The following is a 140,523-nucleotide window of genomic DNA, read 5'->3' as shown; positions in this document are numbered from 1 at the left end:
GGTTCCCCCAGCCTCGCCTCTTTGAAGAGTAGTTAAAGATGGTTAAACGGGCGGCTCTGGAACCGACAGCCCTGTTTCAGATGCATGCATCACCGCTCACTAGCTCCGTGACTTTGCACAGATTTCGCACTTGCGCTCAAAGCCTCAGCTCCTTCCTGTAAGTGGTCTCTCATGAATAAATAAATAAAGTCTTTTAAAAAAAAAAATCTCTTATAGTTTCTTTTTTTTCTATCAGTCAAGTTTGAATGGAGGAAAGTGAAGGAAAAAGGCAGACCCTCCCCCACCTTCTTCCAGGAAGCCTTCCTGGATTCCCCCTGCCCCTACCCCAGGTCTGGCTTCAGGATCCCCATCTCTGCCAATCAACTCGAAGACAAAAAGGCGGAGACTCTGGAACTTAGAGCAAAATTGAGAAAGAAGAGGAAATCAGAGTGAGGCGAGGGGGGATCAAGAAAATGCCTGGCAATTCTTGGGAATCTCGGAGAGCATGCAGAGTGGAGCCACGTTTGAGTATTAAGGGAAAGAGTGACTCCAGACCCCCTAACAGGCCTTCGGGAGAGCGTGTGGGTCATTCGGAATTAAACTAGATAAAGTACCTAAAGCTCCCAGCACTGGGCCCAACCCATAGGGTGCTCTGAGAAATGTCGGAGTTGCTATTTTTAAAAACATGTTATCATGTCTGGTTCATAGGTAGCGAGGGTACGAAGGTATCTCAGGGGTGAGGTGGGCACATGTGGGACCCCTCCTTGTAACCACCCAGTCTCCCTGGAGACTCTCCCCAAGCAAAGGACGCTCTTACTCCCTCCGGGACGCGGCCACTTCTGTTGTTACCGCTAACTAGACTATTAACTGACTGCAGTTCCAGTAATAACGCCGCTCTTCGTTCCTCTGTGTTGCCAGCGCACAGGGTGTCTGTCCCCACTCCTCTGGGGCTGAGTGCCAATCCTAAATGACCGTTTTCTACTCAGGCATAAGAAAGCTGGCTGATTTTCATGCAGGGTTTAGGGAAATGGAATTGTTATTTCTTGGTTCCTTCATGTATTCCTGTCTCCTTCCTCCAATGATCCTGTGAGCTCTTTGAATCAGGAATCGGATGGGAGGTTCTCTCTGGATCTTTTTGTTTTAGGCGCAATAGCAGCTCCATAGAGGTCTGTAGCTACAATGGGTGTTAACTCGGTCCCCGGCCCAGCCCAGAGCCTACACTTGGGCGGAAGGAGGCAGGGATCGGTCCAGAAGCCCCTGCTCTGGCTTTGCCTGTGTTTTCACACTGGTCTCTTGAGACCGTCTTTGCTGCCCACATGTGGTGGTGAAGATAAGGGGACTCATCATCTCTCTTCTCTCTGTGTCACCCCCTTTCCTCCTTCCTAACTCAAAAGCTGATTTTAAGCAAGGGCCCACCCTCCTCCTCCATGTGCCCAAGGGAGAATCATAACTGGCCTACGAAGTCCTGTCGTGAGCCCATTTCCCTTCCCAATGAATGATTTAGGCAAGGACATGGCCATGTGATGTAATTCCAGCTTCAGAGGTGAAGGAGAAGCATGGGGGCTCCTGGGAAACCATCCCTGCCTTTTAAAAAGACAGAAGAAGAGCTGGCCTCTTTTTCTGTTAGAAATCTGAGCCTGGTTGTGATGGTTGGAACTGTGGCAGCTCTCTTGTGACCATAAGGGGAGCTGGCTTGAAGGCAAGGTGCACAGACTGAGGTTAATGGGGCAGAAATATATAAAACAAAACAAAACAAAAAGCAAATACACATGCTGGCAAGCAAGCAAGCAAGCAAGCAAACGGTGTTGATGTGGTCACCAAACAGCTAAGTTACCCGGCTGTGGAGCTGCGTCCACCGACATAAGCAAATCCCAAAGGCTGTTAACCTCATTTTAAACATGCTGTCAATGAAACAGTTGACACAAACTACAACTAAACCAGGAGTTTCTGATCCCAAATGCACGTGAGTGAGTTTTGAAGCTAACTAGAGGACTTTACATTCATCTCTGTTAAGTTTAATTTGGGGGGTTCTGATTTAACCATACATCTTTTATAGACCTTTTCGATTACCAATTTAACTACAGAATCCCTCCTAATTCCTTTCAACTCTGTTCCTTCCGATGAGCACAATTTCTTGATCCAAAGAATCAATGAAAAATTTGGTACTAGGCTGACGAGAGAGTTCTATAAAATGATACCGCAAACCTCATGGCACCACCGTACAGATCTTTTGAGCCTGCCTAGCTGCCCCACCCGGCCTGTACTTATCTGTCCCGTTCACTTTTGGACAAATGTCTTGCTGAAACCAGGAGAGAGTGATTAATGATACAATGATCCCGTTTGCCTTATAATAAAAATAATAGAACTAAGGTTAGCTGGCCTGGGCTGGGTCTGTGTGTTCCCAGGGCTATGACCTCCTCTGTACAAGTCTGTTGGTGTGGGGAGTCCTTCTGCACACCTCCTGGTACTAGGTGCACAGTTCTGGTTTGGGGATGAGGACTGAGCTCTGGTTGGTGGGGCCGAGGCTAGGGGATGGGAAGGTGGCAGGAAATGTTGGATGATGGTGTGAACTGCTTTTCTTGTCCAAGGCCAGAAAGGTTCTATCGGCCCTAGCTTCCCTTCCTAGGCCCCTACGCCCACACGCTTGATTCTGCTGCCCTAGCCTTGCACTGGGCCTTTCTCCCCCAGAGCTCCCTGAGCCTCCGTTGGGTTTGGCTCTATCTTCTATCGATCCCCATCATAGATCTTAAGTGGGAGGGAGGCTTTTGAGAAGGGAAGTATTCAAGAGGGAAGGTAAAGGCCCCTGAAGCCTCTTCAGCCCAGGGGGGCCTAGATGGGAAGGGGAGTTGTGGGCGAGGAGGGGTTTATCCTATCTAGAAGATGGAGGCTTTCCCAAGCTGCCCTGGGGATGACCCATTCCTGCCCCCACCCATCACTGTTCACATGAGCCAGTCTGATTTGGTATCCTCTGGCCCTTGTTGGCCCGAGGGAAGAAGAAGGCAGACTCAGAGATTGGAGATGGCTGCCTTGTGGTCCAGTGCTTTGGGGACTGTGGCTGTCAGGCCTCACGGCTCCCCCCTCCTCACTGCTCTTCCAAGGACTGGTAGCCTGTGGGCAGATGTGAGTAGTGAGGGCAGATGGCAGCCTCGTGGGGCCCCACCCAGATGTCCCCGGGGCCCTCTCCATCCATGGCACTTGAACTTGCTCTGGAGGTGTAGCCTGCGCCAGGCCCAAGAGTCTGGAAGGTGGGGATCTCTCTCTATGGCTTCTGGGTTGACGCTCCCCCAGTCCAAACAGAACCAGATTGGCACAGGACTGGCTTAGAGGTTTTGGAGGTTCCTACTGGAAGACCTCATGATCTAGAAGCCCCCAGGCCCCTTGAGCCTCTTTGTGTCTGATGGTGGGCAAGAGGGCCTGACCAGACAGAGGTGACCAGGCTCTGAGTGGCCAGCAGAAGCTATGATCTGATCTGAGTTGCTTGGCCTTTTTAGGGAATCTGCTATGGTGCCTGGTGAGGAGCAGGAAGCAGCAGCTTGGTATTTGAATTTGGAGGTGATGTGAGGGGTTCTAGAAAACTCGAGGAGCTGCCTCATGGGGCAGGAGATGAGGGGTGGTGGTCTTAGGCCTAAAGGCCTGGATGCTGCTCAGCTTGGGAGGACAAGGGGGAGTCAGGGTCGAACTCTTTCTGGAAGCTTCAGTGAGAGGATGGAGCATGTGTGGTGATGAGGAGACACACCCACTCACTCTCAGCCAGACTCATGCATGTCCATGGGAGGGGAGGTCATAATCGTTCATTCACTAGTTAATGCCTGTTCCCTCATGTGTGGGGCTCATGTGGAGGGAAGTGGAATCTCAGGGCTCTGAGGGTCTGGGCAGAGGGGACTGGGATGCGGGAAAAGGCTCTGTCCTGGGCTGGCCCAGAGCAGCAGCTGCGGGCCGGGGTGAGTATGAGAGGGGCCAGTGTCTTCCATGTGGATGGCCATTAGGGGCCTGTGCAGAGCCCAGGGATGCCGGTGACCAGGCTGGAGGAAGTGGCCCCGGGGGCAACTCTTCCCTGTTGCAGCCAGCAACAGGAAGTGGTCTTCCCCTGTGTAAGCCCCATGTCCGGCAGCTGCTGCCCTGCAGGGAGCTCACCCCGACGAGGCTGGGGCACGTTTCCTGAGCTTTCCAGCAGGGGGAGCCCTGCCCCACCAACCCTGTTAACTAGGGTCTGACCACTGAGGGCAGGGCGCCAAGACAGGGGAGGCCAGAGTGCCTCTGCTAAATGAGTGGGGGGTCCTGGCCCGCTCTGGGGAAGGCGTCCCTGCCCTCTCGGCCCCTGGCCTCCTACGGTATGGAACATAAGACTCGCCTTCCAGGTGTGAGCCTGGGTCTCCTACTGTCCCAGGCCCAGAGAGAAGGAGGGACACCTGAGGTGGCGAGGGGTCCCGGGAGCAAGGGCTGCCCTCGGGAGGGGAGGGGAAACCCAATCAGAAGGCCTGGGAGGGGGCTCAGGCTTGGGGCTCCCAGTCTGCTCACCGCCACAAAGGGGTTAGTGGGGTGAAGTGGCAGCTTGCTTCCCAGGGCAGCGCTCTACCCTCCACTGGCCCCCCTGCCCCGCGCCTGGCCACATCCAGCCCTCGGGGGCGCCGTGCAGGGCGCAGGGACTTCTCTCGCCCACCCTGCCACCCAAAATAGTCCAACGGGCCCGCTTCGGGGTGTCCCTTGCTGAATGTGCTGACTGAGAGAGGGGCAGAGGCCAGACATTTTTTTGGGGGCTCTGTGCAGTTCCCTGGTGGCCCCTTGACATGTGTGTCTGCTTAAATCGAAATGAACGTGAGAAAACCTCGTGTTGAGGGACAGTGGGCGGCTCGTGGCTTTGCACCGGAGGGCACAGGGGTGCAGCTCATCGGTTATCACGGGCGACGGCGCAGCTCTGGCCCCTCAGCACCTAGGGGACCCCGGTGTGTGTTGGGGGGGGGGCTTGCTGAGCCAGGAAGCAGAGAAGGAGCGGTTTGCTTTTCTCCGTGTGTGGGGGCAGGTGATCTGGAGGGTGGGATGCTGCCTGGGGGAAGCAGGGTTCAGCGGGGGGCCGGTGCTGGGCAGTGGGCCGAGGTGGGAGGGCCCCGGGCTGCGGGGCAGGCCGGCAGCACCCAGCCTGACCGGGGTTCCCTGGCTCTCGGCCCCCTCATGCCCGTTCCCAGCCATCAGCTGGTGCAGGAGGGCGGCCCCTTCCCCTCGGCCGTGGCTGCCGGGGCCTGGGCCTGCAGAGGCTCCGGGAGAGGCAGCGAGCGGCCGGCGGTGGGAAGCAGCGCGGACCCAAGATCAGCTCCTGGGCTCCTGGGCCCGGTGGGGGGGGGGGGGGGAGCTCGGAAAGCCTGGATCCTACCTCCTTGGTTCTTTAAAATTATAATGTATGCACAGTCCGCGGCCAAAGGGGGATTTGAAGCAGCTAACCCCTTATTTTACAAATGAGAAAACAAGCTTCAGGAGGTTTAGGGACTTACTCCAGTCACGTCCGCCTTGAAGTTCCCTGATGTTTGGAGCCAAGAAAAGTTTCATAAACGCGGCTTTGGCCTCTCAGCCCCACCTCCCACCCCATCCAGACGCCAGCATCCCCTGGAGGGATGTGGGGCCGTGCGGAGGCTGCGAGTGAGGACCTGGGCCAGAGGCTGGGGAGAGGGGGCTCCCCGGGCATGAGAGCCCAGGCTGGCGGTGGGGCCGAGCGGCTGGCAGGGCTGGGGGCATGGGCTTCCTTCCGAGTGGCCGCCACAGCCCGCTGAGGCCCAGGCCCCAGAGCAGGTTCTGGTGGAGTGGCTCCTTCTGGGCCCCAAAACTGAGATGTTTGGACCCCTACCTTTGGAAGCAGCAGCAGCCCTCACTCCCGGCTCCCTGGGTACTTCTGCTCTCCTTTCCACACACTCTCATCTCTGGAGGACTTTGTAACAGCAGTAATACCCAGAGAAACCATCTACTGAGCACCTACTACAAGACAGGCATAGACTAGATCCTTGACCTGCATTCCGTCCTTTAACCCACTCGACGACCCTATAAAGCCAACAGTAGCCCACTGAGACATGGAGTAGCCACGTGTCAGAGAGGTTCAGTGACCTCCCCAAGGTCACACAACCTGTAAGGGGCTGGCTGTATTAGGTTTCCAGCTACTTTTTTGAATCCCAGGCACTGGGCACTTTCCAACAAACACAGCAGCCTTTCCAGTGTGGGGCTCTGGCGGAGTATGTGCTTCCTGGGGCGCTGGGATGTGGGACTCTGGCCTGTCAGGGAGAGTTATAGTCTAAGGGGGGGGGTGCTCCTGGCAGAGCTTGGGCTTTGATGGGGCAACCCAGCTTTGATCTCTTTTTGAAGTCCCAGCCTCTGGAACCCGGCAGCTTCAGTGGGGTGAGCTCCAGGAAGGGGGAGATGAAAGGCCAGGAGGAGCCGGGTGGGAGCAGAGCGAGAAGGGGGGGTGGTGGGGGGCGGTGAGGAGCCAGGAGAGAGGAACAGATGTGTGAATGAGAATCAGGAAGCCAGCAGCTGGGAGGAAGAGTGAAAGGCTGATGGGGAAGAGAAAGTGGGGGAACAGAAAGCAGAAATGCTGTTGGCTGACAGGGCCTGGCCAGGCCCCGGGCCAGAGAAAGGGAACAAGGCTGAGTTTGCCGGGGGGCGTGGGGAAGGGAGGCATGGGAGGGGGTGGCCTTGGAGGGGGGCGCGGGGCTTGGGACTCCAGCTTTCAGCCTCTTCTGCCCAAGTTTCTGGGCTCTGGGATGAGCCTGCGCAGTGAAGCCCACCTGTCCCTCACCCGCCATCACCCCCTCCTCCCAGCAGAGGCACCCCTGTCTGGCTAGTTCAGCCACCGACTGGTTGTCGGGCTGATGATCTGGAGGCTCCAATAAGTTTCTGGCCAAGGTCTCATTGAAGGCATCAAATGGCCCAAGGGAGGGGGTGAAAGGGAGGTGAGGTGCTTACCCCTGGACTTCTGGGGCTCATGGCTCAGGCTTGCCACCAGGGGGAGGGTCTGCCCGAGTGGCTGTGCACCTGTTCCTGTCTGACATCCTGGTTCTTCTTTCAGGGCTGCCACAAGCAGGCAAGTGAGAACACGTGGTGGGAAGGGGCCAGGGGCTGGGAGCTGGGGAGCAGGCCAATTCCCCCACTCAGCAGCCTCCTCCCCAAACCCACAGCTCAGAGCCCTACCCTGCCCAAGGCCATCTCTGCACTCCCACCCACACTGCCTGGGGGACCCAGAACCTGGCCCAGCACCTTTCAGACCCAAATGTAGGTCCTCCTTGGTGAGGTGATGGCACCCCTCAGCTCTGCTGGCAGTGGGAATGTTGTAGGCAGAGGGTGCCAAGTGACAGCTGACCAGGGCAGCGGCAACAACCTTCCCCATGCTGGGTTCCTGCCCAGGAGCCCCCAGGATTATACCCACCCCAATTCTCTGTACTTCAGAGGGGTTGGGAGGGCTTCCAAATTAGGATTTATGGGATTAATGCCTTCTTTTTCCTGCCCCCTCCCCACCCAAGCCAGTCTCTCTCTCACTGCAAGTGTCATGCCCTCCTCCTGCTGAGCCTCCTTGGGCCCAGACCTCACAAGAAGGCTCTGCAGTGGCTTTTCTGTCCTGCCTGCAACACCCCTTCCTCGGCAAGGGGGACAATGCCAGGTTCTCTAAGGACATCCATGTGGACGCCTCGGGGATGACTCTGCATCCCCCTGGGTCTTCCCTCCTCCATACCTGATGCTGGATTTGGGGTTAGGCAAAATTCTGTCTGTAGAGACGGCGTGGGGATGTACAGGGGGTTGCTGAGATGCAGCAATTGTGGGATGGCTGGGGGGAGCAGAGTCCTGGCCCCTCTGGGCCCAGGGAACCAGTGGAGGAAATGTTCTGCAGGGGCCACCGTGAGTCCCTCCTGGGTCCTCCCCTCCAGGCCGGCCCTCACCGGCCTCGTGGGACATTTCTCATGCTCAGCACTGCTGTGTCTCTCCTGGCCAGTCCTGACCCCTTCTCTGTCCTCCCCCACCCTGCTCACCCCCACCCTGCTCAAGCACTGGGCCTTGAGCTCAGGTTTTCTTACCTGCCACCTGAGGAGTGACCCTTGGACCTGAGTCTCCAGCGCAATGATTCTAGTTTCTCGGTTTGAGGGGCCCTCAGCCTCCTTGAACCCCTCAGGGGGCCTCATATGTTTGCTGAACCCCCTGTGACCTTACTGTCTCCCCGATTCTCTGCTCTGTGACCTCCATGCAGGTCCAGGACCCAGGCTGCAGAGAGCCCTGCTCGCCACCCCCTGCAGCGCCCAGTGGTTCCCCTTCCAGCCCAGGGCTCAAGGACCCTCCACTCTGCCAGGAGCCCCTGGGCAGGACCTTGCCTTGTTCCTTTCTGAACCCTGAGCCCTTAGCACAGTGCCTGGCACAGAACAGATGCTCAATAAAGGTTGGTTAAATCAAGCTGCTCAATGGACCCAAGGGAGGTCAAGAGGAGATGTGAGCATGTAACTTTGATCATGGGGCCTTGTGATTAGAAAATAAAGTGCAGCACCCACTAGTGCCTGGTGAGGGCTAGGAGGCCACCTGTGATGCTGGCAGTGAGGCAGCTGCTGGGAGCAGTGTGCCCATCAGAGCTACAGAAGGATAGATGGGGACTGTTGGAGTGAGAAGGAACCCTAAATAATATTAGCTGTAACCTCCTTGTTTCACAGGTGGGGAAACTGAGTCTCCCAGAGGGGAAATGATATGCTGGAGGTAATACAATAAATTGGTGGTGGAAGTGAGACTACATTCTAGACCTCTGGGATCCTGGTGCAGGTACCTTTTCCTGCACCTGTCTGGCCCACCCCACCCCACTTTTTACTGCTGTACCCCTCCAGCCCTTCATGCATCTGTACTGCTAGGAAGAGTGAGGAGGGGGCTGACAGAGTAGGAGGGCGGTGGGCAGAGTGTACCTGTAGTCCAGAGGCAGGGCTGGGCAGCTAGGGGTCATGTGCTAGGGTGGGCTCAACTGGATGGTGGCATATTCTACAACATCTCCAGGCCCTGGCATGGTGGTCTGTGTCTCCGACATGAGTTCCAGGGCTGAGGTGTCCAGCTCTGCATAATGGACTTCAGTGTCCTTTAGGTCAGAGCCCTAGAAATGAGGCAGAGGGAGAGGGGGCAGGAAGGGGCGTGGTGGGTAAGGACAGGGACAAAGCACCTCAGGGCCAGGTGTCAGGATGAGATGGGGAGGTGTCGGAGTGAGGGGGGTACATGAGGGAGATAAGGGAGCCATGGAAAATTGTGAGATATGGAGGGAGGGAGAGAGAGAACCAGAAAAGGAATCTATCAGTGGCAACAGAGAAGACTGGGGTTTGGTAACGAGTTTACAAAATTGGTCACAAAGCATTTGTATGTGCTGCGAAACTGTGTCTCTGTAGATCCCTGAGGGGGGCTCCGGGGTGGGCAGAGGCAGGGTGGGTTCTGCCCCTGGCCCCCCTGTGCTTGGCTCCAAGAGATTATTTTGGCCAGCCTTCTCATTTTGCAGAGGGGAGAAACTGAGGCCTGCAGAGGGCAAGTGACATGTCCAGGGTGAGCCGGGAAGATGCTGGCAAAGTGGCGGTGGCATAAAACGGAACTTAAAGTCAGAAGAGCTGGCTTGGAACTTCAGCTGGGCTTCTTGCTGTGGCTGGTCAGATTCGTTGACCTAACTGAGCCTAGTTTTTCATTTGTAAAATGGAAGGAAGAAATCTCATGGATTATCACTATCATGGGGCTCTCAGGCTCCAGCTTCTGCCTGAGCTCTTCAGTGGCACTGCATTACTTCTGACTCTCATTTGGATTTGGGAATTATCGGAACAAGAGTCGTCTGAGGGCTGCTGCTGCTCTAGTGATGGCTCATGCTGTGGCTGGGCCAACCTGCTCTCCCTCACCCGGCCTCAGTTTCTTGTTCAGCAAGTCAAAAGGTAGCTCAATGACCTCTGGGGCCAGCTCTTAGCTCTTAAACTTTATGCACCATCTCCTCCTCAGCTCACTGCCAGTGTTCAAGCAGACAGACAGGTGGTCTTGTCAACAGAGCAGGGGCGGAGGCTCTCCCCAGCCAGGGGGGCAGGAGCTTGGGGCAAGGAGGAAGGCTCCACACCATGGAAGGCAGACCCCTGTGACCTAGGTCAGGGCCTGCTCTCTTCTTCTTGGCTAGGCTCCCTGCGTGGCAGGGAGGCTGAGTGTCCTGATTTCAGTTCTCTTTCAGCAACGTGCACCCCATGCCCATCAGTGACCACAGTCAGGGACACATGGCAGGGCTAAGATTAGAGCAATTAGCTCCTGATTTCCCAGAAGTGAAACTCACACCCTAACGCCTTCCCTTCTGCAACCCCCAGTGCTTCCAGAGCCTGCCTGGAGGCAAGGGTGGAAGTTGAGGGCACAGGAGACCAGAGACAGAAGGGAGGGAAGGGAGGGCAGAAGAGACAGGAGGCCTGACTCCCAAGCTGTGATTTGGAGGGCCTAGGAGGGTGGTGTAGAGGAATAGGAAGGTGGGCTCAAGGCAAGCAGGGCAGTGTGTGCGTAGCAGCTTCTGGGAGGAAGGGGCCTCCTGGAGGCAACACAGACTTGCCTCATTCCCAAGAGTCCCTAAGGCAGGAGGAGGTTGGTGTCCATAAGTAGAGACTCCTACAGATGGGAGGGGTGGCTGCCATCCTGGGATGGTGTGAAGACCATCCTGCAGAGGCAGGGGGTGGACACATTGATTGTATTCTCTTTCTCTATGCTGGTGGGGCAGCAGGATGAATGGACCCTGCCTCCTGTCCTTCCTGTCATGGTGAGGATGCCCAGGGACAGGTGCATCCGGTGGAAGGGAGGCCATGGGTGTTCCCACTGAAGCCATCTGCTGAGAGACCATCGGTGTCCACAAAACTTCCCAAATGAATGCCATCTGCACAGAGAAACCTTGATTCTGACCCCTCACCATGGCCTGAGAGATTGGGGGTGATGGCAAACGGTAGTTCAGGGCCGTCTCACCCAGGTGGATGGCAGCGAGTTCTTCAGTTCCTTTGGTGGGTTCTGGTGGGGAGGGGTGCCCTGGAAGCCCTGGATGTCTTTGTCTTCAGCCTTAATAGAACTGTCTCAAAGATGGAAGCAGTGACCTGACCCCTGCTCAGGGTGGGGGAAGCCTCGGCGACAGGTGAGGGAGGCGGCACCTGGTGGGCCAGGCACCCGCTTTGCTCTGGCTCTGGCCCTGCTCCCATCCTAGATGGCGCCCACCTCCCAGCACAGGTTCAGAGAACTGGTAGCAGTCACACCCTGAGATGGCCGCTGGGACACTCGACCACCAGCCCTACCGCAAGGCCACTAATGCCCAGGAGTTCCCACACGCCTTTTTGTCTGAAGCTGTATGGACCATGAAATCCACCCCTCTGGTCTGGCGTGGGGAGCACTGCCGGGTGACAGCCCAGCTGTCGTCTGCTGGATCCACCGTGGCATTGGCCGTGACCACACTTCCCCTGATGTTCCCGCCACTGAGGAGCGCATTTGCTACTGGTGTAGCCCATCCTGGCTTGAGTCACGCTCCCCACCGGCCTTGCTGAAGATTTCCACTTGCTGTGCTCCCCACTCGCTCTTCCATTGGGCCAGACCTGTGTTGAGGTCTGAAGCCTGTCCCTCCTCCTCCTGTGTCCCCTCCCCTTTATCCTTCACAGGCCTCCCCCCACCCCCACCCCAGGAGCCAGCAAAGCTTCTGCACATCAAATCTCGTCTTGTCATCTCTTCTAGGAGGCCTCACACCGACACAAGTGGTACCAGGACAGTCTGAGAATGTAGGTGGCAAAAGATAAACTGGGGATTTAGGCCTGCCAGCAAGGAGGACCCACTCCGAGTGGTGGGACGCAGAGTCCTGGTGGATGTGGCAGGCCCGTGGTAATGCTTTCCCCAGAGGAGGCGTGCAAGGACATCCGGGCATCTGAGGCGTGCAGGAAACCGTGTCAGAGAAGCCGCCGAGTTGACTGGTTATTGCTTAGTTATTTGGCACTTGTAGAGGGATAATGAATGAGAAACTCGGGGCCACTGACAGTTAGAGGCTCAATGTGAAGCCAGAGGAACTTTGTAGAGAGTTAAGCCAGCATCACGGAGCTCCAGCGATGCTCAGCTAAGCCAGGTTTGTTGTGTGAAGGTCAGGGCTCTGGGTGGGAAAATCTGGAACTCTGGAACTGAGCTTGAGGGTAAATGGATGTGTCCCTCAGAGCACGCAGCTGGCCCACACATCCCCAGTAAGAGTGAACACCATTCCGTACTGGGACACACTGCAAGGCAGCAGCCACCTTCCTCAGGAGCTGCCCCACCTCTGTTCCTGGCTGCCGACTGTGACTGAAGATGAAGCATGACCCAGCTGGGGACAGTTGGCCTGATGAAGGAGGAGAGGTTACACCCAAGGAGAATGCATTGGCAGGAATCATCTAGAACATCCCAGCAGATGCCAGGCTAGCGCTCCTGGGTTGGATTTTGAGGGTTCTTGATCAAAGGGGCCAGAACAAAGACTGGATGAGCAAGACTGCATTCACTTGGGGGGACTTTCTCAGGACATGGGATTCAACACTCTGACAAGGACCCCAGAGAATGGGACAGATTCATTGCTGGGGGGCATGGCATTTCCTGTTGCAAGCGCAGAATTGGGAGTGACATGCTGACACCACATTGGACCCTTGGTCTGTGGGACAAAAGCCAAGTGGAAACCTCGGGGACTGCCCACACCAGCCAAGAGAGCCAGTCAAAAGTGATGTCCTACGAGGGTTAGGGAGAGACTAATATGGTCATCAGCTGATCGTCACTCCCAGTGACCCAGGGAAAATTTGTATCTTCATCCTCACAAATGTGGGTTCTGCAGGGCAGAGGGCCCCATTGAACTGTGAGCTCAGGCTGCTGCCTGGACACATGGGCTCCTTGTGTTCAGGTAGACAAGAAGGGGCCCTTCTTGGTGGAGCTACTTAGTTCTGATCAGCAGGAGGAGGTGGGGCTGCTGTCACAGTGGGGAGGGGACGAGGGACTTACATAGGGCACAGGTGACTACTGGGGCTTCTTCTGCTCTAGGGGTGGATGGGCACACGCAGCAGCGCTGGCTGAGAAGGGTCTGAAGATCTGGGGCTCAGACCCGCTCTGGAATGCAGATGTGGGTTGTAGCACTGGGTAAGCGTCCAGGCCCTGCTGAGGTGGTAGCGGAGCGAGGGAAGCTAGATCGGGTGTTGAAAGGAGAGATGGGTACAAGTTGTGGCCTTGAGATTCGTCGGGGCAACAGGGGATACATCTCTCAGGAAGGGGGGAGGCCTGTGGAGCACGGAGCAGACCCCCGTGGTGCCTGGGTGGACCGTCACATCTGTGGACAGGGCCGTTGGAGTCTGCTGGGGATAGCGTGGCTGATTGAGACTCTTCCCACCCAACCCTCCTTCCTTCCTCTCCTTTCCCAGGTGTCAGACCTGCCTGCCCCCTCTTGGTCCCTCCCAGCTGCCCCCCACAGTGGCTCTGCACACATCTAATCCCATCTTGGTGGCTTCTTCTTAAGAGGCCTGAACCTACACAATGGTCGCAGGACTCCATCCCTCCAAAGGTTGTGGTGTCCAGTCTTCTGCTCCTAGTCTGGGCTTTGTCCTCACCAGACAGAGGAGAAATGGAAACCCCTCTCCTTAAAGGTATGGCCGTGTCTCCTCCTCCCAGCTCTTCTAGACACCTGCTTTGGAGCCCTTGGACATCCCTCCTGAGTTCCAGCCTGGAGCCAATAAGCTCCCCCAATTGGAACCTGCCACCTGAGTGGAGTCCTAGCCCAGAAACTTTGATAGAAACAGAGGGGTGTGCGTCAGACTTGGTTAGTGCCCTTGGGTTTGTGTGCCGCGTGGCAACTGGGCCGCCCAGGCTGGGGCCACCGGGCTTGAGTGAGGCTCTAGTTCTGGGCCCCCAGCCCCCCTGCAGCCCTTCCACTCCCCTCCCGAGTCCTGCCTCCGTGAACGGTACGTGCTCTCTGCCTGGCTCCTTCTAACCGCTTGTTGGGAAGGAGAATTGATGACAACATCAATAATGTGAGTTGTATACAAGCTGCACTGCCAACAGACCCGAGTGCCGGGGATAAATCCTCTCCCGGCCGAGTAATTGCTCTACAAGCCAAAAGGAATTACGCTTCTTTTGGCGATAACACCAGTGCCTCCCAGGACGCCAGAGTTGACCTCCTTACACCACCCTACAGGCCATTCTCATGTGCCCCCATCCCCTTCAGTGCCCTAATCATGTGGCCTCTGGGTTCAGGACACAGGGTGTCCCCATCCTCCGGCCCTGCCTGCCCATGGCTGTGGGCAGCTGTTGGCTCACTCTGTTCTTTGTCCCAAGTGGTCTTCTTGTGTTTCTTGAATGCATCAGCTCCTCAGAGTTTCTCTCAATCCACTATGAGCAGAGGCCAGGGAGGGAGGGCTGTTAGGGAGGCGACAGAGTCAGAGCCACGTGCTGAGGTCTGAGGCTTGTATGAGAGAGAAGTTTGCGGAAGGGAGTGTGTATTGGGAGTGAAGGGCCGAGGTGGGCCGTCCTGGGGTCAGGGGCTTGTATGAGAGAGGACGTGTGTATGTGCGCATGTGTGCGAGCATGTGCATTGTGGGGGGCCAGGGTGGTGGGCTGTCCCTGAGCCCGGCCCCTCCCAGGCCCCCAGGGAGGGCTGTGCATGCCAGGCTGAGAGGGCAGCGGGACTGGGAAGTTGTTAGTGGGGATTGGGCTGCAGCTGTCCCCTTATATCACAGCGATTTTTATGCCCAGCCTGGGCCCCTTCTTCAGGGGATCCCGCCGGAGTCTTCCATGACTTTCTAAATCACTAACTTCCATTACTTACCTCTCCCTCTGTGCCCCAGCATCCCCCCTGCCCCACCATGTCTGTGTATTACCCTCCCTCCCCCCTTCTCTATCCACCCAGGGCTCTGGCAAGCTTATGTACTCTTGGCTCGAGGCTGAGCTGAGGAACGAAGCTAATCTGGAGGACCCTGAACGGGGCATGGCTTTCTCCTTTTTGGAACTCTGAACCTCTGCTCTCCCTCCTACCTCAACCACGTTCAGGCCTGGGAATAATGTTCTTTCTCACTGTCTTCAGGAAGGGGTGGGTGAGCTGAACCTCTGAGCTTATTGTGTGGCCCAAAGTGACACCTAAGACCCAACTTAGGACACCAAACCCAAGCTTGGGGCTGTCTTGTGTGCCTTCTGGGCCCCATGGAGCCGAGCGACAGCCAGGCAGTGGAAGCAGGCCATTCTGCTGCGGACAGGAAGCCTGAAGCCTCAGCTAGTGCCCACCCTGAGGCTCTGCAAGCCTCCTCGGGCTTGTCTGTCTTTAGGTAGCCCCCCCACCCTCCCACCAGATGGGCTCACTGCCGTGACTGCTGTGTGGTGAGGGCCTGGTCTTGGGAGCCAGAGGACCAGCGGTTGGAGTAACACTTCTAGTACTCGCTGCACGATCTTGGACAAACCTCTCAATGCCACTGAGCCTCAGTTTCCTCCTCTAGAGAATAGGGAGCGATAACAGGACCTACAACATAGGTGGTTGTGAGGGTTGAACAGAATAGTGTTTGAAGCCTCGCCACAAAATGCCTGGCATGCCGCAAATGCTCACACTGCCATTATGGTCTCTTCTGGTGGAACTGGCAGGGCCGCGCAGGGCGGTCTGGGACACAGGGGTGGGTGTGCACCCCCACATGGGAAGGGCTGTCGGCTGCTGTCTAAGGAAAGGACTTTGTGTCCACGGTGAGTTCTAGCTCACATCCAAGTCTCTAGGTGTGTGGAGGAACAATAAAGGGTCGGTGGTCTTCTTATCCTGCACAGAATTGGAAGGTGGGGGCTAGGTTGGTCCCCTGGACTTGGCTCGCTGGGAACGCTCCCCCACCCCCAGGGGCAGGATTTGGCATCTCAAGATCGGCTCACTTTGGCATGTCCAGCTGAGAGGGAGGATGGCTGTGTTCTGTGAAGACAAAGGCCTGGCTCTCTCACCAGTGCCAGGAGAGAATGTGTTATCTTGGGGCCCAGGTGGTCTGGCCCGGGTCTCTGCGCTGGCACCGTGCGGTGCCCTCCAGCCCCCATGTCTGCTAAAAGGCAGAAGCTGTGGACAGAGGTGGCAGCTGTTCAAGGGGACGCTGGCCCTCCGAGCACCTGGGACTGGGGCCAGGAGGAGGGGCTGCTGCTGGCTTTGGGGTGGTCGTTGGCAGGACCCAGAGCTGGAGGGCAGGCTTGGTGGGGAGAGAGCAGGGCGTCGGGTAGGGAAACCACACCCTCTGCCCTTGTCGGACAGCGTCCAAGCCCTGCTTTGCCCAGGGGACCTGCCGTGGTGCGACCGTGAAGGGCCACCCCTCCCCTCCCCGGTGGGCCCCGATCTGTGCCCTGCCTGCCCTGTCTCCTGGGCTTCCCGTGTCCTCCTTCCATCCGGGCAGCTGGGCTCATGGCCAGGCTGGGCGGAGCTGGGCTGGGGGCGCCTTGTCTGGGGGTTGGGTTTGGGCAGTCCTTACCGAGGGGTGGTAGGAGGGGGAGGTGCCCAGATCGTAGTAGGGGGGCTGCAGGGGCAGCTGCTCCACTTCCTGCTCCTGCTGCAGCAGCTGCTTCCCGGGCTCCAGGTGGAGAACCTGAAAGAGGAGACGAGCAGCTACACGGACTACTCCCCACGGCCTCCTCCAGGAAGCCCTCCTGGATCCCTAGTCTGGTTCCCATCCTGGCATTGGCCACGCTGGTGGCTGGCTGGGTGCAAGTGACCAGGACAGGGTCAGGCATCTGTGGGGCGTTTGATGATTTTCTTTTAATGAATGGATGCATGGAGAGGCTGAGAGGTGGAGGAAGAGATTCCTGTGTGGGCCCTGGATAGGTGGGGGGTGTGTGTGTGTCCTAGTTTGTCATTTCTCAGCATGGGGGCAAGGGAAGCCTGGGCCACGGGCTCCAGCCCAGGCCTGGCCCTGTTCAGGGGCCTGTGTATGTGGGGGGGACTCTGCCTTTGGGAAGGGCTCCTCCCTGGGGCCATCATCCGTCTTTCCTGCCCACCCCCTCATTCCAAGGACTCAGGCCCACCTGGATGTCCTCAGGCGCATGGTGGCTCTGCCTGTCGGGAGGAGGCTCTGGTTCCTGGGAGGCGGGCAAGGCAGTCCTGTGAGAACAGAATGAGGCTCACATGGGGGGTTCTGCTCCAGTCGGGCCACCTGCCAGCTGCTGGCCCCCGACTGAGCCCCACTCACAGGGTTGGCCTCCTGTGCTCTGAGTAGCCTCCTGAGGGGTCAGAGCTTGGGGTTTGGTCGCTCAGCACAGGTGGGTGGAGGCCGAGAGTGCCCCTCCTGTCCTGCTGGGTGTCTCTGCACCCTGCCCAGCCTGTCCCTCCCTCCAGCCTGGGGACGGGAACCCCTTGTGGCTCAGGTGTCCTGGCTCAGAGGACCCTGGGAAATCCGGAGGATGCACATGGCTAGGACCAGGGTGAGGGGACCGAGTCCCACAAGGGCACAGCTTAGGGGGGCATCAGAAATCTCAGTCATCACAATAAATAATATTTTAATACAATATATTTAAAACCAAAATTAGTGCAACAACCCAGGATGCACAAAATATCAAGATGTTTAAAAAAAAGGTCAGATTAGTATTACTGAGTTTTCCTTTGGTGTCAGCCTCCAAACTAGCCTGCATGGCACTATTATTACTGAGCCTGTCTTTGCCTAAAATGTGGCTATTTCGTTCCTCAAGGACTTCGGGCCTCACCCTTTGTCAGCCGCCGGGGCGACCCTTGGACCTGTGTGCATGGTTTCCTGGCCTCTGAACCGTGGACTCCAATAGCACATCTGCTTCTGGGGGGGAGGGGGGCCGGGGCTGGGAGGGGGGGCATCTGGGTGGGCAGAGGAGCGGGCTTGCTGGCACTCACCCGCCACCCTCCACCTCCAGCTGGCGCTCCTGCTGCCGGCGATGCAGGAAGAGGACAGCAAGAGCCACACCAAGGATGAGGACCAGGGCCGCGGTGCCCACTAGGAACTTGGCCACTTCTCCTGGGCCCCCCTGGGGGAGGGGCTTTTCTGGAGCCCAGAGATGAAGGGAGAGAGAGAGAAAGAGAGAGAGAGAGGATGAGAGGGAGGAAGAGAGAGAGGACTCTTGGAGTCAGAGAGGTGGGCCTGAAGCAGGAGAATCAGACCCTGAGGCAGCCCCTGTACCGGCTCCCCTCCCCCATCATGCTGGTTCTGGGGGGGTGGGTGAGGGGATGTCCCAGTTAGGCTGGGGTAGACCTCCTACTCCACCTCCCCAGGGCCCTCAATCCCAGACTCTGCTCTGATCTGGGGATCTGGGGCATGGAGGTGGGGGTGGGGGTGGGGGAACCAGGGCAGGCGGAGGGGTGCTCAGAGATGGGGGTCCCCACCCCCTCATTCTATCTCTGTCCCTGCAGGGAGGATTCCTGTTGAGGAGTTTAATTTTCTTCCCCTCCCTACCCAATTAAACAAGCAAATGAACTAATTGGTGCTTTGCCCTCCCAGCTCTGGAGAGGGAGGGAGGTAGGATGGGAGGGATGATGGAGACGCAGATTGCACGGGGACCCTGGGTGGGTGGCAAACCAAGTCTGTCCAGTGTGGAAGCTGAAAGGCCTGGAGGGCTGCCGTCTAAGCACCCCCTCTGTCTGGAGGCCCGTGGCCATTGCCCCCTAGGAGCATTAGCCCCTGGAGGGAGAAGTGGCGCTGGGGTACAGGCAGCTTGCTCTGGGGTGGGGGTCGGGGGGCAAATCATTGACTCTCTCTGGGCTCCAGAAAGGGTCCTGGGGGCTTGTGACAGTTCATTGACCAATTTCTCAGCCCAAGCCTGAGCCACTGGCTGTCCCTGAAGAGAAGGATGCCATGAGGCTGCTGGAAAGGAGCCTGAGGCAGGGAACTGGGGGGTACATATTGCTTTCTGGGCGGCCCCACTGTCCCAGGTTGAGGAGACCATGGCCACACCGGGCCTCTCCTTTCCATCCCTCTGCTAGGCTCCATGTCTCACCTCTGACCCTTCCAATGCGCGGGGAGGAAGGGACTGGTGAGAAAATCCTATATACTCCCTCCCCTCTCTCCTCCCCACACCGTATTATGTATAATTAAACACAAGAGCACCTGAATGGAGGTGCTAAATTGCAGTTTGCCATAAACATCATGGAGCCAATTTTCCCGAAGCGGGATTGACAAGCACCTGCCTCTCTCTCTGCTCCATCCCAGTGCCCTGACGTAGGCGGTGTCTGGGGGAGGCCTCAGTACCAGCAGTGGCTCCCAGCGAGGCTGCAGCCCCTCCCTGGCCGGGTGCCTGTCCATCCCCAGCATCTGTCCATCCCCAGTTGGTGGGCTGAGGCCCTGCTGGGAGGGCAGTGTCTGTGTGTGTCTGTGTGTGTCCTGGGGACTCCGGAGCCCCAGACCCCTCCTCGGGCCCTTGACTCTCCACCAGCACTGTCCCTTCTCAACTGTCGCAGACTCCCAGGGCCGGGATAACCGCAGCCAGTTACACAAACCTTGCCCGCTTTTCTGCAAACGGTAGCATCTTAGCAGCCACCACAACCCCCTTCCTGGACTTTCTTCTTTATCCTCAAGGCTTCCTGTTTTCGGCCCCTGCGGTCTTCCTACCCTGCTTCTCTCCTGGTTTTGCAAGCGAATATCGCTCCTCTGCTGTGTTCCAGGCGCTGGTCTGGTGCTGGGGGACAAGGAGGCACAAGGCCCAGGCCCTGCCTCTCAGCTCTGCTGGGTCTCATTCCTCTTCCTTCTGCCTCCTGGACAGCTCTCCGTATGGCCGCTCCTCCCCGGCTGCAGAGCCACTACCCTGGTCCAAGCCACCAGCATCCCCTGAGCGGCTGCGACAACCTCACCAGCCTCCTTGCCTCCGGTCTTGTCCTCTCTGAGCTCTTCTCCACGCTTGAGCCCCAGTGATCTTTCTAAAAATCTCATCAGGCCACAGCCCTGCTTAAAAGTCTTCTGAGAGACCCTCTGCTTTCCCTCAGTGGGTGCAGAAGCCTCAACCCCCTCCCCTGGACTTGGGAATTTTGTTTGTGGGGGGCCGCCAGGCAAACCTAGGTGCCCGTTTCCTCTCCGTGCAGCTGAGGCAGGCTAGTCTTCCAGAGGGCTGACTGGGTGAGCGATGAGAGTGTGAAAAAAGTAGCACAAGCCCACAAACCCTGTCTTGCTCACAGAGTTCGGGTTTCTTTCCTCCTGGAGCCAGCTGATCCCAGGGCTGGGGGGCAGCCCCGTGGTGGACCTGGGCAGGAAGGGGAGACGGTTTGGGGCAGCCCTGCCTTGACTCCCTGCTTCCCAGTGACATCCCCCCGAGGACCCCGGGGCCACTGGAGCAGGAGAGCAAGCTGCAAGAGTCCCCAGGATACACACACGCATGCCCTTGTAAGGGGCCTTATGTCATGCTTACGGTGCAGACGACAACATGCGGCAAGTGACCCTGTGGACGCACCAGTGTGGGCATGAGGACAAAGGGCCAAAATATGAGTGCCAGGTCCCAAGAGACCCGGGGCCCTGCCTGATTCCTCTGGAGGGTCCCCACGATGGTGGAGAGAAACACTAGTGGAGGGAGGATGAGACATGGGGCCAGGGAAAGACAAGGAAGAGCAATTGGCCCGATTGACGTCTGTGTCAGGCACCTGTGCTGACCCGGGGTTTGTTTGATCCTCATGTCAAGCCCGCAAAATTAGATGATGTTACTCCCAGTGAGAAAAAGGAGGCCCAGAGAGGTTAAGTACTTTGCCCAAGGTCACCCGGCCAGGCAGTGCAGAGCAGGCCGCAGGGACTGCATCTGTGTGACATTCTCCAATAGTCTAAGTAGTTCTGGCCCCTCATATGGCAGGAAGCTGCGTCGCCTGCCCAGACACATCCCTGCCGACCTCTTCGCCCTGGGTTGCTCTGTGTCTGAGCCTCCCCTTGACAGCTGTGAGGTGGGGGGCCCAGAGCTGGCCCCAGCTGGAGCCCTGGCACTGAACCCTCAGACATTCTCTAATTACACCAGGACAAATGCGCACCCCCACCCCAGCCCCAGCTGCATGGGCTTTCGGGCAGGACTGGTCACCTATAGGCAGCCGGGCCTGGCTGGGGCTTGAGTGGAGGGCCCGGGAGAGCCGAGGATCCCTCTGTGAGGGAGGGGGTCAGGCCTCTGGAGAGCATCTCCTGTGAGCCTACCCGGGCACAGGGCTGAGGCTGGTTCTGTTGGGCTTATCCTACTGAGAAAGCTCAGAGAGGCCAAGTCGGTGGTCCCGAGTCCCACTGCCAGAACGCCACCGCTGGAATTGGACAAAGTCGACTTCTGCAGTCTCTCTTTTCCTTCTAGGAGCAGGGCCCGGTCTGTCTGTGACACAGGAGCCACCCTCCAGACAGAGCTTGCACCTGCCTTGGCTCAGGCCCCAGAGACCAACTGCCTCCTGCCTGTTTCTGGGACCACGCCAGTGACACCTCTAAGCCTCCATGTTCTCACCTGTCACATGGTGACAACACACCTGGTTTTCCTGCCCTTGGACTGAGAATGCAAAATCCCCAGTTGAGAGATAAACACAGACCTAGGTTGTAGTCTAGGGGGGCTGCAGGCCAGGGACGGTCAGGGGCTTCCTGACTCTTCCTCAAATCAGGTCTGCCCAGGGCCCCTGGTGGCTTAGTTGGTTAAGCATCTGCCTTCAGCTCAGGTCATGATCTTGGGGTCCTGGGATCAAGTCCTGCATAGGACTCCCTGCTCAGCTGGGAGTCTTCCTCTCCCTCTCCCTCTGCCCCTCCCACTCCAGCTCATGCTCGCTCTCTCTCAAATAAATAAAATCTTAAAAACAAAACAGATCTGCCTGTTGCAATAAGGCCCCATGATGGGAAGTGTGAGGAGCTTGGGTTTCACCCAATGTTTGATAATCTCAGTCTGCTTCTCCCTACCACCCTGACCCTCAACCAGGCCCCAGTGGTCCTGAACCCCCAGCCCTCGCTCAGTAGCTTCATGGCATGCTCACTTGCTCTACCCATCACCCCTCCTTTAGTTCAATAAATATGTCCCGAGCACCAACTATTTGTCAGGCACTGTGATGGGTTTTGGGGGTCTTGGCCCTGGCTCGTCGGGGAAATAAGCCCCCTATTTTGTAATTCTTCAAAAGAAGAATGTAAGAGATCCAGGAGAGGTATGCAGAAGAGAGTAGCTCTAGGAGTTCATGGCTTCAAACAGGAGGGGCTTTTGGAGCAGGGTTTTGAAAGGTTAGTAGGAGTTTATCGGGAGAAGAAGAGGAGAACATTGGAGGAGAGGTGAGGAGTATTGCAATGACCACAGGTGAAATGTGGGCTATATGAGAAAAATTGCAAGTTTGGGATGTGGCCAGGAAATGTGATGCAAGGGGAGATGGACAGGGCAGGAGTCTGGGGCAGGGGAGGAGGCCCACCTCACTCAGAGGTTTAGCTTTTATCCATAGGTAATGTGACACCCTCTGTCCTGCTACCCCTGCCTGGGGACAGAGACACTGGTTTCTCAGGGGCTGGACTGACCAGAGCTCCCCTGTAGCTGCCTCTTTCAGAGCCCCTTGGGGCAGCACGTGGCCCTTCTGCTCACCAAGCTGTCCTGGGTTGGTCTGCCCTCTGCTTGCCTACAGTGGTGCAGACAGAACAGGTGGTTCTGGGGGACCTGAGGAGCTCAGAGGGGCGGGGTGTCTGAATGTGGCCCCAATGCCCAGAGGTAGGACAGGCTGGGTGGGGGAGAGGCTGATTACATTGCCAAGGGGGCCCACCCAGTGGGCCAGAGTCCACCTGGCCATTTGGCCAGCCCAGGTGTGCAGGAGTGTGGCTCCTTCCTGCTGGCCAGAGGTAGGGGTGAGAGCCTGAGTGGGGGCCTTCTGTACCGCTCTCCTCTCTTGGGGGGTCTGAAGGCAGCCCAGCAGTCTCGTGGGTACCCTGCATCTCTAAGTCCCAGATGGAGGCAGGGCTCCCAAGACCTGTTTTAATCTTGTCATTTTACAGAAGCTCAACTGTGAGAATGCAGGTCCTGATCTGCAGGTGATAGGGACATTCTTTTTTTTTTTTTTTTAAGGTTGTATTTATTTATTCATGAGAGACACACTGAGAGAGGCAGAGACACAGGCAGAGGGAGAAGCAGGCTCCCTGCAGGGAGCCCAATGTGGGACTCAATCCCAGAACCCGGGATCACAGCCTGAGCCGAAGGCAGACACTCAACTGCTGAGCCACCCAGGCACTCCTGATAGGGACCTTCTGACCATAGAGGCCTGGCACCCTTGGGGCCGTGGCTGGGGACAGGGAAGGGCAGCAAGGCTTCTGGCAACCAGCAGTGGCGGCCCTGTAGCCCTGTGGCCTCAGCATCAAGACTAAGGTCCGAGGCCCCCCGGGAACTCCTGCGGGGCCCCACCTCCCTTCCCACGCGTGCCTGACTGTGCATTCCTGCTCGCTGCAGCCCCTGCATCTCTGTCTCTCTTTCCTCAGTTCCATCTGCCCAGGTCTCCAGGCTGGGTGGCTGCTGTATGATCACACTTGGAGGCTGTAGAAATCTCCTTTCCCTTTGCCCAGGAGTTGAGATAACCCTCTCTTCCCCCTGAGCCAAGGTGGTGAGGGAACCCACCCAGAGGCCTGAACTGATGTGGCCACCCTGCAGCGACCTGGCTAGGGTGGCTCGGCCTCAGGGTGGGGCTTCAGGTCAGATCTTCTCCATCTTGGAAATGAGGTCATCACAGATTGGGGTTAATTCTTCATTTTCCTTAGTCTTCTGCTTTACTGTCTTCTCCAGTGACTGGATGTGCACCTGCTCCTTCCTCAGGCTGGCCTGGAAGGCCGGGGCCTCTGCTTGGGCCTTGCCACGCAGCTGGACGATCTCCTCGCTGGCCAGCTTGAGCTTCTCTTCTGCCTGGGCTTCAGGGCCTGGTACCGCTGGCCCTCCTTCTCAATCCTCACTATGTAATCTTCGACACACTTCTTCAGAGATTCTTCATTCGTGTGATACCCCTCGATCACTTCCTTCTGTTTCTCAAACCACTTGAAGAGGTCAGAGAAAGACTTTGCCATGGAGCTCAGGTCTGTAGCCAACTGGTCTTTTTCCTTTAGAATCTTCTGGATCTCAGCTTTTGCTAGTTCCTTCTGTTTCTGAGCCTCCTCCATCCCCTGATACTCGATCCCCTCAAACTCGTCCATTATCTTCCCCATTTCCAGATTCTTCGCATGGAGTGTGTCACACCTGCTCCTCAGCAAGGAGTTCTTCTCCAGCAAGGCCTCTGCCTTCTTCTTCTTCCCTTGGGCTGGAGAGCTAGGGGGCCTGAGTCTCTAGTCCACAGCCTGGGGTGGCCCTGGGCGGGCGCTGGGGGTCAAAGCTCTGGACTAGGTTGTGCTTCGAGCCCGTTTCTTCTCTTAGAAATCAGCGTTAGTGTCAACAACCTTTTCCCTTTGGCCACATAATTTGCTTAGGCTCCAGACTCAAGTAGGGGTCCCTTTGCAGTCACCTGTTCAGACCTCCTGGATGGAGATTGAAGGCTTCAGATGTGCAGCCGGTAATCCTGTCTCCCTAGCCCCTGACTTCTGTTCCATTTGGCTTGGGCAGATGTAGATTCTGGAAGGGGCCTAGCACAGTGACTGGCACATAGCATGTGTAATAAATGGCCACTCTTTTTGTCACTACTATTCATTAAGTGTAAATCGATGGTGGTGATGCTGCTGCTAATAATGGTGATGATGCTGGTCCCCGAAAGTCTGGCATCTCTCGCTAAAGTGTGGGCCAGGGTCCACCTGGGCCCACATTGTCATGATATCACTTATATTGTACATGAGCTTTTACCTAAAGTATCTCACTTGATGCTTGCACCCCTTTGCCTGTGTCAGATGGGTAGGTGGAGGCTCAGAGAAGCTTAGTAAAATGCTCAGGGCCACACAGCTCACTGGTGATGGAAATGAGACAGGAACCCAGCCATCCCGATCCTCAGTGCGGTGCTCTGACCAGCCCCCTTAAGGGCCCTGCCTGGAGGGTTTTCATGCCCCCTGCTGCCTCTGGTTCCAGGGTCATCTGCAGAGGAGGACAGGCCAGCTCAGTCTTGAGTTTACCACTTAGGTCGCTGTGTAATCCCCGGCAACTCACTCAAACCCTCTGAGCCTCAGTGTCCTCATCTGTAAGATGGGACTAACAGCAGGGTTGTTGTCAGGTGTAAATGAGGTAAGGCGTGTTCGGGTATTAGCATGGTGCCTGTGCTTAGTCAGTGCTTAGTAAGCGTAGTTTCTAGCAGGGCAGGGATATGACTGCTCCTTGGGCAAATCCCAGGCAGCGGGGGCTGGGGCCCCTGCCCTAATCCTTCCTGTTGGTCTTTCAGCCTTCCCTTCAGCTTTTCCTAGTCCTTTGCTGGTTGTGATCCATAAAGCCCAACTTGTCTAGGCCTGCGTGAGCTCTGGGACAAGGGGTCAGGGTCTCCCAGCATGTGTGTGTGTGCGTGCACGCAGTGTGAGAGGCTATGACACTATTTTGCACAAGGTGTTCTGGCCATCTGGAATGCTCTCCCTGGTGTCTCCAGGCCTCCCAACCCCTCCCATTGGCTCTTCTCACCTTGAGTTGTTGTTAGGAGAAAAAAGGATCATGGAAGAGGCTGACTTTCCCAGAAGCTCTCCCCCTGCCACTGGGTTTGTTTCAGAGCCCCCTCCAAGGTCAGGCCCAGCTGGGGAGAGTTAGGGGATTTCACGCACATTCCTGGGGGGGGGAGGGACTATCTCTCTGATGGGGATCCCTGATGGGGATCCAGGCAGGGGCCTGACCCGACCTCTCTCTGAGGGAGGGGATGAGCGAGGGGTAGGGGTATCCAGCCCCAGTAGGGCTGGGGGCCTGGGGAAGCCATTTATCTGCCTCCCCCCACAGGGCATGGTCTGGGGTGTAAGTGGTTCACCAGCCCTCTCCCACTGCAACATGCACGCTGCCCCAGGTCTCAGAAACAGCTTGTCCTCTGAGCCCCTGCTGCCTGCTCAGGGGGGCCCATCACTCCCTCCCAGTCTCCATGGTGCCCAAGGAGACCCTCACCCACCCCAGCAAAGGCCAGGGCTTCCTCTGGATTGTTTAAGGATGGCCTATGAGGGGTTATGCCTCCAGTTTTTATAGGCTCTTGCCCTCCTTGGTGCCCCTCTCCACAGGCTATGGCTCAGTGTCAGGGGTCGGGGAGGGGGGCGTACAGGGGTGGAGGCAGTCCTCAAAGCAACCCCCCCATCACCCAGTATGTGGCCCTGCTCTCCTAAACTTCTTGCCACACATCAATCACTGTCCATAGGGCCAAGTCATTCTTCCACTTTATTTCACTGGGACAAGCCGAGCATTTTTCAAAAGGAACATGGCTAAGAAAATAAGAACAGGCAATATAAAAACACAGGAGTGGCCGAGTTCATGGAGAACCTATTTCTTATCCTAATGTCATTTGTCATCCAGTCACAGACTCCTGAGAAATCTCTTGAAGGTCAGCACTGCAGGCAGAAAGCTTGGGCTTCCCTGGAAGGAAGTGAGGTCCCTGTCCTTGGAGGTATTAAGGCAGGGCATTGGAGGCTCCTTGGTGGGAGATGATTCTGAAAGGTCATTGCACCATGGTGATTCTTTATAATCACATAGAAGTTCGGGCTTTACAAAGGGCTTTCAACTGTGTTCTCATGTCTTTGGTACAATCGTGGGAAACAGGCAGACTGCTTTACAGATAAGAAGACTGAGGCACAAGAGAAAAGTGGCTTTTCCCAAGTGTCCTTGAGGTCATGACCACCCTTGCTGGGATTCACATTTCGAACCCCATGGGGGCAGAGCTGCTTCAGCTTCAGGGCACCCATGGTCCTGCCCCCACTAAGCTGGAAGTAGGTTTGGCTCACACTCGCAAGGCACCTAGGAGATGGACAGAGGTGATTCTGGAGTCAATGGGCCTTCAGCCCTGGACAGCATCACCCCCCACAAGGACACATTAGCATGACAGGCTGGTGGGGAGGGTGTCTCAAGGGAATGAGAAAGGGTAGAAATCCTAAAACAAAGGCAGGGTGCTGAGGGGCTGTCTCCCTGGGAGTGGTGAGTGTTGATGGCCTAGCTGGCTGTCCATCCTGGGCAAGGGGCCCTCCATCATCCCAGGACCCCACATCAGGGCTTCTCCCCGTAGAAAATCTCCCAAACCAAATACATATCGAGAGTAATCACAGCACAGTCTGGAGTTATTGAAATGAGAGGGGATTTAGATGTGAAAACGCTTATGTTAAAATGTAATGAAACTTAATGGCTTTTCTCTGGGCCTTGCCAAGGTGGCAGGTGCAAATCCCCTCCACTCAGGAGGGGCTCTGATTCTCAGATGGGGTGTGTGGGGGCGGGTTGGCAACAAGCTTTAAAACCCGAGGGGGTGCAGAAGACTCAAGAATTCTGGAAGACTTCAAGACCTAGACACATCTAGGGAGGGGAGGAGGAGTGGGGCAGTTTAGTTCTGGCAAGTTCTAGGAGCAGCACCATGGGATGCCTCAGAGAGAGGATTTGGTTCATCTGTTTTTCCCTCAGGGGAAAACAATCTTAAGAGAAATGGGGACACCTGGACTCCAGGTCTTTCCCGGAAGGGGTGCCGGAGGACGTCTGATGGGGACAGGGGCTGAGTATTTAGGTGGGTGCGTGGGGCTGGGTGGGGTGGTATGGAGATGGTGTGTCCTGTGCACAGGCTCCTCGGTTGTGCCCTACTCGCCCCTCCCTGTGGCCCTCGAAGTAGGCGTTATTGTCTCCATATTACAGCCCTGGCCTCAAGCACCAAGCCAGTGAGAGACAGATTTGGTGGCTGCACCCAGGCCTGCATAGCTCCAAAAGGGGGACCGCCCACCAGTGTTCTGGGTGGGGAGAGGGGGTGGTCTGGGCTAAGCTTCAAGACTCCGGAGCTCTACCTCACACGGGGCTGTGTGTGTTCAGTGTGTTTTGCAAGTTATAAACCATTGCGAAACTGTGAGCCGTGGTGGCATTTTGGTTCTTTTTAATAAGAAGTTCGCTACATTGCAAAGAGCACTTGGCTTGGAGTCAAAAGGCCTGAATCCAAGTTATGAGTCTACTCCTCACCACCTGTGTGACTTTGGGCAAGACATTTAGCTTCCTGAGCCTCTGGTTAATCATCAGCTAAATGGGGCCAGGAAGACCTGCCTCCTGCTTACCTCCCCAGCTGGCCGTGAGAATCCTGGGGCACACAGCTTCCCTTCCTGCAGCCCAAGGGGCCTGGCCCAGTCTAGTTGATTCCTGCTGCAAACCTTTACATGGACGTCCTCTCTGGGTGCTGGGTTTTCAACAGGCTTTTCCAGATCACTTCCGTTTTACGAAGTCATCTTTGATACCATCTTTTCCAAGAAACCTTTCCCCCCCGGGAGCCCCACCTGTCTCGGATGACTCCATCTGATACCAAATGAGGTTCCCACACGCTCAGTTGTCCCCTGCCTGGGGCACTTGCTATTGCATGGGCATACTGAAACTTGTTTCAGGCCCAGGGTCTCTCCACCCCCCTACGAGTGAGGCTGGTGTGGCCCCTCTCCTGGCTCTCTTCCAGCCCTGTGGTCAGGACATAGCTCTGCTCTTTAGAGTCTCTATGGTTTCAGGCAGTGGGCAGAGGGTACAGTGGTTAGAGACACAGCTTCTGAAGCCAGGCTCCTCCCTACCCCCAAGAGCTAACTCCATGACTTGAGCAGCTCTCTTCATCTCTTCACTTCTCTGTGTCTTGGGATGGTGATAATAATACTGCCCACCTTCTGAGACTGAGGTGAAGATTTATTTTTTAAAAAGATTTTATTTAAGAGAGAGAGGCAGAGACATAGGCAGAGGGAGAAGCAGGCTCCATGCAGCAGCCTGATGCGGGACTCGATCCCAGGACCCCGGGATCATGCCCTGAGCTGAAGGCAGGGGCTCAACCACTGAGCCACCCAGGTGTCCCAATGATTTGTAATTCTAAAGCAGGCAGGTGAATGTCTTGCTCGGGAGCTGCATGTGTTGTGCCGTAGGGCCAAAAGCTTTTGGCACTGGGTGTGACACCCAAGGGCCCAGGCTTGGGGAGGGAGAACCTGATCGCTGGAAGGTGATGGCAGAAAACACAAAAGAGGATGGGCAGATGTTGGATGGTGAGTTTTCCAAGTCAGGCTGTGTGCTGTCTCTCTCTAGAGCCTGTAGGAAGGCTGGTACCAGCCAGTGGGGGGCCCTAGATCCCTTAGAGGGCTGGGATGCCTCCTGAAAGAACTCTGTGTAGGGATCAACATTTTCATTGATCAAAACCCCCAATTTTTCCTTCTCTGGAGGAAAGCTCTGGAGACAGCAGCCAGTCTTTCCTGGGGTCTGGCCATCCCCCTACCCTGGGACTCCCTAAGTGGCCTGCCAGAAAAGACATTCTCATTGTGATCTTACCTATTGGGGACCCCTTCTCTGCTCAGCCCATGTAGAGGCTTGGATCTTTGTTAGTAGGGACCAGATTCTTCACTTCTGTGTGGAGGAGGGCAGAGTGGGGGGTTCTCACCAGTAAGCGGGGTGAGAACAGCCCGACAGGCCGCTGCCCGCCCTCCCACACAGCCAGCCAGGCTCCTCTGAGAGCTGCTCTGGCCACTATCACCCCGGACATCTAGTCTCTGGATCGATTGCAGTAGATGGAGGTGATGGATGGGGTGTGGTGACTCATCAGTATTGGGGCTGCTGAGGAGCTCCGGGGGACCTCCTACTCCAGCCCCACTCAGTGTCCAGAAGCAGCCCAGGAGAGGCCGAGGCTCCCAGCTTCCAAGCTCTTTGCCCACATGCTGATAGGGATGGACTGGGAGGCGAGGAGCCTTGCTTGAGAAGTGGCTATGATGGAAGTAGAGCCCGATTCCCAGTCTGGCCTCTTCCCAGTCCCTCCCTGCCTCCTGCCTGCCATCCAGCTCTGACCACCAGCCCTTCCCTCCAACCCTTCACAGTCCTCAGTGAAAACGGCAGCTGGGTGTGGCTCACTGTCCCCTGCTCTTCTTGTGAAACCCTAGGATACGTGCATTGCTTAAGTCTCAGTCTGGGCAGCAGTGGAAGGTTTCCCAGCCAGCCTCACCCAGCGTAGCCACTGTGGTGCTCCACACCTCATCGAACCACAGGGTGTTACTCTGTTTTGTGTCAGGATGTGACTCTCCCGACGGCTGGCCCTTCCTGAGGCTCTGGGACCCGTCCAGAGCGCACGCCGTCCTCCCTCCTTCTCTGGCTCTCCCCAACCCATCCTGCCTCCCCAGTGCCTCCTGGGCCCCCAGAACAAGGACCTGTCTGAGGAGGGCCACGGCATAGCTGGATGGACACTAACCCCTCCTCCTGGAAGTGCATGACAATGGGCTTTCGAAATTTTCTTTAAAGCCTAGGTCCTTTCAAAACCCCAAATCTCAGTCAGTCATATGAAGATATGCTTGACATCCTTAGTCATCAGGGAAAGGCAAATGGAAGTCACAATGGGATGCCACTTTGCCCCCACCAGCACAGCTACACCTGAAGGAACAGATGACAGCGTGCATAGGCAAGGAAGCGGGGTAAGAGAACCCTCGTACCCTCCTGGTGGGGGCATGAGTTGAGTTGGCACAATCACTTCGGAAGACCGTTTGGCTGGATCTGCTAAACCCCATCCCACTCCCAGGTTTATGCCAAACAGAAATGAGTGTTGTGTGCCGCAAAGTTACATATGAGAATGTTGTAGCAACCTTAGTCATAACTAGCCCCAACTGGAAACACCAAACACATCCGGGGAGAGAAGCAATGCATCGCAGCAGATTCACACAACGCAGTATTACACAGCAAGCAAAAACACGCCTCATGGGTACATCTCACAGGCATCGTATGGGGTGAAAGAAGCCAGACACACAGGGAGCTTGAGTGAGCATCTGTGTCTTGATGTGGGGCAGGTGGTGGTGACATGGGTGCATGTGCCGCTGCACCCTTAAGGTCGGTACACTCTATTGTTTGTACAGTGTTCCTCAATTAAAAATATATGTGAAGGTAAAAGCAACAAAATACTAAAACCTTACACGAATTCTGGTAGGTAAAACAGATGGAAGCTGAGACCCATCCTTTTGCTTTCCACCTCCGGAGCCTCCTGGGGCATTTTGGCAGATGCCACTCGGGAGAACACATTGGAAGCCTTTTCCCTGAGGTAAACATGGCCTCAGGGATCTCCATCAGGACCATGCCTCGGAGGGACACATCCCAGCTCCTCTACTCCTGTGTCCCTCCCACCGGATGGGGGGTTTTGTGGGACAATGCAAATCATGGTGGTTGCTGTGTAGCCAGGAAGGCACAGAGCTGAGCCCCTAGCTGGGACTTGGCAAGTGTCCTAAGGCCTGATGTCATTTCCATGACAGGTTCCATTTCCCTGCCACAGTTTGCTGCGTAGGGCAGATAGGCAGTGGGGAAAATAATAGTAAGAGATAATTCTAGCCTAGCTTAACTTGACAGAGCCCTCGCTCTGTTCCAGGCATTGTGTTAAGTACTTTACAAAGGGATGATTCGCCTTTAATCCCTACAGCAGCCCTCTGTGGTAGGTGCCACTATTATCTGCTTTACAAATAACTTTCTCTATATACAACTGTTTTTATTCATCTCAGCAGTCTATTCTTACAGCTTGAATTATAAAGCTCAGGGAAGGCAAGCAACTTGCCTTAGGTACACACAGCTGATAAATGGTACAACTAGGGATGGAATCAAGGTCAGTTGGACCCTAAAGTCTGCCTCTTTCCTTTCACCAGGGTTTCAACAAATGTCTGCTGTGAACTGAACTGTTAGAATCATCTAAAAGGACCACAACGGGCTGAAATACTGACCCCGATCATTACGATAAATGGATAGCAGAGAAAAATGAAAATTACCACATTTAGGGGAAAAAAATTGACAGCTCAAGTACTGGGTGAGGGAGATCTGCTTAGTAGTAGCACAGATGATAAAGATTTACACATCCACCCACCCACCCATCCACCCACCCATCCATCTATCCACCTATCCTTCCATCTACTCATCCATCCATTCATCTACTCATTGTCTCATCCATCTACTGACCCACCCATTCATCCACCCATCCACCCATCCACCCATCCATCCACCCATCCATCCATTCATCCATCCATCCATCCATCCGTCCATCCTTTCTTCCTTCCTTCCACCCAGAAATGTAACCACCAGGACAGCCCATGCCATCAGGTGTTCCATGTCACTGCTGAGGTCAGATTGGGGTGGCTGTATCCACCGTGTAAGAGAGAATAGGGCGGGTTCAGGGAGGACATGCAGGTAATCCTCCCACCCTTCCATCTTCCATCCCCTGCTGGTCAGATCAGTTCCAGGGAACAGTATTTTATCCCTGGTCCTCAGAATGAGAAGGAGCTGGTTATGTGTTGTTGTTTTTCCAAACAGGGACTTTAAAAAAAAAAACATTTTTAAGAGCAGTTGCAGGTTCACAGCAAAATTGAATGGAAGGCAAAGATATTTTCCATATACCCTATGGCTCCATTATGTACAACATCCTCTACTATCAAAATCCCGCACCAGAGTGGTTCATTTATTACAATCCATTCTGTTACATTCAACAAACTTCTGTTGATACATTATGACCACCCAAAGTCCATAGGTAGAGGGGGTGGGGGAAGGGTGAAATAGGTGATGGGGATTAAGGAGCACACTTGTCGTGATGAGCTCCAGGTGATATATGGAGGTGCTGAATCACTATATTGTACACTTGAAACTAATAACACTGTATGTTAGCTAACTGGAATTAAAATAAAAACTTTAAAAAAAAGAAAAAAGCCAAAGTCCATAGATAACTGGGATTTTTGATATGGCTTTGAGAGCTTGCTCTGTGCTGGGCATTGTGATAATGCTTTTCCATGACTACTGGTCAGCTGAACCAAGACTTGAACCCAGGTTTGCTGGACACTCAAGTTCAGGCTCCTAACAGATGTGTTGCTAAGAAAGCAGAGGAATAAATATATGAAGAAGAGGTTTAGCTTGGACCAACCATCTCCAAATATTTGAAGGACTCTCCTAGGAAGGTCAAGGAATTACCTAGACCAGCGAGTGAAACTTAGTGGGGGGGGGAAGTTTTATCTGAATAGAGGAGTTGCCCTATAATGATAGGGCTTACCTCGAGAGGTAGTGAGCTACTCGTCATCAGAGCTACCTGGGATGCTTGAAGGAAAACCCTGCCTTGAGGGAGGTTGGTCCATTCCACCTGCAAGGTCTTTTGACTCTCACTTTGATAAATTTGGTTTAAGCTTTATTGGGCACCCACTGCATGTCTGCCCTGGGCTAGGCGCTGGGGATGAATTAGACATGATCCCAGCCTTCAAGGGGCTCACAGCAGAGTGGGGAAGGCAGCTTGTGTGGTTCTAGTACCTGCTGACTCCTGTTGGCCATGGAGGCTCTCTCATGGCTCAGGGTCCTTGGAGCATTTCACAAGGGAAAGGAACTGGCCACTGAGTGAGGGGAGTGGGTGTGATGAATTCAGGCTGAGGGGACCCCAGTGTGTGATGTCTGAGTCAGACATCCCCTCCTCAAAGGCCTGCTCCCTGTGGAATAGAAGACCCTCCTCAGAGAGGCCTCTATGGGTCCTTGTGGCCGGTCCTCAGACAAAGGGCACAGGCCTGCCCTTCTCCCCTCTGCCTCTCTCAGTGGGTCCCATTTATCTAAGAGGACTGTTAGTGGCCTTCATTAAAAAAAAAAAAAAAAAAAAAAAAAAAAAAGCACATCTACTTCTTCCAAGGTGGTAATACAATGGAGCAAGACTCTCCACTGGAGGAGGGCCTGTTGGACCTCTCGCCTGGGCTTTTTTTTTTTTTTTTTCCCCTGCAGGGAGCCTGATACGGGACTCAATCCCAGGACCCCGGGATCACGACCTGAGCCAAAGGCAGATGCTCAACCACTGAACCACCCAGGCGTCCCTGGCCTGGGCTTTTAACTCAGAATCCTGCTTTGCCTTCTGGCGTGTACCTGGAGACCAGGTGCCCAGGAATGGCCTCAAGCCAGAAAGCCTGCCTCGTGAGGGCTACAGGTATTGCTCCATCCTGGCTCCTCCCTGGCCTCCACCACCGCCACCAGCAGCCGGGGTCCCAGGTATCTGAGGTGATGGTGGCGGCGATGACAGAAGTGATGGATGGGGAGCACAATAAACAGCACGTAACCAGTGATGTATGATTTTGCCAAATGACATAGAATGCTATCACTCATAAAACCGTTCCATTTTGTGGTTAAAGAAGATGTGGCCTATGTATACACTGGAATATTACTCAGCCCTCAGAAAGGATGAATGCCCACCATTTACACTGATGTGGATGGAACTGGAGGGTATGATGAAATAAGTCAGAGAAAGATGATTATCACGTGGCTTCACTCATACGTGGAATATAAGAAATAGTGAAAGGGGCCATAAGGGAAGGAAGGGAAACTGAGTGGGGAAAAATTAGAGAGGAAGACAAACCATGAGAGACTCCTGACTCTGGGGAACAAAGGGTTGCAGAAGGGGAGGGGGTGGGAGGACGGGGTAACTGGGTGATGGGCATTAAGGAGGGCACACGATGGGATGAATGAATACTGGGTGTTATACTGTATGTTGGAAAATGGAATTTAAATAAAATTAAGAAAACAATGACAATAAATAGCATGTTTGGCACCCCAGCTCTTACTTGCTTAAGCTGCCAAGTCACCCACCTGGCCACCCCTCATTCTAGTTTCCTATCTCAGGGCCAGCTTCTTCCTTCTGCTAGGCACCTGGCATGACCTCTGCTCCACACCACTAGAATCTCCGGGGTAGCTTGTTGTGCATGCATCTGTCCCCTGTCTGGGTCAGCACCCCAGAGGCTCTGACTCTATTAATCCAGGGTGGGGCCTGGGTATTTGATTTTTTAAAGTCCTAATCGATTCAGCTGTGTGTGTGTCCCGGGTTCAGTTCTCTGACTCAGTGGAGCCTGTGATGTATATGGGTGATGCCCTGGAACTGGTTCTCCAGCCAAGCCAGGCTGTTCTGTGCCCTTCCTGGAGGAGCTCAAGATGAGCTTAGATGCACCGGCCTGGAGGGGCCGGCTCAGATGAGGCCCCAGGCAGTGGAGTGTGTGTGCCAGGGGGTGTGTGGTTGGCAGAGGGGAGGGGGAGGAGGGGGCAGTGCCTCAGCCACCCATCCAGTTGTTGGTGGCATGGAGGCAGAGTGGGGAATGGCCTGGCTCTGCCATCAAGGCTGTAAACCAGCAGAGAAAACAGTCTGGGGGCCACAGAAGCCAGTACCAAGGTGGAACCCAAGGATTGCTCCCCAGAAGTGTCTGGCCATGGGGGCAGGGCCGAGGTGCTTCCAGGAGCAGGGTTCCCCCTCCGGCTTTCACAGAAGCCTTTCCTTGTGCACCTTCCCCCCGCCCCCCCCCCCCCACACCTACCTCCCATTCTTCAAAAGCATGGCGGATACCACCTGTGATCATTGAGATTTATAGTAAGAAGCATGTGTTCGGTCTTTGTCCTGGTTCCTGGCACAGAGCTCCTAAAACCCTTGGAATTTCCTAAGTGATAAGAGCTCTAAAGGTGGCTTGATACTCATAAGGAATCCTTTCAGCCACACCTGGGTTTAAGTTAATGAAGTTTGGAAAACACCTAGGAATGGAGGCTGGCTGCCAGGGGAGCCGACTGTGTGATTAGAAGGTTAGAACTTTCCGCCCCACCTCTGACCTCCAGGGAGAAGTGACAGGCTGGAGATTGAGTTCAGTTACCAGTGTCGATAATTTAGTCCATCACACCTGTGTTCTGAGGCCTCCCTAAAAGCCCAAAGGGAAGGGGTTCGGAGAGCTTTCAGCTTGGTGAACACACGCAGGTGCTGGAAGAGTGGCCTGCCTTGGAGAGGGCCCGGAAGCTCCCAGCTCCTTCCCAGGTGCCTTGACCTATGCGGCTCTTCCATGAGTTATATTCTTTTTATAATAAATAGGTGATCTATTGAGTTAACTGTTTTCCTAAGTTCTGTGAGCCATTCAGCAAATTAATTGAACCCAAGGAACCTCTGATTTATGGCCAGTGGGTCAAAAACACAGGTGACAACCTGGATGTGATCCTGGCATTGAGGTGGGGGACAGTCTTGTGGGACTGAGCCCTTAGCTTGTAGGATCTGATGCTCCCTCCAGGTCAATAGTATCCGATTGATTTATTACTTGGTGGCATGGAAGAAAATGCACATTGGAACTGGCATCTGAATCGTACCATCTTTTCCACTCAATCCCAAAAGTGGCTCCCACAAACCCAATTTATCCCCCACGGGGGTTCACACTGCTCCGTGGGTGAATCAAAACCCAGAGGACACCTGAGTGGCTCAGTGGTTGAGCATCTGCCCTTGGCTCAGGCCTTGATCCCCGGGTCCTGGGATCTGCCTGTGTCTCTGCCTCTCTCTGTGTGTCTCTCATGAATAAATAAATAAAATCTTAAAAAAAAAAAAAAAGAAAAAAGAAAAAAAGAAACTGGCGTTGGGTCTTGCATTCCCCAGAGTTAGGCTGGTACCACCACCTTCCCTGGCTTCCTCCCCTTCCTACGGCTCAAGACCTGCCTCTGGCCCTGAGCATGTTGAGCACATGCTTTCTGATGGTCTGGTTGCTAAGCCTCAGTTTCCTCACTGGGCTTCAGTTCTCATTGTGCTGAATAAGCATGTTGGACTAGAGTGATCTCTTATAGATCAAGTGATATAAGATGCTAAATTCTCACGTTAGCCTGGGGTACTCTTAAAGCTTCTGGTCTGGAGAACTCTTACACATCCTTCAGGCCCAGAGGAAACATCACAAGGCTTTCAGACCTTCCCAGGCAAAATGAGCCATTCCTGTTCTGTGCTGCTGCCACAGTGCTTTACGCACAGTTCTGCTTCAGCCTGTGGCCACCAGGCACTGGCTATTTTGGAATTCAGGACTCCTGGAGGCTCTGAATTTTTTGAAAGCAGAGACTCTGGGTGGGACCATCACAGGATCTCATGGAGCATGGCCCACAGTGGCCAAATGAATGAATGAATGAATGCATGAGTAAAAAAACGAATCCCTCAGTTTGTCAAGTTCATTCTCATCACCATCTACGATCAGAATGGTCAAGGTAAGGAGAGAGGCCTCCGTGGTATCCAGAAGGGAGCTCTGGCTGCCCAGCTATCTTAATCCCGGGCTCACAGCTGAGGTAGGGCAGTGGCAGGCACACCCCAGGGGGACCTTAGCCACTCAGATGGGTCCTGTCCCCAGGCCATCCAGCGTTGTGCTGTGCTGAGGGTGGGGATGCGGGGATAGGGTGGAGGGTGGAGGTTTGGGCGGAAGGAGCCTAAAGGGGAAAGTTCTTGCTGAACCTAACTCAACTAGCAACTAGAAAGCTAGGAGTGCCCTAGGTGTGTCTCCTGGGACCCTGGGGGAAAGGGGCCAGATCTGGCTGGTCTGGCCCGGAGAGCCTGTGCCTGGGACTAATTGGCTGGCCCTCCTTCTGCTGCTGGAGAAAGTCTTGGCTAATTTGCCGGAACGCTCTAGTTAAATGCCAATTAGGACGTTCTGTCCACTGCTTTCTTCCAATATATTAATAATATAATTAAGCATTTATTGCCTGCGCAAATTAAAAATTAACTTAAACGGACAGCCTGGAAAACTGAGGAAGTGACCACTTACGCCACCAATTTGCATCTCATTTGAGAATCAGCATCTAAACAGTCTAGGGTGCTGGTCTGGCCTCCCAGTGAGGGGCCCAGCCAGCTGCCAACAGCTGCTGGCTTCTTCTCCACGCCCAATCCCCTGATTCCGCCTGGCCTCCCCTCCCCACCCCATCCTAGGTGTGGAGGATGGGCTTTGCCCCAGATGAGTAGGAGGGCTTTCTGCTAAGCGGCCACCTTGGCTTCCAGCATCCCTACCCCCTTTCCTCAGGGGCGTATGGTATGGATTTCAGTGAAAGGAGATGCTACTGGGGGTGATGGGGGGGAGGTGAAGCCCCTGCCACTCCCACCCAGGATCGATTTGTCCTGCATTCCAGCCCAGGAGATGGGAAGCAGATGGTGCTGGAGTGGGGAGGGGAGGTGACCAAGGGACGAGGAAGGAGCCCTTCCCTGCAACCAGCCCTCTGGAGAGATGAGGGGCCGGGTCTCTGGGAGAGAACTGGCAGGGGACAGGTCCTGGCAGTTTCCTGGAAACAGGAGATGAAAGGATAAAACTCCCCATCTCTTCTCTGTCCCCAGTGTGTCTGACACGACAGGTGTGACACTGCTGGTTTTCTTCTCCAAACAACTGCAGGAGGGGACTTGGCAGGAAGGAGCAGGACAGCAGGGAGTGGGCGAGAAGGGGGAACTGGAAGCAGCCTGAGTTGTGCTCTGCTGCTGTGGGGCAGGGAGGCAGGGACTCGGGCCAGCTGGGGCGGGGGGGTTGGGGGTGGGGGTGTCCTGTCTCAGTGAGTCGTTCCCCCCCCCCCCCCCCCCCCCCCCCCCCCCCGCCTCCTAGGCCACCTGCTCTGAAGGCCTCCCTGTCTGTGCTTGCGGAGCCCAAGCCCTCTGCTGCCCACGGTCTTCCCGTGTGCGGGCGAAGCTTCATGGCAGCTTGTGAGTTGGGGTGAGGTCCCAGGAAGGACCCTCACCCCCCACCCCACCCCGGGGCGAACCCCTACAGGCGTCTGCAGGACTGGGGGACCTGGGCACAGGGTGGAGGCTCCCTTCCCTTCCCCACCATGCCGGCTCCACCCTGTCCCCGTGCCCACAGCTGTGAGAAGGGCACAGCGACTGCGGGGAGATGACGAGTGACGCACGCAACCAGGGTTGTTTTAAACACTTTATTTATAAAAAAGTACATTTTTTTTCCTCAGTACATTTTTCAACCCATCATTTTTTTTATACAAGTAAAAGGGGGTGATGCAAACACCCCCTGGGTCAGAACCAGGAGAACCTGTGCTGGGCTGTCCCCGGGGACCAAAGACGAAACGGTGACAAAGAAACCGAAGCCAAGGTAGAGCGTCGCACTCAGAGGTGAGGGGTGGCAGCTTCTCCTGGATTTTGTTTCCATTTATACAAAAAGAGAAAACCTTTTTTTTTGTTTGTTTCTGGCCAAGAATCCCATTTCCTCACAGCAGGAGTCAGAAGAGCAGCAGGCTGGTGGCGCAGGAGCCCCTCTGGCCTTCCAGTTGGGGCCATGAGGGCCCAGGAGCCCCAGGCTGGGCGGAGGCACAGGCCTGTCCCTCAGGTGCTCAGGGCAGGTGCAGGGCTCCCTGTGGGTGCGGGGACCTGGGAGGGACCCACCTGCTCAGCAGTAGGAGAGGGCTCCTGGTGGCAGTCGGGCTCCAGAACTCTCTCTGGGTCCCCAGAGGCCTGCGAGTGCTCCCTCCCCCCAGCGAGCTACCCATATCCCCCAACACAATTCCCGATTCCTCTGCTTGGAGGATGGCAGAAAAATTATTGCACCAGTGGCTTGGGCACGTGGGAGGGGGTTGGCAGAGGGGGCTCATGCCCAGGAAACAAGGCCCCTGTGAGTCTCTGTGGTGGCCTGGGCATGGGGAAATCACCTCTCTCCTATGTTCTTCCAGCAGGACCAGCCTGGTCCTCTGCTGGCTGTGCATCTGCGGGTGTGCACCTGGGCTTGGGTCTGCGTGTGAGGGGGGTGTGCCCCGTGGGTGCGTGGACTGGGCCTGAGCTGGCTGCGCTTGCCTGCTCGTGATCACCGATTCTATTCTGCTGCTTTTCAGCTCCTTCTGATGAAAGGGGACTCGGGTGGTTTGTGTACACATTAGAACAATATCAAAATCTTAAAGAAATGGGGGTGGAGGGGTCAAGGGAGTTGGGGGGGGCCAGAACAGGGAGGGTAGCAAGAGGCAAGGGGACAACTGGGGGACGCCTTGGCACGAGGAATACCAAGTTTATTTCATTTCCAGCAAAGGCAGAAGCTCAGCTCATGCTGGGGGTGTGAAGAAGCGAGATGTCCTTATCTCTCTTCGGGGCCAGGCCTCCCCTTGGCCAGCTGGGCTGTGTCAGTGGGCCCGAGAGCAATGCCCAGCTTCCCGCAGACTGGGGCGCCGAGAACCCCCACCCCCACCCCCGGGCCAGAGTGCCACCCCCTGCCTGCCTCACTGCTCTGCTGGGTGTGCTGTTGGGCTCCAGGCTAGGCAGGAACCTCCACATGGCCCACGCTCGTGGCATGGACTCCACAGTTTGTGCTTTGCTTGGGGGGAGGGTCTGGAGGTGTCTGAAGGGGGACTCAGTGCTTTGGCTGGGCCCAGGGGCCCTCCTAAGTACATCATAGAATGAGGAATAGCGGGTGGCAGTGGGGGATGAGGGAGACACAGGAGGGAGAGTTCTTTCAGTTTCATGGTTTCAAAGAGACAGAATGCCTTTATCAGGCAGGCCCCTGGGATTTCCTCCTGCCTGGGGGCAAGGAGACCAAACAGAGGGCCCAGAGCACTGTGAAGTGGGACTGGATGGGGCAGTGATGTAACATGGGAAAGGTCCTCTGCCCTGGGAGGGGAGACACTAATACTGCTAAGAGAAGCAGCCCAGATCCTCTGCTCCCCCCCTGCCCTGTTGGCTAGAAAGACCCCAGAATTTTCTCCCCCAACTCTACCCCATCTGGTACCCCCAATGCCAAGAGGGGAGAGCTGCCCCAGGGCTGGCATGGCTTCAGACTTCTGCTACGTGGCTACTGGGCAGCCAGGGCTGGGGCTAGGGCAGTGGGGGCCAGGGGAGGGTGGCCCAGCTGCTGGGCCCCGGGGTTGCCAGGGCAGAGACAGGGCTGGCTGGGGATTCAAGAGCAGCACCAGGGCGGGGAGGAGTGGGGCTGGGGGCTGGGGCTCCCTTGGGAAGCCTATGGCAGGGTAGGTCAGTGCCCGTGGGGCACAGAGTGGTCTGCTTCCCCCCTCCCCCCAACACTTGCCATCCCACAGAGCCCCTGACAGCCTGGGTTGAGTTAACTAGAACCCTAATGGGCAGGCATGAGCCCGCCTCTCTCATCCCAGGGTCTTTCCTATCTAGAGTGCTGGGGGGGACAGAGTGAGCAGATGGAGAGACTGAGGCACTTTGAGCTGGGGAATGGAAGGGGCTGGGAGGGGCCTTTCCCCCATTGTACAGACAGGAAGCCCTCGTCTTGGGGGACTGATGGGAGCCCAGAGCCCCATTCAAGGAGGGAATCTAGAACTCAAAGGGAATGCTTCCCCAAGGGTCCCCTCCTGCTGCCCCCCTCCCCCATCCCAGAATGGAAACCAGGTATAGCTGAGCAGGGGGTGGAAAGTGGCAAGCAGGAGCTTCTGAGTCAGGATCCCTGGCTCCCCCACTCCCCTTGCACTTTCTGGCAAGCCCAGAACATCTACATTGGCCTTGGCAGGTGAGGTGCCACCCATCCACACTCTTCAGCATCTGTATTTGCCAAGCTTCTGTGGGGAGGACTCCCTTCCCCATTGCCCTCCGTGGTGGTACTCGGTCACCTCGGACACTTGGACATCTAGGGAGCCCAGCCCTGACTCCCCAGGAGAATCAAGAGTTGCTAGCACTTGACAGATAAGGGAGAAATCTGAGAAACTCCCATGCTTAAAGAAGCAATTTAGGGCCAGCCCGAACTCCTAGGATAGGGGCACCAGGGGGCCCTGGTCTCAGCAGTCGCTGGAAACTTCTGAAGGCTGGCCCCACCCTCAGCTGGGAGGGGTAGAGGTGGAGCAGAGAGGGGTGGGCCCTGGCGGTGTGCAGCCTGGGAGGGCGTGTGACCCCAGGGGAACAAGGGGTGGACATGAGTGGGGAGTGTGCATGTAGGTGTCTGCGTTATGTGTTGGTAGAGGTGTATGGGAAGTGTGGGCCAGAGTCCACCTGGAATCCCACTATGTGGGGAGCAGACAGGGGTCAAGAGGAGAGACACACCAGAGCTGGGCCAACTTCACTCTGTTGGCCAATGAGGAAAAAAAATGTAAAACCAACCTCACCAGGAAAATACACTGCTCAAGGCCCTGGGTGGGGACCTCCCACTCGATTCACCTTACAAAGGAGACAACCCTGGGTGCTTTGGAGAAGCCTCTCCCTGCCTCTCGGGTGCAATGGCTGTCTAGACTGGGGGTCCAAGGCCCCGGCTGCTCACGGCAAGGGGTGCTGGGGTCCCTCTCCCTGGGAAAAGAGGAGCAGCATCTGGGGGTGGGGTGGGGCTTTCCCCTTGGAGAGCCCGGGCCCTCCACCCCCAGTGGAAAAGACACAAACAAATTCCAGTGTTGGGGGCGAGGGAGGGCGGGCTCCCCAAACCCTGCTGGGACGCCCAGGTACACAAGACGAGAACAGGGCTCCCCGCACAGAGGGCAGGCGGAGGGTACAGCAACACCAAAGCCACAGTGAACACAACACCATGGGGAGGACAGGGGTGGGGGGTAGGGAGGAAATTGTAACAAAGCCAGGTCGCACCTGCCCTGGGCTCCCCGCTCCCCAGGGGTGTGGGGCTGGCTTTGGGCAGCTGGGTGAGTCTCTGTCGAGCTCCTGGGGGAGCGGGCTGGGGAGGGGCGGGGGGCGTGCGGGTGGGGGCTGGGGAGAAGGGGTGCAGACGAGGCTCTGGAGACGGGGCGCTACACGTACCACTCCTTCTTGGAAATGAAAGACCCGTCGTTCTGAGAAACCATGTTCTCGGCCAAGTCCAGCTGCTCGGGGTCGTACTGGTAGCCCAGGGTCCGGTCCCCGTAGCCGTCCTGCCGGGCCTCGGCCTCGTCCACCGTGAAGTAGGGCCGCTTGGCGTCCTCGTCGTACTTGGGGTGCGGGCCGCCCACCTTGCGCTCGCCCCCGCCGCCCCCCTCCTCCTCCTCCTCCTCCTCATAGCTGCTCCCGCCCAGCGGCCCGGGCTTCTTCTCATCGTCCGAGTCGTCGGGGTACTGCAGGTTCTGGGCCATGGGCGGGTGGTGCTGGGGGATGCCCGCCTTGCTGTAGCCGTTGCCGTACACGTGCTTCTTGGTGCTGTAGTCGCCCTTGAAGGTGTGCCGGCGCCGGCGCAGGGCCACCACGATGCCGCCCACCACGATCGCCACCAGCAGGATGCTCCCCGCCACGCCCCCGATGATGGCCGTGGGCACCGGCCCGGCGCGCCGCCCGTGCTCGGGGGGAGACGGGGTGTAGGGGAACTCTGGGCAAGGAAAAGACATGGAGGGGGACAGTGTCAGTGTCTGCTGGGGGGACGGGGGGGGGCAGGGGGGCAGGGGAAGGAAAGGCCAGGGCGTGGGTGCGTGGCCCAAGGGCAGCTCCAGATCCGCAGGCCCCTCTGGGAGCTCCCATCCCCTTCAGGAGCCCACACGGCGCAGCGCCCTGCCCTCTGGGAGCCTTCACCCCTCCAGGGGCCCCCCACCCCTCTAGGGAGCCCTCAACCCTTCCAGGAGCCCACACTGCGCAGCGCCCTGCCCTCTGGGAGCCTTTACCTCCTCCAGGGGCCCCCCACCCCTCTAGGGAGCCCTCAACCCCTCCAGGAACCCACACTGTGCGGCGCCCTGCCCTCTGGGAGCCTTCACCTCCTCCAGGAGCCCCTGCCCCTCCGGGAGCCCCTACCCTTCCAGGAACCAGGAACCCTGCACCTCTTGGTGCCCCGCCCCTCCAGGAGCCCCCACTCCCTTCAGGAGCTCTCACTCCTCAGCGCCCCGCTCCTGCTCCTGCTCCTGCTCCTCCTCCTCCTCCTCCTCCGGGAGCCCCTACTCCCTGCGAGAGCTCCCACGCTCTCCAAGAGCCCCCACCCTTCAGCGCCCCACCCTTCCTGGGTGCCCCCTAACCCACCCTCTGGGAGCCTCCAACCCCTCCAGGAGCCCACTGGGCAGTGGTGTTGTAGTGGAAGTGAGAGGAGAGGCAGAGCCCTGGAGAGCCTCCACGCTGGCTTTCTTCTTGGCTGTGGTGCCAGCCCACCCGGGTCCCTGTGTCCCCTAGCCGCCAGTCACTGTCAGGCACCCGGGGAAGTAAGTGTGCTATTTATTTCTATTCAACACACGAGGGAAGGAGGCTTAGAGGGGTTAAATAACTTGCCCGAGGCCACCAGCCAATGATGCAACGTTGGTTCTTTTGCACGGAAAGCCAGTGTAAATGTTACCCCTGCCCCTCTGCCCGACCCTGCTGCTCACTGGGCGCCCCACGTCTGCTTCCACCTGCTCCCCAGTGCACAGGGAAGAGGATGGGTTCCCAGAGCGGCCCTGTTGAAGCCTTGTGAGTGCCAGAAACCAGGGCTGTGGTTCTCGGCTGCCGCCTGGGCCCGCAGGGCAAGGTGGGTGCCCAGGGTGCTGGCAGCCTGGGCTGTGAGCAAGATGCTCAGCATGGCTGTGCAGGAAGGGGGCACGAGCACGCGAGTCCATGGCAACGATGGTGTGTAGGGAGCACATGCCGGGGCACACCCTGGACGTCTCGGCCAGCCCGCATGCCTAGGCTGATGTGCCCGATGTGTGTGTACCAACCTGCACCCTGAGGACAGGGTGGAAACCAGGAGGCAGGAAAGGTGGAGAGAAGAGAAGGGAAGTAGGTGGGAGAAAGGGAAGGCCGGGTGGGTGAGTGCCAGCCTCTGGTCAGTGCTGCCCCTGACTCTCCCTCTTCCTTCCCAGCCAGAGGCCAAAGGACACCCCCCTCCCCCCAGGGGAGGGTGAGGGAGGCGGTTCCCAGCACCACCACAGGGTGGCACCGGAGACCACAGCTGACCACGGCTGACCACGGTCAGGGCAAGAGGCCTGGTGGGCAGGCCCAGGGGGAGCCTGGGAGGGCTGTCTGATTGTTCTAGGCCCTCCTCTCTCAGGCCAAGGCAAAGGTGTAGGGTTTGGACATTCCTTCCGGTCTCTGGGAATCGGTTTCTGTCAGCTTACTCCCTGAATGAGCATCACTCACTCCAGGGGAATCCTGCTCCTCCTAGAAGCCCATTCCCTCCTCCCAGAGGTGAAGCTAGCCCCGTGTGGGAGCGGGTGAGGTGCTGTCTGCAGCAGGCAAGAGCAGCACAGAGACTCTAGAAAAGGAAAGGACTTCTGGGAGTCCGGGCTGGGAGGGCTAATGAAAACACGGGGGCCCGAAGAAGGGATGGCGATCTGCCTGCAGTCACATGGCTGAGCAGGGACCACCCAAATGCTCCTGTTCCTGGCCTCTCCACATGCAGGAGTTGGCAGAGCGAGCAACAACTACTTGTCACCACTGTGTCCTCAATGCAGGTCAGCGAGTGGCTGTCCAATAAATATTTATTGAATATTTGTCCTCACCGCCTACTTCCAGAAGTTTCCCTGGAACCTCAAGCTTCTCCTGCTTTACCAGGTCCCATCTGTTTACTGCCTTTAAAAAGCGCTGCACACCTGCTCCCCACGAAGTGGGAGCTGCCTCCACAAGGCGTGCCCCAAAAGGCAGCTAGCAGGAACCTAGCCTCTGCTGTTTTTACCCTGCCTGCTGCCTCTTCAGTTCTCGCCCAGATCTGAGTACTCTCCTCTCTAACCTGCCTCATCACTTCCCCCATCCACCTACCCATCTATGGATCTATCCATCCACCGATCCATCCGTCCATCCGTCCATCCACCCATCTACCCATCCATCCATCCATCCATCCATCCATCCACCAAGCCATCCACCCATCCCTCTACTCCCTACCCAACTATCCATCTATATACCCATCTACCCGTCTACGAATCCATCCATCCATCCACCTATGCAATCAAAAAACATCTACGGAGCATCTATTTTGCTAGTCACAGGATAGAAGAAACTCATAGCCTATCTGGGGAACCAAATGATGCCCTTAGGGACAAAGCAGAACACAGACATTCAAGGGGCACTGGCAGAGAAGTGCCTCAGGATTCAGGGGAAGGAGAACGGTGTGGCCTAGAGTTAACCCAGGCTCCTTGGAAAAGACTTGGAGAGGCCAAGAGAATAAAACAGGCATGCAAATGAGGGGACCTACCTTTCCTTTCAAATCTTTCCATCAAATCTTGTTGACTCTTCCTATTCAATATTTTATCACTTCATGCCAGATTTTACTGTCGTAGATTCCCGACTCTCCCACCTCCATCTGGTCTCTGTCCCCTTTCAGTCACTCTATTCACGGTCAGGAAGTTAATTTCCACTGTGTAGACACTACCACTCCCTTTCTCAAAGACGAGCAGTGACGTCCCCACCGCCCGCTAGACCGTGCCAGTCTGGGCTTCAGAGCTTCCATCATGCCACTTGATCTTGGCTTTGGCTAACTTGTCCGCCTTGTTGTCCAAGTTGATTCTTTACTGCAAATCTTTGCTCATGCTGTTGGCACTGCTAGAAATGCCCTTCCTCATTCCTCCCTTTCCATTCTTTCAGTTTTCGAATGGCTAAGGTTCTCCTTTTCTCGAAGGAACGAGGAGAGGGGCTGGGGAAGTGGCAGCCTCAGGATAATTCGGAACTGTTTCTAGTCAGGGTGTTACGGCTGTGTGCAGTCTAAGTTCTGATGTATTTATTTTTATGCTTTCTGCGACAGCAGAGACCCAACGAAAAAATAAAGCTCTCATACATCGTACTCGACTAGATTGAATTTTGGGGGCCCCACTAATCAAAGTACGGTAGAGTTTGCTGTATTACCTGTTTCATGAGAGTGGTTTGTGTCCCAAATTAGTCCATAAATTCAAATTCAGAGTAAATCCGGAACCTGACCACTTTCCACCATCGCTCTGCCCCTAATCGAAGCCACCATCACCTGTCACCGGCATTATTGCAGTAGCTGTATAACTGGCTTCCCTGATTATAACCTTTTCCTTTTATAGACGATTTTGAACACAGCAGCCACAGAGCCCTGTTAAGTCTGGAGAGTTTAAAATGGCCTATATGACCTGTGCCTCCACTCCCCACCCCTGATTTCATCTCTTGCTTTCTTCCTGGCTCACTCTGCTCCAGGCTTACTCAGGGCCTTTGCACTGGCTGCCCTCTACCCGGAAGACTCTTCCCCTAGGTGTCCCATGGTCCCTCCCTCACCTCCTTCAGGGCCTGGCTCAAACTTCTGAGATCACCTTCTCACTGAGGCCCTCCCTGACTGCCCTATTTCAAACCACAGCTCACGAACCCCACCCTGGCACTTGTGACCCTTTGATCCTGTTCTTCTTTTCTCCATGTCACTTTTTTTTTTTTAAGATTTACTTGACATGGAGGAAGCACAAGCAGGGGAAAGTGTAGGGAGAGGGAGAAGACTCCTTGCAGAGCAGGGAACCTGATGCAGGACTCAATCCCAGGGCCCTGGGATCATGACCTAGGCAAAGGCAGATACTTAACCACTGAGCCCCCCAGGCGCCCTTCCATGCCACTTTCAAAATGATCATAGATTTTTTCCAATGTATTTCATCTGTTGTTTGCCATATGTCCTTCTGTATTAAAACACAAACTCTAGAGGGACAGGGACGTTGTTTGGCTCATTGATATATTCCCAAGCATCTCGCCTGCCTGGCATGTGGCTGGAGTTCAAGAATATTTGTTGAATGAATTCTGATAAGGCAAAGCTTGTCTCAGAGGTGAGCATCTGGGTGTCTTTCCTCCTCAAGGTCCTTCTGTTTAACTCCCCCCCCCTCCCCGCTAAGAAGGTTTACTCTTCCCTGGGGATCTGTTGGGACCAAAGGGAACCCTGGTTATTTTGGCTGTTTTAGGGCCAGGCCTGCCCAGAGGTAGAAGAATGGCTAAGACGACCTTCTGGCACTGTAGATTTCAGAGTGCAGATGCCGAGTAAGGGTGCAGGAGGAGAAGACAGGAGGGTCTCATTTACTGGCAAGTGGAGGTGGCTGCGTGGTGTGGAATGGAGCAACCTCACTCCCCACCCCCTGTCTTACAAAGGGGGCAGCTTGGCTTCCATTCCTGAAAGACCATGGCTTCCCCTCTGGGATGGCAGGCTGGTCGGGCCCCTGGGGGTGGTGAGAGTTTGGCTTCCCCTTGGGGGCTGTGAGTGAGGGGGTAGGCAGGTACAAGGGCTATGGGCAGACCAGCTTAGGGTTTTTGTCTGATCTAGGATCTGGAGGAGATTTGGGGTCAAAGAGAATGTATGGGTTTGCTTCCAAACCAATGCCTGGGGCTTCCCCAGGCAGGCATCCTGAGATGAGGCTGGGAAGCTGCGAGAACTACACCTCCCAGTGTGCAGTGCTGTGGCTGCAGGGAGGGTAGGAAGGCCCGAGGCTGGACTCTGAAAGCCCCCTTGTCTTGTAGGAGCTGCGGCAGCTGCACAGCGAGTCAGGCCACTGGACAGGGCCTCATCAAGCTGGAGCAGCACTGAGTCCTCCCAGGGGCCGGGATGCAGCTGCCTTCACACAGACTCCGTAGCACACTGCCATTCACCAGCCTGGAGGAAGGCATGTTTGCCCACAGGACGGCCAGGGCTCCCGTTTGCACACTCAGCATGCAGACAGGCGCCCGCCTGCTTGCCACTGCACGTTTACACACTCAGGACCACACGCCCACACTCATGCCCCGGTGTGCAACGTGGAAGGTTCACACACACCCTCCCTTCCAGATGGACCCCGAAGCATCACTGACACTTGTTTCTGAGAATTCCCAGTCTAAGCGAGAGACCTGTTACCCTCACCCTCAAGTGGTCATCCCCAGTGGATGAGCCCAGGACTTCAGTGGAAATAGGAACTGGGGCAGACACCCTCCCTGCTCTGCTCCCGAAGTGGCCTGGATGCTCTCTTCCCCACAGCCCCAGTCCCAGGGATAGATGCTGTCCCATTTGGATCCTTTACTCTGGTCAAGGCCATACCCTGAGCACCTCTCCCCACTCTCTACATTAGAGGGAGAAGGGAAGGACGCTCATTGGTTTGTTTTGTGACTACTGGTCGGACCCCATGAAATTGCTCTTGGCCACTTGGATCTTGGAAATGGGCCTCTCGGAGGGCCTTAGGCCCTGAGGACATGTATACACAATTCTGGTGAGTCTGTCTCCTTGTCCCCATGGCCACAGCCCAGGCCTGTTACTTCTCACTAGGGATGCCCTCACTATACAGCCCCTAACTGGTCCCCTGGTGCCATCCACACAGCCTCCCAAATGCTTGGTCTACACTACCTGCCTCGCCACATCACTTCTCCGCTGAGAACCCTTCAGAGACTTGCCTTTGACAACACAGAGAAAGGCTGGTTTCTCCCATTCCTGCCCACCTGGCTCCCAACATCTCCTTCCCATGAGCTTCCCTTGCCTGCAAACCCCACCTTCCATCATCCTCATAGGAACAACTCAAACACCACCTCCTCCACCTTGATCCGGGGCCCCAAGAAGCCCGTGCTAAAGTGTGTCTGTGCAGGTGCAATGCCTCGCATATGCGTGCCCTGCACACACACGTATCTTTGGCACACACCCCGCCACAGGCCTCCTCCCCCTCCTGCCCCAGCTGCTCCTCATTTTCCTCTCCAGATGCGCCCAGGGCAAAGCTATTACCCGAACGGATGGCCAGAATGAAAAATTAAATTTCCACTTATCCGTCTCACTCCTGCATTCCCTCCTGACTGGGGGGCTTGGAGCTGTGTCCCTTGGACTGGGCCCCCAGAGACAGACACGAGGTGAGGTGGGACTGGGGCTCAGACGTTGTCTGTGAGCTCAAGAACACACAGTTCTACAAGGCTCAGACTTCCTGGATGGGCCCTCCAGGGGGGCTGAAAGAGCTTCCCTCCTTCCCTTGGGACAGGCTGGGTAAACCGCTCCTGGGCACATCGATGATTCAGTGAGCATCACGCCTCTCTGGCTTCTGCCTCACTGGGCTGTCAACAAGAGTGGCCTATGCAAGGCCCTTCTCACCACCCATGTGTGTGACTTGGTTACCACCCCTGTCCTGCCCCGTGCCTCTGGGAGAACAGGAGGATATGCCTTGTGCCTCTTCTAGCTGGAGCCCAGGCAGCCTGGCCTACCTGCTCACAAGGCCAGCTAGGCCTGACCACAGACCCCATGCAGGGTGCCACTGCGGCCATCGGCCCCAAGGAGACAGCCCACCTTCATGGCTGGCTTCTTTCCTCTCTGTTCTGTAGCCTGGGCCTGGGAAGTGCCCTCTTCCCTTCCTCCCTGCTCCTGGACCTGATGTGACTCCCAGATGAGCAGCCCTGGACTTTGGTCATCCAGCGTCCTCCTGAGCTCTGGGGAAAGGGAGGCCCTGACTTGGCTGTTTTGACCCTGCCCTGAGGGCTGGGTAGCACCACCTGGCCCCATAGGCCTCAAAGGGCCCCTTACTGGTCCACTCATGCCGGGGGTAGAATCATGGGGGAAACTGCTCCCAGTTTCTTGACCTCCTCTCTGATTTCCCATCACCCCCCAGTTGGGGGGCGATGCAGCAGTGGTGTTGATGGCCTGCCTCTGGGGAAGGTACCATCACACAGGGGGGCTCGGTGTGTGCAGCCAGTGGTCCATGCCCCTGGCCAGAGGTAAATGGGATTATCTCTGTGCTACAGGCTGAGAGGTGAAGGCCACAGAGCCAGAAAGAGCCAGGATGTGCGCACAGTGAGGCCAAGTGTGTGTTGTCCCTTGTAGGACATGCCTCGCAGTGGCGCGGTCACACTCTAAGTCTTATGAATACTCCTCATCCTGTCTGCTCCGTGGCCCCACGGCCAGAGCCTGGGCACCCATGAGGCTCCTACTGAAATCTGGCCCAGATTTTCTCCAGGAGGGGACACGTGTGTGACTCTACCCACTGCCCCACCCCGCTCCCACCCCAAAGCCTAGCCTGGAGGATGGGTGGCCTTAGCTTTTCCCAGGCTCCACCTCGGATGCTTCTACTACTTTAACCAGTCAGAGGGCCAAGGACAGGGGGTTGAAGAAAGTGGCCAATGACCAAGAGACTGGTGAGGATGGATGGAACAGCCCCAAGGGCAGGTGGTGCAGATCCTGGACACCTTCAGGCGGCTCATTCTGCAGCTGTGCCTTGGACATACCCGCAAACATGGTTGACTTCTGAGAAGCTGGCCCAGAGCTAGTGGGTCTTCAGAACTGTGCTTGCCCTGCCTAACTTCTGATACTCCAGGGCCTGGCTTGACGTCTCCCCGAGGTCACTTCCTGCGCGTGACACGCACCCTGGACACCACACTTCCTGTCCCGGGCGGCTCTTTCTGTCACTTTCTTATCCTGCAGCCAGCTCAGCTATGATGCTAAAGACACTCCCTCTTCCAGCTTGTGAACTTGTGATGGCTACTGTACCCCTCTATTGGCTTGTTGCGATCTTTCCATTAATAATGATAATGATAGAGATCAAGATAATAATCACAGAGCACGGGCCATTTGTTGACAGACTGGTCTGTGCTAGGTACTGGGCCCACATGATGCAAATTCTGACAACAAGCCTTTAAGGCACCTTGTCTCATCCCCATTTTCACAGGAGGGCTTGTCCGCGTGCCAGCTGCCTGACAATGAAGCCTATGCTCCTTTCGTGGCCCTGTGCGAAGCCTCCCCCAGAACATGCTAGCTCCTGTGCTCCTTCCCTTTGCCCTGAGACGTCAGGTGGCTGATTCTCCTCATCTGCACTGACACAGAGAGAGATGCAGGGAAGATAGGAATTCAGTCGAGGGCGCACTGCCATGGCTTTGGGCGGTCTCCTTGTTTTCCCCCCAGGGTCCCCACTTGGGGTAAGCCTCACCCTTCTGCCCACGTGGGGTTCTTGAGCTGCAGGATTTGAGTTCCACCTGCAAGCCCCCCGCGCCAAGCCAGCATCACAGGACGCGGGCAGGCTCTAACACCTGTCCTCCACCGTCCCCCGCTCCCCAACCCCAACAGCATCCTCCCAGACAGCACTTCCTTCCTCCCTGCTGGAGCCTCCCTCTGACCCCTCTCTGATCGGGGGGTCACCCTGTTTCACACACAGCCTTATAACAGGGGAAAGAGAAAAGCAAAGCAAGGCCACTGAATGGCCAGAGCTCAAGGGGGATCCAGAAGAGGAAGAGGAGACACAAACTTCCTGCAATAACAGAACCTGAAGGTTGCATTGCGTCGACAGTGGAGGAAGCAGTGGTGGGGAGAGAGAGGCAGGGCCGGGTGCAGCCTCCTACCTGTGATATTGACCTCCACCTGGCCCGAGCGCGTGCCGATGGGGTTGGTGGCCTCACACACATAGGTCCCTGCCAGGCTATAGTTGATAGGCCCCCTGAAGAAGAGGGTTCTGTTCTGGGCCTCCACGCCCTTGGGGAGAGAGCCGTTGAGCCTGTAGGGATGGGGAGACAGGGCAGAGCGTTATGACTCTCTGGCTCAGAAGCTGCCCTGGTGTCACCCACCTGCCTCCAAGGGTCCCCACCCTTTGGCCGAGTTAATAATAGGCAGGGTCTGTCTTGGGAGGAGGAGAAGCAACCACAGCAATAACCTATTGCATTTCGCAGTTTCCTATTATTCAGCGTTTTATGCTTGATGGTCCCAGCACTAAAATGTAGACAGGACAGGAAGGGACTGGTCCCACTGAACAGGTGAGAAACTCTACGTTCAAGGTCAAGGAACACAGCTCTATGTGATAGAACTGGAGCCTTAGCCAGGTCTTGGACTCCTGGCATGGTGCTCTTCTGACCACTCTTTGGTTTCTTGGGTTGCTGGTTCATCATAGAGATGTGTGGGTCCTAACCCCGGATCTACTGAACCTGGACTGCTGGAGCCATGGCCTGGAAATCTGTATTTTGACAAGTGGCTCGGGTAACACGATGTGACCCATGTCGAGGAATCGTGTTCCATTTCACTACCTCATTTTCTTACTGGGTGTTATCACAGGCCTTTTTCCTGGGGAACATCCTTCTGATCCCCGAGGCCTCGAAGCTATTATTCTCTTGGACCTAGCAGCTCCCAGGCACACCGCTGAAATTGGCAAGCAGGCCCTGGCCAGCCACTTGCACCTTCAGAGGCACTTCTGGTTCTAGGAAGTGGATGGAGGGTGAGAATTAGCTAGGGCATGCCAGCACCTTCCACTTGGACAAAGTGGACAGAGACTATAGACACAATGTGGGCACAAGCTTCTGGCCATCAACATCAACCTGCTTCTTGGCTTCCCCACTCCCATCTTTCTATGTGTTCCATCCAGCTCTTCTCTGGGAAGAACCTTGGCTCAGGCCATCAGAGCAGGCTGGAGGGGCAGACGGGACCTGTGAGAGCCAGGCTCAGAGACTGTCATCAACAAGATGACAGGATGTGGGGCAAGCACTCCATGAACACGGGTGTTCTGGGCTGACGGCTGCCCTCTCCTTGAGAACCTGGGGGTGCCGGAGAGAAGGAACGGGAACAAAGAGAGATCTGGGATGCTCCAGAAAGCCAGCTTCCCTGGGGACACCTCGATAAAAATAAATAGCGGGGGCTGGAGTGGGAGTGACTCAGACTGAATCACCAAAGGGAAACGATAACATTCTTTATTAGGGAGAAGGCAAGTGGATTATGAGGGAATCCCCCTCTGGCAGAATGGTTTGGCCCACTGACCCTGATGCTGCCAGACATGGGGTGTCTGTGCCTGGGATCTCCCCATCTCGTTGAGAAACCTGAACCAGGATCCTCATTTCCTCCTGACACGATGCTCCTGGAGGTGGCGGGGTAGGGGTGGGTACCTCCCTGTGACCAGCCAGCCCCAGAGCACTTACGTGGTCCAGTGGTACTCGGTGGCAGGGGGGTTGGCATCGGCTTTGCATGTGAGCTTCACATCCATCCGCTGAAGGTACCAGTTCCCATCAAATCCCTCGATGGTCACTTCGGGCTCATCTGTGGGGCCGGGGATGATGTTTGAGAAGGGTAAGGGCAGGAGAGGCAGGGTGAGGGGACCTTGGCCAGGGAAGGGATAGGAGGTAGCAGTGACATGGAGACAGCTGGAGATGGGGAGAGGGAGGAGGTGGATGGGGATCACGGGCCCTCAGAGCAGAAGGAGCGAGGAGGATGAGGAAGGACAAGGACAGATGAGCCAAGGGAGATGGAAGAAGAGAAGAGGGAGGACAAAGCACCCCCAAAAAGCAAGAAGGAGGGGAAGGTCAGAGGGGTGAGGAGGAAGGAGTGGGGGGAGTGGCAGGAGGAGAGAAGCAGAGGAGGAGGGAGGGCTGGCATGGGGGAGGTGGGGGGAGGGACAGGGGTGCCCACCCCGGGTACCCGGCCCACACCGCGCCCTGCTCACACTGCACGTTGAGGGTGAGGCTTTCCCGGAAGCGATCCATGTGGTAGTTGACGATGCAGGCCAGGGACTGCTGGTGGGCCTCCCGGCTGGGCACCAGGCGGTAGCGGCTGATGACGGTCACCGTGCCGTTGGGGTTCCGGATCTCTTGGTACTCCGCTTCGCCCTTCAGGCGGGTTTCCCAGGACACCACGCTGGGAGGCTTCCCATTGGCGGAGGTGCAGGTGGCCACCAGGACCTTGTCGTCCTGCCCCTTCTTGGCTCGAAGCACGGCCTGGGTACCCTCCACCCAGTTGGTGGGTTTGGCTGCGGGGAAGCAGAGAGAGCCATGGCACCAGCTCTACCGCCCCACTCAAAGTGTGCAGGCCCGGGATGTGGCCCTCGCCATCCTTGCCTCTCAGCTGTGCTGCACCAGAGTGGCTCCCATCGCTTCTCATGGGACTGCTTCATATCTAACCTACGTCCTTCCTGCTCTACGACTGGTAGCCGATCTTGTCAAGCTGAAGCCTTCTCAGAGCCTTGGCATGCTCAAGGCAAGTGGCTCATGCGGCCCCTTTCCTTACCTGGTGTCTGAAGCTTCTGGCTGCTTCCCGGTCATCCATGAAGTACCCAGGTGGGCCTCCAGCCTGAATCCTAATCCTCAGCTCTGTCCACAGCTAAGGCCCTGCTCCCGACCCCCAGTGAACTGTGGGACAGCCCGGCTGGAAGGGACTGGAAGCACCAGGCCCGGAGCTTTGGGAGCATGTCAACCCAGGGAGAAGGTCTGGGGCCACTGAGGCACACAGTGAGGATGGCCAAGCCCCAGGCCCCAGGCCCCTGCACAAGCAGGGAGGGAGGGGTCGGGCCAGCTTACCCATCACGGTGAGGTTGAGCTGGCTCTCCCGATTGCCGGCGGGGAAGGTGGCAAACTCGCAGATGTAGACCCCCTCATCGTCCAGCTCCAGGCGGGAGAGGCGGATGGTGCCGTCGGTGAAGGAGGGCCGCAGGAATTCCACGCGCTCGCGGTAGGGAGCCAGCACCGAGACGCCCATGGCTGGGTTGTAGATGGCCACGTTCTGCTTGGAGCCATTGGTGGCCTTCTGCCAGGTGACCTGGGTGATCTTCACGCCGGGCAGCGGGTTGGTGAAGCTGCAGTGCAGCACCACATCCGTGCCGATGAAACCATACATGGAGTCGTTCACCTGGACCACCTGGGCGTTGGTGCCTGGCGGAGGAGACGCGGGGCTGGTCAGTGACAGGCTCGGCCCCCCACCCAGGCTCCCGGGGCGCTGCGGCTTTCTTCCTGGCGGTATTTCTCTTTTGATTCTCATCATAAAGATAGTACTCTGCTTGTAATAAAAGCACTCTAGGCAATACTGAAAACTACCGAGAAGAAAAGGCACCACCCATGATCCCGCTGCTCAGAAATATCACTGCTAACCTTGTAGGCCGCATTCCTCTTCCACTTCCTTCCCTCTACATCCTTTCTCTAGATGTTTCTGCATGACCGTCTCTTCCCTACACAAAGTCAGAATCCTATTGTACATATTGTTTCCTACGTTGCCTTTTCTCCATGGCACGAATATACACCTCCACCCTGGTTTCCGATGAGGAGGCTCGAGGGCACTGCTTTCCTAGGAGCCGCCAACTGCGTCAGCCTTCCTGGGCCTCAGTTCCCTTTTGGCAAATGGGGCATAAAGATCCAGTCCTCCACCTCACCGGGGTTGCTAGGAGAACCAAATGGGACTAACGAGAAAGTGTGTCAGGAGACAGGAAGCGCTGCCCACATGGCTCACAGTGGCCGCCATGGTGGCCACCCCCATAGGTCTTCTCCCTTAAGACTGGGTGCCCACGCCCTGGGGGGCACCGGCTCCGTCCCTGTCACCCAGCCAGGCAGGTTGAAGTAGGTGCTGTGCAAGGCCCTACTGGCTGGCTCCTGACTGCCTTACTGATCTAGCCTAAAAATGTCTCGACATTCAACATCCTGGTTATCTGGGCCCTGCCTCTTGGTCCACATCTCTCCGTACATGATGCCTTCCAACTGTGTCAAACGGCCCCTCCTCAGAACACGCCATGTTCCCGTGTTCCCTTCCTCCCTCTCTCCCTCCTCCTAACACTCCTACTAGACTCTTGCTCACGCAGCACCCTAGAAGGCCCTAGAAGGCTCTTCCCCTTTTCCACCGAAGGATCTCCCACTCAGGCCACCTCTTTTAAGAAGCTTCCCAGACCTTCCCCGCCACCTCTGCTACAGATCTTTTCTGCCTTAGCATGTGGTTGTTCGCGCCTCTGACTTCTCCACCAGAGCAGCATCTATGCACTGCCCAGCCCAGCGTCTGGCACACAGTAGACGCTCAGTAGATCTTTGTTGCCAGACAAATTGCAACGGAACCCGTGAGAATAGAGATTTGCAAGAAACAGGGAGTGATCAGTGGCATCGGATGAATGAATCAATTCCCCCCAGTCTCCTCACCGATTGCTTTATTCCCACTAGAATGACTTGTTTGAGCTCTGCTCTACCCCGAAACCCAGGGCAGCCATCCCCTCCGGTGGGTCTCTCCAGCCCCAGCTCATTACTGAGCTCTGTTACTGGCGGTGCCTCTGCACACTTCGTTTGGTCACATCTTTACTGCACTCAATTTATTGAGCACCATTAATAATATGAATGCCAAGGCCTGTACTGACCCAGAGGCAGGGGGATGGCCTTAAGGGTCTCCCAAGGGAGACTGGGGTTCAAGACTGGAAACGTGGGGCTCACATGTGCCTCTGCACATGGGCAGGGCACACTCCTCTGAGGGGCTTGGAAGACCACAGCAGGTGAAAGCTGCTACCCCCAACTCCTGCCTTCAGGAGGGTACACAGGCCATGTCTCCTAGGTCACTGTAGTATCCTCTGTGTTTGGCATACAGTAGGTACTCAAAAATGCTTGCTGAATGGATAGATCTTTGGCCCCTTTGAGCCAGGTCCTTGCCATGCTCTGAAAGCTTCCCTGATGCTCCTCACTTCTCTATTCTCTACTCATATCCACACAGCCCTGAAAAGCTGACCTGGGGTACCCCACCCCTACCCCTCCAGCTGGTCTATGGGGCTCTGACATGTCCCTGGGCAGAGAGCACTGTGGGCTGGTGGGAGTACAATGGAGGGAGCATCCATCAGGGAATCGGGAGGGCTGGGTTCTCTCAGCTCCCTTCTGAATGGATCTTGGGACCTTGGCCAGCCACTTCCCCCTCCTGAGCCCTATTTTTCTCCTCTGTAAGGGAACAGGACTCCCCCAGTTCCCATGGTCCCTTCTGGCCCTGAGTCTGTTTCCCTGAACTGCAGTCCAGCCCAGCTGGGGCCCCACCCCAGAGCAAGTCCCACGGTGAGGTCAGTGGGCCAGACAGCCTAGTGCTCCTGCTGACTGGCCAGTTGGCAAGCGGTTAAGCCCTAGGCCCTCCCAGCAGGATAAGTGGGTGCTCCCTCCCCCACCCCCCTAGTCGCCACTCATCAACCTGCTGGAGGTTGCCCAGCAGCTGAGATAATGTGGGTATAATTGGGGAACTTTCACCACACAAAGCCAGAAAACAGGAAAAGCCAGTTGGGAGGGCTTGGGCCATAGGTTGGGGTTGGGGGTTGGGGCGTGGGCACCAGGAGCTGTCTTGAGATTGGTGCCCAGGCATGGTGGGGCCCATAGTGGGACACAGCTCACCAAGCCTGCCTCGACCCCATCTCTCATCTCAGTCCTCAGCAGGTGTGGGGACAGGCAGGCTCCAGTGCCTGGCACACACACTCCCATTCATTTGCTGTGTCTTCAGCAGTGACCTCACCCTTCAGAGCTGTGAATGCCAGGAGGGAAGATCGCTGACAGTGGCCTGGGCATGGGGGCGGGGCGAGTGCCGCCAGGGGCTCCGGTGCCCCAGCAGCCCTGTCTCGTCCATCAGTGCCTAACCAGACCGAGGCAGCCCTCCCCACCCTGATGTCTGTTTTGGGGTTAAGGCCCCTCTCTCCTCTTCAGAAGCAGCCCCATGGGGGGCTAGCAAGGAGAGTGCCTGGCATGTCAGCTCATTGCACACAAAGCCAGTTCTCCTAGCCCTTGCCCCTTCTCTCCTAGTGATGAGTGGGCAGATGAGAGTGGGGGAGGGCCTCTAAGGAGGAGGTGGAGTCATTTTGATGTTGACCTCTGTCCACAGTCCACTGGGAACAAGGGAGCCCTTGGGGTACAGGGTTTGGGGTCATTCCCCACTCCCAGAGTCCTGGAACTGGGAGGGGCTGACGACACTGGCAAGGTCTGAAGACCCTCCCTAAGCCCTCCACCCCACTCCAGGCTCAGAAACTCAGAACCCAGCTCCTGGATTGGGATTGCCAGTCTTGGCCTGAGGATGCAGGGTGGGGGAGATATGCCTCATGCTTTCGACTGGGCAGACTGGGAGGCTTTTGGAGAGGGGGGCACACCTCCAGTGATGGAGAGGCAGGAGCAGAGTGTCGCAGGGAATGGGGGAGCGGGGATCACTGCTGCAGAGGCGGAGAAAGGGCTGGATCAGGGTAGTGACCCAGGAAGAGGGCCCTCCTCCACGCAGGAAGAGGTGGGCCATAAACCTCCTCTGGAAGGCCTGGGAGAGGGGGCGGAAACAGGAGGCCAGGCCTGTCCAAGCTTCTCCATCAACCACTCAGGCCCTGATGACCTGAAAGCTGACCCTTGTGTCTCCCCAATACTGCCTGAGCTCTTCCCCTTCTCTAAAGGGTTGTCCCATCTCTTCCCCGCCTCGGGCACGACATGGGCTTGGAAAGAGCCAGACAGTGGGGATTTGCATCCCCCCTCTGTCACGTACAAGCTGTGAAACCTTGGGCAAGTGACTTGACCTCTCTGTGCCTCAATTTGCACTGAGATTGCACATCTGTAATATGGGCATAACAGTCATACCTAGCCCATACAGTCGTTCTCAGGATTAAACGAGTACATGCAAAACTAGAAAGCAGCACTTAGCACAAAATTAAGTGTGCAGTAAACGGTAGTAGCCACCATTACCATCACCACCGCCTTTATCGTCATCTGTATCCCTTTAACTTCTCTTTTCCTGGTGTGTGTGTCTAGTGTGTTTCCTGGTGTTGTGTCCTGCCTGGCTTCCAGCAGATTGTGAATCCCTGTGTGAGAGGGAAGACACGGGTTTGCCTGGGGTTGAGCTGATCGCATCGTGGCTCGCTGGCAGGATCCAGGACTCAAGAGACTAGCCCTCGAACCTTCTCTGGTTCCCCAGGCCATTAGGGCTGCTCCACACAAGGCATCATCTGTCCTCTCGCACAGGCCCCCTCTTACGTGAGAAGCAGGGGCTGTCCCACATGTCGGGGACGGGACCACTAGAATGGTAGCAGATTGGAGCTCCATGGACCACATAATCTGTCATTTTACAAAGGAGGAGTCCAGGATCTGGAGGGGTTGGCTCACTTGCTCAGGGACACAGAAGAGCAGCAACCAGCCCAGTGCTGGTTGGGAAGACCCCACTCTACTTTTTTATAAGGGACTCACGTTCTTCATCTAACACCCCAGGGTGCCATACTGGGTGGCATCCGTCCTTCCTGAAATGTGATCTCAGAGCCTCTCTTGCTCCTTTTGATAAATGGCAGGAATACCAGTTATAAAATGCAGCCACGGTGCCTGCAGGTCACCCTGTGCTGGGCGCAGTGGGCGGGTGGGGCAAGAGGTTGGGGGCCAGGGGTGAAGCCAGTGGGAGCCCGGGTGGGGGCACCTGCAGGAGGGACAGAGCAGGAAGGAGCCAGAGAGGTGGGAGTGAAGGGTAGAGAGATCCATGGGAGCCTCTGTCCTCAGCAGAGAGGTTCTGGTATCCCACGGATATCAAGGAATGGTGTTTTTCCTTTTCCTGACCTCAACATTTTCCCTGACCACCCTGTGAGCTTGTGCCAGGGTCTGGGACCCAGGGCCCTGTGTGCCTGGGTGCAAGTGCCTCAGTTTCCCCATCAGAGCTGGGGTTGGGCAGTTTGGACTGCCTTCATGGCTTCGCAGAAGTGCTGAGCCAGCCAGGCATCTGCCGGCCCCCCAGACGTCAGGAACCTGTAAAAGCCCGAGCTCAGCAACAAAACACAAAGGCTCCTCAGTTGTGGCCGACAGACCTGCTCCCCAGGGCCCCGCCCCCTGCCCTGCCTGCCACGGAGCTAATCCGAAGCTGAGGCCATGGGTTCCCACGCAGTGGGGTGTGGCCCAGAATGGGGGGCATCTGCTCCCCACACCCACCTTGAGCAGTTTCTCTTCCTGCCCTTTGAAACATCAGACCCCCCCCCCACCCCTCTCTGGCCAGGCAGGATGGGACTGGGCCCATGAGGGCGGGTGGGGGGGGCACCGGCAAAAGGAGGGGGTTCTGGGATTTCTAGCACAGACCAGCTCTTCCTCTGGCCCCCATCCCTGTTCGGAGACTCGGCCTGGGTGCCCTCAGTTGGGTGGACAGCAGGCACAGACCCGGCTGGGAGGACCATTGTGGGAGGAGCACTGGGCTCCCCACCTACGCCCTCTCAGAGCCCCAAATCCTTTGGGATCCATCCCTAGGGCTTTCCAGGGATCTCACTCCCTGCCACCACCACCACCACCCCAGAACTGGCAGAAAGGAAGAGGACATCCGGTTAGCAACCAGCTTAGTGGTAAGTGGGAATGACTCACCTGGGGAGGGAGGGTGGGCTAGGGTGGGGGGTGGGGTAGGGCCTCCAGCTGAAACCCTGCTGAGTCAGCACAGTGAAAGGTTAGAGGGCCCCTCCTCCCAGTTGGGCAGCTACTTCCCTAAATGTCAACTCCCAGGGCTGGCCAGCTCCTCACTTTCTGATGCCAAGGCCGATCGACCTGGGGGAGAGGCTGGCAAGGAAGAGGGTATGATCAGAAGGGAATCCCCTTTCTAGGGTCCCCTCCTCTGGGAAGGTTTTGCCAATCAGTGTTGCCCAGACCCAGTCTGCCAGCAAGAACCCACAAGAGCAGGGTTCTCACCGAGGTCCTTTGAACTTGTCTCATCTTGTATCTATGCCCCAGGCAGGCTTCCCCATTATTCGGGAGCCCCCGAGGGCCCAGGCTGCATCTCTACCCTCTGAGGTCCCTTCCATGCCCAGGACGGCGTCCAGGGTGACCCAGGTCAGAGGGCTCAGTGAGGACCAGGAGCAGCAGCAGCTGACCCAGTCCTTGTCCCCATCCCCCTAGGTCCCTGGTCACCAAGGCTGAGTGCCTCCTGCACTGCAGGTGCTCTGCCCGGTGGGAGTGGGCCCTGGGGGACTCTCTCTGGGAGCAGTGCCTGCTGGGATGGCTCCAGGTGTCCCAGGGCTTTGAGTCCCTGTTGCATCCACCTTGCCAGCAGAGGTGATAACATCCCACCATCCCACAGTCAGGGGCTAATTGCTACTGTCCAAACCCAGGCGCCTCCGCCCCTCATTTGGGGTCACAGAAAAACTGCCGAGGTTTTCTTCTTGGCTGATGACCCCCCTCAAACTCCCGACATGGAGCTGGTTTAATGATGGGCTGTGGGGCTGGCGCCGGAGCCTTGGGCGGGTGAGCGCAGTGCGTGGGAGAGGAGGGGGCGCGGCAGCCTGGGAAAAGCTCGGTGGTGGAGGAGCCCAGGAGCTTCCAGACAGGCTGGGCCGGCCTGCTCCCCAGCAGCCCCAGCAGCGTGGAAGCCCCGGGGTTGTGGTGGTGGTGGTGGTGGTGGGGGCTGCTCCGGCAAGTCTCAGCTCTCTCCGAAACCTAGCAGGACAGGTTGGGGGACCGGGATGAATCAGGGAGCTGGGTTGTGCCTTCTCCCGCTGGGGAGCAAGTGGCCAGGAACACCTGGACCTCTCCCGCAGGCCTGTTCCTGTTGGCTGCCCCCTCCCCAGGGCCCAGGGCAGGGCCAGGCCAGAGCAGCTCCTGACTCCCCCAGGACGTCCCAGGAACAGAGAGGCCTTCTCAGTTCTGCGGCTCTCTGGCTCGAGCCTTCAGACTCCACCTGTTGATCCTCTCTGGACTGCTCGCCCTGCACCTGCAGCATTTCCTCTGGCCCAGTGGTGGGGAGGAGTATGTGCTGGAGGTCAGGAGAGGAAGTCTCTGGTCCCCATGACCCAGTCACATGTCTCTATGTGGCCTCAGGTATGGCTGTTCCCTCTCTGGCTTCAGTGTCCTTTTCTGTAAAATGAGAGTGTTGGACCCCATGACCCTGGAAGACTATACTTCGGACATCGCCTGCCTGGTTGTCTCTCTGCCCTAGGTCTGCACCTTCTAGGATCGGACTCTAGGACTTTGTCACCAAAGGGCTGCTCCACCTCTGTCTACTGCCCAGCTCCTCCAGGAAGACCTCCTAGATTAGGCGGAATGTGGAAAATCCAGGCTGCACAGCAGCAGAGTGGGGCGGATGCTAGCTCCTATACGCTTTGGAATTCATCTTTGTTCTCCATCCCCACTGGCCCCCATCCAGACTCCCCATAAGCCACCCCTCCCCCCACTAGTGCAGTCTCTTCCCCGCCCCCCACCTCCAGCAGAGTCTCACTTCCTTATTTTCTCAACACCCTCAGATGGGACTCTAACCACCCCTACCCCCATTTAAGTAAATCCTAAGCCCTTCCCTTCAAGGCTTAACGTAAGGCTCAGCAGCTCAGCATCTTATTCTTGCAGCTGCCACCACTGCCACCACCGCGTGCGTCCCCTCCTCCCCAAGCCCCGCCCGGGCGCAGGCCACAGCCAAGTCCACATACCTGCCTCCAGGCTCTCCTCCAACCCATTCACCACTTTCTAAAACATAAATCATTTTCTATTTAAAATCCTTCCATGGGTTTCCTGCAGCCCTCGGGATCAAGTGCAAAGTCCTTTTGGGCTCCAAACCTCATCTTGGGCGCCGGAGCCCGCAGCCACCTCCTTCCTCCCTGCTCTGTCTCTCTCCCGCCACAGGGAATGTCATCCGTTGCCTGCCAAGTTACTCCCTCTGCTGCAAGTCCATACCCTGTTACCTGTGCCCCAGTCCTCTTCATCCTTCCTGAGTGACCTTACCCTTGATTTTGAGGAGGAGGTTTCCTGGAGAACCCCCCCTCCCCCCGCCGAGTGAGGGATCAAGCACCCGAGGGCCCCAGTACGATACATCTATCATAGCATCTCTCCTAGTGCGGGCAAAGAGTAGGCATACGGTAGGCAGAAGGGAGCCCTGCGTGGTTGGTGGAGAAGGCTCCGAGCCAGCTGGGGTTCCAGGCCAGGCTTAGCCACATCTTGGGTCTGAAATCGCACATTGATCAAGGGCAGGGCCTGTCAAAGGGAGGACACAGCACGGTGTCAGCAGGTAGGGTAGGAGGACAGAGCTGGAAAGCGAGGCCTCCCATCTGCACCCAAGACAAGCAGGTCAGGGCTGGAATTTTCTTGACTGAAATCAGGAAGCTGTACCCCAAAAGGTATCCTGCTGGTCTCATCACAGTCCCACATCCTTTGCTTGCTTCCCACTTGCCACGTCTCAGTTTCTTTCCTCTCTCCTCTGCCCCAATTCCTAGCACACAGCCCTGCCTCCTTCCTCACTCTAGACCAGAGGTGAAAAATATTCTTCTCACCCAAGCAAGCTGCAGAGGAGGCCCTGCTCCCAAGGTCTCAGCCCTGTGAAGCCTGCACGCCGCGCCCCCCTCCAGCTCCGCACCCCTCCCAGCACAGCCTAGGTTCCTCCTGGTTTAGCCCTTTGAGGCCTGGAGGAGCCTGGAAGGCCGGACTCGAAGTCTGGGGTTTGCACAGGTCCCATCTCTGCAGCCCACGCCAACCGTGTCCACCCCACCTGCACAGACGACACACCTCTCAGCAGACAGCCACGGCAGCCAGGGCCCCCCTCAGCAAGGGTGCGTCTTTAATGACACATTTTGGGGAGTGTAGGCAGCAGCCTCTCCAGAGAGCTGGTGTGGGGGTGTGAGAGGCGGGGGGCTGCCATGAAAACAGAGGGAGAATCCCTTAGGCCTCCCCAGGAGAACCTTTTGAAAGCTCCGTATCAACATATGCATTGTCTCCGTCCTGCCGCCTGTCTGGAAGTGGAGTCTCTAGATCTGCCTCTTGCCAGAAGGGACTTGTCAGACCACCCCAGTGCCCAGCTCTGCCCACGCCCTGTCCGGCTCCAGGCGGCTGTCTGTACCCGAGCCTGGGGGCTGGGCCTGTGTGGGGAGGGGCAGCGAGGGGTGGGCATGGGGCAGGGATGTCCTGTCTGCTTCCCAGGAGGCTCATTCTAAGAGCGGAGGGTTGGGTGGGAGACTGATGGGGAAGGCGTTAAGAGGACCAGGGTGGAGGTGCAGAAGACAGTAACTCATCCACGAGCACTGACTTTGAGTTCAGACGGGCCTGGGCTTGTTCGCACTCCTTACTGGCTGGGTGACTGCATCACCCTCTCTGTGCCTCAGTTTGTCATGTATGAAATGGGTACAATTATAGTGCTGTTGCCTAGGGTCGATTTGAGGATTAAGTGAGATAATTCATAGAAGCTCTTAGCACAGTGCTTGGCACATAGTTATGCTACATAATGGGTTGTCTAATTGTTATTACAGGCTCGGGGAAAGAAGCCACCTAGAAATCAGGCAAGCTGGTTTCTATTCTGGCTCTGCCAGCCTCCGCGTGATCTTGCGCAAGCCCTCCCTGTGATGAGGCCGCGGTCCCGGGGCAGAGGTCCTTAACCTTGGGGCTATTGACATTTAGGGCCTGATAATTCTCTGTCGTGGGGGCTGTCCCGCGTGCTGCAGGGTGTTCAGTGGCATCGCTGGCCTCTGCCCATCCTTCCTCCACTGGGACAGCAAGAAATAGCTTTAGAAATCGCCAAATGTTCCCTGTGGGACAAAACAGCCTCCAGTACAGACCACTGGCCTAGAGGGAAGGGCGGGGAGCTCAGGCAGGGGTGCTGCAGGGTGTGGGGATGTGCAGGGCAGACCTCGGCGTGGCTGGTGGGCTCTCGGGAGGGGAACTGTCCTGGGCCCTGGGGCCCAGTGGCGGGTCAGAGCAGGGGTGCAGGCCTTCCTGCCTGGAGAGCCTGCTGGGGGCTGTATAGGAGGAAGGGGGTGCATGAGGTGTGTTTGGGGAAGGCAGGTGGAGAGGACCAGAGGTCCCCGGGGAGCCTGTAGCCCACCGCCCTGTGCTGTCAGAACACGGTGATGGAGCAGTGCGGGTCCTCGGAGGACAGAAGGGCGGCGGAGACACAGCAGTGGGGGTGCGGCTGGGCGCCTGGCACAGGGAGGCGGAGAGGCTGCGAAGACAGGCAGCGTGTTCCTACGAGCGGAAACGAGGTCGGGCAGCGTCTTTCTCCGGCTGGTAAACCGCTATCATTTCGGAAGGTTTGCACCTCATTTGGTTTCTGCTTAAGTGAAATCCACAACATGTGTTCCCTGCATTAGTGGAGTGTTTGTACTTAATTAGTGGCAAATTCTTTCATATTAAAGTCATTAAGTTTTGCCGTTTGCTCTTCTCACCCCGGGTCTGACTCTCTCCTTTTCCCTTTTAATGCAGGCGGCCGATTGCGGGTCGTTGGGCCGCAGGAGGTGCGGTGCACGCACCTCCCCTCCCTGTGGCACTAGGACCCTACGACCTCAGCCCCCGTGCCCGTCCAGCCCTGGGCTGGCATGTGTCTGGCATGTGTCGCTCCTAGCCCTCCGGTCCCCGGCCAGGCCCCTCCGTGTGGGCCGGCAGCTCTCTCTCCTGCCTCTGGGGCTCCTCCTAGGGCTTGACTGTCCCCAGCCGACCGGGCTCCGGGGTGTGCGCCGGGGAACCGCTGCTGGCCGGGCAAGGAGCGACCGCGGAGCTCAGGAGGCCGCCCTCGCACATCCGAGGTGGGGGGGGAAGATGGGATGGGGTGGAGACCGCCCCGTGAGCCCCCTCCCCTCACAGACACAGGAAGGCCTCGGTCTCAGTGGTACCTCGGGCTGGCGCGCACGCTCTGCAGCCACAGCACAGTGGGGACGCTGGCCCTTGGGCAGGAGGGCGGGTCGCCCATGATCAGAGCCCAAGACAACTTCTCCACCTGCATCCGATGCGGCCTATGAAGCAGCCGCCGGCTGCAGGCCCCACACCTATTTCACTTTTAGGTTAGATAGAACATTCCCGGGCAGGGCAGGAAGGGCCGGGTCTTCCACGCTGCCCTTCACAAGACCTTGAAGCAGCCCCGACCTGGACTCCTGGGACTCCCCCCCGCAGACTCTGCAGGTGGTGCTGGGATGGGGGCTTGGGGCCTGGACTCAGGAGGTCCGCGATGGGGCAGGAGCCCTCCCCTGCTCAGTGCCCCCTCCTACATGAAGCCCCTCCCGCAGCATCTCTAGTTGCCACAACCTGGTCCCAGCCGTGCTGTCTCCATCCCCCCAGAAAGCCTTCCTTGCTGCTCTCTGAGCTCTGCTCCGGGCTCTGGGGTTTCTCTGCACTCCAGGTGGCGGCATTCAACCTCTTTACTGGGCACGGTCCAGGGAGCCCACAAGGGGACCAAAACTGGAAAAGGCTTGGGGTCTGTCACATTTCCTCTTTGACCTTCTACAGCTAGTGACACCCCAGAAGCCTCACCTACGGGGTCTCCAGCATGGGGCTGGAGGTGGGCCGGGGGAGGCAAATCCTTTGTGCTCGAGCTCCCTGGGCGGATAGGTGAACCCAAGCCCTGCAAATGAGAGCATCTCCCAATGTCTCAGAAATTCAGGTTACGTCTGGGTGGCCTCCCGGGAGGCCTGGGGTGCAGTGGGTCACAACAGAAGTGAGCGGAAGCTTAGGAAAAAGGGAAGGGGGAGTCTTGCCAGGGCCCTTCCATCATCTTCAGAACCCGCCTCTTTTTTTTTCACACCCCCTCCACTCAGCCTGCTCTGGCACGGCTGCCACCTCCGCCCCGATTCTCTCCACAGGCCAAGGCTCAAGCGGATATTTTTCTTCCAAATAGGAGCCACAAGGTGTTGAACTCCTCAAACCCCTCCAGCCTCTTGGATAGCACCAGCTTTAGCTGTAACACCCCCAGCTCACTGTATCGACCCCAGTGTTAACCCTGAGAAGCATCCTCCCCAACCACAGTGTAAACCCCAACATAAGCCCCAGTCCGATCTCAATGTCAATGCCAACCTAGACCACAAGACCGGGGTTATGACTCTACTCCCATGCTAACCTCTTTCTGGTTTTAACCACAGAAAGCAGAACCTTCCATCGTTTCTGTCCTAATCTCCTAATCTGCCTCAGCTCCATGGCACCCCAGGAGGAAGCAGTTTTTTTTTGTTCTGCCTGACAGTCCTCCCCCTTGGGGTGGCCACAGGAAGAGGGGTCTCCAAAGGAGACCTGACATCATGTTGCAGGGTGTGGCTGGCTCCCCTGTGTGTGTGGGAGGGTCCACCTGACAGGGGCACCCGGCTTCCCACGGCCTCCCACGGCAGGGCCTTGTGGACATATGCAGTCCCTGGAAAGTCTGCCCTGGGCTGTGCCTTTGCCTGGCGCCCGGGAGGCTGAAAGGGGATGGTGGGCAGGCCCACGCTTTGTAGCTTGTCCTGCTGCTAATTTCAGCTTCAGCTCTTACTAGCAGTAGGACCCACAAACAAGTCCCACAACCTTCCCGAAACCCAGCCTTCCCACCCATAAAATGGGCCTAAGGCGAGGCCACCTCATTTGGTTGGGGTGAGGAGGGAGGGAGGGCATCTATATAAAATGACTTCCGTGGTCCTGGGGTCTTCGGGGACATGTCCTGCCTGGCCTCACTGCTCCTGGCCTCAGGCTGTCACCTTGCCTTCCTTCCTCCCTTCTTTCCTTTCTCAGCACTGAAATCATCACCCTCTTCTTGGCAAAATGCTGAGGGGCACAGGTCCCTGCCCTTGCCATAGCCTGTCTTCCTGCTCCACAGGGCAGGGGCGCAGTGGCTGAGAGGACCTAAGAGGCAAGAAGGGGAAACCCCAAGTTCTGGCCATTCCTCCCAGCCCTGCCCACTCTCCCCCAGCTCCCTTGCCACCAGGAGTGTCCGAGTTTTGAGGAAGGGGGGGTCTTTCTCCTACTATCCTCCCCTCCTCCCTGCCATCCCTTTACCCAACACCAATCTTATTAGGAGCCACACCCAGACTTGCTTCCAGCTCAGACTTGTTGGGGTTTCAGAGACTTGTTGGGGTTTCAGGAGTCACTGGGTAGGGGCCCGGCATGCCAGGACCTGCTTCCCGTCCTGCTTTGCAGAGAGCGCGCGCACGTAGGCAGCGGGGCACGGCGCCCAGCTGCAGGGATGCAGCCCAGCCTCCCGGCCACCTGCTCCCCCCTCTTCCCTCTCCTTCCCATTCTCATGCCCTGGTGGCCCTGCCCACCGCACTACTCACAATGGCCCCTGAAAGCTGGGGAGCGGCTGGTGGCAGAGGTGTGGGGGTTCCACTGTCTGAGAAGGGTGTTGCCTGCCTCAAGATTGGGTCTACCCGCTTAGCAGCAGAAGCTGGGCGTCCCACGCGATGTTCCTTGACAGACCTTTGCCAACGGATGGCAAGAACAGTAAACACATGTGTATAACTTAGGTGTTCCTGAATGTTTACTTATATTAACTCACTTAATCCTCACAACAACTCCGGGATCTGGGTCGCATTACTGTCTCCATTTCAGGGATGAGGAAATAGAGAGGTCAAGTCACCTGCCTAAGTCGCACAGTCTATGAAGCCGATTCACCACGCGCAGCCTCCGTGAGGCTCTGTTCAGGGTGAGGCTATGCTCCTCACCACCACATGGGCTGCCCAGGGCCCCCCTTTCTCCCCTTCCTGGGAGATGAGCGGCCAGCACACCCTTACCAAGCCCCAGAATCACAGGTAAAGGTGAGACTAGATACGTGGGACCCTTGCCTGTCGGCAGCCAAGGTAATGGGGTTGGATTGGGTTCTTTTTTGGGAGGGCAGACGCCATCCCCTCACCCTGGCTCCGGGTGAGGCTGAGCCCTCCATCCCTACATCTGTCAGGATGACAGGGCTGGCTGGGACCAGGGCATTCCCAGCCAATGGGATGTTACTGGGCATCTCAAACACATCAAGCCTCCATTCTTCCCTTGTTCCCTTTGCCTCCCGATCCACGAGTTTACAAACCTGACCCCTAGTCTGAACTCTGCCAATCTCCGGCTGTGGATCTTCTTTCCTCTTTCTGTTGCTGGGATTCTCCAACTAAGAGATGCTGGTGCTCACATCGACCCCATTGCCTCTAGGACCCTGGGGCCTGGGAGGGCCAGGTATGCCAAAGCTCCAGAAATGCAAATAATGGCTACCACAACTAAGCACCTATGGTGTGTCAGTCATTTACATAGATAACCAGCCCACAGTTTTTACAACCATCCCATGAGGGGAGTCCCACTTAAGCAGTCCCCTCAGCTCCAGGGCTAAAGAGGAGAGGGACTGCTAACCTCTGTCTTTTCCCCAAACTCCAGAAATGGATGGTTATTCTCATTTTTCATCCCTGCCCTGTACCCCCAGCCCAGCCCCCACCCCTGCTCTGGATTATTAGCTACCCTGAAGCCCAGGAAGTGGGCAGCAGGTGCTAATGAAAAATCTAAGGAGACTCTTCACACCCCTCCCTGAGCAGGGGACTGGAGGCCTGGAGGGGGGGTACTTTGGGGCCCACTCAGTGCCTACGATGTACAGAGAACTCCCAGCCACCTCTGCCGGCGGGCTTCCCACCAGAGGCTGCCGGGATAGCATGTCAAATTAGCTTAATGAGCGAGGCCCCAGCTTTAATTGGGGCCCTCTGCTTTGCTGTGCTGTCTCCTGCTTTCATTTTTAATGCTGGGAAACGGTGGGTTTTCTTCCTCGCGCCTATGCATTTTCACCCTGGCTAATGGCTCCTCGCTCAAAAAGGCCCCTACAATGCTAATTGGGTTTAATTCCCAGGGTAATTAATGATTCTATTGGAAAACTGAAATATTGTGGGTGAATTCTGTGTATAAATAGATAGGGAAGTCAAAGGGACAGAGAACTCAGAAGGAGACCTTGGGAGAGACCCGGGTTGGAGGCAAGGCGAGCCTGAGAATCTCAGCTGCTAGATCCCTTAGATGGTGACCATCTGGCCCAAGAGCTCCCCATTTATAGACGAGGGAACAGAGGTGCAGAGAAAAGTAGAGCAGGGATGCCTGGGTGGTTCAGTGGTTGAGCGTCAGCCTTCGGCTCAGGTCGTGATCCCGGGGTCCTAGGATTGAACCCCTATATTGGGCTCCCCACAGGGAGCCTGCTTCTCCCTCTGCTCTGCCTCTCTGTGTGTCTCTCATGAATAAATAAATAAAATCTTTTTTAAAAAAAAAAGCAGAGCAACTGCAGGTGGCCAAGAAGTTGGTAGGGATGGGGCAGGAGCTCGGCCCCAGAAGAATAGGGGTGGGAGCGTGTGACTTCAGCCTTCGATGGTTCAATAATGTGATAATGGACGTGAGCGCACCTGGGAAACAGCTATCAGCCAGACGCCAGCCGTAGAAATGTACTGTGGTTGTTTCTCTTGTTGTAGTTACAAAGGCCTTGCCTCTGGGTCAGTAGATAAGCAAATAGCTCATCAAGCCAGGAGGCAGCCAGGTGTAGAAAGGCAAAGGGGTGGGCGGGTGGTGGAAGGCCCTGGAAGGCCACGGCCTCTAGCCCACCTCTGGCTCTAAATCTTTCTCCTCTCTTGTCCTAAGGGAAAGAGCTGGATGGGGCATCTTTTGAGGTACCATGTGTATCTTTCCTGCCTGGCCCATACCCACGAACCTGATGGGGAGGAGGGAGAGATGGAGGAGATATCTGCCCCTTGAACTTCATGGTGACCTGGAGGTTTGGCACCAGTCTGGGGAGGGAGGAGACGGGGTTGGAACAGGGGTTGGAACAGGAGATGAGAAGCGGGTGGGAGAGGACTGGCTGCTGGGCTGTAGGGTGGGTCCGCATACCCCATGGCCTCAAGGCCGCCTCTGCGTCGAGGGCCCTGAATCCAGCCTGTCGGTCTGCCAACTGGGCACCTCACCCTCCCCGTGCCCCACTGAGCTCTTCTCCTTCCAGCTCCTCCCTCACCCCCCTTCTCTCCCTGGGCTGCACTGCATCAGTCACCTCTTTCCATCTCGTGGCCTCCCTCCTCTGAGTTTCCAGAACCTAGCCTTGGCTTCCCCATTCTAACAGCCTCTTGCCTGGGAGGTTAGGCCCATATCAGGTCCCATCTGGAATCCTGGCACCAAGTACACCAAGAAGGGTGAGCTTTTCATGAGCACTTACAACCTACGTGGTATTGTGAGGCAGCAACTCTGCTTTCACTCTCGTAAAAGTCCTCCAGGAGACAGGTCTCACTGGTGCTGCTGGGAAATAGAGCCAGACCTGGCCGAGGGTCTGTCCGTGCTGCTGAGTGGGTCCGAGCACGAACCTGATCCTGTCACACATCTGAGCCGTGGGTGCCACACATCAACCTTCACCATGGGTCCCTGTCTGTGTCCCCAGCTTCCTCTCCTGTCCCTCCCAGGTCCCTGCCCTCCACACCAGCCACCGAGGGCAACTCCCACCCACACGGCCACCAGCTCTGTGTTCGGGGTCCCAGAACACCAGCTCTCGGGGGTGCGGGTGAGGGGATCTGCAGGAGACACACTATCTCTGAAGCCCCAGCGCCCCACATGGGGTAGGACCTCAACCCGTGTTTGCTCAGCGACCTGCGAGCCAGGCTGCAGACAAATCTCAGAGAGCACACTCGGGGGACGGGGACGTGGGGCTCTGTCAACTTCTCCAATCATTCAGATTCTTTAATCAAGACTTCTCAGGAAGCTGAGGATCAAAGAAGGAGCAGACTCCCTGGAGGATGCCATGACTCTGTGCAAAGGAGGGCTTCTCTGTAAGAGAAATGCTGAGAGGCCCCACGCGTGGAAGGAGCATCCAGCTCCACTTCCCCCCAGTGGGGAAGGCGGGAGGCCCCCTCCTCAGCTTTCCAGTGTGGCCAGCTGGGGCTAATCCCATCGCTCGGCTCTCCCAGCCCCCTTTAACCTGATGATCCTCGATTCTGGAATGATTTAAGGAAGGGGCCACCCATTTTGTAGATGTAGAAATGAGACCCAGAACAGTGAGGTGACTTACTTGAAACTATGCAATCTACTAACTGAAAAGCCAAGGACAGAATCCAAGTCTCTTGCCCCTTCTTTTCCTTTCCTGGTTCCAAAGGGATGAGGAAGACAGAGTAGAAGCTGCCCCTGGCTGAGGGAAGGCTTCTGGGTAGGAGTCTTTGGAGGGTAGGTCAGTGTCCCATGTCTAGTGCTCAGGGACCAGGCTGGCCTAGAAGAAGGTGAAATGGGCACCCTCCCCACCCCACCCTCAGCAGCCCCAGGCTGGGCCCCTGGGTGAGTATAATCAGGAGGTGCTCTGGAGTTCACCCCAGCCTGCTCCCTGGGAAGAGGGTAGAGGAGGGAGGGAACCCTAAAGAAGCAGGTCAAAGCAAATCCTCTCCACATGTCCCACCCCCACTGAGGGCGGGCAGAGCCGGAGCCTGTAGGACCAGAACCCAGGCGTCCTGTCCTGACACGTCCCAGGGAACAGCCTGACTGGGAAGTGAGGGAGTGAGTCCAGGACTTGGGGGGGGGGGGGCATACAGAGAAAGGGAGGGAGGGCAGAGAGGGGCAGGCAGGGGGCTGGGTGGTCTGTGCCACCTCAGGGGACATGGGGACGGGGGCTGGTAAGGAGCCAGGGCAGGGGTGGGTTGAGGGGGGTAGGGGGGATGGAGCAGTGTTGTTGGCTCAGCAGGTCTTTGGCCCAAGGCCCCCGCCTCCCTGGTCACAGGCTTAGACAGGTTCGGGAAGCAGGGCTGCTGGCTGCAGATGGGGGCAAGGTGGGAAGAAGTATGTAGCCGCATCGTCTGGGGAAGAACCTGGACAACAAGCCATAATCAACAGGAGGCCTGGCAGGCAGGGGTGGGGGGCTGCCTCACCTCCCGTCTCCCAGCCCCCTCTCAGCACTCTGGGTGCTGCCCTGAGCACTGCCAGTCGGCCCCAGGAGGGCCAGTGCCCACAGTGGATGTGGGAGGTGGGGATGAGGGCAGGGAGATGCTTTGAACCCAAGAAAGCCTGGTGGGAACTGGTTCTTGACTCAAGGCAGAGAAAGGGTTGGGATGGCTAGGGCTGGGACTGTTTTGTTTTGTTTTTTTTCCTTTTATGAGATGTGAACTCAAGCAATTAAAAATACTCATTTTATTTTACACAATATGCCTTGCTGTATCTCTTCGTCTTTGCTCCATCTAGCTCTGGTGCCCTCAGAATGGCTGGCATTCCAGTCACCTTTTTCATCTGCAAAGTGATGGGACCGATGGAATGTGTCCTCAAGTTTTTACAAGGCTCAGCCCCCTTCCTTTGTAGGTTCCCTCAATCTAATAATAAACACTGGTGGACAATATTTGTGCTCCCTGCCTCCCAGAATTCCAGCAGCAAGTTATTTATTTCCACCCCTGTTGACCGAACACCTCCTCTGTACCAGGCACTGGGAAGTGTTTCCTGCTTCGGGTCTCCTACGATTCTCACTCCCATCCTTGGGAGCCAGGATGGATATTCCCATTTCACAGAGGAGGAAACTGAGGCCCAGGGATGGAGAAGGTTGCCAAGTTGCATAACTAAAGAGTGGTTGGTCTGAACTTGAGCTGCCGTCTTCTGGCTTCTGTACCCTGTTACTTCCTTTCAGAAGGAGAACGCCCCTTGTTTTTGTCTGTTCAGTTACAGCCTCTCCTAAGACCAGATTCCAGCTTTCTATGCATGCAGTGTTTAACTCAGGGCCCAGCCAACAAATCTGTAGATTTGCTTAAGAGGAGAGGATGAGTTTCCCTAGAGGGCAGGGCGGGCATCAGAGTTGGTAGACCTGCTGAGCCTGGGTCTCCTCCCAGCCCCTCTGGGAGCAGGGAAGGGAAAGGGAGCAAAGACTGGGGTTTTGGAAGTAGCTGAACTCTCACTGCAGAGCCAACTGGTGCCTGGACAGGTAGCTGGGGACCACACCTGCCCAGGCCCGGCCCTGCCCTGCCCAACATGCTGCCCAAGTTGGCAAAGGGCTACCAAATGGACTTGGGCAAGAAAGCATGTCCTTGGAAAGGCGACATCATGCTTCACCCTCTGGGCCAGGTGGCAGCAGCAGAGGCATGCCCAGCCAGAGCTGGGGGCCTGGGCCTCTGAACCACCCAAGCAGAAGTTAGACACAGGGGCTGGCATATACTATCCTCTGCCCCTGGCAAGGTTTTACCCGAAACAACTTCACCCAGGAGACTAAAGAAATCTTTCAAGGTCTACATAGCAGGAGATCCTACCTGGGAAACTGCTAAGTTCTATACCCTTCCCCGATGGACAAGTTTGTCCTGGGCTCTGTCTTCAATTTCTGTTGCTGCAATGGAAGCACATTGTGTCCTGTGGTGTGCTTGGGGCTGCTGGCTCAGGTTCCAGAGGTGGAGATTGGGCAGGTCCTCCTCTTATGGAGAGAACACGAGGGGTAGGGAGGCCAGACAGACCTGGGCTGGGCTCATCGACTCATTGGTAGTGGGCCTCAGTGAGCCTCTATCCTCATCTGTGAAATAGACTTAAATCTTTTATCGACAAATGGCTATAAGGATTCAATGAAATCATGTACGGACATGGTGAGTGTGACATGGGGAAAGTGATCATGAGATGGCAGCTGGTATGTAGATACCTGGGAGGTCACGGACAGAGCCAACAAGCTAAGATCCCTCCCCAGGACCTGGGCAGGTCCTTTCTAGCACCCTAAAGGCCATGGAAGCTGCCTTGTGCCCTCCCACAGAAGAATGAGCAGCCTTAAAATTCCACATCAAATCTCAGTCAGCTAATTGCTTTTTGCTCCAAATCAGCACCCTCACTCTGGTCTATCATGCCTGGCCTGGTCCTGGAGTCCTATGGCAAGTAGGGACCTAGGAGTGCTCTGCAAAGTGCCCCCGTGTGCTCCCTGCAGAGGGTTAGGAGTGGCGTCCCTGTGCCTCTACCAGCCGGCCTTCTGGGTGGGTGCCAGTACAGACCTGTATTCACACCATGGGCCTTGAGGATGCAGAGAAAAGAAGTAGCAGAGTGCCAGAGGTTTGACATGGACCGAGGGGCTTCCTCCAACCTCCTTCCCCAGGTCTAGAAGTCTAAGAAAGTTCTGAGTGTCCTTATGGGAACTCTGGGACTTTCACCCGTCCGGCCGGCAGATGCCAACTATGTCAGCTCCTCCTTCTCCCTGTGTCCTTCTCCCCACTACCCCAGGCCAGCCACACCCAGCTCTGGCAGTGCCCAGCCTGAGTCCTGGAGAGGAGAGGCCCCGATCCCAGCTGTCTGCCACACCCCTGCATCTTAGTACCTCTGGCCGGCAGGCATGGCCAGGCCTCTAGGCCTGGAGTTACAGGATGGCTGGGAGGGCCTCATTCCAACAGTGCTCCCTGCTTGCTCGTCACCCACAGATGCGAGAGGGAGTGTGGCAGGAGCCTGGGGTAGGGCCTTTTGAAAGACACTGGGCGGACTCACTGGGCACTGGCTTGCCTGGCTCAGAAATCCTTAGCATGACCTTCCAGAGCAGGTGCTAGGAGACAGCTGAGGAAGTGGAGGCTCGGCAGCACTGGGGCCGTGGTCATTCAGTGCTGGAGTCAGAATGAAAACACAAGTCTGTCCCCTGGCTCATGCCTCCTGGGCAAGGCCTCTGGAATGAGGAGACTGCATTTTGGGAAAACCCAGAGTAGCTCTGGATCTGTTCCCTGCCTGTACAGTGGGAACTGCAACCACCAGCATACTTGCTCTTGCAGACTTGTTGGGGACATCCACTAAGACAAGCTCTGCAAAGAGAGTCATGAGGCCAGACAAGAGGTGCCTAGCTACTACTGTTCCGTGATTAGGGTGGGGGGACACAGGACAGGACTGTGTCCCCTGTGAGGGCAAGGCCCCTCCTTCAGCTTTGCTCCAGACCTGGAGGGGGTGGGAGTACTGACTTGCCCCTGGACCTGCGTCTTGTGGTCTGCCCAGATTGGCATATGTCCCATCCTGCAGCGACACCGCACTGTCTGGCTGCCACCAGCTCCTCAGCCTGTTCTGGCTCTGAGGGTCCCTCATGCAACAAATTTATTTTGTGTTGATGTCACTTCCCAAATATACTAACACCAAGTTCATGAAAGGGGCCTGGGCTGGAAGTCGGGAGACCTAGTTTCTCATTCTGGTGCTGCCATGAGCCAGTGAAGCATGTGACTTGCTCTGTCTGGGCCTCAGTTTCCTCATTTAAATACAGGAACTAGTCAGTTCATGCTTCCTTCAGGTTCCCTCTAGCTTGGCCAGCCTGGGAGTCTCTGCTCTGTACCCAGCCCCAGGCAGGCTCCAGGTGCAGAAGGCAACAGGCTCTCGGGCCTCAAGGGGATGCTGTTGGGATGGGGGTGTTCATCTCCCGGTCTTCCCAGGGCCCCGGGAGCTGCCGATTGGCAGACGTGGAACCTCTGGGACGCTATTTCTGCACGACGGGACAGAGAACAGACTGGATTTTGCAACTCTCTGAGGCCCTGCCAACAAGGCGTGGCTGGTTCTCAAGGGCTTCTCATGAACCTAGGTGGTGTGGAGAGGTGTTTCTCAGAGCCGGTTAGTCGCTGAAATGGCAGGGCTGGGCCCTGTTCTGGGACAGGGGTGGGTGTACCAGGGAAGCCACCAACTCCACAACATGAACCCAGGCTCTTGGCCAAGTCAAGGGGCAGCCTGCATAAGTGCCTGTGCTTTGGTAGCTGGGGAGGCTCCCAGGCTGGAGCTCTTGAACTCACACCCAGGAAGTGAGGCGTCTATTAGTAAGTGAGACTTTGGCAGTGACTCAGGGGCTAGGTCCCTGCAGAGCCCGGGGCGGGGGGCACAGGCCAGGAAACAGAGCCCTTGCCCAGCCAGCTAAGTTCTGATCCTGCCTCTGCAGTGATTCATGCTGTGGTCTCAGTAAGGTACCTGCCCACTCTGTTTCCTTCCTGTCACCCATGACATAGGAATACTGGTGGCTGCTCTTAATGCTTCCTGATTATTATTGTTAGGGTCAAACCAAAATGCCCTTTGAACATGACGGAACTTGAACACCTTTACGATGCTTGGGCTCCATCTCCCCCAGTAGCACTGATGGGCCGAGGGACGAGCATCAGTGGGCAGCTCTCCCCACAGCCCTGCAGGAGGCAGGCACTGACTCAGTCTCACTGAGGTGCTGGAAGCTCAGACAAGTGAGTAACAGAGCTGTGGTGCTGGGGTTGCGGGGCTCCAGCCCCAATCAGTGCCATTCGTGAGGGGACCCGGCACCCCAGGAAAAAGGACAAGGTGACTTCGTGGGGTCCTACTCAGCTGGCAGTCCCTAGATTGGGACCTTGAGGCCCCAAAGTCTGGCCTCTTGCAGACTCCTCTCCTTCTGCTCATGGGGGCATCTGCAGAGGAGACAAATCTGGGGGAGATGTTAATTAGTTCTGACAAATTAATAAAGAAAGCCTAATTTATTCTCCGGATCTAATTTCCTTCCCTGTGCTTTCTTTTCCTGCCCAACAAGCTGTTTGTTCAGGGAAATGGAGGGAAAGGTGGCGGCGGCGGGGTCATCCAAAGACGGGTCCGGCCCAGATCAAGCTGCCCCCTCCTCGCTGGCTACCCAACGGACACCCCCACCCTCCCCTCCAGTGCTCCAGGAAGCCAGCCCCAGACACTAAGCTGTCAAACCACTCCCAATTATCTCCCTCTATGCCCGCCGGCTCCAGGGGCGACAGTTGTAGCAAGCTGGCGTTGACTCATTCTGTCACCGGCCTGCCCTGCTTGGGAAAATGCAATTTAATGAAGTCCAAAGGCAGGGCTGGGGCAGACAGGGTCCTAGGCAGAGGGCGGTACTAGCTTGGGGATGGCGGGGAGTGTCCTCTTTCTGCGGGACAGGGTCCCCGATCCGTCTGCTATTATCTCATCTTGAGTGCTCCTCCAAATGCCAGCAGGAGGGGTCATCCTACAGCTTGCCCTGCCTCCACTCACCTCTTCTGCAGCGCTGAGCAACCAAGGCATTGACCTTCTCCACAAGGGCCTCCACCCCCCTTGGCTGCCTGTTTTAATAGCGTATGGTCATGACAGCTCGGAAATTCTTCCCGCTGTTTAATCTTGATCCCTTTTGCTGCAAAGCAAGTGCATTTCCCCATGCCTGTTGATACAGAATCTGGGAAAGGGTCAGCCCCTGCCAGGCACCACCAGGCCAGCCCCGGGTTAGGGAAAGAGGCTATCCGTGTGCTGGCAAGCCAGCTCTGGTGCCCGGAGAGAGCGGGGCTCCGCTCGTCGTTTTTGGCTGGGCTGGGCTTGGCCCTGGCAACTGGCACCCTCCTGGTCCTACTAATTGGTGGCATTTGCTGGAGACTCCCATTCTCTCTAGTTGGATAGCAGAGAGGCCCTAGCTCCCGGCCCCTGGGTTCAAATCCCAGCTCGGCCTGCTGTGTGACTTGAGATTTTCTGTTTCTGTTTCCTCGTGTATAAAAAGGCAACAACAGTAACTTCCTCATGGGTTGCTGGGAAGATGAAATGAACTTCTGTAAGCAGGGCACCACGAGCAGAACCTGGCAAAGAAGAAGTGCTCAGCAAGCATTAGCTCGTGGAGCTGCCGCCCGCAGTGCCTTCCAGACCCTTCGAAGCACGTCGGCTCATGTTAATGCGGGGCCCCCACACCTGCTCTTCCTTCTTTTTCCTCTTGCTCCAGCGCCTCTCATCCTTTAAACCCACCTAGATGGGGTCAAAGCTGCTTGCTGTGTGTTCCCTCCAGGCCATGCCCTTTGGCCATGGCCACACCTGTTCACTGGCTGTCCCCTACCAGACCATGGCCCCATGAGAACACTGACGGCCCTCTCCCGCTCAGGCTGGGTCCCAGCACCCTGCCAGGGCCCACACACAGCTCTGCCAGCTCAAAGTCGACTAACAGGTGGCATGGCCGGTGGGGCCAAGGAGCATCCCAGCTTCTTCTGCCCCAGTAGAAACGGTCTGGGACTGAAGCAGTTTCGAGAAATGCTCCTGGCCAGGGATAGAGGGGGCCAGTTCGGACCACAAGCTTCTCCTGCCTGATTCCATTCAGGGTCCTACATGCTGGAGACCCCAGGAGCAGTTAGGAAGTGCTTTCCTGCTGGATGCCAAAGGGGCAGAGAAACGTCTCACCGCAAAGGCAGTTAGGCATCTCTAAATCTGAGAGAGCAGCCGTGGACCTGACCCAGTGGTGGAGTGAAGCCAGGGGTCCTGCATGTATGTGTCCACTGTGCATCAAGGATGGGCCAAAAGGGACCACATGGGAACAGCTGATCTGACCCTCTTGGAGCACAGATAAGGCTACTGGAGCCAGACACTGCCAAGGAGGCCGAGGCAGGACTCCTAACTCTGAGGCTGACGCTCTTTCCCTGAAAGCATGCTCGGCTCATGGTAGCAAACCTGCTTTCTGTTTGAGTCCCACATTTGATTCCTGTCACCCTTGATGACTGTTAAAGTTTAAAGTAACCGCCCCATACGATGCTCTGAGTGAGGTCCCCAAAGGATCAATCACATGCGGTGCGAGGTGTCTCACTGCCAGGTGAAAGAAATGTGTGCTCGGCTCTTCCAAACCGTCCACTCCACTGCACGCACGCGTCTTCTCCACTGATCCCTGCCCCCCAAACCTCCCAGACTCTGCTCCTTCAGGAAGCTGGCGCCTGCAAGTGCCACCAGATCCTGGCTCGGGGACCCTGCCTTAGCACCCAATAGAAGGAGTGGCTCACTCAGGCACATAGCTGGTTTTCCTGGTTGCTATCAAGTTCCTGCACCCATGCTAGTGGGCAGGGCTGTCTCCCTCCTCCCTCTGGATCTTTCTTGGGACCACTCCAGTGTTTCTGGAGATGGAGAGAGCCCAGAGACATGAGAGAAGGGCTTCCAGAGATAGAGGGTCATCCTCGGTGTAAAAAGAAGTCCCTTGGGTCCTCCCAGCTTCTACCTCCCCATCCACAATTTGGTTTACTAAGCCTTGTGAGGGCTCAGAGAGGGTCTGAGTACTCACTGGAGTAAGGGCAGGCTCTGGAGGTGCTGGGCATGTCCTGCCACACGCCCAGCTGGGTGGACGGATGCAGAAACAGGGCTGGAGATTCAGCTGTGTCCATGTGCAAGCCAGGGAGGGAGGTGAGAAGGGTGGGAGGAGACCCCGCTGAGCTGGGACACGGGCAGTAGGCGGTCAGCAGGAGCCAGGCCAAGACCCAGACTGCCCTTGACTGTGGGTGGAAAGCTACTCGCAGGACAAGACAGCATGCATCCTTGGCCTGGTGTCAGACCCGAGGCTGGGGGAGGGCTCGGACTTCTTCCACTCCCAGCCTGGCAGGAGTTTCTGTGGCAAATGTGGACAGCTCTGGCTAAGAGCCTGCCCCTCCAACTGGGATTCTCCTCGAACTTTCCTTGAATGTAAAACAGGGATAACCACCCCTGACCCCTGGAGGCTGCAAGGGGATGAAGTGACCACTTCATAGATGCTATAAAGCCCTGCAAGAAGGGAGGCACTGTCAGGGGGCAGGGTGGCTGGTCAGCATTAGCTCCTGGAGCAGGCTGTGGCGAGCAGGATTTTCAAGGAGAACGTGTGTGTGCGTGCGTGCGTGCGTGAGCAGAGGACTATTTAAGATGAAGGGTGGCCAGGAAGGCCTCAATGAGAGGGGACTTCTGAGTCAGGAACCAAATGCCAACCGTGTGTCTTGTCTTAGAGAAGAACATTCTAGGAGCAGAGGCGTGAGGTGGGGGTGTGCCTAGGAAGTCTGGCCGGCAGCTAGAGGGGAGGGATGCAGGGACCAGAGCACCAGGGCCCAGGGTCCTCTGAGCAGGATGGGAGTAGAGCCCTTGGAGAGCACGCACAGGAGGAACATGGTCCAGGCTAGGTTTGAGCGAACCTGCTGACAACTCTTGAGAAGACGCTGTTGGGACTGGAGGCAGGAGGTGCTAGCAGGAGGCTAAGGCAACCACCTGGGACATCTTAGCAGCCTCAGCCAAGTTGGGGAGGCAGAAACCAAGGTCTCACGGGGTGGGGCAGAGGGTGCAACCAGGTCTCAGGAGCCCACTCCTCCTACCTCTCCAGGTGAGACAGCTGGCAGCTCACTCCCTCTACCTGCAGACAAGCTGTCCTCCCATCCTGGGCCTGGAAGGGAGGTGGGGGGTGGGGGCAGGGCTGGGGAGGAAGCCCTGCACAAAACAATGGCTTTGAGCCAAGACAAGAGAGATGCTTGTTCCCCTTTATTTATGATAGTTGTTGGGAGAAATAAAGCCAGCCCCCACCCCCTACCTCCACCTTTCTCTTCCATCCGCACCTCTTTCCTGGGCATAGGCTTTCCTCTGACACAGAGATCAAATAACTTTTCACTCAAAGGGAAAGATATTATCTCCCCGTACAATTCAGCACCAACACCAGCAGACCGACATCCCCAGATTAAAAGGCAATTAGGCAGCTTTGTTTTTGCAGGGGCTGAAGGTTTGCTGGGTACCCTCCTTGGGAACCGGATCCCACTGCGGGGAGGGCCAGCGACTCGGGTGACTCCCTGTGGAGGAGGCGGCTGGTGGAGGCCTGGGTCCCCCACCCCCAGCCTGGCCCCCCAGAGGCAGGAAGGACCCCCAGCGAGGCACTACTATAGTTTTCCTCTGCATACCCTTGCCTTCAGAGAGTGAAGGCAAAGTCTGTGTGATCCCCACCCCGAAAATACCACACTGATGGCTTTCAGGCCTATTTCAAATAGACAGCATGGACCTGCCCTCCCCCCATCAGGGTTTCCAATCTTTTGGAAATGACCTAAAAGGCGGGGAGAGAAGGGGCCTCGGCTTCCTCACTTGGTTAACTGTGCTGATACCACACGTGGGGTTAAGGCCCACACAGCCCCTTCAGAGCATCCACAGTCCCATCTCATGGAATCCTCGGAGTGGGTATTATTACCCTGCTATTAGGCCCAGTTGTCCTACACTCACAGAAGCAGAAACAGAGGGCCAGAGAGGTGGAGAAAGTTCTCCAAGGGCACAAAGCTAGTAGGTGGTGGGCAACCTAAATCGACCTCGCCCCTCAACTCTTCCCCATGGTGCTGGCTGAGGAAGGGGAGGTTTTTAGAATCCACCTTCACCTTACAGTAGTTTGTTTGATGAGGACGGCAGGATCACTGCCACCCCTGCCAGCCGGGGTGGTCGGAGAAAGTCCATCCACAAGTGGCCCTTGAAGGACGGGGGAGGCTTTCATTAGACACAGGTGCAAAGGCCACCATCATGCTTAGCTTGTCGTAAAGCTCCCTGGGCAACTGGGCTCTTGCGCCCCCCACCTGCCCAAACCTCGTGCACCCCCTCCCTCTGCTTCTCCCATGCTGAGCTCTCTTCTCCAGGATATTTTAGGCTCTCTCTTGCCTTCGGGTCTTTGTACAAGCTTTCCCCACCCCCCTTTAAGATTTTATTTATTCATGAGAGACACAGAGAGAGAGAGGCAGAGACACAGGCAGAGGGAGAAGCAGGCTCCCTGTGGGGAGCCCGATGTAGGACTCGATCCCAGGACCCCAGGATCACAACCTGAGCCAAAGGCAGATGCTCAACCACTGAGCCACCCAGGTGCCCCTTTGCACAAGCCCTTGTGTCTGCTCAGGGCACTGTCCTCTCCTCTACCCATCACTCCCCTTTCTAGCTAAGGGTCACCCTCTGCTCTGCTCCCTGCCCCACATCCTGCCCCACAGTTTTGCCAAACCTTCTACCCCATCTCTCATGCTAGCGACCACGGAGGTGCTTCACAAGGGCTGTCTAACCGAGGGAACGACCCCTCCCCACCTTCTCTTACCTCTGAGCATCCATAAAGGCAGCTCTCAGACCCACCCAGACATACCCACCCAGTCTCTGCTAGGTCAGATTGCTGAAACCTCCCCTCCTTTCCAGGCCCTTCTCCGGGGTCACCTCTCCCAGATGAAATCTGCTGGCCCAGGTTTTCCTACTTTCCTACTTTCCATCTCCGAGTGAATACTGTGAGTCAAGCACGGTGCCGGCTTCTCCGTGCCGGCTTCTCTGGGCAGAGGTGACAGGGGTGGTGGTGAGAGTGGGAGGGCAGAGGGATAAGAAAGAATAAGGCCTTTTCTTTTTCTCTAGAAGCTCCGTCTAGCAGGAAACTCAGACATGAAAACAAATAATTACTGAGTTAAGTGTGGTGTTTCGTTTGTTTTTAAAAGTATGAACCCAAAGCGGCGGGAGTCCAAAAGGAGAAGTGGTCCTGAGAGTGATGGTGGGATCAGAGAAGAGTGGGATTTTTAGCTGGGTCTTACAGGATAAGCAAGAGTCCCTCAGAGAGAGAAGAGGCAACAAGAGAAAAGTGTCTCTTAAAGCCCAAGGGCCTGGGGCGTCTGGGTGGCTCAGTGGTTGAGCACCTGCCTTTGGCTCAGGGTGTGATCCTGCTTCTGCTTCTCCCTCTGCCGGTGTCTCTGCCTCTCTCTTTCTGTGTCTCTCGTGAATAAATAAATAAAATCTTAAAACAAAACAAAACAAAAAGCCCGAGTGCCATGAAGCGTTGCCTATTGGTGCAGAGGTGAATGGCAAGGGAGATGTGCACCAGTTTAAAAACGGCTCTGCCTGAGACAAGGGACTGCATGTCCCCCTGTAGCGCCTGGGAGCCACCGACATTCTTTAAGCAGGGTGGTGACACAGAGCATGGCGCCAGCCACAGAAAGGCCACATGGTGTGATTCCATTGATATGAAATGTCCAGAACAGGCAAATCCAGAGACGCAGAAGTAGATTAGTGGTTGCCAGGGGCTGGGGTGGGGGTGGGGTGGAGAGAGGAATGGGAGTGGCTGCAAATGCATGCAGCGTTTCTCTTTGGGGTGAGGAGAATGTTCTCTGTCAGCAAGTGGTGATGGTCACCCAACTCTGTGAACATACTAAACCCCACTCCACTATATACTTTAAAAGGGTGACTTTTATGGTGGGTGCATTCTACCTTGAGGCCCATGGAGAAGGATGGATGGTGGTGAGCCGGAGCCCACCCCTGCCCTGATGAGGCGGGTTGGCCACGGAGGGACCTCTCCAAGGCTGCAGCACCCCCAGAGGGGTGGGGACCCTCCTCAGCACAGCTGCTCGAAGTAATGACGTATGGCCCCAGCCTCTCATCTTCCTTCTTGCCTTGCTCAGGATGGATTCTGCGGGGCTGGAGGTCACGGGAGAGAGCCTGGGACCACCTTCTCACCAGGCTCCCCACCCCCCCACAAGGGGCAAGGGGCGTGGCTGGCATCTTAGGCCTGGGACCTAAGCGGCAGACAGGTCACCTGACAAGGCACGCCACTTATTTCTGAAGACAGGCAGGTCCCCTGATAATAGAGCAGGCAGGGAAGAGGCTTTGCCATAGACGGGGAAATTAGGGCAGAAAATAACACCATGAAAACAGAAGTGTCCAGAAATAGGAGAGGAGGAGGCTTGCTCACATCCCAGTGTGTGAGGGCCTGTCTGAGCTCCTGGGCGCCCAGGGACCGTCCGGCTGCAGGGCTGCCACAGTTTCTCTGCTGGGTTCCCAGCTCTTTTAGGTACTAGGCATGTGCTGGGGGCCCACTCTGTGCACCAGGGATGGAGGGAGAGCCCTCTGTGTGGGGTCCTGAGCATCCACAGCAGGGCTGTGAGGGAGCACGCATTCCCAAGGACCCCATTCTCAAAGCCCTGTCACCTGGAAGGTCTGGGGACGGAGATTCCCTGGAGATTCCCTGGCATGGGGGGGCAGTGCACCGGCGATCACAAGTGGGTTGAAATTTCCGAGGCTTGTACAGTGGTGTGTGCTTGTGTATGTGTGTGTGTGTGTGGGGGGGAGGGTCCTTGGTTCAAGATTTTGAAATGCCCAGATGGGGTGAGGAAGAGGCTTGGAGGCAGGGGTGGCTGAGGCTTGAAAGTATAGGCAAACACTGCAGCCTCTGATGTCCTCAGAGTTCCCTTCCGGTCCCCGGGGAGGGCAGAGGGTAGGGCCAGCTCCCCAGGTCTACGCGGGCACAAGTGCTTCTGAATGGAAGAGGGTGGAAGCCCAGAGCAGCCTGGGACGGCAGGGCTGGGATAGCAGGGTGATGCCGGGGCTCCCGACTCCCCAGTGGGCAACTTTATTCTTCCTCTGGGCTTGGGGACCAGGGCAGGGCAGAGAGGAGAAGGCGAGGCAGAGCAGGTTTGAGGGGGAGGACCTCACTGATTTTTCCCAGCATCCCCCAGGCCACTTCTCTCACCACAAACCTCAGTCTCAAGCCACTTGGTTGTCATGGAAACAAGCAGAATAGAACAGATGGTCTCCACTAGCCAAATTCCAATTAAACAGGGCAGAGATGGATCGAGAAGGGGTTGTGATGTGACTAGGCCACTGAGGGCTCTGCCCCGCAACCCAGCCTGACCACCCTGGGCAGCCCAGCAGCCGGGGTCAGAAGGACATTCTGGGAGGTGGGTGGAGAGCTCTGCAGAGGAGCATCACCACCCAGTCCCCTCTCTCCTTACCCCCTCTCAAGGTGGAAAGTGGAAGGCTGCAGGTTGAGGGAATGCCACCTTGGAGGGCAGTACTGGGGACACACTTAAATCTACAGAGATACCTCAGCAGAGACACACACATGCATTCATGTTCACACGACTACACATGTGCGACCCAACAGTGCCGTTTGTGTGTACACACGTGTACGTACGTGCCCATCTGCTGGCACAGAAACACATGAGGGCACGTGCAGAAAGGTTAGGCAAAGCCATTAATCAGAGGCACACTCTTAGAACAAAGCAAAGAAAATGCTTTGAAAGACAAAATAGGCAATTTATTTCAATTTATTTAATAAACATGTATTAAGAAAATGGGAATTATAAACACACACACACACACACACACACACACACACGACGCATGCACAATACGGTCCCAGGCTCAAGGACACACAGGATACATTAACTAATAACGCGATCACTGTGCTACGGCAGGAAGGCTCACGAGTGCCGTGACAATACTGGGGAGGAAATGATGAATTTGGGGCGGGGGATTAGAGAAGGAAGGGGCTTGAAGGATGAGAGGAAGTTTGCCAGGCCGGGAGGGAGATCAGGAACAAAGGCCAGGTGGGAGGAAAGGTGAGAAACAGTGTGCGGAGGGCACAAGCCCAGCGTGAGTGGGGTCCGGATGCTACACACAGACGTGTCAGCACACACCTGCCTGTGGAAACCACACACCCAGGCACAACTTCACACGCACAGCCACAGAGCCCCCCTGGTCCCTAGAGCTCGATGCATAGGAGATACTTAGTAAGTGAACGTGAACTACAGGAGAAAAGATGCTTTTGTTTGCTGCAAACAACATGAGGTGGATATGGGAGGTGTCGGGAGAAAGGGAAGCGTCACAAGTTTGCACATCTTGGCTACGGCAGTTACACAAGGTGCCAGGAAAACAGAGAGGTGTGCAGAAGAAGAAACCTCATAGCTTATGAGGGGCTGAGAAGGAGGGAAGCCGGCCAGCTCCCATCAGCTTACTGTGCACTTATGGAGCACCTACTGTGTACAAGGTACTGAGCTAGAGCCTGCAGAGATCCTAAAGCTGAGTCCTCTCCTTCAATGAGCTGTGTCTGGGGTGAGGGGAGGAGAGAAAGAAAGTACTAGACAACACAGTAGGTTCTGGCTACAGTGAGACCCTAGTCCAGTGGTTCTCAACTGGGGGTAACTCTGCCTCCCAAGCAGGGGACATTCAACAATGTCTAAGGGCATTTTTTATTATCACGTGGTGGGGGTGGGGGAGGATGCTGCTGGCATCTACTGGGTAGAGGCCAAACACCCTCCAGTGCACAGGCTAGCCTCACATAAAAAATAATGATCTGGCCCCAAACATCAATAGTGCTGGCTGGGGTTGAGAAGCCCTGGCACAGAGCATGGCGTCTGCACTTAAGTGAGCAGCACCCCGGACCCTGTGAGAGCTTCAGACAGAGCAGGTGTATGACACGCTCAAACCTCTTGCTCTGACAGTGGCGTACAGGCTACCCAGGAATGGGGAGAGGCCCCCAGGGTGGCTCACAGGGTGATGGTAGTGGGAGGTGGAGGGGTCCCACAGATATGGAACCGCTAAAAAACTGACAAGCCAGGTACAGGGGATGAAGGAGAAGGAGTCCCAGCTCCAGAGAACAGCAGAATTGGGGTTCTGAGCCCAGCGAGGGCTGCGTCGGGGGGTGGGGGGGGGCTAGGGGGAGGCCGAGGGTGGCTTTGGGCTGCACACAGGGCATGAAGCAGGAAGGCCCAGAAAAGCCAGCCTGGGGTGCAGGCGAGGCTGAATTGGATGGAACAGATTGGGGGGTTGTTCCTTAAGTTCAAAACCCTCCATGTGGCCTTCCCAGGCCCCTCCATGGCCAAGGGGTCCCATTCCCCATCCAGGAGACAATCTAGAAGATGCCATCGTCCTCCATGGGTGCCCATGTGTGGTCACCCTCAGGCTGCCCTGGTCACCCTCTGCCACTGCAGCCACTCCTGCTCCAACTCCAGGTCTCAGCCTCAAGGTCACTTCCAGGGAAGCCTCTCCTAGGTTAGGGCCTTGCTGGCCCCTTCACAGCCCTGTGAACACTTGAATCGCCCAGAACGTTCTCTGGACCACTCTGTGCATCAGTCCAGAGAGCAGGGAGGACCTATTTTGGGGACAGTGCCTCACTGCCAGCTCGTGCAAAGAATTAAAACAGGCACAAGAGGCTCCCCGTTTCCCTGGCTTTGACCCTGCCTCCTTTCCCATCTCCCTATTTCCTGACCACACGACTTATAAAAACAAGTCTAGGAGGAACCGCTCTGGTAGCCATCAGGGTAGGACAGCACCAGGGATCCTGAGGGAGAGGCATGGAAGCTTGCACAACCCAAGAGCAAGTTTCCTAGCAGTCACGGATGAAAATGTCACCCCAAAGCCCAAACTCAAGGACACATGGCCTCATCTGCTCCTCACCCCGACTCTCCAACCCTGTTTCTGCTGGGGGAGTTACCTGGTCTGCAAGTGCCCCCTGAGGCACATTTGCCTTTGAATAAAGCCTTTAGCCTTAGTTTGAGCTGCTTCAAGTACTTTTTCTCAACACAATAAAGTACTTGGCAGATAAAGTACAGATGCAGATAAACATCTGTTGACTAACTGACCCCACCTAACAGATTAGGGAAGCATTACCAGCAGGGTCACCCTACCTGGCCAGCATCAAGGTCAGCCAAGTGAGTCAACAGGGGTCAGTGGCACTGCCAAGGAGAGCAGCTGGGGATGCCTTCTGGGGTGGTCGCAGGGCCTGCTCTTCAGCAGGAAATATCCAGGGGCATCCAAAGAGCCTGCGGGGCGGGAGTGGGGTGGGGGGAGGCCAGCTAAAGCAGGCCACTAATCTCTCTTGAAGATTAAATACCACCCTGGCTCTGGAGACCAGAAACCAGCTGGGGGAGGGGCGGCCCAGGGCAGGGGTGGAGGTGGGGGGTGAGGGAGCTGAAATTGGGGAAAACCACCAATGATTAACCAGAGCTACTAATTATTAACCAGCTAGACTCTTGGACTTGAGGACCCCATTTCTGGCTTCACCCATCCGCCAGGGTCGAATCCCCAGCGTCCCTAGGCCTCCCTGCACCTCCCCCTCCCCCAGAAACTATCTCCAGCCTGGCCTTGCTCTTTATCTTCCAGTGCCCTCCCTGGTGGCTGCTGCTCCTGAACATCAACCCTACTCCCCACCTCAGGAAGGGGTCAGGGAGACACTGGGATGACAGTGATTGAAACTACACTTTGGGCTGGGTCTGGACAACCCAAAGGCCGCCTCCTCCGTCCTTGGGATCCATCTCCTCATTTCTAACCCCAACCCCCACCCCACCCTCTGGAGGGTAGCACTGGGCCTTATCTGTCTCAGGATTTGGCAAGGGGAGGCCAGAGGAGCAGAGAAATGGAAGGGAGGGGTCTGATGGCGGGAGGGGTCTGATGGCTGGAGGGTGGCGAGGAGCTGCAAGCCTGGGGGGCGTGGGGGAAGGGGCTCCAAGCTGAGCCTCCTGGGCTCAGGGCAGGGGCGCTGGGGTTGAATAGGGCAGAGGCATGTTGGGGATCAGGAAAGAGGCTTCTGGGTTACCTTTAGGATAAAGAGAAGCCCAGACTCTCCGGGGGCGAAAGAGTCCTTTAAGCACTGGCCACGGAATCTGTGGCTGAGTATCAGAGCAGCAGAGTGGGTCACTGGGGTCTGCCCCAGGGTCATTTCAGTGTCTGGATGGAGTGATGAGCTGCCTGCAGGGTGGTGGATGACAGCACATGGCTGACAGCGGGGTGCCTCACCCTGCCACATGCCCTGGCTTGCCCTCCTAGTGCCACGACATGCACGGAGCCGCTGCCATGTGTCACAAAGCACTAATGGGCGATCAGAGAGGCTGCCAGGAGATCACGCCACGTGGGTGTCCCTGCGGTGCACTACCTCCCACGGGGCCCCCCACCCATTCCAACTGGTCTCCACCCGTCCCCATCAGAGCACAGGCTGCTGGAAGAATGAGGGGCTGCTCCCACCGTCTCTAGAGCTAAGAGACTGCAGGCAGAGAGAGGGTCCCGCTCCTCCACCCCTCCCTGCTGCCCCCTTCCCCCAACTGTCCTCTCCATGCCCTGAATCTGTGCAATATGCTCCCTTTCTCAGGCCCTTCTCTCCCCATCACCAACTTAATTCCTTAATTCCCACTGGAGATAAGCGGATCTTTCACTGCAATTTATTGTTAATCCAAAGGAAAACAGGGTTCGGAAGGGGTGAGTTGGAGGTAGGGAAGCATGAAGGCGGCCAGCCCGCTCTGCCCCTTCCCGGATCCCTGGATGGATGTAGTGGCTGGGGAGCCCTAGACCAAAAAACCTGGGTCATTTGGGGCCCCCCACAGCTACTAGGGATCTAGACAACCTGGTTCCATGGAGAGCACCCAGGATGGCCAATGTGGGTCAGACTTGGTCAAAAGCACTCAAGGGAGAGAAGAGTGAGAGCTGGAGACCCTCTTTAAGCGCCGAGGAGACATCATGTGCAAGGTCAGATGCACTCCACACGATCCCAAGGAGGCAGAAACACGATTAGCAGGTGGAAGCTCCAGGCATGCGGATTTCAGCTCCGTGCAAGGAAGAATCTGGGGCAGTCAGAGCTGTGGGGGCTTTCATGTAGGGTGGTGAGTTCCCCGTCACTGGAGGTACTCATGCTGAAGCTGGATGTTCAACCAACCGGTAGGGATGTGGTTGAGGGGTTTTAAGTGAATGGGTGTTACATTATTTGCTCTGCTGCCATCCCCTGCCTGGGGATGACAGCCCAGCTGGGAGGCTCTTCCCAAACCAGGGGATGGGAGGGGAACAGATGGGCTCAGAAGCTTAGCCCGCCTTTAAGGGTGTAGGAGAATGTAGTCCCGGCCCTGTCACACCTGCTCCTTCAGAGCCAAGCAGGGAAGCCTTAGGAAGTGACAGGTTTACTTGGGCACAAGCCTACAAGGGCCCCAGCTCCTCTCGACATCTCCTAGCCAGGCTGTTGTCCTGCGGGCATTTAGAGATGGCACCCTCAGGTGTCACCTACTGTGTGTGAGGCTGGAGGACAGATAACATCCCACATCGGACTGGAAGCTCCAGGAGGCCAGGGAAGTTATGTCCACTGCTCAGCCCCTGCTCCCTGCTCAGTGCGGGGCCCACAGGAGGCACCAGTGCCCACACTGGTGAGTGAGTGCAGGAAGGAGCCCATCTACCCCTCCTGTCCCAACACACCCAGGGCAGTGGGATTCCCACAAGTGCTGGCACCCAGAAGCCTACACATGGGGTTTGGTTGAGGGCATAGAACTCTCGCTTCCAGCTACTCTGTAAGAAGGGAGCATGGGATGGCTCCAAAGAGCCACCGGGCATCTTCTGGTGACCATCTGGAGGTGGAGATGATTTTCCAGGAGCCCAGGGGCGTAAGTGGGTGATGCACCCTGTCCAAGTTGAGAGGTGACAGGACCTCAGCTGAGGGACCCCCAGCCCCAGGGAACGGGCCCTCCCCTAGATGCTGGCTCCCTGGGCCAACAGCTGCTGATAATAACCAAGTGGTGTGAAGACTCCCTCCGCATCAGGCACTGTGCTCATCACACACACGCACCATTTACCTCTTCTAAACCTCTCATGATCACGTGCCCGCCTTCCAGTGGAAGGAACCAAAGTTCAGAGAAGACGAGACACAGACACACGTGGGCCCACGTAAGTAATAAGAGAGAGACCACTTGGCTTCAAAACAAACAGTGCATTCAATTTGCCGGGAAAAAAATAGTCAAGCCAGTTGTTTGTGATCCTATAGACAAAACAATTATCTAAGATTGACCTTCTGCATTCTGTAACTGGCGGCTGGGGGGCAGTGCAGACCCTGCCACGGACAGTCATCATCTTTGATTGCCTGCCTCTTCCCCCCACTCCTGTCCCCCCCCAGTACCCAGCCTCTGCCCCTCCCGCCTCTCCCAACTGGGTGAGGGCCCCTACCTCCGTGGGGGAAAAGATGGCAATCAGAGTCTAATCAGGAGCAGACACACACACACACACACACACACACACACAGCACAGGACCTCTTGCACACACACACAGCACGTGACCTCATGTTCTCTCTCTCTCTCTCTCTCTCTCTCTCTCTCTCTCTCTCTCTCTCGTGCGCGCGCGCGCGCACACACACACACACACACACACACACACAAACCATAAACCTCTCTCATACACACACAGAGGACATAAAAACACTTGTAAAGAAACACATAAAGCAGCACAAATGATCATTACGGCTTGAGCTGTGTACACAAGTGCCAAGGGGGTAGGAGTGATGGAGTGAGGATGGGAGAGGGGAATCGAGCCATTTCCCGGGCAGGGTGCTTCTGGGCAGAGCAGGGGGTGCTGGTTCCCAGGCAAACTGCATGTCGGCCCCTGTTCCAGGCTCCCTGGAGGGAAGGGGGAGCCACAGAGACTCTTCCCAGTTACTGCCACCACCACTGCTGCAGTGCCAAGAGGTGGGTGCTAGGGATGCTGCAGGCTCCCTCCTCCCCCCGTCCCCCCCCCCCCCCCCCCCCCGCCCCAGTACAGACAGGAAGGCCCATCATCTGACTCCTGGCAGGTGATTCAGATTGGAGAGGGTGCTGGGTGTTCAGGAGCAGGCACAGGGAGCAAGGACTGTCGCTTAAGTTCCCCAAAGGCCCATCCATCAATCGAGCGGAGATAATCAGAGTGCTCAGCCGGCCCAGGACACTGATTACTCTCTGGGCACCATAAACACAGGGAATAAATCTGGGAAGGGGCCGGGTAGGAGGGTGTCTCCGTAGCAGGGCTGGCCACCCTGCCTGGGAAGGGAGAGGAGGCCCATCCATCATTCTGAGAGATGTAGCTATCTAGGCCATTGAGATGAGGACAGTTCGGGGGGCGGGGGAGGTGGGCAATCATAATAAAATAATCCAGTGCAGTGTGGCTGTTCTGCTCTGATCTTATTTACACTCGGGAGAAGCCTGTCCCTGCCTCTGCTCCAATTTTTACCCAGGAGCCACTGCAGAAAGCTTCTGCCATTGACTCAAAACTCTTGCAGGGCGCTTGACCCAAGGGGCAGGAAAGTGGCTTGGCCCAAGAGCACGGGTGGGCATCTGTAGGCTCTAGGCGACAGGGGACCCTTTGTGCACTCCTTAGGTTTGCACAGGGGGTCACATGGGTCTTAAGTCCTCCATTTCACTATTGCTTCCGAGCACTTCCTGGGCACGGGGCAGACTCCAGCCCCAGGAACCAATCGCAGAGTTTGGCCTGTGTCTGGGCCGCAGAGGCTCCGCCGTAATTCAAGCTAACGGAGCATGGATAATCTAGAACAGCAGAGGGTCTAGGAGGAATTTCTCTTTGGCGTCGAAACATATCAGATGACTGTTTTGCAGCCCAGTTACCTTCCTAATTAAGCAAGTTTGTGAGGCCCGAGCCCGCGTGGTGACCTGCAGGGTCAGGGTGTGCTGAGTGGAGCATCAGCCCTGGGTCACCGTCGAGAGGACAATCGGCATGTGGGCCATCTGGAGGTCACTTAGTCCTCAGCCACAACACTGGAAAGTGTTTTTGATCTTTCTGCTCCCACGACCTTCTTCCCTGGGATAGTTCTTTACCCCTGCTGCGAGGCTGTGAGGCTGCGTGGCTGGCACGCCTCTGTCCCCAGCTCCCCGTTCTGAACCTGCCTTGGGCAGAGGAAGCACCAGCCCTTTCATCCCAGGGGATCAAAGAAGCCAGTACAGGTGAACACCCTATATCCTCCTCACCTCCCCAGATAAGGGCCCCTCCCTTGCCATCTTTTGGGATCTCCGGGTGTGGGCAAGAGAGACCAGAACCTTCCAGAAGCTGAGGATGGACCCTGGCAAAGGATCAAGCTTGCTGAGCTCTGGACCCGCCCAGGACCCAGGGGCAGCCTGGGAATGCCCGCTGGGGGTAGTTCCAGGCGGCTTTCTTGGGAGAAGCTATTACACCTGGCCCTAGTCTCATGGTGAACCATGGGAGGAGGCCCCCACGTGGCACCAGTGATCCCCCAAAGCTCAGGGGATGAAAGAATGATGATATCGAGACATTTCTCGCCAAGATAGCCACATCAATACTCCCAAGACGAAACAGTGACTGCAGTGGGATCCACCAGGAGTGCAATGATTGCACTTCCAGTACCTGGAAGGATATAGTGGAAAGGACCACTGAGACTGATGATAAGCTCTAAGAACTCCCCACACGCTCCAGGGGTGCACCAGGTTACCCCACACCATCAAAGGGAGCAGGAGTATAAGTGATATATGCAGGGTGGTGGGCATTCTGGATGCAAAGTCCTATGCTTTATTTTTTTTTTTTTAAGATTTTATCTATTTATTCATGAGAGACACAGAGAGAGAGGCAGAGACACAGGCAAAGGGAGAAGCAGGCTCCCTGTGGGGAGCCCAACACGGGGGTTCAATCCTAGGACCCCGGGATCACGACCTGAGCCAAAGGCTGATGCTCAACCACTGAGCCACCGAGGTGCCCAACAAGGTCCTATGTTAATCCACGCTTGGTAAGTTGTCTGTCTCCATCGCCTGTCCACCCAGGAGAGAGGCTGCTTAGCTAAGTGGGATGATTATGGACACTGGGCCCGACTTCCTGGCTCTGCCACTTACTAACCATGTGACTACCGGCAGGTTACCTAACCTCTGCAGGGCCTCATCTTTCCACGTATAAAAAAAGGGAGACTAAGAGTTACTATGAAAATTAAATAAGTTATTACATGTAAGATGTTTACAACAGTGTCTGGCACCCAAGAGCTCTCAATAAAAGTTTGTTATTACTATCATTGTCATCAACTGTCCAAACAACCAACCGTGTATTCAGTTGGCATGTACTAGCAGCCCATAATGTGGCCAACCCTATACTAGGCCCCGGGGACACTGAGATCCATCAGTAACAGACCCTGTCCCTCTGGAGCTCTCGTCTCAGGGAGAAGATAAATCCCAGGCCCAAATAACCATATAGCAAGATGAAGAGTGGTTAGTGCCACGGGGTGGCACGGATGAAGTGTGAGGGGGCTTTGAGATGGGAGAGGTTATCCCCAGCTGGGGGGGTGGGGGTGAGTCAGGAGGCTTTGTGCAGAAGTGGCCCTCACCTCAGTATGTATGTACTTATTTATTTAGATTGACTGATTAGATTTATTCAGATTTTTAAAAAAGATTTATTTATTTATTTGTGAGAGACACACAGAGAGGCAGAGACACAGGCAGAGGGAGAAGCAGGCTCCATGCAGGGAGCCCGATTTGGGACTCGATCCCAGATCCTGGGATCACACCCTGAGCTAAAGGCAGATGCTCAAATGCTGAGCCACCCAGGCATCCCAAGACTGATTTATTTATTGAGAGAGAGAGAGTGAGCAACAGAGAGCACGAGTGGAGGGGAGGGGCAGAGGGAGAGGGAGAAGTGGACCCCTCTGTTCCCCATGCTAAGCAGGGAGCCCAATGCAGTACTGGATCCCAGAACCCCAAGATCATGACCTGAGCCCCAGGCAGATGCCCAACCAACCGAGCCACCCAGGCATCCCTCACTTCCAGTATTTAGATACAGGAAGTATGCAGAACTTTGGGGGAGAATGCTGGCATTTGCAAAGGCAGTGAGATGGGAAAACATGGGGCATAAATACAGGTGTGCTGCTGGGCAGGCCTGGCATGCGGGGGACCGCAGTGAGATGAGCCAGGCAGCGGGCAGCCATCAGGTGCTCCTGGGCCTGTGAGTGTCTTTCTCACACGGACTTTAGGCATGTCCAGCCAAGAAGCCGTGTGGGCAGATGGGAGCCAGAGAGCCGCGAGTCAGGGGCCACTGCCATGGTCCTAGGAGCAAGGGCGTTGCAAGCAGCCCCTCCCAAGGTGGGGCCCACATCAAGTGGTGGCAAGGCTGGCTTGGCTCTGAGCACCTTCTCTAACCTCCTTTGTCCTGGCAGCTGCCAGCATTTGCCCACAAGCCACCAGGACTGAGGGAGGGGGTGCTTGGGGCACTGCTCAGGGCCCAGAAAATGGAGCATGTGGAGGCGGCCCGGCCAATCCCTCTTGGGGTGTGCGCTCCAGACCAGCTGTAGACCAGGGCCTTACTGGGGAGCTCCAGGAGTCCATACAGGTCTCCAACCCCTTTCCTCCCAAGCAAGGCTGCCTCGCATCGGCCCAAACAGATCGGCCCTCCCATCTCCCCTGACTCATCTGGCGGGCACACTAGCTCACGTGCCAAGCGTGGGCTGGCCTGTGTGACCTTCCATGGGAGCACACAAGTGAGCTCGTGTGCCCTTAGAATCAGTTATTTAGGCCTGTTGCTCATTTTCCTCCCCAAGACTGAGGTACTGAGAAGGGGCGAGCTTTCCTTTGCTCTGGTCTTGTTTTTCCTGGTGACATCCACTGAGCCCTGGTGGTATTCTGGTGACCAGCGTATGCAGGATGGTGGGGGAAGAGAGATCAAGATAAAGCAGGAGGGGAAGGTGCAGGCAGAGAGGACCTGGCTGTCAACCAACAGGCACCAGAATCTGCTAAGCAAGAAATAATCCCATCTTTGGTGGGAAGAGCCCCAAGATGGCGCCCTTGGCAGTCCATCACAGGGACTGTGGGCAAGTTACTCCACCTCGGCAGGATGTGAGACCAGCAAGCCCCTGCTAAGGCTGTCAGCTGGCACAAGGGCATCGTTAGGGGCTGAAAAAGGTTTCTACCATGAGGTCCCCAGGTCACTACCCCCACCTTCCAGGCAGAAAGATGGGCCAGGATTCAGGCCAGGGTGGCTGTGAGGAGTCCAGACTCCGCTACTAGGATGTGTCTCTTAGACCTCGGGATAAGAGAGGGCTGCTGTCCCCCAAAGTCCCTCTTCCCCAGAATGCTGGTTCGCTGAGCTTCTTGGCCAGCTCCTGCCAGACAAAGCGGACTCCCATGAAGAGCCCTGGAGGGAGCTGTGTCCTTCTCCCCTTCAGGCAGGGGATAGAACTGGGGGTTCAAGTGGGCGGGAAGGAGTGTTTCCAGCCAGCTTCGAGGAAGGGAGCACACTTTCGAGGGGGGACTCCATTTAAGCCCAGAGATGCAACTCAAACTCCCAATGGGACATTCTTGTGCCCATGGCCATTGGCCTGTTTAGCTTCCTGGGCCACGCCTGCAGCTGTGTCCCAGTGGAGCTACCAGCCAGCGGAACTAATGTCCTCTAATGAGATCCGGGCCAGAGTGGCCGGGCGGGTTTTATTGTCTGTGGCTTGGTAATGAGAGTCCTCATAAACTGGGAATGAAATTGGGGTCTGCGCAGACCAGAGCCGGGTGGGGAGTGGCCCAGGAGAGGGAGTTGGCTCTGCCTGCCAAATCTCTGCCTCCCTTTCCCCTCTGTCCACGAGCTCTCTCTGTGACTGCCTGGGCCCTGGGGCTCCGTGCTCACCCCTCAGGGCCCTGCCCATGTCTCGGGCCAGATCTCCAGCGGGTGATGCTCTAGGTTCCAGAAGGACATCCTTCCCCCTGTCCCCCTCCCTCCCACAGCTGGGCGTCCTGTACTGTGGTGCGAACCTGGGCTGCTCCATGGTCAGCTCTGGCTGGGCCACCCTCTGACCTACGTCCTCAACTTATCCCTCGTTTCCCCAGGGAGCTCCAGCTTGTTGTAGGGGGAGAGTGGTGGTAGCTGGCAAAGTGAAAGACCATCTCACTGGACACATTTTATCCCGTGGCCTGGCTCAACCTCTGCTGTATGTGTCCATCTCAGCCTGTTTCATCTCCCTCATGGACAGGATTTGGAGTCAGAAGACCTGGCACCTGACGTGGCCACACTGGCTTGAGGTGGTCAGCAAATTACTAAGCTGACTCACTTCCCTCCTCTGTAAAAGGACCAGGAATACCATTCACATGGGGTTACTGGGAGGATCGGCTGGAACCATGAGCTGTCAAGAGTGCCACAGACATTTTTATTATTAGTGGCAAAAGGATCCCATCTGCAGCAGGAGAAACCGGAAGAGGGTTTTCTGGCAGCGAGAAGGGGGTGACGCCAGGAGGGATTCTTGATCTGGCTGTGCCATCCTGCCAGATGAGTGGACTGCTGGAGAGAGGGTCCCGTTGCCCACCCTTCCCCCAAATGCGGAATTCTGAAGGGAAGCAGGGGCTGAGTCCCAGGCCCTCCCTGCCAGCCCCGGCTTCTACCACAGCCAGAGCTCCAGATGGGCAACGCAGCCCAGCTGGGCCATAGCCAGGGAGTGAGGCGGGTGCCTGGGAGAGCCCCTGGTGACACGCTGCAGAACAAAGGCTACACAGCACCTGCTGCTCGAGAGTACGCGACCACCAGGGTCATTTTCCTGCAGGTGCCTGGAACGCACCAGGCCACTTGAGCCCCTGGGATGCTGTGGCCTCCTCCACCATTTCCAGGTGGAGGCAGGAGCTCATGGAGCAGCTCCTGGTCGGCACCAAGGGCAGTGAGGTCAGCACTGGGCAGGCAGCTGAGTGGCACTTTCTCGAAGGAATACAAAGGTGGCACTGCCCAGTTGGCAGAGGCAGAGGGGGCCAGGATCACTCAGAGGAAAGGCATAGAGCATAGGAGGAGATATCACCACACTGCCCATTTATCACACGCCTGGCAATGTGCTCAGCACTTTTCATACATTACGGTCAATCTGATCTTTACAACCTCCTTTGAAATCTGTATTAACAGAAACCCATTTTACAGACGGGAAAAACTGAGGCTTAAAGTAAAGTAAACTTAACCAAGTCTGCTCAGCTAGCAATTCATAGAGCTGGGAGTCAAACCCAGTCCACCTGGTTGTGCTCTGCTGTCTCACTTTGTTGGGCGGCCAAGACGAGGTATTCTCCAGGCTGTAGGGAAAGGAACCAAGCTGTCTGCCATTCTCTCTTGACTAGGGCCTGGGTCCACTGCTGCTGCCCTGCCCTAGAGACCATAAAAGCACAGATCCCATGAGCAACTGAGAATACATACCAATGACCCCCACCCCCCTCCCCACCCCTCGCCCCAAGGATAAACCTTGGGATTATCCATTGGCCTAAGGAGCCTATAGCCTGTTGTCAGGAAGACTTTCTTTGTGTCCTTGCTGGTTGTCTCCTGTTGCACTAAGTTCACCCCTCCTGGTGGAATGGGTCAGGGTTTGGATATTAGGCTTCACCTGTCTTCTTCCCATCTCTTCTCTCTCCCCATCTCCCAAATCAGCACAATGGAATCCAGAGCTTCAAGGGTTAACTGGTCTAAAGGGTGTTATCTCCAACTCAGGGCATTCCCTCTGCAAGGTGATCCCTGCTCAGATCTTAAGTTACCTCTTGCCCCAGCCAGCACATCTGCTGCTGGCTCTGCAGACCTGGTCTCTATGCAGACCTGGTCTCTATGGAGAGGGGCGGGCTTTGTGGGGAGAAATAACAACCAGCCATCCTGGGGCACAGGGTCTTGGGCTCTTCCACGCCTCCTCCTCTCCTACCAAGGGGGCTCCCGAGTTCTGCCGCACAAGCCAGGGTGTTTCCAGGCACAGGTATGTTGCTGACCTGGACACACATAAGGTTCTACAGGGCTATTTATGGGGGACCAAAAATCCACGCTCATGTCCCTTTTTAAATGCCTGGAATGTGCCCACCTTTCCCTCTAGATGATCACCTTTCCCCCAAGTACTCATACGGGAAACAAAGATGCCAAATCAGTAGCTGAAAGCCTATCTCCCGGGGCCCCTCCCAGCCTTGCAGGGATCTTGAGAAGCCTTGGGGCAAGCCAGGCCCCAGTTAGCACCAGGTCCCAGATGCTCTCTGCCAGGGGGACAAGAGAGCAAAGTCTCTCCAGGTGAGCATCTCCCTGTGAGAGTGTAGAGACCCAGTTTAAAGCCAAAGACAGAATAGGAGAAGCGACCAGTGTATAGGCTGCCCCCCCTCCCCCAAAAGGACCCAACAGCCCATCTTGGAAGGAACTGGCCAAGGGTAAATCCTAGGTCTCTTCCCCAAATCACCTCTCGGACACTCTGACATCCACACAGGTATTACCAAGGCTCAGAGCTACTCACAAAATCCTAGTTGGAAAGACATCAGAAATCAGTTATATGTAAATATACACCTGATATATATTTATGGTCCCAGTCCCGTGCTGACCCCACATACCAGTGCACAACCCCTCCTCGCCCTCATGCCCATGGGTCTGCAGGGGCACGAGGAACTGTAGATAACCAACAGAAGCGCACAAAGCCTTGCACATGTGTGTGCGTGTGTACCCACTCGACACTGATGGCGAGACAATATGCAGACGGTCAGAAACGTTATAGCCTAAGTCCCACAGCTAGCTAGTGTCCATTCCAGCCTGGCACACTGGCTAACATTCAAAGTTCAAAACAAAACGACACCACACAGCATCAGTAAAACAGGGGAATATACAGGCACCCTCTCTTGTCTCTCCCCCGGGTAGGGAGCCATTCAAGTCACCAGGTTAACCAGGAAAGATACAATCAGGAAAATCGAAGGTATATTCACACCTCCCTTGGGTGTTTTCTGTTTGTGCCGAACAATGAACATTAGTCAGCTGCTAAACAATGGCAGTATCATAGACAGCGGCTGGGGCAGACCCACTGCCCGTACCCCACGGCTCTGCGCTGGGCCTGCTGGCTCGGCCGTCAGCACTAGGGTTCTGCTGGCTGGTGTGACCATCCTGGCAGCATTCAACTGGGTCCTGGGTCAGGAAGTGGCCAACGAGGTGGATCCATTGTGCAAAACTAAGTGGCTTGAAGGGAACGGATGATGGTCTCGGCCAGCATCGGGCAACAAGGGGCCACCCGGCCCCCTGAGCCACAGATACTCAGGCTCAGGGATGCTTTATAGGCTGCTCGGCTGGGGCTGCTGGGCCCAGGCTCTGCAATATCTTCTCCCCTCCAGCTGACTATTAGGCCTCGAATCTGATTCTGAGACACTCTCCATAGCGCAGCCTCCAAAACGGGCACTGAGATTGCTGTTCACACATGCTGTAATCCCCAGGCCAGCAGAATTGGTTCTGCCATAATGTCCTGCCCAGCAAGCCTGAGCACATCACTGTCTGAGAAATGCAGAGAGGGAAAGAGCCCAGCAGCCCTGACACTCCGAGTTTCGAAGGAAACCACCTTCTGCGAGCTCTGTACAGACTGCAGAGAAGGGGAGTGCTGTGGCCCGACAGGTATTCTGAGGGTGTGCGCGACACCTGGGGTGTGTGTTCTCTTTCCAGACAAAAGGTTTGGGGAAGCCAATTAGGGAGGGTGTGGTGTAGGTGGGACACCAGTTCTGTGCACCTGCTTCTAAGGCAGGTTCCCTGCCTCCTCCCCAGGGCTCCTCCTGGCCCTCTTTAGGGCGCGGTCCCCAGGCCCCACTGGCCCTCTCCTCTGGGGTGACCTGTAGGAACCACAGACTGTTATCTCAGAAGCTTGTGGGGCTTCACCATCCAGCCTGGTAAAGTCTGTGTTGTAAAAACACACTTCTGTGTTTACGCGTCAATAGCCAGATTGGAAGGCTTTTTTTCTTTTTAGTCAGGGGGCTATCACACACACACTGGGGATTGCCCCCACCTGCTTCCCCCAGAGAGGTCCTCTGCTCACTGGTCCATGCTCCCTGACCCGGCCCAGGAGAACGCAGAAAAGAGCATCAGGCTGGCAAGTCCCCAGAGAGGAGCAGCAGTGAGCACTCAGGAGCTGGCGGGTGGTGGAAAGCCGGGTGCGGGCAGGCAACTTCAGGGCCTACCAACCTCCATCCAAGTGTCATATGGGCACCACCTCACCCACCTGCCTCCCTCTCCAGGGGCACCAGGGGAAGAGGCACAGGGTACAGGAGCCTGGCGAGTCGGGGAACTCTGGCTGCCCCTGATGCCAGCCAGCCATAACAATGACAGTCAATCGAGGAGCGCTCATAAGTGCCTGTCTGAGCTGTGGTTCTTGGTCTGCATCCCATCTCCTCAATCCGGATTTTTGGTGGCAGGAGTGTCTACACTTGAGCCAGGTTAGAGTGCCATCTCTCCCTGACTCCACTTCCTGAGTGGGGTGGAGCAGAGCAGGCTTCCAGCCCACCCCCCCCCAAAGGAATTAACCACTATGTATCACAAAACTGGGGGAAGAGAATAACAAAAGGAGGGGAGGATGGGGGTGAGTGCATTCTTTTCCCCCCAAACCTTCCCACTCTGTCTGACCAGAATTAGGTTAACCCCTGGTGTGCCACCAACTAGAGCTCCCCTAAAGCTCTCCTTTTTCCTAGAATCCTGGTGTGGACACTGTGCAATTAAGGGTTCCCAGAAGCCCAATCCTCCAGTGGTCAGAGGAGTCCTAGCTAGGGCCTGAGCTCCCGCTGGCTTCCCAGGAGGTCCAGTGTGCCAGGAAGACCTCTCGCTCACCATGACCGCCCTGGCCAGGGAGGGACTCAGTCAGGCCCCTTGAAGTGGGCAGTGCTCCCTGTATGCCCCCTCACCCCCACCTAGCAGGACAGGACCCCACAGGCTGTAGGGGTGGGGGCATCGCTGTGCCAGCTTCCACAAAGTGCTTTCGATGCCATCGGTCACTCAGTGAGATCTGTGGAGCCCTGGCAGCGAGCTGCTGGCAGAAGGGGTATAGAATCGAATGCGGCCAGGTTCGTACCTTCCAGGGGTGCACCCCAGCCCCACAACTGGGCAGCCAGGCTGGCCCCTGGGTAACACACTAGCCCGGCGGAGTCTGCAGCATCGCAAGCATCTCCAACCCGCGGCTGCCAGTGGCGCTGGAGATCCGATATTCTTGCCCCACTGGGAGCTGGTCTCTCTGTACTCCCGCCCCTAATTCGGCCACCCTAAGGCCAGACCACGTGCTCCAGCCAACCCCCTCCCTCCCCCTAAAAGCCCCATCTAGCCGGGGCGGGAGACCGGCTCAGGTTTCTTCCCAGAGGGCTGGAGGACCCCCACCCCCACCGGTCACCAGCCGCGAGGGAGCAGGGCAGCTTCCCCGCCGACACAAAGGGTTAAAGCAGGCGAGGGGACTCGGTCGGATTTGCCTCCTAAACGCATTTTCCAGTTCATTCCCCAGCACAATACGCCGGGGCCGGTCCCAGCCTCCGCCCCCACCCCACCCGTCAGATGGGCCACCGCGGGCCACCCCAGGGTCGGGCGTCGGGTTAACCCCTCGGCCGCCGGCACCTCGAGGAAGGACACGCGGGGCACCCCCGGGAAAGTGGGTCACGCAGCCACCTGGCTGGCACCAAGCCCCGGCGCCTCCTCCGGGGGGCCCGCGCCGGGAGCGGAGTTCCGAGGCGAGGTGCAGCCCGCGCAGGGCCGGGGGGGGGGGCAGCCCGCGCCGCCCGGCCTCACCCCCCGGACAGCGACCGCAGGTGAGCGAGGAGCTGCCTCTGACGCAGGAGCCGGCTCCCGGCGGCCGCGTGGGGCCGCGTGGGGCGGGCGGGGCCGCGTGGGGCGGGCGGGGCCCGAGCGCGCGAAGCCGTCTGGCAAGGGGGCCGGGGCCGGGGCCGGGGCCGGGGCCGGGGCCGGAGCCCCCCCCGGGCTGCTGTCTCCCACCCCGGGACCGCGACTGCCGCGGTTATTTTGCATTCATGCAACATGCGGTGTTTCCAAACTGCTCCCCGGGCCGAGGGCCGGTCATTAAATAAATAGAAGGCGATCGCATCGTTATCTCTGTGAAAAACTGGGCGCAGAAAGTGCTTTCTGGCCGCACGGAGACGTGCACCCGCCTGCTTCCCTGCAGGGCAGGCTGTTGGGCTTCTCATCCTCTCCCCGCCGAGCCACCCGCGCCCCCCACCTAAGCCGCGACCCAACTTTCCTGGCTCCTGTCTCCGCCGATCCCCGGCCGTGCCCGCCATCCAGCTCCCGGCCCCGGGAGGCATCGCGGGGGGGGGGGGGGTCGCGCTTACCTGGGAGGAAGAACGCGGTCAGGCCGAGCGCGAGTCCCCACCAGCGTCCGGCGGCGCCCGCGAGCCCCATGCGAGCCATCGGGGGCCGGGGTCCGGCGAGCGGGGCGGCGAGGACGGCGCTCCCCGCGCTCCACAGACCAGCCCGGAAGACGGAGGCCGATCGCCGGCGGCCGGCGGGCGCCGCGAGGATCCAGGTCAGCCGCAGCCGTCGGCCGGGCGGGCGGGCGGGCGGGGCGGGTGGGCGCGAGCGGCGCGGCCGCAGTCCGGGCCCCGGGCCGCCGGCGGCTCAGAGGCTCGGAGGATGCCCGCCGCGAGTTGCTCGAGTCATGCCCCTTCTCCTCCTCCGCTCTCCGCCCCGCGCCGGTCCCCGCCCTCTTCTTCCACGCAGAGCCGGGCTGGGGAGAGGGACCCACCCCCGGCGCGCCCGGCCGCCCGGTGCCCGGCTGCGCGGCCCCCGGCCCCCGGCCCCCGCGCGCTCACGCCCTCCCGCTCGGCCCCAGGTCGCCGGCGTCCATGGCCGGCGGCGGTGCTCGGCGGCGGGCTCGCGGCCCAGGCGGCGGGAGGGCGGGCGCGCGGTCGGCGGCTCAGGCGGTGCGGCTCCGCGCCGAGGGCGAGCCCGGGGCGCCGCGCACCCCCGCCCGCCGCCTCCCGCCTCCCCGCGCCGCCGCCGCGCTCGCGCTGCCGGGCCCCGCGCCCCGCGCCCCGCGCCCCGCGCCCCGCGCCCCGCGCCGCTGTGGAGCTGCCCGGGCGCCCAGCCGCGCCGCGCTCGCCGCTCTCGCTCTTTCTCCCACTCCCGAGCGCCAGCCTCTCCGCCGCTCTCCCCGTGATGTCAGACCGAGGGGAGGGGTTAGCGTTAACCCTCCTGCCGCCGCCGCGCCGCCCGCGCCCCGCCGCCGCCTCCCCCCGGCCCGCCCGCCCGCGCCCCTCCCCGCCCCCCGCGGACGCGCGACCCCGGCGCGGACGGCGGGGCCGCGGCGGCTCGCGGGCTCGGGAGGTGCCCCCTCGGCCGCCTTCCCGCCGGGGAAGGGCCGGAGGGCCAGCCGCCCTGCTCCTCGTGGCAAAGGGAGGCAGTGACCCCTAGCGGCCGGCGCGGGCGGAGAGGCTGCCGGTGGGGGTGGGGGGGGGTGGGGGTGCGATGGGGCGGGGGGGGGCGCCGGAGGGGCGAGCGCGCCGCCCGGAGACTGCTGGATCCGGCCGGGTCCGGCTGCGCGGGCCTCCGCGGGCCCTCTGCCCCAACCTTGGCCCCATTTTACAGATGCGGAAACAAAGGCCGGAGGAGGCGAAGGCCGCTCGCCCGGGGGCACCGGGGCAGAAAGTGGCCGACTTGGACTGCAGCTCCCCTCTTGGCTGCACCGCCTGAACGCTGCATGGAGAGGCGGCTGTGCGGACCGAGCGGAAACTGCGGGGAAGCCGGGGAGAGGAGGGTGGGGGGTGGCGCGGTGGGCGACGGTGCGTGACATGGGGGCCAGCCACAGAGGCGAAGGTCTTTTCGAAGGTCTTTTCTGATCGCCGCTCCCTTTCAGGGTTTCCGAACCCCCCACCCCCCCAACGGAAGCCCCCTCCCCTCCTGAAATCAGCGGGAAACCGAGCTCTGCTCCCTTTGCCAGAACCTTGGTTTTGTGCGATTTGCAAGAATCCCGCAAAAGTGACCCATCCAGTCGAGTGTCCTCGCCAGGGCAGGACTCTCCGCCCCATCCCGTTCACCACCCACCACATCCGGGTGTGGCTGGCCTCCTGCCAAGGCGGCTGGGCCCTTCGGGGGGCCCTTGGCAGCCCCAAGCCTGCCCGCTGCGCCTTCCCTCTGGATCGCCTGCCCTCATCCTCCACCCCCGGGGAGGGGAGGAGGCAGACGGTTTCCTACTAGGGAGAACCAAGTTCTCCCCAGATACCTGACCAGATAATGCTCCATTTGCCCATTGCTGCCATTTGTCCAGCAGGAAGGAGCCGAGGGGAAGGGCCAGCTTCTGATAACACATACATTCCAGTTTCTGGGTGTAGGAGGAGCAGAAGGAGGATGGGCAAGGGGAGGACCACTTTCTCACCATTGGGGATCTGGCCCTGGAGTGTCTCTTGTTTCCCTGTTGAAGTGGTCTAATTTGGCACTCACATGGATGTTTGTGCACTCACGTACACATCTTTTACATTTAACACATGTAGTCAGGCTTTCTTTGTACCAAGCAGGTGCCAGGCTTGGGGATGTAGAGACACCGTCATTGCCCTAAAGGCACACAGTCTAGTTGGGGTGCTGAGGGGGAAGACAGATATAGAAACAGATGTTATAAACAAGTATTTAATGTGTGTCGTGTGTCACGGAGGTGCGCACCCAGGATTTGATAGGTTTGGGAGAAAGTGCCCCATTCAGCCTGGGGTGAGATGGGGATCAGGGAAGGCTTCTGGGGAGAAGGGACACAGGGACTCGGTGAGTCATCTAACAGACATGTGCTGGAGTGGGGAGGCATTCAGGGGGCTGGATTTAAGGTGGGGGGAGGCCCACATGAGGAAAGGCAGAAAGCAGTAACTGGATGAGTAGGACCTACAAACAGGGGATAGCCTGAGCCTAGGACTTGGGGGAAGGAGAGGCCCGCAGATCTGTGAATGCCAGGGAGCCACAAGGAGGGTTTTATGCTGGGGAATGTCTGATCAAATTTGATTTGTGGTAGCCCGGTCCAGCGGCCAGGCACCTCCCCTCTGGCCCCTGAGTTAAGGGCCACGGCCACATTGGTTCATTGCCGTGGTCTGGGACTCTGCCTGGCACATCGTGGGAGCTGAGCGGAGGGGCTTGCAGGGGCAAATCCAGAAGCACCAGTACCCACTACTTCCCTGTTCATGTTCCCTCACCTCTTCATCCTTGGGTAAGGCTTCTCTGATCTGCTCTTAAATGAGCTTCCAGAGAGGGTGTCTGGGAGGTTGGCGTGGCTGCCTGGGGATGGGTTGGATGGAGAAGATGAGGGCAAGTAAATGAGATAGTATGGTCATTCACGCATGACCTTTAAACAAGCCCTAAAACATGCAAAACACCAACATAGGTGCCAGCTCTGGATGTGTGTGTGTGCGTGTGCGTGCGTGCACGTGTGTGTGTGTGTGTGTGTGTGTGTGTGTGTGTGGTGGGTTACAGCAGATAGGAAAGAGAGTCAGGGAGGCCACAAAGGAAAATAAGATAGAGCTTGTTTACTCAGAGAGTAAACAGATGTCTTTTTGAGTATCTACCATGCGAGGTCCTGAGGGTACAAAAGTGAACAACCAAGACCTTACTCAAATAACTATATTAGAGCACGAAGCTTGGTCACTGCCAAAGGCAGCCCCAAGACCCAGCCATCTAGAGGAAAGAGTGAGTGCTTCTCCTTGTGGAGAGCAAGGAAGGCTTCTGGAAGAGGTGTCATGTGCCCGAGGCCCTGAAGGGTGGATCATATTTGGACCAAGGGAGACCAAGGAGAGAATTTTTGGTGGAGGAAACAGCTTGTACGAGAACATGGAGATGGGAGAGGCCGGGGGCCTGTGTGGGACCAGTGGACATTGCAGGGTTTTGTTTTGTTTTTGCATTTTGGGGATGTGTAAGAGCGACTGCAAAGTGCAACCAGAATGCAAAAGGCCTGAAAGGTTTCTTCCAGTGGCGGGAAGAAGCACAGGACCAAGGGTCAGGTCCCTCCTCTTAAGCTGGAAGCCTAGGAGTCATTCTGGCTTCTTCTTCTTCAGCCACCATCTTCTAACCCAAAAGCAAACACTGTTCATTCTGTTTCCAATAGTAAGTCTAGAAGACTGCCCTGTTTCTACTGTTAACACACTATCCACATGCTCATAATTTCTGCCCAATCCTTGCAACACCCCCTGGCCATGGATCCTCTGTACACCGAGGGGTGGGGGTAAAATGTCAGGGTCAGGCACATGGGACTCTGGAGCAAGACTGCCTGGATTTGGATCCTTAAACCCCCGCTTTAGCTGTGTGCCCTTGGGCAAATGACTTAACCGCTCTGTGCTCAGGTTTCTCAACTGTAAAATGAAGAGAAATAGTAGCACCTGTTTCATGGAGCTGTGAAGATTCAATGAGTTGAGCAACAGGAGGTGCTTGGAACAGCGTCTGGTGTACGTACCGAACAGTTTAAGGGTCAGTCATCATTACACCTGAAATTTCTCTCCCCGCGTCCAGTTTTGCCCTCCTCTGCTATGGTGCCAGAGGGATATATGAATCTTTAAAAGTTTTACTTGGTAGTAGTTTTGGATTTGCCAAAGAGTGGCAAAGATGGAACAGTTTGCATGTGTCCTCCGTCCAGCTTTCTGTGGTGTTAATGTTTTCTAGATCCATCACATATTTGTCAAAACTAGGAAATTAGCCTTGGTTTAATACTATTAACCAAACTACAGAATTTATTTGGATTTCCCTTTTTTCTGCTAATGTCCGCTCTCAGTGAGGGGATCCGATCCATAGTACCACCTTGCATTTAGCAGTGGATTGTGTCCTAATGCAAATGAGCAAGTCCCTATACCTGAGAAGGCTTCCTTGGCCTGCCAGCCTGTGAGGCCCATGGCCAGTCCTCCTCGGGGCCTGGGGCGCCTCGTCTCACCCAGATCCAGGGCTTTGAGGAGGAGCCACGGGGCTTTCCTGAGGTTCTGTGAGGCCATCGAACTCGCATCCTTGGCCTTTACCTTTGCTGTTCAATCTGCCCCGATGCTCCTCCTCTTTCTTTTGGCCAGCCGCTGATTTTTGAGGGCTCAGTTTACCCATGTCACTTCCCCAGAGTGACCCACTGTGCCCTCTATACCAGGCGCGCCCCCTCCTATCTGCTTTCACAGCTCCCTTTGCATGCTTGTAACCCTTCCATAATTGCTTATAAGGCTTGATTCTTTCCCTCCTAGGCTCCTTGCCTGCTCGATCCCCCACACCTCGAATGTGCCTGACACTTGGTGGGCACTCAATGCAAATGCGTTGATTGACTAACTCGCACCCTGTGCCACTTTCTACCAATCGCTTCTCCTCTCTGGGCTTCATTCATCTCATCTCGGACTGAGGAGTTGAATCTGTTCAGTGGCTTTCCGACTGCATTTTGAAAGCCCTAGAATTGCCTGCATTCCCCGCTCGCTCTCTGCCTCATTAAGAGCCATGTTTAGAGAGCACTTTGTTTTCATGCTCTTTCAACATGGGACTTTTGAGGAAGGTTCTTCTTAATGGATTCTGCTGCTTAAAAAGTTTGACCCCCCCTGACATATTATTGCATTATATATTCTGTACTGTGCACACAGTTGACCCTTGAATAACACGGAGGTTAGGGGCGCCAACTTCCCGCATGGTTGAAAATCTGCATATGACTTTTGACTCCCTCCAAACTTAACTACGGATAGCCTCCTGTTGACCAGAAGCCTTACTGATAACGTAAGCAGTCGGTTCACACATTTTTCATGTTCCACGTATCATATGCTGTATTCTTACGATTATGTAGAGAAAAGAAAATGTTATTAAGGAAATCAGAAGGAAGAGGAGATACATTGGCAGCCCTGGACTGTATTTATTGAAAAAAAAATCCATGTATAAGTGGAGCTGTGTAGTTCAAACCCGTGTTTTTCAAGGGTTGACTGTAGTTGCATTATTTCAGAACTCCGTGATTTATTTTTTTCTGCAGGCTGCAGTGAGCCATGGAAGGTCTCTGAACAGAGAACCACTTATTGGGGAGCTGCTGGAACTGGGCTTTCAGGAGATGAATCTGGCAATATCGTGGGTAGGACAGGCAGAGGAGGACTGGTCAGGGAGGGAGGAGGGGAGCGTGGAGATAGGGTTGTCATGGGAGCCAAGTGAGGAGAGAATTTCTTGCAGGAGGAGGTTGCCAATGGTGTCTGATACTGCAGAAAGCAGGCGGGGATCAGGAGGGGGGCTTTGGAAATGGTGGCAGAAGCACGGGTGACCTGTGAGAGTGGTGTTGGCAGTAGGGTCGGGGCAGAACCCAGATCAAAGCGGCAGGAGGAGCAAACGGGAGGTGGGCCAGGAGAGGTAGCAGGTACTTTTGGAGAAGTTTGATGGTGGACAGAATGAGTAAAAGAGTGAGGCTTAGCACAGCCGAGACAGAGGGGCTACTTCCCCCCCCCCCCCTTTTCTGGGAAATCAGAAGCTACTGAGCATCTTGCAGGCAGAGGGAAAAGAGCGAGCAAACAGTGAAATCTGGAGTAACAAGTGTAAGAACATGAGAGAGTGCCCTTCACGGAGCAGGCCCCGGGAGGGGGCATGGTGGTGTGACACAGGGGTGGAAGTCAGCCTGGGGAAAAAAAAAAAGGACCTAGCCTTTCTCTGAGCCTGGAGGGAATATGAGGAGGGAGGTGAGGATGGAAATTTTGGAGTGGAGATCAGAGAAGTTAAGGATCTGATCGGGTCTTTGCAGTGAGGTTGGAGGTGAAGTTACCTGCCAGAGGTGAGACAGGTGGCTTCACACCTTGGGAAGGGGAAGGGCCAAAGGAGGCAGAAAGGAGGTGGAAGGGAGGTGGGAATAGCAATCTTCCCCACCCTGAAGGAAGACGAACCAGCCTAGTCTGTGTGCCTTCCTCAAGGAGAAGCAGTGCCAGTGGGCATATGTATGGGAGAAGGAGATTTAGTTTAGTCTGGGAAGACTGTTGATGGAAACGTCAATGGGATAGATTCCCTGTCTCTTTTCAGACTGAGGCCCCGGGGCCACGTATTGGCGTTGCTGGCCGTGGGACTCTTGCCCTGGCGTGGACAGTGGCCCACGTGAATTTCATGTTTCTTCCTGGCTCCAAGGCCTGATGACTGCAGGAAATGACAGCCCGCTTGGAGGACAGGCACATAGACTCCCCGTTCTCACTGACCCCATGGCTGGGGGCAGGGACCAGACAGAGATGAGCCCTGAGGAGGGTGCCATCCCCAGGAAACTGTCCCAGAGCCCTCCCTCAGCTTCCACGGGCTCTTTGAGAGAGGCAGCTGTTGGGTTTGGACAAGACCCAAAGTCAATACAATAATGACTTCCCCTCCCGGCCATATTCCAGGCCCCTCTGTGTCATTTAGTAATTGGTTAATAAAGCTCACTTTGATGTGAAGGGAGCCCTATTAAGAAGTCCCCAAGATGTCCCAATAACCAGAAATCTGCTGATAGAAGAAGAGAAACTTGAACATATTTTAAGGTGATATGGTCAATGGGGTCACCCTTTCCTGTGATCCTGGTCCCCCATCTAGGGTCATTGGAGGCTGAGGGCGAGAAGAGAGAGAAAAGGAGGAGGAACCCCCTAGAGGAAGTATGGCCAAGCCCCAGCCAGTCCCAGAGAGGACTCACTGGCATGGGTGCCCCTTTCCCTAACCTGACAGGCCAACCTCACCCCAGGCAGTGGGAAACCACAGCACCTAATTACTGTTATCATCACCTTGGTAGCTGTGGTGATTATGATGGTGCCTGTGTATCCCACAGTGCTTAGCAACATTTAATTATTGTTATTCTTACAGAGATCACTGCAGAGCCTCCCTATTGCCCTGGCTGCCATTGCTCTTGGGGACGATGGATCAGCTGAACACAGCTGCACCCCAGATACAACGATCTGCCCTGTCAGAGTGGTACCAGGATGGCTAACAGGGCAGTTAGCCTCTCCCTCGTGGACCATGGTGTCCCAGGGATCTCCATGGCTCTGGGAGTGGGAGCTCTGAGTGATGATAGAAGGCCCCAGTTCCACCTTGAACCAACCAATTCTCCAGAAAGAAAGGATCCAGAAGGCAAACTAGTCTACACCCTGCCTCTGGTCAGAAGGTCCTCAGTGCATCTCTGCAAATCATCACATCCACAATCCTTAGGAGTTCTGGATGTGAGTGAGGCAGCATTCCTGATTTGGGAATATTAGAAAACTCTACCGTGCTCTGGGGAAGAGGGTTCTGCCGAGGCCTGCATAGACCAGAGAGCTTAGACCAAGACAGGGCAGGGGGCTGGGGAGGCTTCCGCCTACAGTGTACCCAAGGTGAAAGGGAGGAGAGAGAGGAAGAAGACGCTCCCTCGGTGTCCCACCCCCACTCCCTTCCTTTCACTGGTGCCTTCAATTGGGAGTGGGCGGGTGTCGTGGTCAGGATAATTATCAGGCTGCACTGCTTGTCTTGAGGAACCAGATTTTTTTTTTTTTTTTTTTGGCCGGGGGAGGACCACGTGGAAGTCAAGAAATGGAGTTGATTGTCAGGGAGGAACAGAGATCGGGGGTCAGCCCCAGCTATGCAGAGAAAGGGGGTGATGGACGCTTGCCCGGGGACCGTGGGGGATGAGGCCTCACGTTTTTCTCTAGGGCGCTATGGAGCTGGGGGTCTTGACCTCTTTGGGCCTCAGGCCTTTTCAGGATTCGATGAAAGCTATCCCCCTCTGCACACGGCACACATGCACAGGATAGTATTCACAAGGCAACCCCCCAGAAGCCCCACTGGGCCCCTGAGTTAGGAAGTCCTGCTGAGGAAGGAGTCCTGGGGGAAGGAGGCAACCCTGAGCCCAGACTCCCTGTGATCTGGGCTAATGAGGGATGCTAGTGACATGGTGGATCCAGAATGAGGAAAATCTTTTTAGTGTGAACTAAAAAGAGGCGTGATACGTATACTGCATTGCAATTCTGTAAAAAAGATGTACCTGTAGAGAGAAAAGTGGGAGGTCAGCGTGGAGAAATGAAAACAATTTGCGGGTGAAGTTTTTTCTATTTTAAAATTTACTTACCATCATTATAAAGTTACTTTAATACTAGATTTACTTTTCCCCTATATTACGTAAAGTGCTTTTTCTCCAGAAATGAGCTTCTGAATTATGTTTGATTTAGGTTAATATTAATGTCCTGCACTTCTTAAGCACATGTTTCTGGGGACAGCTGCTCCAACAGGATGTCAAGTGGCCTAGATATGACATCCAAAGGGTAGGCAATGCCCATGCAGTTCATTGCACTTTGAGGAGCCTTGCAGAGAGGAGGTATATGATTTAGAGGCAGGATTCCCAGGTTTGCATCCTGGATCTGCCATTTAGTAACTGTGGACAACAACGGTGACCAGTTGTCCCAGTCTGCCTGGGACTCAGGGGGTCCCCAGGGCCTGGGATTCTCAGTGCTAACCACTGGGAAAGTCCTGGGCAAACTAGGGGGATGGTCATCGTATTTGTGAGCCATGCCGCCCTGTCTGTGCCTCAGTTTCCTCATTTGTAAAATGGTGTTGATCACTTCCATTTGGAAAAGTGAGGTTTATTAATGAGGGATGGGACAGAGGAGTCAGAGTGGGGAAAGGGGGCTGTTCTCCTCAGCCTTGCAGACCAAGAGCCCATGCAGATGTACCCTGTGATTTAATGTGGAGGACTCAAGGTGACCACTGTGCCCCATGAGGCTTTAATAATGATTCATTATCAAATGTTTATGGAGCACCTATGACCGGGTGCCATGCTAGGCATTGGAATAAAGCCGTAAACTACCGAGACATGCTCTCTCCCTCCTGGGGCCCAAGTCAATGGGGGAAGAAAGGCTCTATAAGGAGGTGGCATAATAGGGGAATCTAGGGATCTCTAGGGATGTCAGGGTTGTAGGGACCCTGCCCTACTCTAGGGGGTCAGGAAGAGTGAGGGAAGCATTCCTGAGGAGGTGAACTGAACCCTGAGGGGCAAGGACTGACTAGCCAGGGATATTACATGGAGAAATAAGACAGGGGGAAGGCAACGAAAAGGCCCAAGGGTCCAGGTGCATTGTGGGACTGTGAGCAGTTGGGTCGGCAGGAGGAAATGGGGAGAAGGGGCCGGGAGGTGCGTGCTATGTCGTGTGCACTGCCTGAAGGAGTTCGGATTTAATCTTCAGAGCAGCAAGGAGCCCCGGTGGGGGTGCAGCAGAGCAAGGGTGTTTCACCCCACATGGAAGTCAACTGGTATCATGCTAAGCCGCAGCTGGTATTATGCTATGATGGCATTCCTGAGCCAGTCCCCAGCTTTAGCTTGTTATAGCCAGGTCCTCCGGACCTAAGGGTGCCAGCTCTGTCTGTCCTGCTCCTAAGGTCCCTGAGCCTGGCTCATCTGCCGAGGGCTCCTGCGGCTCCAAGTCCGGTATAGTCAATCTGTACCTTCCCATAGCCGAAGGCGGGGGTGGGGGGCACTGCCTGGCACACTGTGACTCTAGAGAGCAGAGTGGTGCCCTCCTCCCAAGCCTGCTGCTGTCACCACAATGTATGTGTGGGCTTGATGGCTGCGTGGCAATAAGCTCAGGGCACGCGGGGGGGCTCACATAGCCCAGGCAGCTGATAATACTGAACAATTACACCGATCCGTCCAGGAACAGAGAAGTGGGTGTGCACCCATATGGGTGTGCATGCATACACATGCAGGCATACGTACACCCAGATTCACTGACATTTATGCCCACACTATCATTGAGACTCAGGCGAGCCCACGGAGAGATTCCCTGCTGCCTGCATGAGATGAAGAGGCCCACATTACATTACATTCATCCAACACTGACACACATATGTTGCAAATGCTCCATATACGGCCTCACATGGGTGCCCGCACACCTATGCTGACGCACACCCTATATCAAGGTAGCATGAGGCCTGGCATGCAGGATTGTTATATTATTATGTGTTAGTGTGATATTATATTAAGACACTGGGATGTGTGCCCATGTCCCCATTTACTCATAGACACCCATACATTGCCCCAGACACTCCTTTCAAGGCAGGTGCAAACACAAGAACTCCTTTCGTAAAACTGGTACATACACTTTCATGTACAAAAGCAAAAGCAGGCTCACTCTCTTAGACATACAGGTTGCTCTAATTTGCTCTCCCAGTTGCACCTACACAAAATCACAACAGCAACAACAACAATAATAATAATAATAGCAAAACCAGGTTGGGTGATTGCTTTATATTTTTCAAAGGGCTTTCAGGTCTATAATCTCATTTGATTCTCACAGCAGCCCGGTGAGGTAGGTGGGTGGAGCAGGCATTATTACCTCACATTTATGGTTGAAGAAGCAGAAGCGGGAGAGGTGAAGTACACCATCTGGGAGGCAGCCTGGAACCCAGATCTGACTGCTCTGCAGTGAGCTTCCCGGAGGGGGGGGGGGGGGCTGTTTGACAACTTCCAGCTCCCAGTGCACCGTACAAAGCAGTAAGCAGGACATCGGCTTGCTGCTGGATTCTGGATTCCTGGTCAAAACATTTCCCGGAGTCAACTCTGGCTGAGAAGTGGGAATTGGAGGCTGATAAAGGGAAACCGCCATCATTAGGAATCCCATAAAGTCTCATTTACAACTCCAGTCAGATGAAAGGAGCAATTGACCGCGTTGGAGGGAAAAGCAAATACCGATGTCCTTTAGGGCTGCCGCTTCCGACAGCTGATCCTGGGAGGGCATTGAGGTCCTGGGGTGGCGGGGAGCCTGTCCCATCTGCATGCTCCCCAACTCTGTGCACTTCCTCTCCCCTCTGTCTGGGTGGGCCTCAGGGTCCATGAGCTCTGGTTCTTGGAGAAGGGGGAGAAAAAAGACCAAAGAAAGGTTCCCCCCACCCCTGCCCCAGCTCCTCTCTCCTCCCAGAGCTCCTCTCTCCTCCCTCCTTGCTCAGTCCTGAGCCTGCGGGACTTCCAGCAGCCTGCCTCCGATTGGCTGGGGCAGAAACAGGGAACAGGCTGCCAGTCCCCTAACACCTGGCCTACCACCTCCATGAGGGCCAGGCCTTTTAGGCATGAGATCCAAGAACTCTGAGGTGACAAGGACAGCTTTCTTCAAAGGCCTGTGCTCTGTGGGGAGGTGCCTCGATGGTAGCGAGCATCAGGAAGCGTGATCTTCCTTCTTTTGCTTCTGCTGCTGTTGTTTCACTCGGGGTCTATCATCACTGGCACCTCAGTTTCTGCATCTGCCAAATGGGGGCATTTAGACCACCCTTACACTGCCACAGTGAGGACCAGATGAGATGAGGTGTGTGAAGCCCCCTGCACCAAGCCTGGTGCGCTGCCGGGCTCCACGGAGTCAGTCTCCTGAGGAGGGCCTCCTTGCACCTCAGCCAGGGCTGGAAGGGTGGCATGGCAGGAGGAGCTCCCTCAGCCTCTTGGGTGTGCCCGCTCTGGCTGGGAGGGAGGGAGGGAGGGGCAGGGAGGGGACATCTGTTTGACACTCTTGTCAGCATCCGTTACCTGGTGTGTATTTTCCCAGGAGCTGATTACATTACAGCATGTGTTGATAAACATTTGGAGTTGGAGCGGAGTGGAAACTGAGCAGAATGTTAAGCGGGTGGAGGTCTGGTCAGGAGATGCTGAGAAAGGGCTGGCTGTGAAGAATAGAGGGTAGTGGGGGGACAATCTGGTGACTTCTTAGCCTGCTCTGCCCTTTTCTCTTTCTCTCTCCTCCTCTATGCTCCCTGCTTTGGCCTTTGGCAGAGCATCCAGACAGGGTCCCAGAGGCAGCACTTTATAGCAGAGGAGGTGTGGGGTTTGGACTCAGGCAGTTGTGGGTTCGAATCCTCGCTCTGCCACAGACTAGTTCTTGACACTTTGGGCCAGTTCCTTAATGCCCCGAGACTCAGTCTCCTCCTTTGTAAAGTAGGCTTCGCGTACAGTCCACCGAGTAAAGATGGAGAGGACGCCAGCCACGCCTGGCACGTAGAACTCAGCCCTCAGTGAATGTTGATTCTTTTCCCAGTTTACCTGGAGGGCAAAAGGCTCCCTGGCCTTGATTGTGCTTTGGACATTAGGCAACTGTCTTACGTTTACTTTGGACTAAGGGGAAGCGGGCTCATGTTTTTCATAATGCAACTTCCCTACCTCTAACCCTGGTTAGGACTGGTCAGGTGACCCAGGGTGACTGGAATATTCCACTCTAAATCTTTAGATACCTGTGCACTTGGAACAGCTGAAGTCAGTTGATTATTTGTTTAGTTATCAGTCCGATGTCTTTCTCCCTCACGAGTCCACAAACTCTCAGAGGGCAGGGGTTGTTAGGTGGCCACAACTGAGTGCTCAGAGCCTTGCCCAGCGCCCGGCGCCAGAAGGAAAGGATGACTGTCACCCACCTGATTGGTTCAGATAACCCCTCTCAGAGGTCCCTGCTGTCTTATTCCGTGGCTGCTTCTGAATTCAGAGCACTGGCTATGCTTCTCATTGGGCCTTCGGAGTAACTTTTCCTGGGAGCATCTCCTGTGTCTCTGAGCGTGTGAGTTTCTCCAGGACTGGGGGTCTAGCCCTTCAAGATGCAAGAGGACGCGCAACCGAGTGTGGAGGAAATCCGACAGACGTGTCGGAGAATGATCCGACAGAAATCATTCCACCCCCTCCCCCATGCGGGTCCCCGCCCAGGCACCTGCCACCCCAGCCCCCCTGCAGGTGCCCCGGAGGCCTCCTAGGCTGCCGGGACTGCCCCAGGTTGGAGCAGCACGACTGCCCAGCGCCACCTAGCGGGCCTGGGGCCGGGGGAGAGCGCGTCCCCGTCTTCCCGGTCCGGCGGGACGGCCACTGTCCTGCCGCTCAGTGGGGGCGGGGGGGGAGGGGCCGGCCACCGCCCCTCCCGCCTCTTTCTCTACGTGCACAGAGTGTGCAGCCTCCCGGGAAGCGCGCTTCTGCCGGGTTCCGGGAGCCCGGGCCCCGACGGCAGCCGGGGGGGGGGGGGGGGTGCGCGCCCCGGGCGCCCTCGAGGCGGCCTCCCGCCCCTCCCCCCGCACTTCGCGGCGTCCTTCCCGTCCTTCCCGCGGCCACAAAGAGGCCATTGATTGGGAAGAGTAACCGGGCTGTGGTAGGAAAGCTGGAGGGGCCGCGCGGACACACACACACACACACACACACACACACGCGCGCGCGCGCGCGCGCGCGTCCTGCAGCGCCCAGCACTCTGCGGGGGGCAGGGGTGGGGGGCGAGGCGGCTGCGGGGCCTGGGGAAAGCTCTGCGCCTCGCCCCCTCCTTCTCTGCCCCCCCAATTTCTGCAGCCACCACCCACCTCTGGACTAATCTGCTGCAGCGAATGGCTCATCCCAGAGGCTGGCCTCCCTCCCCATCCCCACCCCTAAGTGTGCTCTCCTCCCCCCTCCCGCCCCCCGCCCCCCGCAAAGATGTGCGTGGCACTTAGGGGCCCTTTTTAATACCAGGCGAAGCCAATATTGTTAGGGACGAAGAACCGCTGTCGCAGCTGCTGCAAAGACAAATACGGTGCAGCAATGCATCCCGGGCTGATAGGAAGGCTCGCGCCGCTGCCGCCGCTGCGCGGTCAGCCCCCATCCTCTCTGTGGGATGGCTAATAGGTGGCACAGGGCACCCCGAGGACGTGCTGGGGGCCGGGCGAGGTGGGGTGGGAGACCGGGAAGGCAGGGGCGCGGAGTTCTGCTGGCCAGGACTCCCCGAGTCTCTTCCTAGCCTGCTCCTGGAGGGTGGAACTGGATTTGAGGCTTGGCTCCAGGCAGGGCTCTGAGCCTTCTACAAACTCCAGCTCCATCACTTCTGTGATCAGGAAACCCTTACGTCTCCCAGCAGCCCTATTCCCCGCACCCTGGCCCTGAGAGGCCAGCGCCATCCCGGGCTGCCCTGGGTCCCCCGCCCTCCTGGGTCCCTGGTCCCTGCCCCCATCCTGTCTTAGATTCCTACAGCTGGGACTGGTGCAGCAGTGGGGACCGGTGGGGGGGGGGGAGATTTGGCAGTTGGTGCCTGTAAACAGAGAACTGGGAGTGGCAGGAAACCGGCTCCTTGAAATCCCACTTGGTGCCTCCCTCAAAGCTCCTGCTTGCCACCTGGATACCTGTGTGTACACAGGAATTGGCTGGGCCCTGGGGGAGGGGCCGGGCTGGGCTGCCGGCTTGCCTGGTTTGAGAGGCTCCTGCTCCTCCTGCAGTCCCCAAAGCTGATGTGGAGAGTGTGCCCTTGTATGGGTGCCCCCATTTGTGGGCAAAGCTGTGCCATGTGGGTACCTAGAGATGTGGATTTATTTCCAGATTCAGTCCATCTGGGTTTGAAGGGATTTTGGAAGAGACTTCTCTGCCCCACCCCTGCCCCATTTCACCACATCTACGCCAAATGCTTATCTGAATTCTGTTTGATTGCTCCCAGTGACAGGGAGCTCACTACTTACCAAGGCAGTCCATCCCTGCTCTATCCATTGGAATAATGAGCTGGAGACTGTGCCAAGAAGCCTAGACCCTTCCCCACCGCCCTTCTTGCCCTGGATTGCAGGAAAACAGGGCCAGGACAGAGTATCAAGAAATAGCAACGTAATATAGTTACGGCCAATGTTTGCTGAGTGCCAGCTATTAGCCAGGCACTGTGCTAAGTGTTGCATATATATCCACGCTCGTAATCTTCATAAAACTCCATGAAGTCATGTCTGTTATCTAATTGTAGTAAAGAGGAAACTGAGACACGGAGAAGTTAAGGCACTTGCCTAAAATCTCACAGCCAAGAAGTGGCAAAGCCGGGTCTCAAAACCAGGAGGTCTGGTTATGAGTGAGCTTAATGGTCACATTATAATTGCAAGCACCACCCAGAGAGACAGAGACAGAGGTGTGTGTGTGTGTGTGTGTGTGTGTGTGTGTGTGTGTGTATCTTCACCAGCATTTCTGGCTCAGTAGGATTAGAGGTTAGTGGGAACTCTGGACAAGAAATGAAGACATCAAGCCTAGATGGACATAGGGGACATGCTCACAGTGAAGTAGCACGGGATAAATGTGGTCGGTGGATGGGAAATAAAAGGGGATGATCTGTATTTACGTTGCACACCATCCAAGGGTTAGGTGGTACACGGTTCAGAGAGTTTTATGTTCAATTTTATGTCTAGACAGAGTTTGAGATGAGGTTATCACTTCTCTTCTAATTAGTGCAGGAAGGCTTCCCCAGGCACCTCTTTCAGGAGCTCTCCTGCTGTCTTGGCTTTGCCATCTGTCCCCAAGAGTGAAGCACGGGTAGAGTAGTTGAGGGAATAAGCACTCTACTGGGAATCAGGACACCTGCATCTTTGGCCTTGAGTCTGCCACCAGCTTGGTGTGTGACCTTGGATAAATTACTCTGCCCTTTCGGGTGTCCACGTCCTCACTTCTACACCTGATCTTAGCCAAAAAGCCGAGAAGTGATCACTTCCTCACTTCTAAAATGAGGGGTTAAGACTGGGTGTGTGTGGGTCTATCAGGCCCCTTCAGTGGCTATACTCTCTGCAGTCTGTCAAACAGGGCTGCTGTGCACAGGTGGACAGGTTGTGCATTGTGCAAGGACCCTTGGTGAAGAGGTAGATGGGGGCTAAAATCCAGCCTAGGCTCTTCTCACCAGGCCATGCACTGGTGGGGCCTGTGTCCACCTGGGGAAAGAGGTACTTTTTCCTAATTTGTGCAAAGGTACCACAGGGGTCTGTAGTGACCCTGCCAGGTCTCCACGCAGAGCTGGGGTGGTGGTGGTAAAGGGAATCTCTATCAAAAAATGAGATTGTAGGTTGGGGCTGGAGGGAGGAAGAGAGAGGTTTGCTGGTTGAACAGGGGCAGTGGGAAAACACCTGAAGGAAGCTGACATTCAGACAGAAAGGGAGGTGTCAGCGGGCAGTGGGCGACCACAGGGGATGGGCCCTTGGGCTGAGGTCAGGGTACCCCTGGGAGTGGTGGCTTTCCCTGTCCTAACTCACTCCTGTCTCCAGTCACCCCCCAAAGCAGCTGGTCTCTTTGAAGTGGCTCTTTGTGCCAAGCTCCCCTTTCCAGGGAGATGGGAAGGGTAGGATTTTTTTTCCCAGGGCCCTGTGAGAGGGCTGCAGACTTTTTGAGGCATTCCCTTACCCAGCACATGGAGGTCCAGCCTGGGCCTGCCCCTGTGCTCAATAGACAGGTGTGGACCCTGCCCTCAGGGAGCTTATTGCCTCACGGTGCTTTTGTCCATGGCTCTAGAAGGAAATGACCCTCATTGCCTGACAGGGAGCAGTCTGTGGACAATGTTGGGCAGCCTGGTGCCTATACTGGGCTTAGTCTGGCCCGAGGCTAAAGACTTTGGGCCTCGTTGGCTCTTGAGAAGAAGGGGATCTGGTAGGGATAGATTTCTGAGGCCTCTCGGTACCCAGGGACACTGTGGGGTGTCACCGAGGAGGAGAATGGGGGGTGGTGAGATGGATGGGGAGGTCTGCAGGCTGGGGGTTCTGGGGAGGGGAAAGCCTCACTTTTGCTGGGTTGGGTGAGTGACAGAGCAGGAGGGGACTCAGGGACGAGCCCCCACAGGAGCTTGTTCTGTGAGGGGGAGCCCACTGCTGATCACAGACCAGGCCTTTGGGGACCATGCGTCCTCCTCGGATACCTCGCCTCTGGCCCACAGCTGCTCAGGAAGTATCATCGTATCTGGCATTTGATGCTCTTTCACAATGGAAAGTGTCCCCTGCCATCTAGCTAGCTCAGTCATTCCCCCCACTTGCACACAGCACAGCAGGGACAAGTTTTGGATGCCAGACTGTTAGAATGGCCAGGCCTGTCCTGGTGTTTGTGGGGATGGAACAGGCACAGGTAAGCCCTGCCCGGCGTTGTCATCTCTGCAGTGATGACTGCAGGTGTGCCCTCGTGCCTGGGCCAGCCTGGCCCATCCCACACTCCTGGAGGTACCCACTGCTGTTTTTTCAAAGAAAGGCATCACAGGCAGGCCAGTCTTGTATCTCTTGCTCACAGGGTAGCTGTGCCAAGTGACACTGTGTTTCGAGGCTGTTCCCTACTCCCTAGCTGCTGTGCATTTACTCTCCAATGCTTAGTTCAGCATGATGCTGGCTCAGAGAGGCTCACGCTGGAGAGGCAGCTGCCCCGGGGGTGGAAGGAAGCCACAGGGTGTCCTCTGCCTCATGTTATAACAGTGGTGATGATGATGACAATGATACTGGTACTGCAGAGCTGACATCGAGTTCTGACGACATGCCACGCACTGTTCTAAGTGCTCACACATGAGGATGTATGAGTTTCCTGTTGCTGCTATAATAAGTGAACATAGATAGCTATAGTGGTTTTTTTTTTTTTTAAGATTTTATTTATTTATTTGAGAGAGAGTGCACATGAGAGAAGGCACAAGTAGGGTGAGGGGCACAGGGAGAGGGAGAAGTAGACTCCCTGCTGAGTAGAAAGCCTGATGCAGGGCTCAATCCCAGGACCCCGGGATCATGACCTGAGCCAAAGGCAGATGCTTAACCATTCGAACCACCCAGGCACCCTAAGACTTAGTGGTTCAAAGCAACACAAATTAGTTTTGTAGTTCTATAGGTTAGAAGTCTGTCTCACTGGGTTAAACATTAAGGTGCATGAAGGGCTGCATTCCTTTCTGGTCATTCCAGGGGTGGTCCCATTTTCTTTCCTTTTATAGCTTCCCAGCATTCCTTGGCTTGTGGTGCCTTCCTCCATCTTCAAATCCAGCAATATTGCATCTCCCACATGCTTCCTCCACTGACCCATCTCTCCTCAGCCCAGCCAGGGAAGATTCTGTGCTCTTAAGGACTCATGTGATTATATTGGCCCACCTGGATAATCCAGGGTAATCTCTCCATCTCAAGGGCCATACCTTAAACACCTCCACAAAATCCTTTTGCCATGGGACGTAACAGTCTCAGGTCTCAGGGATGAGGGCATGGACATCTTGGAGACCTATTTTTCTGCTAGCGGAGCATACTTGCACTTTTTTAATATCGTGGACCAGTGAAGTAGGGAGTGCTGTTACCCCCATTTTAAAGAGAAGGAAACCAAGGCATAGAGAAGCTAAATGATTGTGCAAGATTACCTTGCCAGTATTAATATGTTTGGGATTCAGACTAAGGCAGCTCACCTCCAGAGTTGTACTTGAGTCACTGTGACAAAAGTAGAACCAGAGAGGAAGAGGCAGATGTGCGGGTTGGACAGGGCATAAGGTCCAGTCCCCCCAGATCAGCCAAGGGGTGGAGCAACACGTGTTTGTGGAGCATCTACTCTGTGCCGGACCCTGGGAGGGGCTCAGGAGGGTGGCACAGATCTCTAGTCTGAGCCCGGGTTCAAAACCCATTCTCTTTTCATATCCCATCACTGTGTGTGTGAGGGGATGGGCCTTGTTCTGCAGCAGTTAACTGGGAGAAAGGATCGTGCACCTGTGGGCCTAGGGCTCGGGGCTCTGGGTGAGCCTGGCTGGAGGACTAGGTTGCCCTGCACCCCATAGGACCCTGCTAGATCAGCCCAGAGCCCGAGGGGGCTGGCTTACCAGGCTGACTATTCCTGCCCATCCATCATGGTGGGGAATGGGCCTTCCGTGAGCTGGGGACCTGCAAATCATGGAAATTAAGACCAATTAGAGGGGGAACCAGCAGCCCCTTGGCAGGGCTTCCGGCCACAGAGGCGGCTCAGGAACTTTATGGATGTTTCCTTCTATTTTGTGGTCCAGCTGGGAGGCAGAAACATGCCAGCTCAGCACAAGGCCTCGTCTAGATGCTTCTGAACAACTGGGAGGCAGGGCATCACCTCAACAGGATCCTCAGCCTTCTCTCTAACTCCCCACGGGCCCTGCTTTCCCATCCCCAGGGACGCTGGAGCCAGGATCCTTCTTGGGGCCCTCCTAGCTGCATACCAGGCTCCTTTCTCTTCCTGCTCAGCTCTGTCCTCCACACAAGGCCTCTGGAGAATCAAGCGTTGTGGGTCTGGGGGAGGGAGAGCGACAATGGCAGGTTACCTTGTGGAGTGGGCAGCAGGCTGCTGGATCTGCCCCCTGGATGTTCCCACCTCCTCTCTGGGCTCCCACAGCACCCAGCTGGAGGCCAGGGCTCCCCACTTCCCCGCCCCCGTGGGCAGCTCCTGAACAAACCCTTCCCTTTGCTTTCTCCCCAGGGAAGAAGAGAATAAGTTTTCAGAAAGTGTGCGGACCAAGGTAGTAGAGACCTCATGGCATCTGGGCAGGGAGCAGGGTGGTGGTGGGGTGACAGGTTGGTGCTGAAGGCACAAGGACAGATGCAAAAATAATTCTCCAGCTTCTTGGGTCCTTTGTGAGCTTTAATCCTTGCCCCCTCACCCTTGTCCGTCCCCCCATGCCCTGTGATGAAGGCAGAGATGGGCCTGTGCCCTGCAGAGAGGGCTGGCCATGGCCGATTGTCCCTTTCTCTGGGCCTTCAGTGGGAGGCTGCTAAGGCTGCTCCCAACTCCACCATTCTGTGACTCTTATCTTGGTGTCTCTGCCTCGGGACTCATCCGACTGGCCTTGGGGACCTGGTTTAACCTCTCCATGCCTCAGTTTCCTGAGCTGTAACATGAGATTAACAATAGCACCTACTTCGGATGGTTATCATGCGGGTCGAGTGATTTCAATTTACCATGACACCTGCCACGTAGTCAGTGTTCTATAAATATTAGCTATTACATGCATTATTATTATTCATGTTATTAAAAAAGACAGTGTTATGTTGCTTTCAAACTGCAGTCTCTGGAGTCAAGCAGGTCTCCGTTGGAGTCCTAGCTGTTCCACAAATAATGGTGAATGACTTTGGGAAAGTGGCTTAGCCTTTGGGAGCCTCAGGGTCTTTATCTACGAAATAGGTACGACGATGATAATAACAGTACTGGCTTCCTAGAGATGCCGTGATGGTTACATGATAGCCGAACACATTTGCGAATGAACTGTAAAGGACTTGGAGCGATACACTGCTTTGTCTTCCTGGCTGAAGGTCAGATTTAGGACCGTCTCTAAGGGCAAAGGGAGGACTCCTGACAAATGGCTGTGACCTTCAGAGTGGCCAGAGTTCGCCAGGAAATCCCACAGGGAGGAGTGTCTGCTCTCGGCTAGATGATGTGAGGAATCGGAACAGGACTTGTGGTTCTGTTCCCAGGCCACTGCATGTCCAGAAGTGGGGTGGTGGTGATAGAGGGTGAAGGGGACTCGGCCCTGCCTGGGATTCTCACATGGAGAGTGAGTGGATACCACACTGCAGCGAGACCCGTGAAGGGCACAGGTGGGCTCCATCCTTGGTGGGCGCCTGCTGATGGCTGTGGCGCTGCCAGGGTGGTCAGTCTCAGAAGGGAAGCGAGAGATAAACATCACACCTGAAAGAGCCTTCCCTGACCTGCAAATCTGTTGGGGTCCCCTGTTACATGCTCTCAGAGTTCTCTATTCTTTGCCTTTATGACTCTTATTACAGTTTGTAAATACTCATTTCAAATTTTCTTTTTCTTTTTTTTTTTTAAGAATTCATGTATTTATTTATTATTTATTTGAGCGAGAGCATAAGTGGGGCAAAGGTCAGAGGTAGAGGGAGAAGCAGGCTCCCCACTGAGCAGGGAGCCTGATGTGGGGCTCGATCTCAGAACCCTGAGATCATGACCTGAGCTGGAGGCAGACACTTAACTGAGACACCCAGTCACCCCATAAATATTCATTTTTAAAAAAAATATTGATTGATTGATTGATTGATTGATTTATAGAGAAGACAAGTTGGGGGAGGGCAGAGGCAGAGGGAGAGAGAGAATCTCAAGCAGACTCGATGCTGAACGTAGAGCCCAAGGCTCAATCTCATGACCCTGAGATCATCACTTGAGTTGAAACCAAGAGTCCAGTGACTGAGCCACCCAGGCACCCCTCTTTTTAATTTTTGTTTTTAGTAATTATTGAATATTTGTCTCCCTCCCTAAAATGTAAGCTCCCTATGAGTGGAAGCCATGTTTGGATGGCTTACCATGGGATCCTAGGGGTTTTTGTGAAATTTTTAAAATTTAAATTCACCAAGGGTTTGAAATAGTAGTCAGTGCTCAGCAACATTTTGCTGACTCAAAAGATAATAAAAACATCAAGCACTTATTTAGCCTTTATTATCTGCCAGCCATTATTCTAAGTACTTGACATATATTAACCCATTTAAACTTCACAATATTCTTATGAGGTAGTTATTAATATTATCCCCATTTTACAGATCAGGAAACTGAGGTACAAAGCAAGGTCATGCAGCTGGTGGAGCTGGGATTCAAGCCATCCAGTTTGACTCCAGAGTCCATGCTTTTAGCTCGATGCTGTACTGGCTCTCTGAAGAACGGAGGGATGAGCCACGTTACATATTTATAATGTATATTACATTTGGACAAATGGGTCTTGGGGGAGGGAGTGAATGGCGTGACTCCTGTAGATGTGGCCACGTGGTCCTGAGGAACACGACATGACTGGCCCCTGCTTATCTGCAGAGGGACAGGGGATCCGTGAAGGGCTTTGTTCTTTAAAAAAGATTTTATTGGAACCCCTGGGTGGCGCAGCGGTTTGGCGCCTGCCTTTGGCCCAGGGCGTGATCTGGAGACCCGGATCGAATCCATTCAGGTCCGGTGCATGAGCTGCTTCCCTCGCCTGTGTCTCTGCTCTCTCTTCTGTGACTATCAAAATAAATAAAAAAATAAAATAAATGAGCTGACGGGCAAAGTATGAGAAATAGGCATTTAGAAAAACCAAGGTTGCATGCAAGTAGAGAAAAATTGACATCTTACCAATTCGCAGGCATGCTTTAAAAAAAAAAATAAATAAAAAATAAAAAAGATTTTATTTATATATTCATGAGAGACACAGAGAGAGGCAGAGACACAGGCAGAGGGAGAAGCAGGCTCCATACAGGGAGCCCCACGTGGGACTCGATCCCAGGACCCCAGGATCATGCCCTGAGCCAAAGGCAGGTGCTCAACCACTGAGCCACCAGGGGCCCCTGTGAAGGGCTTTTTGGAGGAAGTCCCCTCCTGTTGTGCACAACTCCTCAACCAGGTCAGGGGGTGTCTGTGCACATGGGGCCTCTAGCTTGCCATACCTCCTGGTTCCCTCTGTCTAGGATTAAGGAAGTGCCAGGAGATGGGCATGGGCATATGAATCCCGAATTCCCTGTCTTGATCTCTGCCTCCTCCCAGGCCTCCTCCATCCCTGGAAACCCTGCTGATGGGGTGGGGGTCTGGGGACTGTTCTATCACTGCAGGGAGGAGGTGCAGAAGGTGAGTGTGGAAATGCTTCTATCCATCACCCCCCCCCCCCCCATACCCACTTCCAGCCTGATATCCCTGCATCCCTTCAGCATTCCTTTTCCCAACTGCTGGCTTCCTGGCATGTCTTGCTCTCTCTTCTGGCCAAACCTGCCCCTGCCATAGTCATCTCCTGCCCATGCACAAGTCTTCTGTCCAAGGAACCCTGATGAACAAACACGAGAAATGTGACTTCTGGTGTTCTTTTCGCAGCCAGCTTTAGCTTCTTCTTCTGAGATTTCTGTCTTCTAGGAGGGGGCATATTTCAGCACAGTCCAGCCGGCCCTAGCACTATTGATCTTGTTGGCCATGATTGAGGTGTGATAAGGACACAGAGCTGGGATAAAGGGCTAGGTTTGTAGGCTCCTTGGCACCAGTCTATGCTACAGAAATATCACAAGGTGGAAAAGATATAATAACTTGAGATCCTTTCTTTTAGGGAGAGGACCATGTGTGGTTAGGGGAAATCCTTTGATCACTTCCTTGAGGGGGCTACCTGCCTCGAGAGACATATGGGAGGGACCATGGATGGACACTAAATTGCCTTTAAGAGCCAGTGTTGGGGGGATGCCTGGGTGGCTCAGTGGTTGAGCGCCTGCCTTTGGCTCAGGGTGTGATCCCAGAGTCCCAGGATCGAGTCCCACATCGGGCTTCCTGCATGGAGTCTGTTTCTGCCTCGGCCTGTGTCTCTCTCTCCCTTTCTCTCTGTGTCCCTCATGAATAAATAAATAAATAAATAAATAAATAAATAAATAAATAAATAAAATCTTTAAAAAAATAGCCAGTGTGGGGAGCAGGGAGGGGATTCAGTTCTCTGCAGAGCTTCAGCTTTACTAAGTGGGAATGCAAGTCTAGGGCCAGAGCTGAATTGCTCAGGGCTCTGGAGGGAGGCCTGACTCTTTTCTGTACCATCCTCCTCCTCCTCCCCCTGCCCTGCCCATACCTCCGGGCTCAGTGTCACCTTCAGACCAGCAGGAGCCAAACTTCCAAGAATATCACTGTGAAATCCTCTGTCTCTGGCTGAAGGCAGAAAGCTGAAGACTGATGGTAGTGAAGCAGGAGATCTGTATTCTGGTCCTGGCTCCATTATTAATACACGTTACACCTCTGTGAGCACTGTGGGCATGAGGTGGTGCTTGGACCTGGTGACTTCTAAGGTCATTTCCAGTTTGAGGATTTCAAGAAGGTGATACCATTTGGGAAGTCCCTAGAGCTCTGAGGCAAAAAACCTACCCCTGAGAGCATGAGCCAGAGACACTGGAAAACATTGGTAACTACTTTATGGTTGGCACAGTGCCAGGGGCTTCACATATGTTATCTCCTTTGTTTCTCACAAGAGCTTTATTGTTGTTTTTTTTTTTTTTAAACTGAAGAAAGTATAGCTTAGAGAGACCTAAGTAGCTTGTCCCAGGTCACACACTATAAGAGGGAGAGACAAAATCTAAAGGTGGGTCGTATAACTCAAGGCCTGTGTTTGGTGCTGGGAGACAGAAGTGGGTGTGTGGAGTGGGCAGGTGTTTGGTGGTTGCTGTACCGAGTGCAGAGAGGCTCGTCCCAGGCTGGAGACTGTCATATGCCAAGGACATTCACACCTGGGGAGGAAGAAGAAGACTCCTGAGCAGAGGGGTGGGGTGGTGAGAGGGGACGTGAGGGCAGGAGAGGGCCTGAGCAGCCACAGGGGGAGGCTGTCCAGGGAAGGGCTGCCCCCCACCCCCGCCCGGAGGCTGTCTGGTCGCCAGAAGGGTGAGAGCACCTCTGAGCGGTATCCGGTCCTGCGGGCTGCTGGCTGTGCAATGCCATGGCTGCTCTCCTCATTGTCCCTCCAGGTCGCTGGGGCAGGTCCCAACTGCACACATGCACAGACATGCTCCATCGTCCTTTGTCACACACCCCATCAGACACAAAAAGGCCTGCGCCCTGCCTCGCTTGGAGGGCACTTCACTTCCTGGCACTCACCTTGGCTCTCCTGTTCCCAGCCCCCACCCACATCCAGTCCCTGTGTGTTTGTGTGTGTGTGTGTGTGTGTGTGTGTGTGTTCGTTCCACCTCAGCCTGCATAGTGTGCTGCTGTCTGATGGCTTCTCTTGGGTTTGCACAAACATACACACAGTATGATGATCTCTGTTGAGTGTCTACACACACACACACACACACACACACACACACACACACACGTGCGCGCACACACACATACACACAGCCTTCTGCCTTTTCCCCCTGCTTCTCAGTCTTTCTCTCCAATCCATGCACATCTCTGGGTCCCGGAGAACCCCATTAATTTTTAATGGGTCTGGGCTCTTTCTCCTCTTGTTTTTCTCCTCACGGTTCTCTTTGCAGACTCCCTACCATCCCCGAGGCTGCAGGGCTGGGCAGACCCCCTCCTGCCAATGGCATCCCCGGGAGCAGCTGGCCAAGGAATGGCTATGTGGGTGGGGGCAGGCAGTGCTGGGAAGGGATTTATTTGCCTTGGATTCTTTTCTGCGAACATTTTTGTCCATTTGCCACGACGTTTCATTGATTTCAGCTGATGTCATTCTGGTGCGTGGGAGAGGCTTTGACACCCACATGGCGGGGGGTGAGCACTGACCCAGGAGTCAGGGAACCCTGGTGCTAGCTCCAGAGGAGCCTCAGTTTCTCATCAGATGAGGGGTTTGGAACTGATGGTCTTTAGTTTCGTTCCAAAATGTTGAGATTCTAGGAGACTTCTGCTCTATTTAGAATCTGTCTACACCCTGATCATTTCAATTAAAATCTCTTTCAGTTTAACTCATTTGTATGCACAGACATCATACATGCAAACATGAAGACACACACACATGCACACATCCAAGTGCAGCTACTGTATGTTTTCCAGGAACTTCTCCAACTCATCTGGGCCTCAGGCCCTTTGCAGGGTGGGGGCTGCAAGCACAAGTATGTGTGTGTGTGTGTGTGTTCATGTACATGTGTGCACACACACATATCACACCATTTTGAGCTGCATCTCTGGGTTGAAATGTGCCTCCTGATGACAATGACCCGGGCACCCATCAGCTTCCCCACCAACCCCACAACCCTTTCCTAAGTGTTAAGACCCAAATCCTCAGCCTTGCTCTTGCTGCTCCCATTCTTGTAAGAAGAAATGAAAGGCCTACATAGAAATAGAAATAGAAGAGACCTGAAAGGGGGCTTGGGATGAGCTGGGGACCCTGGAAAGTCAGTGCTGGAAGGGACCACCCTGACTGCTTAATGTAGTGGACAGGTCTTGAAACACTTCACTTAAAGCATGGAACCTCGGTTCTTTTTTTTTTTTTTAATGTATTTATTTATGAGACACACAGAGAGAGGCAGAGACACAGGCAGAGGGAGAAGCAGGCTCCCCACAAGGAGCCCCATGTGGGACTTTATCCCGGGACTCCGGGATCACGCCCTGAGCCCAAGGCAGACACTCAACCACTGAGCCACCCAGTCATCCCCAGAACCTCGTTCTGAGCAACTCTTACCTGGGCAGGCAAATAAACAACACTGATAAGCCAAACCTCTCAGGGTAGGGTGGGTGGGGGCTGGCGGCCAGCCTCCTCAGCATCCCCTAGCACCCACCTGCACTCCCACATGCCCCTTCAGGGAGCGAGCTTGCCTGCAATCCCTTGGAGCTTTGACAAATACAGCTTAAAATCCACCCATCTACCGGTGAGCTCTCCAGTGCAGTCCAGAAGCAGCAGCACCACCTGCAGCCTTATTAGAAATGCAAATTCTCAGGAGGCCCCACCCTGGTCGGGCTGAATCAGAGAGCTGAGGGGGGCTAGTGATCTATGCTTAAACCCTCAGGTAATTCTGGTATGTGTTCCAGTGTGAGGAGCACTGAGCTAGCCCAACCCCCTTGCTTTCCTGAGAGGCACATGTCTTAGCCCAGATCTCAGAAAATGGCATTATGGTCAGGCTATGACTCTGGGTGACCTATCTGTAGCGGTCTGTATGATGAAGCCCTGGAATATTCCTGCCCGTTCGTTGCCTCTCCTTCCCCTGGGCTGGTGTGAATACTCAGGGTCTGGCTGGCTTAGAGCTCTTTTTCTTCAATGAGGCTGCACAGAGGGGCGGGCAGTGAGGGCAGCCCCCAGGCCCGTATGAATGAGGAGGAGTGTGCAGGAGGACCCCGATGAGAGCAAAGACTTAGAGTGCAGCACTCGTGTGCTACATCTAGGGTGTCTTCTTGGAAGAGGCAGACCTGGACTCCAGAGGACAGGACTTGAGGACGCAGGGGTGGTGCTCTTGCACAGGCTGGTGTGATGGGGTTGGGAGGAGGAGGAGACCCAGGAGGGCCCAGGTGGGGAGCACGCTGGCAGGGGAGGGGCTGGCTCGGGGTTGGGGGAGGAGTGGAAGTACTCAGCTTGCCAGCCCTGCTACCAGTCCCCCAGAAGCCTGGGGACTTCTCAGAGGAATTAGGGAGCGTTTAACATCTCCGGCTAATTAGCTGCCGCTTGCTACCGAGGAAGGAGGAGAGGGGAGTTGGAGCCAGGCAGCTTTGAAAGGCAATGCTGCTCCTTGACAAAGCCGGCCTGGGGAGGTTTCAAAGACAACTTCTGAGCAGCCCGCACGTTTCATGTTCATTAGATCCTCGCTTCCCAGGCTCCAAAGACAAACAGTGGGATTTCAGGGTTTTCTTCCCTTTTTGGAGACATTTCATTCTGAGCCGTGAGCTTTCAGCTGGGGCGGAGGCAGAGCCACTGAGCTCCTGCTCCTCCAAATCCACATCCTAAGCAGAGCCCAGCTTCATCCACTTTGCACACTAGAAGCTTCCCAGGGGCCCTGTGGAGCTCTGCACCAACCCCTCCCACCAAGGCCAGTTGAGCAGGTGCCATGGGCACGGAGGGGGACAGTCCAGGTACTGCTGGGCTTTCAACTCAGCAGGGACAGGACCCAGAATTCTCATTTGTCACTATCTCCCCACCACCCAGTGTTCAATCAGTGTTGACCGAGTGAGTGAGTGAGTGAAAGGATGAATGAGTGTGCTGGTCATTTGCCTGTTGCTCCCAGATCCGTTTCCTGCCTTTCTGGCTCCTGTATTGTGGCCAGGGAGCTCCATTTCCCAGACTCCCTCACCTACTGGCTTCTGGGTAGGTCCAGCCAATCAGAGGCAGTGGAAGGAGGTGGAGCTTGGGAGGAGGGGAGATGCAGGGGTATTTCTTCCCTCTCTATCCCCAGCCAGGGCTCTGCAGCACCTGTGTCTCTTCTTTGGCTGCTGAGGAAGAGCCCTGTGTGGGCCAGCTCCCTCTGGCGGGTCTGCGGTGCTTCCAGCTTCTGTCTGGTGGCTTCAGCTCCTGGGCTCCTGGAACACCGCCTTCCCCTTCCAGAAGAAGGTGGTGGAAGGTGGTGGTTCCCGGCTGTTGCTCATCTCTGGGTTGTCCCGCCTCTTCTGTTACCTTCCAACCAAATCCCTGATTTCAATCCCTCTGGTTGAAGGCCAAGAGTGGCTTCTGTTTTCTCCGTGGGCTCTGTGAAATGAATGAGTAAATGTGCTGCTTTTTTGTTGTTCAGAAAGAAGACTCTAAGAGCAGCCAGGTTTGAGCGGGTTTGGTCTGCCTGGGACCTGGGGTCCTACAGAGGACCTGGACGCTCCACCCGGCTGCCGAGCACATGTCTCGGGCATGTAGGTATGGTCGTAAGGCCAGGAGACTGCTCCTAGCCCAGCGTTGCTCTTTCCCTCCAAGTGTGGCTCTGCTGCTTCGTGGAGGCTCACGGTGACCTGCTGGGTGGACCATCTTATCCCCATGTCAGGTGGGAGAGGCCTGACTCTATGAGCTTACGTGGCCTCTCTCCTCTTTCCCAGCCACACGGGCACTTACTTCTGTACACGCAGTGTTCCTGCCCACCTGCCCATCCTTACTGTTTCTGCTGCCTTTGAACACTCAGCATCCTTCACCAGCCTCCTGGCCAGTCGGCCTGCCCCAAGCTCACCTGCTTCCACATGTTCTCCACGCCCCTGCCAGGGCTGTTTTCTAGAACAGAAGTTAACCCATCAAGTACCCCACTGCTTAAACCCTGCCTTGGCTCCTTGCTGCTGAAGGAGTGAGGCCCAGTCTCCTTGATGTGGCAGCAGCGCCCTCTGAGATCTGGTCCAGCCCCCCTCAAGCTGTGTCTCTGGTCTCCCTCCCCACTCCCACCCGCACCCATAATTCAGCCTCAGGAAGCCACTTGAAGCTTCTCAAACACAGCTGGTGGGCCACACCTCCATGCTTTTCCAGGGCTGTGCCCTCATCTCCGAGGACCCCCATCTTCCTGGGAAGCTCCCTCTCTTTCTTCAAGACCTGGCTGCAGGATCCACCTCTCTGGGATGCAGTGCCCAGCCCCCTGCTCCAGGAGGATGTCTCCTCCCTGCCGCCACGCACCCTGTGTCTTCTCGTTCCTGTTGCATTCATTGCACCGAATTGCAACCATCTGTCTGCACCTCTATTTCCCCTCCGAGGCTACAAGTTCCTTGAGGGCAGGAAATAGGTTTCACACGCTCACTTATTTAGAAATGCTTACTGAACACGAACTTTATGCTCAGCACTGTGCCAAATGCTGGGATCCCTGGTTGTTTGTGTTGCGGAGTATATGGTCTAGTGGGGAGTTATCTCTCGTGCCAGTAGCACGAGCAATATAGGGGGCCCCACCTACACGTATGCAACGAAGCTTATGAAGGCAAAGTAAGAGTGTGATAACACTGGTGTCTGGTACTCGTAGGTGCTCCATAAAGGCTACTTTTTTACCCCAGCCTCAGTCCCAGGCTCCAGGATGTGCATTTAAGGCTGTACTTGAAGCTCTACTCACACAACGGCCATGTGTGTTCCTCCCCATGGGCGGGACTCTGTCTCTTCAACTCCTGTCTCCAGGGCCTCGTGGCACATAGTAGGTGCATGACAAATGTGAGTTGAGTTAAAAATGGAGTTGCATCCCTGTGTATGAGTTGGGATGGCTTTCCTATCTGGAGGAGCCCAGGACACCAGGCAGTAGGGTCAGGGCTCTGGATGTCCTAGCCCTTCCTGTCTCTGAACATGGAAAACAGGAAAAGGGGAGTCCTTTCACCTCTGTTACTTCCAGGCTGTGTGACCTTGGACAAGTCACGCAGCTGCTCTGAGCCTCATTTTCCTCCCCTGTAAAATGGAGATATGTCACGAGTTTGCTATGAGGAGGCTTCAGTTAATACACAGAATGTGTTAAAGCTGCGCCGGCGTAGAGTGGGTGCTCTGTACGTCTGCAGCATCATTGGTATTATTTATTACTATTACCGTTTTTATGGCAGGTTCCTTAGGAATTACTTGCGTCTTCTGCACGCATCTCCCCTCCAATCCCACACCCGGCCCAGCCCCCTCTGGCCCGGCACGCGACTGGAGTCCCATCTTTCCTCTTGCTAGGAGGCTGTGGGTAACTGGGGCTTAATTAAGCATGCTTGACTGGGGTGTGATTAGCGGCTGCTGTGAGTCAGCGGAGGCCCAGGGTCGGGGGGGGGACCGAGGGGGGTGGAGAGAGAATGGAGCAGAAGGCTTCTGGTGCCTGGGGCTGTATTTCTAGCCTCAATCAGCCCACTTTGTTCAACGATTGAGGGGGACAGGGTGAACAATCCTTGAGTCTCTCTGGTTCCTCTGGTAGCTCTCACCAGCCACCCCACGCTAGCCGTAGCTCTGCGGTTGTCATTATTCACTCATTCATTCAGCAAATACTGCTTCCTGTCTGCCAGCCATTGTCCTAGGTGCTGGGGATGGGGTTGTGAAGAGCATGGACAGGTCACTGCCCCCATGTGACACACTGACCTGGCGGGGAGGGTCATGGAAAAGTAAATAGAGATTAATGTTCGCCACCATGCAGGGGGGGTGGGGTGGCGGGGCACACGGGAGCCCCTGCTCCAGATGATCTGTGCGGCACAGCCTCCCATCACATTGGAGGCATAGCTGTCCGTCTTACCCACATACTGTCACCAACCTTAGACCGTGGACTATGTGACATTCTCTATGCCTCCAGCTCATGGCATGGTGCTTGAAACATAGCAGGTGCTCAAATAATTGATTGGTTGGTTGGTTGATTGAACCCCAGCTCAGGAAGCAACTGGATGTGTGATCCCCTAGAACAGGGGTTGGCAAATGATAGCCTGCGGGCCCGATCCTGCCTGCAGCCAGCCTATTTTGGATAGCCCTCAAGCTAAGAATGGTTTCTACATTTTTAAAGGAGTGGGTTGTAAAAAATAAAAAAATAATCAAAGAATAAGACGCTGTAAAGACATATGTGGCTGCCAAGCCTAAAATACTTACTCTCCCGGGTTTTGCAGAATAAGCCTGTTGACCCTCGCTTTCCTCATCTATGCAGCGTGGGACCCCAGTTGAGACACTGCAAAAGCCCCTTCCTGGTGTTCAGTGGTGTCCTTCTGTGCTGCACGCTTCTTGCTCTGTCCCCGAGAGCCTGTGTTGCATGCATTTTCATATCACAGGCAGCCCCCAGCCCCCATGCCTGCACCCCTGCCTGAGCAGGAGCTCAGACGGTCTCGGCTGATTGGTTAGTTATGGTGGCCGGAGAGGGAGCTCGGAGTTGGGCTCCATTGCCGCACAGCTGTGTGAGATTGGGCAACAGTTTGAGTCTCAGTTTCCTCACCTGAAAAATGGGGATAATAACTTAGCACCAACTTCCTAGAGTTGCAATGAGAATGAAGGAGGTCAGTACACAAGGAGGTGCTTTGTGAGGTCGGGAGGGCTGTCCAAATTCTGGTAACTACTGTCACTGTTACTACTGGACATGTTGTGAGTACTTAGCTTGGTTACCTAGTTCCACTTGGTATGTTTTAACTCATAGGATGGTTTCCCTGAGAAGGATGGTTGGGTTCTTGAAGGTCAAGGTGATTCTAAAGCTGCTCATCAGAAAGGTCCCAGGTGAGTGGTCCCAGTGATGGGTGTCTGTGGCCCTGGAGCACTCCATGCCTGCTCACTGCTTGCTCTTTAGTTGTGAGGGCTGAGGAAGACTATGGGAAGGGACAGTGTACTAAGTCCCTTGGGGAGGGGGCACCTGGTGGCTCAGTGGTTGAGCTTCTGCCTTGGACTCAGGTCATGATCCTGGGGTCCTGGGATCTAGTCCCACGTCAGGTTCTCCGCAGGGAGCCTCCTTTTCCCCCTGCCCGTGTCTCTGCCTCTTTGTGTGTCTCTCATGAATGGATGGATAAAATCCAAAAAAAAAAAAAAAAAGACTTGGGGAGGGTGAACCCCCAGAATCTTGATCCCCCTGGACTAGGGATGGAGCCAGATGGGCACAGCAGTCTCAGCCATGCCCCCATATCCACCTCTGTTCATTGGAATGGAGAACTTGGCTCTCCTGCCTAGGCTGGCTGTCCCCTACCCTGCCACTCATACTGCTATAGGATCTAGCTTCATCTCTTCCTAACCTTGGCCAGCCTTTGTTTAGCATTTTCTTTTCAATGAGCTCTCCCATCAGTATCTACCTTGTCTTCCATAAGAGCCCTACATGGTAGGGATATCATTTACCCCCTTTATAAATGAAGATACTGAGATTCAGGGAGGTGAAGAGACTTGCCCATAGTGAGTGTCCCAGCTGGGATGAGGTCTAGGTCTCTTATGTCCAGGGCTCTATCACACCAAATGACCTTTCTTCACCTGCCTCAGTTGTACCAATGGTCCTGTCTTCTCCTGGCCCCTCTCCCGCTCCTGTGCGGCTTTGTCCCAGCTGACCCACAGGCCTGGGAGAGTCTCCGTCTCCACCTCCGTGCCGGCGCAGTGGCAGGCCTGCTCCCACAATGGAAACCTGCCATGACAGTGGGGCTGGAGGCCCCCTTGCCTGGTCCTGACCCCTGGGTCCAGGGCTAGAGATGGCTAGGGAGCACTCGTTGGGGGTGCCAGAGAGGAGATGTCAGATTCAGTTACCATGACATAGAATATTTATGCTGCCATGGGGCCCTGGGTGTCATAGTGCATTAAGTGGGCTTCTAGGACCCACTCCCTCCAGCCAGGAGCCTGCCCCTCTCTCCCTTCCTCCTGCTGGATGCCACAGTCATGGCATTTCTGAACCTTGGGGATACAGTTAGGGCCTCCTGGGTGCCCAGCCTTTGGGGGATGCCACTTCCTAGGGGCCGAGGGTTTGACTGAGGGAAGGAAGTCTTGACCCCTTAACACATCCATCTGGTGTTCCCAGGGGGCCAGGCTCTTATTTCCTGGTTTGGTGGGGAGACTCCAGGCTTTGAGCACTCATCAGTCCCTGTCTGTAAGCTCAGCTCAGAGGTGATGCTGAACCGAAGCCTGGATAAAAGGATAGGCTGCAGTGGGGCAAGAATTTAGACCTTGCCTCCGAAAAGAAGAAGACCCCATTAGTCCTATAGGGATGCCTAGCAGCCCCTGGCCCATCAGCAGGGTTTTCCTTCTGCTTGGTTTGGTTTCTGCTTTGTCTCTGCACCTCCCCCTCTTTCCTCTGTGTAGCATGAGGTTGAGGACTGTGGAGTTGGGCAGTGAGGGGGTAGCAGAGAGGGCACATAGCCACACCCCTGAGGAATAAAGTGGTTTTCGGGGCATCTGGCTCTGTGGGGTACCCAGAATAAGGAGAGGCAGAGAGCATGACCTGGGTGCGAGCTGAGCCCCAGGGTGCGGGGGCTGGCTACATGCCCTCCTCTCCTCTCAAGGCCTTCCTAACTTTGACCTACGGGTCTGACCCGAGCCTTTCCAGCTGCACTACCCTAGACCCCATCCTTGCTCATCCAGACTCTAGTCTGCTCTGTCTGCCTATATCCTTGTCCTCCTCCCTTGTCCCATGCAGCTTCCACAGGCTAATGCTGACCATGTCTCCTCCCTGCTCCCAACTTTCAAACTCCCCATAGCTAACAGGGCCACATCTAACTTTTGAGCACAGTGCCTGTGGTCCACCCATGGTTCAGCCCTGCCTTGCCCTGCTCCCTCCTCTGAGGCCGTGCTCTGGCCATGGGAACCAGTGCAACCCCAGACACGCCGTACTCACTCTCTTCTTGGACCTTGGCACATGGTGACCCTATGCCACATTAGATTGTTAACCAATTTCATCACTTAGAGAGATGCTCCTCATCCTTTGTGTCTCCTCTCAAGATCCACTTCCACTGTGAGGCCTCTCTTGGCCTCTCCTTCCACGGAAATGCCACTCAGTGAAGCACACATCTTCATTGTAACTATTATCTGCTTTTATTTCAGTTGTTCATTGATGTTTCTCTCTGACTCTTGACAGCGAGGAACTGAGGGTTGAGACAATGTCTTAATCACCTCGAGACCCTTGGCAATAGCTCTGTGTTTGACCTACATTGCTGATTTTAATAAATGGAAAATGCATCCCCAAAAGAATGATTGGAAAATGCACAAATTAGTAAACTAATCAATGGACTCAAGGAGTCTTCCCTGATCCCTGTTCCCTCCGCAAGGCCCGTCACCCCTCCCTGGGGGACAGGGTGAGACAAGGCTCAGAGCCCATACTGCTCCATCCAAATTTCTGTCATCCATGCCTGAATCCAGCTTCAGAGCCCAACACACTAAGCCCATCTGAGGAGCTGCAATTTGCTGTGGCAGTGTCAACCTCGGCCAGCTCCAAACTAGGTCAGGCCCTGCTGCCGGCCGCCAGGAGTCAGCCAGCACTGACTGCCCGGTGGCCTGGCCACGTGGTTGTCGCTTCTGGGTAGAGAGAGCAGGCGGGGGTGCTGCTGAAGTAGAGGGGTGGTAGCTGGGGGTCTGCTGGGCCTGGGTTGGAAGACAGAAGGTCTATTAGCGAGGCCAGGGCAAGTTGAAATGTTTCCCTTGCTCCACACTCATGAATTAATTAGTGAATTCACCATTTATATATTTACTTACTTATTTATTCAACCAACATTTATTGTTCACCTGCCTTGTGCCAGGTATTGTACTAGGTGCTGGGGTTGGAGGAGAAAATTTCTGTCCAGAGAGGGGAGGCTGATATATGCAACCACAGTAAGATGAGCTGGAGTGACATCAAGTTTGTACTAGACACGCTGGGCTGGCCAGGTGAGAGACAGCTGACGGGGTGTGTGGAGATCAGAGAGCCACCCCGTCCCCGGGGCCAACTGCTTGCACGTAGGCAGGCGCCAGCCTCCACCTCACCACCTCACACCCTGCCCACGAGCATGCGCCCTTGACTCCTTCTCCATCCTCCCACCTGTGTGGCTCCTGCCCCAGCCTGAGCCGTTTCTGGCCTTTCACCATTAAATAGGATATCCACTGCATTATTACTCAGTTTTGGAGGCTCCCTTTGTCAATTTGAGGAAGTTCCTTCCCAGTCTCTAGATCACCAAGACTTTTTATCAAGAACAGATGTTGAGGGGTGCCTGGGTGGCTCAGTCGCTTATGCATCTGCCTTCAGCTCACTTCATGATCTCAGGGTCCTGGGATTGAGCCCCGCATCAGGCTCCCTGCTCAGTGGGAAGTCGGCTTCTCCCTCTCCCTCGGTGTCTATCTCTCTCAAATAAATAAATTTTTTTTTTTTTAAAGAGAAAAAAGAAAGGGTGTTGGATTTTTGTCAAATGCTTTTTCCTGCATCTTTTGAGATGATTATTATGGCGTTTCTTTTGTAGGCTATTACCTTGGTGAGTTACATCAATTGATATTTTAATTTTAAACCAACTCCGTATTCTTGAGATATCATCCTCTTAGTTGTAATGTATTGTCCTTTTACTATATTGTTGGGATAAATTTCCTAAAATTGGTTCAGAAATTTTGAATCTATCATCATGAGGCATATCGGTTTGCAGCTTTCTTCTAGTGTCTTTGTCTGGTTTTGGTATCAGAGTAATGCTGGCCCCATAAAATGAGCTTTGAATGACTCCCTCCTCTTAATTGTCCAGAGGACTTATGTAGATTTGGTAATATTTATTTCTTCATTGTTCGGTAGAATTTACCAGTGAAGCCTACTTGCCCTGGATTTTGCTTTGCAGGAAGATTTTTAACTACAATTTCAATTTCTTTCATAGATAGAGGGCAATTCAGTTTACTTCTTTTTGAGTGAGCTTCAGTAGTCTGCTGTCACTCTATTTTTAATTCTTTGTACAGCCATTTACATTATATGATACGTTCTTGTTTTTTCCCTTAATTTTTTTACTTTGTTTAGGCTTTCCCCCTATAAAACTGAGCTCCAGGAGAACAGAGAGAATGATTTTATGTTTGTTCGGCTCAGTTGATAATTGTGGAACGAATAGAGGTTAATTTTAATCTTTCTAAGAACACTGTAATGTGGATGTTCCCATTTTACGCCTGTGAAAATTGAGGTAAAAGAGGTTAAGTAAAAAAAAAAAAAAAAGAGGTTAAGTAAATTGCCCAGCAACTACCACATCACCTAATAAATGGATCAAATATCTGATCTTGCTCCTAGATGGTTCTCTTTCTGGGTAAGTATTCACTCAGTGGCAAAGTGTGAGAGTCATGTCTGCAGAGAAACGAGGCAGTGCGTCTCAAACTTCTGTGTGCATGAGATTCACTTGAAGAACTGATTAAAGGGGCCAAGGAATCTGCATCTTCACCGGCTCCCCAGGTGATTCTGGTGTGCATCATCCAGAGGCCACCCTTGGAGAGGCTCTGGCCTAGCCTGTGCAAAGGCAGGGGAAGCGTAAGTTCTGCTCTGCTCAGAGAAGGAGGAGACAATGTGGAGACCTGGAAGCACTAGACGGGGTGGTTGTGAGTTCTGAGTGTTGGGGATCCCTGTCTTGGAGGGTGGGGCATTTGTAGATACGTACAAACAAGGCACAAAGGTGCTAAATCAACCCCAGCAAGTGCTTTTGCAGGGCCAGTAGCTGAGGAACCAATTCCTTTCCCTTCTAGTTTTCTAAAGTGCCCAGAGATAGGGCCAGGTGCTAGTAATAAAAAGATAAACTACAGGGGTCTTTCAGGCTTTCCTTGGATAAGGTCCTAGAAACCTCATTGCCCATCTAACCCCATTACTCACTTCTTGCCTGGTTCATGGGGACGTGGGGGCTAGGATGTAAGGGAAGGAAGGCAGGGAAATAGGGAAGTCCTAGGCTACTTACCAGGACAATTGTGGAACGAATAGAGGTTAATTTTAATCTTTCTAAGAACACTGTAATGTGGATATTCCCATTTTACGTCTGTGAAAATTGAGGTGAAAGAGGTTAAGTAAATTGCCCAGCAACTACCACATCACCTAATAAGTGGATCAAACATCTGATCCTGCTCCTAGATGGTTCTCTTTCTGGGTAAGTATTCACTTACCATTAATGGTGGTACCACTTATCATTAATGGTGGCTTATAAAGAGCCCACCTGCAATTCTGCCTTTCTCAAGGGTTTGGGGATAGCTGTCCTCTTGGCAGATTCAGGGGAGGGGCATGGGAAGGATGAAGAGACTATAGGCCCTAGGAATGCACCATAGGATTTACTCATCACCAGAAGGTCTCCTGACTCACTGTCAACCTGCCTGCGTCAGGGAAGCAGTGGGGGACCTGTAGTGGGAGGGGTGCTTGGATGAGGGCGAGAGGGCCTGCCCCCATCTTCATCCTCTGGGCCTTGGGATGGCACATTCCAAAGCCTCAGCTGGGTTCCCTGTCCCCCTGCCCTCTGGTGTCACATTGGATGAGGCTTCCACTGCAGTAAGGCAGCAATGGCAGGCAGAGGCAGCAAGCGCTGGTGCCCCGTGGGGCAGGCAGAGAGGGGAGCAGGGGGGAGAGCACAAAAGGAGGAAGGGCAGAGGGCAGGCACCTGCACCAGGTGGCAAGGTGTTCTGTTATAGGGGTG

At 55.7% G+C, this 140,523-nt stretch overlaps 1 protein-coding gene and 1 non-coding gene across 3 annotated transcripts; one reads left to right on the top strand and one right to left on the bottom strand.

Annotated features, from left to right (window-relative positions):
* Positions 1-34,007: 34,007 nt before the first annotated feature.
* LOC121501069 lies at positions 34,008-34,078 on the top strand. The gene has a single exon (XR_005990508.1). It is a non-coding gene; the product is annotated as a small nucleolar RNA SNORD47 (small nucleolar RNA).
* Positions 34,079-38,611: 4,533 nt separating this feature from the next.
* On the bottom strand, positions 38,612-103,397 carry NECTIN1 (nectin cell adhesion molecule 1). Of its 2 annotated transcripts, XM_041770948.1 has the most exons (6): positions 102,932-103,397; positions 54,683-55,033; positions 53,833-54,135; positions 53,312-53,429; positions 51,755-51,906; positions 38,612-42,920 (listed from the first exon to the last, which is right to left on the bottom strand). In XM_041770948.1, the coding sequence occupies exons 1-6, from the start codon at positions 103,008-103,010 to the stop codon at positions 42,373-42,375; spliced, it is 1,551 nt and encodes a 516-aa protein (XP_041626882.1). In that variant the 5' UTR covers positions 103,011-103,397; the 3' UTR covers positions 38,612-42,372. The 2 variants fall into 2 exon arrangements, with proteins under 2 accessions (XP_041626882.1, XP_041626880.1); XM_041770946.1 differs by lacking the exon at positions 102,932-103,397 and having other exon boundaries at positions 54,683-59,129.
* Between the last annotated feature and the right edge of the window lie 37,126 nt (positions 103,398-140,523).

This window comes from Vulpes lagopus, chromosome 10 (genome assembly GCF_018345385.1).
Source record: "Vulpes lagopus strain Blue_001 chromosome 10, ASM1834538v1, whole genome shotgun sequence".
NCBI lineage: Eukaryota > Metazoa > Chordata > Mammalia > Carnivora > Canidae > Vulpes > Vulpes lagopus.
Note: the sequence above shows the minus strand (reverse complement) of the source record. Positions and strands in the feature narration are given on the sequence as shown.

Bases quoted from the DNA above. Each gene is read 5' to 3' on its own strand.
- NECTIN1 (XM_041770946.1), bottom strand. From the start codon at position 55,142: ATGATGAGAATCAAAAGAGAAATACCGCCAGGAAGAAAGCCGCAGCGC. The intron at 51,907-53,311 runs GTAAGTGCTCTG...CCATCCCTACAG, and splicing joins ACCGAGTACCACTGGACCAC to GCTCAACGGCTCTCTCCCCA. The intron at 42,921-51,754 runs GTAGGAGGCTGC...TTCCTTGCCCAG, and splicing joins GGTGGAGGTCAATATCACAG to AGTTCCCCTACACCCCGTCT.